The 106,694-nt window shown below is 48.2% G+C and overlaps 6 protein-coding genes and 6 non-coding genes across 13 annotated transcripts; 9 read left to right on the forward strand and 3 right to left on the reverse strand.

Moving 5' to 3' along the window:
* The first annotated feature begins 3,777 nt into the window (after window positions 1-3,777).
* Window positions 3,778-60,417, forward strand: zswim5 (zinc finger, SWIM-type containing 5). Its single transcript, XM_036554185.1, has 14 exons — window positions 3,778-4,293; window positions 42,565-42,921; window positions 45,346-45,494; window positions 45,973-46,123; window positions 47,415-47,591; window positions 49,356-49,532; window positions 50,035-50,181; window positions 51,122-51,259; window positions 52,923-53,180; window positions 53,656-53,791; window positions 54,850-55,007; window positions 55,485-55,648; window positions 56,140-56,221; window positions 56,562-60,417. Exons 1-14 carry the CDS (start codon window positions 3,798-3,800, stop codon window positions 57,422-57,424), a joined length of 3,453 nt encoding a protein of 1,150 aa, XP_036410078.1. The 5' UTR covers window positions 3,778-3,797; the 3' UTR covers window positions 57,425-60,417.
* A 3,391-nt stretch (window positions 60,418-63,808) lies between these two features.
* urod (uroporphyrinogen decarboxylase) lies at window positions 63,809-69,499 on the reverse strand. Its single transcript, XM_036554570.1, has 10 exons — window positions 69,381-69,499; window positions 68,460-68,572; window positions 67,894-67,973; window positions 67,750-67,812; window positions 67,264-67,461; window positions 66,801-66,962; window positions 66,290-66,427; window positions 65,310-65,410; window positions 64,925-64,991; window positions 63,809-64,588 (listed from the first exon to the last, which is right to left on the reverse strand). Exons 1-10 carry the CDS (start codon window positions 69,422-69,424, stop codon window positions 64,430-64,432), a joined length of 1,125 nt encoding a protein of 374 aa, XP_036410463.1. The 5' UTR covers window positions 69,425-69,499; the 3' UTR covers window positions 63,809-64,429.
* A 1,630-nt stretch (window positions 69,500-71,129) lies between these two features.
* Window positions 71,130-83,196, forward strand: hectd3 (HECT domain containing 3). Its single transcript, XM_036554218.1, has 21 exons — window positions 71,130-71,872; window positions 73,003-73,163; window positions 73,573-73,665; window positions 73,881-74,016; window positions 74,502-74,623; window positions 75,103-75,216; window positions 75,504-75,586; window positions 75,799-75,964; window positions 76,867-76,948; window positions 77,082-77,264; window positions 78,169-78,221; window positions 78,302-78,366; window positions 78,472-78,575; window positions 79,100-79,213; window positions 79,413-79,502; window positions 80,461-80,667; window positions 81,134-81,263; window positions 81,507-81,581; window positions 81,673-81,754; window positions 81,899-81,970; window positions 83,026-83,196. Exons 1-21 carry the CDS (start codon window positions 71,519-71,521, stop codon window positions 83,108-83,110), a joined length of 2,571 nt encoding a protein of 856 aa, XP_036410111.1. The 5' UTR covers window positions 71,130-71,518; the 3' UTR covers window positions 83,111-83,196.
* Window positions 83,197-84,262: 1,066 nt separating this feature from the next.
* Window positions 84,263-87,461, forward strand: rps8a (ribosomal protein S8a). Its single transcript, XM_036554145.1, has 6 exons — window positions 84,263-84,337; window positions 85,237-85,343; window positions 85,718-85,817; window positions 86,257-86,432; window positions 86,932-87,061; window positions 87,303-87,461. The coding sequence occupies exons 1-6, from the start codon at window positions 84,334-84,336 to the stop codon at window positions 87,410-87,412; spliced, it is 627 nt and encodes a 208-aa protein (XP_036410038.1). The 5' UTR covers window positions 84,263-84,333; the 3' UTR covers window positions 87,413-87,461.
* Window positions 85,418-85,524, forward strand: LOC118796177. Its single transcript, XR_005005858.1, has one exon. It is a non-coding gene; the product is annotated as a small nucleolar RNA SNORD46 (small nucleolar RNA).
* LOC118796174 lies at window positions 85,957-86,026 on the forward strand. The gene has a single exon (XR_005005855.1). It is a non-coding gene; the product is annotated as a small nucleolar RNA SNORD38 (small nucleolar RNA).
* On the forward strand, window positions 86,526-86,595 carry LOC118796175. The gene has a single exon (XR_005005856.1). It is a non-coding gene; the product is annotated as a small nucleolar RNA SNORD38 (small nucleolar RNA).
* On the forward strand, window positions 87,102-87,174 carry LOC118796176. Its single transcript, XR_005005857.1, has one exon. It is a non-coding gene; the product is annotated as a small nucleolar RNA SNORD38 (small nucleolar RNA).
* Window positions 87,462-87,540: 79 nt separating the features above from the next.
* LOC118796185 lies at window positions 87,541-87,671 on the forward strand. The gene has a single exon (XR_005005865.1). It is a non-coding gene; the product is annotated as a small nucleolar RNA SNORA35 (small nucleolar RNA).
* Window positions 87,672-87,957: 286 nt separating this feature from the next.
* LOC118796188 lies at window positions 87,958-88,090 on the forward strand. Its single transcript, XR_005005868.1, has one exon. It is a non-coding gene; the product is annotated as a small nucleolar RNA SNORA47 (small nucleolar RNA).
* A 239-nt stretch (window positions 88,091-88,329) lies between these two features.
* On the reverse strand, window positions 88,330-92,391 carry best4 (bestrophin 4). 2 transcript variants are annotated; one of them, XM_036554435.1, is made up of 9 exons: window positions 92,240-92,391; window positions 92,026-92,120; window positions 91,496-91,729; window positions 90,966-91,120; window positions 90,275-90,352; window positions 89,945-90,097; window positions 89,759-89,839; window positions 89,523-89,677; window positions 88,330-88,546 (listed from the first exon to the last, which is right to left on the reverse strand). In XM_036554435.1, exons 1-9 carry the CDS (start codon window positions 92,389-92,391, stop codon window positions 88,348-88,350), a joined length of 1,302 nt encoding a protein of 433 aa, XP_036410328.1. In that variant the 3' UTR covers window positions 88,330-88,347. The 2 variants fall into 2 exon arrangements, with proteins under 2 accessions (XP_036410328.1, XP_036410327.1); XM_036554434.1 differs by having other exon boundaries at window positions 88,330-88,717.
* Window positions 92,392-98,539: 6,148 nt separating this feature from the next.
* si:ch211-106k21.5 (leucine-rich repeat, immunoglobulin-like domain and transmembrane domain-containing protein 1) lies at window positions 98,540-104,067 on the reverse strand. The gene is made up of 2 exons (XM_036554652.1): window positions 103,901-104,067; window positions 98,540-100,404 (listed from the first exon to the last, which is right to left on the reverse strand). The coding sequence occupies exons 1-2, from the start codon at window positions 103,911-103,913 to the stop codon at window positions 99,161-99,163; spliced, it is 1,257 nt and encodes a 418-aa protein (XP_036410545.1). The 5' UTR covers window positions 103,914-104,067; the 3' UTR covers window positions 98,540-99,160.
* Window positions 104,068-106,694: the final 2,627 nt, after the last annotated feature.

Consider the following 106,694-nt stretch of genomic DNA (forward strand, 5'->3'; position numbering starts at 1 on the left):
TGTGCATGTGTGCTTGTGTGTGTGCACATGTGTGCGAGTGTGCACGTGTGTGTATGTGTGTGTGCACACGCTGGCAGAAGAGCGTCACTCGTGCATGCGTGTTTGTGTGTGAGATAACATTTGTTTGCTGAACCTCCCCTTGAGCGTGTTGGTGAGGTCCTGGTGAGTTCAGAGTACTGCAGCTCTACAGCGTGCTGAGGAAGAGTTAGTGTGAGTGTGTGTGGCGGGGGAGTGGGGGAAAGGGGGGGGGGGGCTCTTCTGTAGACATTAACTGGAAAGTAAGATTCCTAATTCCGTCTCATTTTTGGTCATTTAAAACCCCCTCTTCTCTTCAGTGTCTTGCCTGATCCCACTCACCCCTCTGATAAGTTCTTTTATTATTTAGGGCTTCGGCGCGGGTTGTCTGAAAAAGGACCTCAAGAACGTCTACATTCACATATCTTCATTACCAGCCTGATTAATTATGTGCTGCCTTTCACAGTCCTCTGTAAAATATTAACAGTGGAAATTTAAGGGGAAAATTGAAGCTGAATAATATGGAGAGAAATGTTCTGCTAAAATGTATGAGGAGCATTTCACTTGATTAAAGCTTCTGGTAAAAAAGCATGCATAGGCATCTTTTTGGATAACAATTTAGCCTCTGATTCAGCCAAACTGTTTGCTAGATTTTAGGTAAAATAATTGTGTCAGAATAAGATCATTGCCAAACCAAAGTCAAAACTGGGCAGCACGCTAGTGTCACAGTGATTTTTAGTACTTTTACATTTGTTGACCTTTGACCCTTACACACAAAATAGATCTCCAAACTCCATTAGAGAGGAGCACATCAGAGTCTTTGTTCAAATTTAAAATAATTTCAGCTCTGATCATAGGCTGCTGTGGCGGCAGATCAACACGTATCTGTCTCCTGTGTGGGTGACGGATACGTGTTGATGAGCTGATCATTAGATTATATGGAAAACGACTCAAAGTGCCCTTTAAAATGCCCTCTTATCTGAAGTCAACACGCTCCTGCAGTTCCCCGTCTTCACCAGCAGGGTGAGCACTGTGCTCTGAGAAGTGGAGACAGTTGAAGGGAAGCTGAGTATGACCTCATCAAGGTGTATGTTCCGGAGCTGGACTGTCAGACCTGAGATATTCTGTTTCCGCGGGTAAACTCCGGTAGGGAACAGCCTGTGAGGTTGGGTCCTTCTGAAGCAGCACCTCTCCAAAATCCAAATTCTGCCTACGCTGGGGCCTAGCAGTAAAGCCTCTGAAATGCTTCCCTCAGTATTAATTATTCATGTCAATGTTAATTAGAGCAAACAAAAACCCACCTAGAGTGAGGAGACCAGAGAGTAATTGGGTCGGGATGATGTTTTCTTCCTCCGCGGCTATCCATGAGAATTTCACATTTTATCTGCGTGTTGCATGTTCCCCACTCTCTCACCGTGGCAGCAGAAGTCCAGAGCGCTTTCCTATTGGTCAGTGCAGTGTGTCACGTGATGTTCAGCCTGCACGGGATTATGTGAAACATGAGAACTTCTATAGTGTTCTCCATAGAACAAATAGTAGCCCCCCCAAAGCCTGGACTCTGGATCAGTTTCAGCTTCTTCTGTAAGATGTTTGCAGTTTGGATTAGGGGTCGGCTTAGCTGTACCCGGGTCAGTGTTTGAGGGCCACTTTTCACAAAGGGCATTTTGGAAGGTGGAGTCTGTGGCTGTCCCTGAAGACAGTCCTGTTTTGTTGTGAGTAGCTCCCTGCTGAAAATACATGTGAATGGCCTGTTGTTGCTCCCCACCCATGTGATGAGAGTTACTGCCGCACTGTTTCAGGAAGGCTTCCCTGAACCTTACCTGCTTATTAGAAAGCCTGTGTTTCTTGCATGGCAGTGCCTGACCAAAGCAATGACCTTTATGAGAGACCCATTAATTTGCTTTCTGCGGCTCTCAGAACCGCTGATGATCTGCGTTTGGCCAGCCGAACAGACGTCGTTGTAAAGCAGTTTGCCATTAGATACAGTCATTTTCCTCCAGCCAAGCAACAAGACAAATCTGCCCTGTGTGGTAAGCTTTGGAGAGTCATTACGGCACTGGCTAGCTATGGATCGAGGAGGGATTGTCGGATATAGAGACCCGAATTACTCCTCCCCCCAACCAATTTCCCGGGATAAAGGCACAGGGCAGGCAGATCTGCTTAAGGGCTCCGCCAAGGACGTGAATATCATTTGGAGAGCCAGAGAAATGGAGACATACGCAGGCTTTCAGACATACATACAGTCATGCTGAATGGCCAGGGCAATACAGGAAGCCAGCGATGTGTTGTCCTTGTTCTTCATCACAACACCATTAAGCCAATTCGCACTGAAAGGGCGGTTTGTGTCTGGAGAGACAGTGTAGAGTGCTGGGCTGGGAGGACGGGCTTTGCACGAACCCAAACCATCTCAAACAGCAGATTGGAGATAAACATTATCCACAGAGTCATTTTAATATAGAGATGAATATGCTGCAATTTTAAGCACCCCCCCCCTCCCCTCCCGGGAGAGAGAACAGAATAATGGCCACAGAGCAAACAATGGTGCTGTTATCAAACATATTTTTTTCTTACCAGACATAATAAGTGACAAATAATAAGCTGAAGAAATTTTATAAATGATGAAAGGGCCTGCAACAACAATACAGGCAAAGTTTTTTTTTTTTCATTTTACAGTCAGTGATATCCAAAGGCTATTTGTGTTTATGAAATGGCCAGTCCTGATATGTAAAATATATTTCGGGTTAAATTTAGTTTTTAGGCAAATTGGAAATAAAATTGATTGAAAATTAAATTGGCTGGCTCTTATTTTCTGAATTTGAAATGAGCGTTTTTTTTTTTTTGAATGTGCATATAAATCAATTTCTTTGTTGTCTATCTTAACTGGCATGTTCCTGCAAAATGTCATTTAATCTGAGCGATTTGATTGTGGTTTTAAGCAAAAAAAGGTGTGAGCATCCTGGCAGACGGGAATGCTAATTCGCACACACTTTGCTCGTCAATACTGCCTATGCGATGCCTAAAGCGATTGGGAGATATTCAGCGAGGATTTCAGACTACGTAATTAGACCATGTTTGTGAATAGCGCCTGACACCTACGAAAAGGAGTCAGCCGAGGTAAGTTGGGTATTCCAAAGATGTTTATTCGCCTTTTTTGTAGACACTGACGGGTATTTAAAGCCAAATGTTGTGAATTAAATTTACAAGTCAATTGCTTTGTAATTCTTCCCCACGCCAATAAGCAGCATTTGCACATTTACAGCAGATGAATAGGAGGTAGCTTTTTCATTGGAGGCGATTCAATATTTTTGTTTGATGAGGAGAAATATAACTTGCGCTTCATGTAAATATGAGGCAATGTCTCCCCCTTTTAACTACGACAGCTATCATAAATTTCTATATATTTGTATGGTCCGACATGGTATCAGATAGGCTACACTATTGTTGTTCAAAACAGCAACGACCATAATAATAATAACAATAACATTATCGAATTGTAGGCTATTATTACTGGTTGACTTTGAATATCACAGTTTGAATATCACAACAAGATTCAATGCAGACTTGTTTCAGCATGAATTTAGCAATTTAGATGTAACTACTACGGAAAACAAGCAGATGTCGAAACATATTCTCGATTTAATTCCTAAAGTTCCTCGGGTTTGCGGGATGCAGCGTTTGTTATTGGTGGTGACGTAGGACCCCCCGCCCCCTCCCCTCGTGTGGAGCTGCTGTCTCTGCGATTCCCAAACTGGTCTTCTGCTTTCAGTGTTTATCTGGTCGTCATGGCGGAGGGACGTGGAGAGCAACTGCCTCAGCCGCCGCTGCATCTATCTTTACCCCCGGCCAGCAAGCGACCGTGCTTGCGTCCCGCTCCCCGAGGCCCGGGTCCAGGGCCCGGGCCGGGTTTTTCGAACTCTCGGTTGCGCAGCCCGGAGTCTCTGTTGGACTGTGCCGCTAAGGCCGTTGCGGAGAAATGGGCCTTCGAGAGGGTGGAGGAGCGCTTCGAGCGGATCCCGGAGCCGGTGCAGCGCCGCATCGTCTACTGGTCCTTCCCGAGGAACGAAAGGGAAATCTGCATGTATTCGTCGTTTCAGTGCCGCGGAGCCGGCGAGGAGGGTCCCGTTGTCGGCTCGGGAGCTCCCGTTGGATCTGGGGCCGTCCCCGGTGGAGTACCCAGCGCTGTGGGGACCGCGGGGGCAGGGGCAGGGGATGGACTGCCTTTCCGCAGGGGAATCCGGCTTTTGGAGAGCGGTTGCGTGGAAAATGTGCTGCAAGTCGGTAAGTGGAGCAAAAGCTCTATCCGCCGACGTCGGCGTCGTCTCCTTTTTCCCCCAAAAGCTTACAAGCCCCTCAAAGCGCAAACTTTGCCAAATTGCCAAAGAGGAATTGCGTACGCTTTGTTTGGAAACAAATGGAAGTTGTATAAAAAGTTGACTTTATGTGCTTTGTACATCTAAAACATGTGCCACACGATTTCCGTTTGGGTTAAATGTACTTCTAGCTTTCCACAATGTATACCTGTCTGTTGGGCTACGGAAAAGCGACGCTGATCTCTATCAGCTTTTTAAATTTTAAAGGGCTGCCTTTTTGCCGATTGAATAGGCGGTTTCTTGCTATGGAACCGAAACGAAGCCATCACCTATTATTGTTCACGTGGAGTGTATGAAATTGTTGTTTTTTCCCCATATAACATAGATAATAAAGATCATTTCGTTATTAAAGCTCCCTTATTTCCCCTATGTGTTTCAGTAGTCGTCGTAGCACCGTTCTCGTCACATTTCTGGGGGCCTTTTTCCGATAAGGGTTACATTCTTTCCTCTCTCGGTGGAAAAAAATGCAGACGCTGTCACAATGGAGCAGTATTGACCATTGATAAGGATTTTTTTACTTTGTAGTTTTAAACGTAGCGTGTTTATTTTGAGAACATTTGTCGGTGTTTGGAGGAGGGGGTGATTTCACACAACGGCGACAATTGAATCTCTTATTAAAATTTAGCCAGTGTAATCCGCTTTGATCTTTTTTGTCGTATCCGTCTTTTGTTTATTTGCTCTTGTTGGACAAGACAAAGGGTTCTTATCCGATTTAATTCAACACATATTTCCAGCCAGCACACGCAAGTAAATAGCGAGTTGTTTAGTTACAGGGGAGTCGTTTACATTTAGCTTTACGATTTAAACGCGATTCTTCGTGTAAGAGCCTTTGGGTACCGGTTACCCTACACAATAGCTTGCTGGTTATGATAAATGATCGATACCCGTCTCGCTAAAGCGAAGGAGATCGCTGCAGCGCAGCGGGGGTTTTTGCAAACGCCTGACATTTTTCGCGTTTCTGTTACCTCTGTGTTTTCAACGATGAGAAGATTTTAAATGTAAAACGTAAACATACTATGCGATCTTACAAATGAATGATGAGTTTGTTTGGTTGGTTCAAGCCAGGGTATACAAGGCTATCTCGGCTTTAGCCGTCTAATGGGATATTGTCGACGAGAGAAGTATAGTAAATGATTTTTTGGACGCTGTATAATTAGTTCAGCCACCTTCGGGTACAGTATTTGTGTTTCGAAGACTTTTTGATTTGGTATCGTTTGCTTCTCATTGAGTTGTTTCGAGTGTATGTGGGCTTATCTTACACAATAGTCAGCATTTACGGTAATTTACACTTAAAACGGCATTGTGCGTTTTCTCTCCCCTTTCCCAAAAAATATTCAGTTCCTTTGTACTTAAACTGTGAATTACAGATGTTAAGTTTTATAGGTCCAAACATGAAATTGCAGTTCAGTTATTGTAGTTAGAATATACCGAAATGCTTTAAGTGTTTGACGGACCTTCATGCTCCGTGAATGAGTAATTAATCATTTTTGCGAATATTACACATCCTTGACATAACAGAGGTAGGAAACCCCCAGCCTCCAGCTGCCCAAGGTGTTATGAATTAAGAGAAAACACAGGCTACACATGCCTTTCGTAAAATAATGAACCCCTGATTCATTTTCCCTCACAAAGATCTCCTGTGTTGCCTGCAGAAGGCTGTATGTCTGGAAATGTGATAAGTTGGCTGTAACGAAGTAACGTGGGCACACATTTAAAGTCCTTGAAAGGCTTGGTTCATGAAAGACCGCACTCTCTTCATGTTAGCTTTAAATTCAATATTTATAGCTTATTTTCTTAACCGCAATCATGTTGATAGAGTAATTGGATTTTATGTCCGGCTAAAATAAGATGTTTTCCCTCACGTTTGGAGACAGGCGCAGAAACATGCTGGACACAGTAAGGCTTCTAATGGAATGATCTGGTTCTCGATCTGGAGTTTCTGCTCCCTAGCATTGGCCTTTCTCCTGGACCCCTCTCAGGACAGAGCGAAGAGTTCAGCGTCGCTCCTGTCACCATTTCTGGGTTGGTTAGTCACGAACACAACATCTGAATATCTTTGGAGATGAATTTCAGTGGCATTAAAAGTTGTATTTGTAGCAAGCTGAAAAGCAGGTTTATCCTGTACACGCGTCAGGATGTTTCGGGTAACAACTCCACACCTTTCTTTCCGAGCTCGTCGTTTCCGTCGGAGTGCGCTCCTCAACCTAGAGTTGACAGCAGATGGGGAAAACGAGGGGGGTTGGGGGGTGGCACGAAAATGGAGGAACCAGCAGAGGAAGCCCACCCCTATCAAGGCAACGTTTCATCAAAGTGGTGTAAAAGGTGTAAAAATAAGCTACAGATGGCGACGGCTGGTGTAGTGCCGGCTCCTGGGGGGAGTGTTGGGAAGCTGGGTGGAGCGAGTCCACACTACCCCCTGCCACTCCGCTGACACACCGAGCTGGTCCAATCAGCAGCCAGGCAGCGGCGCCAGGGCCCGGGCCACATTCGGGCTCTCCAGTCAGCCCGGCTATATTCGTCACCCAGGCAAAAGCTGTCTGCTCTCTTCTCCTTCTGAGTGTGGTGTCTTCAGGGGCTCTTGATTTCGTTATTAGTCAAACCCTTTTTTCGATTTAGGTTTTTCTGTTGTAATTTGATAACGGTATTGCATTTTGAGTAATAATTTTGACAGTGCTGGTTTAGATTGGGTCAGATGTAAAAAAGAAAAAGGTAAATTGATGGTTCTCTAAAAGCTACCTCGGCAGTTCTGTGGTGTTTGGAGATAGTGTTTTCTTATGTACATATGTAACGGCTCTGTATTTATGAAAAGGCAGACCACACAATCTGAAAAGCCGAGACTAGATTTCTAACTGCTTACCCATAAGCAGATGCAGGAAGAGGGCACCTCTGGTCTTGTCGGCATTTATGTAAGTCACATGCTAGGGCCCATTTTCCATTTACGAAAATTCAGCTCATTTAGTCTCTCCTTTTGATAGTCGTATCAGCACTTTGTCACACCAGCACCATGGAGTCTAAAGTTGCAATCTTATCGGTATTAGTGTTGCACGTTAGTGTAGCTTATCGTACCAGCAATATTTGATCAACTAACATGTAAATGATGTTTGCTCTGAAATGTCAAACCAGTCTGCTGTACTGGATTGAACTTTGTATTGGAAGAGTGTATGTTGTGTGGGCCATTGACCATTCAACCGTATCTGCGGTTATATATTGAGGTTTCTCTTTTTTCCCCTCTGAATGTTTTCAGTGAGACTTTTTTTATTCACAAAGGAATTTGATGTAGTGAACGAGGGGCATATCTTTTATTGAAAGCGGCAGAATTTCCATTCTCTTTTAGTAGTTCCAGCCCCAGCTCATCTTTTACCTGAGTATTGTCAGTGGAGCAGGAGGGATGTGCATTTTTTGGAAGAGCCGATAGTCTTCAGACAGAGCATACTGTTCTCTGGCATGGGTGCGATGAGTCCAATAATTTTTTACATTTTTTTTATCACTCTCCCTTTCAAATTGTTCTCCTCTGTGCTTCATGACAATACTATTCAGATTTCCTACAGAAAACAAAAACATAGACACAAAAACAACCCCCCAGTGAGGCCGGAGACGAGCGAACATCAGAGGAAAGCAGGGGTGCGGGAGAGGAAGGCGTGAGGATGCTCAAGGCTCAGCCTCCTTTCGGCACCCCTTTTAATTTTGGATTAAATTATTCTTTGTTCTTTTTTGTCTCCCCTTTCTCTGCCTCTCTTTGTCTTGGTTGAATGAGTCTGATGTGTGTGAATTGGAAAGGTTGAGAAGCATTGTGTGGGCATAAATGTTCTGAGAGCGTCGTGCGTATGACTGCGGTCGGCCCAGGCGAGGGAGGCCTGGGCCTGGTGCTTGTTGCTGGCAGAGGTGGGAGGGGGTCTGGGCCGTTCTCCTTCTTTCTCTCGTTCTTCTTAATGGCTTTCAGAAAGTTGGTGTGCTCCTATCTGCTCCACTTGAAATGTTGTAGGGTATGGTTTTGATGTAAGGACAGGCAGCCGGTTTTCCTTGAGCCGTCTGGTGTAGCCACTGAGACGAATGAGTCAATCAGGAGCGGGAAGCTCTCTTAATGTTATCGAGGGCAGGGGGGAGGGCGCCATTTTGGTGAGCTCTTCTCAGGGCCCCCGGTGCCTGGTCTGTCATAAGCGAACAGCCCACAGTGACCTTCTCAGCGGTGACAGCAGCAGAGCCCTCCGACAGGCACTGTGGAACTGGCGTTGTTTGCAGGTGAAGATTACATTGTTCCGCGTGACTCTGGGAACTTAACAAATCCGTCGCAACCGGAACAGACTTGTTTCTTGCGGCCCGTGTCTGGACTTCCACTCCTACTTCTTCAAGGGGTTGAATTCCAAAGAGACCAGAAAATAAGGCTGTCTGAAGCCTCGTTTGGGTGTTCTGGTTTGTGTTGTAAAAAAGGTGTTCATGGTGGCACATATGCTCGTGCAGGTGATGCCGGTGGCTTTTTCAGGGCCTTTTTCTGCTTTATGGAGGTACTGCAGCAAATGATGGCCGCCGGGCCCAGCCGCATTTTTAATTGCTTGTTCCTCCGCTCCCATTGTTTGATCTGGAATGTGACTGCTGACCACCTTGGCCCACGTCCACCCTTAAATTGCCCTGGACAATTTTCAAAAGGGGAGGCAATCAAGGCGAGACCGCATTCCACTTGTCTTGACTGGGATTAGCGCAAAGTCATAGCTTTACAAAACCTAGGGAGGGTTTAACACGTGAACCCCTTCTTCTGTATTTCCCAGAACCCCCCTCTCCAGCGGTCCCCCAGGTGACCCTCCGCCCGCCCGGGCCGCCACAGAGGCTTATTAAGTCCTCAGAGAGGAGGTCCCGGGTTTGAGTCAGGCTTGGGGATTACTGGGTCATGCTTTGTTGCCCAGCTGGACTACACTCCTGTTGTTCTGGGAGCGGGGGGTGGGGTGTAGTGTGGCCCACCATATTGACACAGAAAGCAGTGGGGAAGCAGGCCCCCTTTGTGAAGTCTCAATAACTTCCAAAGAGGAGAAGAAGCGAATTCCTGCGGGACTTAGCCCGGTCAGCCCTCTCTAAGAAGCAGTTTAGGCACACAGGCGTGCCTCCAGGCTGTACCCCCAAACCTCCCCCCGCTATGTCATGCCCAGCCTCGGGCCTCAGCTGTCTTGCTGTGATCTGAGGGAGGCCTAACTCCGCTGCTATAGACTTTGAGTAAGCGGAAGTGACTCCTCAACTCACCCCCCCCGGGCCTCAAAACGCTGCATGGTTTTTTTTTGTTTTTTTTTTTTGTGTAGAGGCGTCCTTCACGGTTCCTGCTTGGGCTGCCCTCCCTCTCAGTCTCAGAGCACGCCAACTCCTGCCCTTTGAAGCACTTTCGGCTGACGGGGTGTTTTCTCTCACTGAAATAGGTCTCTTTTTTAATGTCAGGGTTTTGGAAAGCATTTGGTGTTTTGTGGTTTGTCGAGAGCCGGGACGAGTTGAAAGAAGCAGCGCTCAAGCTCTGGGTGCTCGCCTCTTGTTTTTACGCTGACAAACACAAGGCTGTTGAAGCATGTCCGTTTTTCTTGGCAGTGACTTTGCTCAGCCCTTTTTCTCTCTTCTCTTCTCTTTTTTTTTTTTTTTTTGCTTTATTTGAGTCCTGTTTGTTATCTTTAGTGTAAAATGCAGCCACGCTCAAATGGAAATCATTTACATTCGTTATGTGTTTGCATAACACATTTGCCTTTCTCCCTTTCATTCAAAACGCAGATTTCACGCAGTCAAATTTTGGAAACGCACCACATTCCTACCATTCACCACCCGGATAGCTCTTCTAATTTGAGAAAACAATGTTCCTAATTAGATTTTCAAGTTTTTAATCAGAGATTTTTGGCTGTCAGATCAGATTACACATCACCCCAGATGAAAGCGCCTTTATTCTGTAGAAAGTTCCACTTAATTACATTATGAATCCAGATACACAGAGAAAGTAGTGGAAGTTGAAGCCCTCAGTTGGACTTTTTCCCCAGTAAAAAAAGGCTAACAAGATTTTCTCGGACTGCGAGGGTCTTGAGGATGTTTTCTTTGCGTGTGTGTGCCCATGCAAAGTGAGCTTGCATGTTCACTGTGTGTGTGTGTCTCTCTAGGGCAAACGCGTGGGGTAGCAGGCTTCAAGGGTGTGTGTGTCTGTGCAGTAAGTGCGGTTTCACAAACGTGTGTGTTTGCGTAAGATGTGTAGGTTGAAAGTATGTCTTGGCTATTTATGTGCAAGGGCAGGCTGGCTACAGGCTGGCTAGAGCTTGGTAGCAGACTGTCCCTTAGCAACACAGGGCCCCAGGCCTGCCAGGTGGGCCTACACCTGCACCAGTGCATGCTGGGAAGGGTGTGCTGACTCCATCAGAACAGAGGGGCCTGGTTTGTGTTTCACTTCTGAAAGTGGAGCGGTGCCTTGCGCCGTAAAAAAAAAAACAAAGACGACTGTCTGTTTAAAAGCTAATTATCTAAACAGACCCGTCTCTCCACGTCATCCACACCACTTAGAAGTGGTGCGTGCAGGACGTGGCTGCCCCGAGAAATATGTGTTTTTAATTATTCGTTGTCGTTTTTTGTTTTTGCGGTCCTCCCTGCTTTGTGGGGACTTGATGATAGCCGTGCCTGCTGGCTGGCTGTCTCCCGCAGCGGAGGGGTGTTGGTTTCAGCCTCGGAGGAGTGGAGCTTGGAGCTGGCTGTGGGAAAAGGTGTCCCAGGCTGGTGTGCTTAGAGCAGCGTTTAACCTAGAGTGACCTTTGCTGACTGCCTGCCGGACTGTTTCAGGGGTCTTATTCAACAGACACTCACCTCTCCCTATAAAGTAGGGGATTTTTCATCTAAAGATATGTAGTTTTGTACATGGCTTACATGAAGCGGCTTGTCCGTTATAATAGATGTATACAGCCCTTCTGTGGGTGAGATTGTCAAATGCTTTGATCCAGAGCAACCTACATGAGTCCTGATTTTTATATGTTATCCATTTATACAGCTGGACATTTACAGAGGCAATTCAGGCTATGTACTTTACCCAAGGGTATAACAACAGTGGTTCCCTAGAGAATGAAATCAGTAACCAATGGATTAGAAGATTACCACTGCACCACGTGGTAGTCACCATACTGTTGGGGAAGAGTAATACTGTTTGTATTTCATATTTAGTCCTGTGTAGGGGTTACAGCCTTTTAAAACAAATTGTATATGATAGATAACCAACAGCTCGATCAGCACATGGAACTGGCAGACCCATTGTTTCCGTGCCAACAATCCGTCACGCCAGTCAGAGCAGGTTTCAGTCATACACTCTGCGGGACCTACTGTCCCTATACTCAGCGTCCTTTAAGAAAACAAAAAGTCAGCTCTTTGCCCCCCCCCCCCAAACCCCCTACCCACCCCCTTCTTCTTTGTCATTGTTTTAGTAATTGTTATGAGAGGGGGGCCCTGAGGTGCCCCTCCCCCCTGTGGAAAACTGAGCTGCAGATAACACCTGCCATTGTTCCAGGAGTGAGCATGGTGCTGCTTCAGGGCAGGCCATATGCACCCAGCTCTGCTCCTCTAATGTGTCCTGTTCTGGAAGCAAATTACCCCCCAGTTTGTGATTATAGCAACCCCCTCCCCTACTCCACACACTGACACACACACACACACACACACACACACACACACACACACCCACCCAGCACCCCACTCCACACCCGCTCCACGTCACAGATGACAGCCAGTGTGTGTTTTCCTTTAGGAAGTGACAGTCACCCGTGCAGCAGTGTTTGATTTCACTTCCTGCTTGTGCTGCAGCGGGAGTGAAGGCCAGGTCACATGATGGAGCGCATTCTCAGGCACCAGCGCATTCAGGGAGACGGTGAGGCAGACCTCGCGCCCGCCGTGCTCGGCCCGCGTCTGCCCGCCTGCCTTTGTCTTCTATGAACCCCTAAGAATAGCACCCCCGATCTGCAGAACTGGAACATCACGTCTGCATCTTATTCGGCACCGAGAAAGTTCAGCGCAGGAACACTAATTCCTTTCAATCTTTCATCGCCTAGACAGACAATATTTAATCAGGGTAATTAATTTCCTGCCTGCAAGACTCAAAGTAAATCAGTGAAATCTTTTCGGCTGGGGCTCATTAGTGCTTCCAGTTTTGAAGGACACCGACGTGAGACCTTTTGTTTCCACATGTTTCCATGTCCGTATTGAAATACGAATGAAACCGGTGGTGTTTGGTAAAGCGCTGCCTGTCGGTTAATGGTGGGTACTCTCTACCCCTAATGGAGCAAAAGATGAACCCAGCACGTGGTCACATTTCCAAGGTGTTGTTGGGAGATTTTTCTGTCCACCTCACAGGGGTGGGTAGGTAACCTTTGTGTTGGTGATGTGGTTGCCAGGTAACTGTTGGTGGGACTGGTGAGCACCTCCCTCTCCTGGTCCTGTCATGCCATATCTTCTCTGTCCTCCATCACTTTGGCCTTAAATGCACTGGTCTTGTACCTGAAAGGAGAATTTTTTGCATTAAACAGAAATGCTTTGCTCGGGGGGCTGCAAGTGAAGGAGGTCTGGGCTTCTGTCTTTGCTCTTTGCCTGATTCAGATTTGTGCAACAGTAATTTTATAAGGGGTTTTATAAGGCTGAGAAGAGTGCATCGTCGCCGACGTTGGCACGCTCCCAAAGGTTGAAAATCAATAGAACCCCCCCCCCCCCTTTTTGGTGCATTGCAGCCTGATACCTTCTGATTGAGTTCATCAGTAATGCAGTTAATATTGCAGGCCCTCCCACCCACTCCGCATCTTCAGGGAGCATCCAGGGAGAGGAGCTCAGGGGGGAGGGGGCAGGAGTAATGGCTTCATTTAACTGTCACCAAGCCCCCTCCACGCTGACACGTGCTCCGCACCGTGTGTGTGTACGTCAGCACCCGGCCGCTTCTTATCGCCTCTCTATAGCCTCGGCCTGTCTGCCCGAACCCACGTGTGCCCCGTGCCCTATCAGTGGAGGGGAGAGAGAGAGGGATCACTGCGAAACGGCTCGTGCTGCCTGTTCACCTCTCCCCATTAAAGACACTTCCCTCGAATCCCTGCACGAGCGCCCGCACGCCCTCCCTCCTGTCCACCCGCCCCGCGGATGGCCGTGAAGCTGACACGTGCTGCCTGCCGCTTCACCGCCGTCCTTAAATAGCGCGGAGCCCTGCTTTTTTTAACGCCTCTTTCACAGGGTTTGGTCAGCCCGTAGAGGTGGAGGCAGCTCTTGAATCTCCCTTTTTTTTAGAAAAGGACGGGTTATTTATTCTCTCATTTGAGCGTAAGTATGAGGTGAGCAGCGGGGTTCCTGTCAGAGGCCGCTCGTGATTCTGTTATCTCTCTCTAAAGGGTTCAGAAAACACGTTTGCGTGAGCTGTTTGTGGCCGGTTCATAAAACGTATTTATAGGCCTGTGTGTAAAAAGTCTATGACTGGCACATAAGCATTATCTGTGTGTGTGTGTGTGTGAGAGAGCCATGCATGAACAGCACAAAGGCAGTATGTGAGGAGGTAAGCCCGTGTGAGGGGGCGCAGTTCTCTGAAAGGTGATTGGCAGAGATACGAAGTGACTTGCATGTGCCTGTCGGAAACATGGGGCCGAAGCCCATTTGCTCAGCCTTGGAAGCAGAGGACCCAGGAGCGGCCTAATAGGGCCTCATTTGCTTGTAATTGCTTAACAAGTGCAAAAGAATGCCAGGGGAAACAAAGAAAGGAGAGGGATTGGGGTGGGAGACACCAGTGAAGGCCAATCAAATCACAGGGAAAGAGTTGACTGAAGGTGAGGTTGAAGAGGCAGCAGAGAGATCAAATCTCATTACTGGAGTACAGTCATTTTGTCGGCAAACAGGGAACCAGATGCTCCGTTTTCAGATCCACCCGGTTGTGGACCAGAGATCCGCCCGGGACAGTAACGGTGGAAGAGTAGGAAATGCCAGCAACTGCCTGTTCCCAAAAAAATCCTTTTGCTTAGCACAGAATCTGGGTGTCTGAATCACGAGGAAAAAAGTTTTGTGCAGGACTGAAGAGAATGAGGATACGTATTTAGGGGGGGGAGGTCAGATGTACAGCCAGGAGGGAAAGTAGAGACTCTAACAGTGGTGGCTTGGGACAGAGCAGTACCTTAAGTACTCTTGTCTGTGGGTTGCTGAGTTTCAGGGATGCCCATAGGTGTTCTTCCTGCTGTTAAAAGTACACGTCTTTATTAGCTGTTCTTGATTCTTTTTTTTTTTCTTGTCATGTGGCCAACCCATTATAAGCAAGCTGGAGTTACCCTGCAGGGGTTCTGCTTAATTTCACCCCACCCACACCATTTTTTAAAAATATTAATTTATTAAGATATCAGTGACATTTCATCTGTTCCCTCTGTGATTATTGATGGTCAATGCTTGAAATTCAGTTCTCAGCCTCACTAAATGTGGCTGACTCATGTCTACAGATTTCAGTCTTTGACTTTGATTTTTACCACGTTTTTGGATTTTGGATTTGAATCTGTGAAGCTAGCATAGGGAGCCACATATTTATTCTGTTACCTCACATGTTAGCTAGCTCACTTTGTATCCTAATACATGTATTTGATGCTTTACGGTGATCTCAGATGCTCTTAACGATGCCATTCACCGCCAGCCCACTTCATGCCTTATCCTCTGAAGCTATATGACAGCCTTCTGAGGTGTTAATATTAGAATGTTTGGCTGTTTTCTTCCTCTGTTAAAAAAACGAAGTGGAAGCTCCCTCTTGCAGAAGTTGTAATCCTGAAGGTGTCACTCTGAGGGGTAAAGGATGAGTCTGATGGAGTTTGCACATTTTGCATCTGTGACAGGTTAAAGCCTTTGTTTAGCTGGAGGAATGGCTGTACATGGACTCACAGGTCCCCTGGTCCCCCCCGTCAGTGCTGCTGAATGAAGCAGACATTTTTGGGGTGTCGGGAGACATATTGGGAGGGTCTTCTCGGCCCAGTGACCCGAGTTCCCTGTCCCCGGCCACCGTCCCACGCGGGACAAGCGTAACTAACATCACGGCCCTCTGCGACAGCCAATCAGCAGTAGGCTATCACTTCTGTGATTCCACCAAGGGACGTTTGCTTATATAATTAAATCTGTTCGTCGCAACAAAAACAGAAGAACAGCTGCCGATCACAAGAGGCTTTCAGAGCGTTCGGGAGGCTTTGATACCACCTCGGGAAGAAGCGGAATAATTGATGGAGTTCTTATCTTTGCGACATATATTGCTATTGTTTAGGAAGCGCGCCCTGGGGGATGCAGATTTAATTAACTGCCTTCATGTTATAAATAGCACCACAAATAAGTGCAACTTGTCAGCAAACGAAGAGTCGTCCCTCCTCTGTAAATAAAATCCGTGAAGTGCGCGCTAATTGTTCTCCGTTTTGCGAGCACGAGCCGAAACAAAGAGAGCAACATGTTTTTTAGCTTTCCGCCAGAGGTGTTCCCTCTGTGCAGTGCAGCGTAGTAGCCCTTACATTCACCGTTCTGCGTCGCCACTCGGTGACGGGCGAACTCTAGCAGGGCAGGAGGTGGGCCATGGCTTCTCTCAGGATTCAGAGGGATGTTTTTGCAGACTCGTTTGGATGGACTGCCTCCGCCGTGTCGGGGGAACGCAGACCGCCCTGCTTAGCGTCGGAGGCCATATTTGCCGTGGCGTTGCGTGCGCCTCTGCAATCAGATAGGGCCCCCAGATGGTGCGGCTCGTATTATGAATATTTAAGCAGCTGCAAGCAGCGTTCAATTAGCCTCTACCCACTGTGTCACATCGGGGCTTAGGGTCCAAATACTTCATCTGATTCGATTAAAAAAAGGCTGTTAATTAATTTTGGAACGCCGCTGCCGCTGAACCCCCCCCTCCAATCCCCCCACACACAGACAACCCCCCCCCCCCCCCCACGCACCCACACACGCAATCTCGACCCTCTGCCTCCTGTTTAAATGATCTCCGCAGGCACCGTTTTAGACGGCCGCATGGCGGGTCCTTTAATGTGCAGTGTCCCACCTCACAAAGGCAGTTAAGATGCAGAAGTCACTCACATGCTCCAATCTTTTCTTTTTCCCTTTCTTGATTGGATTTTCAAAGACACGGTGGGGCAGGACAGCTGTCACAAGTGCCCCTTCTTTTAACATTTAAATATCAGCCCAATTCTCTGCTTAACACTTAACCCTGTGGGGGTAGGGTTCACCTGTGGACATTACCCGTGTCTTTTTATAATTCAGGAGTTTGCTTTAAAAAGCTGACCAAGAACCAGGTGAGGCATTTGAAAGAAATAATGAAATTGGCCTGGGACAGTAGGAATGGGAAATGACCATTTTTTTATTGGTTACAGATTATTTGTTTATTCAGCAGTAATACATGCATACAGATATATCATTGTTCTGACAGATCTGATGAGGTAGCCTGCACAGTTTGCTGTGAGTGTTTGAGTGTCCTCATGAGAGCCCAGGATGGATTCTGATTGGATGGCTTTGTGAATGGATGGGAGGGGCTAGAGTGTGCATGTCTGTCTGTGTGTGATACTGTGTGTGATTGTGCGTGTGTGTGCGTGTCAGGGGTGGGGAAGGGTGCGTTGGGGAGGATTGACCCCCCCGGTGCAGCCGGCCAGGCGGGATGGCGGCCCCTGCAGCAGGGATCAGCAATGTGTGGAGTGGAGGGATCGGCTGTCTGTCCGAGACGTGCACTGCGCTGCCGGGGGGGCAGGGGTAGGGGGTGGGGGCGTGGGCTCCGATTCGCTCTGACCCACATTCCGCCTGCTCTCAGAGGACAGCTCACACTGTCATCCGTGCCCGGGGCCGCCCACTCACACTAAGGTGCGGCGGTCTGGAGGCGCCTGGCCCCGCCCACCCACATCCTCTCACCCTGACATGCACAGCAGGACGCACATGACACCGAGCATCATGGGAACCAAACGGACAGTCTGCTCTGGGTCCTCGGTGAGTGAGTGAGTGAGTGAGTGAAACGCTACACTCGATATCGCGCGTCTTATGGTGCATTTCCGCCACTGCATGGGCTCTTATTTTGACACAAGCTATTGAATGCAGCCTACCAAACCACAGTTCCTATACAGAGCAACAGCAGCCCATTATAAACCTGAAGTGCAAAAAAAAAGGGTTTGTCCATGACTGTGAGCAGGGGCACCATCCAGCAAGAATAGCCCTTTAAAAGTCAGATGTGAAATGGGTAGATACAGGAGCAGAGGGGGGTTTGCTTGCCCAAGCCGTGGCATTCAAATGTAGCTATTCAGAGCGAGAGTCTCTCTCAGTTGATTTCATGACCGACATGCACACAAGCACGCACGCACATACACACACTCGCCACGCACACGCGCACACGCTCTTCTTATTCTTCATACAGAAATGTCAACAAAGGCGCCCACTGAACATTTCAAAAGCGGAGCAAGTCACCCTATTTATTTTCTAACCTTTGTTAGAGAAATGAGTCAAGCAAGAAGCCTTAGTCTGGAGAGACCGGTGTGCAAATGTTGTCGTTTAAAGATGGGGACTACTGCATAAATAAGTTGCCTTTTTTTGCCTCTCGCCTCAGATACAAGCCACCTTATACACACAAGGCCTTTTTAAAAGCATTCAGAGTAAAAGGAATTTTTTTTTTTGTGGAAAAGGTTATACTTAGTTATGTGAAAGCTGGCTGTTTGTTTAAAATGTGCTGTTTATTGGAAGCAAACTTCAGCCCGGCATTGTCATCCTCTTGGAGGTGCAGTCCATTGTTGAGGTGCAGTCGGCCTTGTCACTCAGCAAAGGGTTGTGGAAACGGCCGTTAAGACCATCTGACCGCCCACAGAGTTGTTTCTCTGCAATGAACCTCAGTCTTGGTAGGAAGTGGGGATCGGAGATGGACTAGTCTGGTCTGCCCTGGCCATGGGGTTCAGGAGAGCTCTTGACTGCTGGAGACAACTGCACATTAGCACCATCTTTGCTGGCGAGTTGAGGAAATGGCATTTGAGGAAGTGCCAAAACTCAGCACTCACTTTCTCTATGGGCAAAGCGGATTCCCCACTCCACTCCGACTCTCATTAATCCACAGCGATCTTACTGATCTGCACGGTGGAGTCATGATGGATTTAGCACTAATCTTTGCATACACCAAGTTTAGGAGATCGGGCAAGCCTGCATCTTCACTGTTTTTTAAAAAAAGGAAAAAAAATGACATTCCCTATGAAATATTAATTGCCCTTTCATGGTAGTTTGCAGTCCTGAGGCGAGGGGGATATATTATCGTATTGAAGACTTCTTTTGAATGTCTTTCTAATAGGCACACACAATATAAATATCAATAGCACGGCCTCCCCTGCCTCCTGGCCTCTCCACTTCAATATGGTGTCTTAATGACAGGCCTCTGTTTCCCCACAGTAGCCAGGCTGATATGGCCCATTAGGCACTGGGAGCCATTTGGTTCTTTCAGGGAGCTGTATAAACAGATGACTGCAGGGGAAGGGGTGGGAACCCGAAAGAAAGGAGAGTGTTTGTGTGTGGGGGGTGGGGGGCAAAAATGACGCGCACAGAAAATGCAAACCAACCTGTCACCTCCTCAGCCGCACAAAAAAAAGACACAAGTGAGGCGTGGGAGACACTTCATTAGTCTTCCAGCTTGCCTTGACAGTCGGGGTGTCAAGACCATGCAAGCCTTAAGCAAGCATGCAAGCACACACACACACACACACACACACACACACATGCATACATGCGTGAAGAGGTGCCCCACCCGTACCCCCCGCACCCCTCGACATGATTAATGTGGATGACAGCCGCGGGACCGACCCTGGGCCCCCCTGAGGTTCTCACAGCCCCTGTTCCTCTCACCTCCCTGTTCTTCTTCCTGTCATGTTCCCCTCTGTGTCCGCTGTGCTGTAAAGGGTAGGAAGCGGCCCAAAGCCGTCGACGCAGGGCGGAGCCTTCGCTCGTACCGCCTTCTCGAGCCGGACGGAAGCAGGGCCCTGTCCCGGCCCTTCCCCGTGTGAACACTGTCAGTTGTAGGTATTTGGAAAGCAGGTTTTGAAAAGAGCGCCAGCACCATGTGTTCATGACTGCCCCTATCACTGCCTATGCTGAGCCAGCCCAGAATCTGAGTCACCATCTCTGACTCCTGGCCAAGACGCTCCCTTTAGTTTGGGTTGTGTCATGCAGGAGGACACGGTTGCTTCAGAACGTGAGAGACAGACTGAGTCACTCCAGAAGTTGACATCTTCGCATGTAGCGCCGGCACTCAGACGCAGGACGGCACTCTGTGTTCTGAGGAGCCCAGGCTGGTAGCCTCTCCCTCGTCTGTTAGGAGGCAGGTTGTGCAGTCATGCTGCCTTTTGTTACGCTGCAGAATTTCTCTATACGACAGCATGTTAGTCTGGGGTGAAGCCGCACTCCTGAGTGTGTCACAGTGTAACAGGATCGGCTCTCACAACACCGTTGGCAGCTGCCTTGTCCAGTATCTGCCGGGCGATCACAGAAAGAGAGTTCGCTCTGTAGGCCCACGCTGCAGGCCGCTGCACGGAACCGTGTCTCCCTGTTTCTCTGTGTCTCTAACTCTCGAGCGCACGCACGCACGCACACACACACACACACACACACACGCAGGCACGCACACACACTTGCAATCTCCAGTTCCATCCAACAGAGATGGCTTTCCCCACTTTCTATTCCACTTTTGATTTTAAATTCTAATTTTCGCCTACTTTAATTCAGACTTGAAAAGGGGAACTGGGTGGGAGGGTTCCTAAGTGCTTTTCTGCTGCGGCAGCAAAAAAAAAAAATAAGAGAGAGTGTGCAAGTGTAATTCCGTGTTTCACTGCGGTGCGTTATCGTCAGGATGAAACCGCTGCCAACAATGGGATTAAAGCAAAGTTGTCGGCCGCTGCAATTAAGCTTCATCTAATCGGAATCTCTCGCCACATTGCATTATTCCTGAACTTTTTTCCTCTTTTTTGTAGAGGCTCTCTGTGCTGCTGAGTGTTAATGCAGTTTGGCATGTATCCTGGCAGGAGTAGCCATGGATATGAGATTGGACTGAACCGCATCAGCAGCTGCAGGAGATGTCTTTCATGCGGGGCGACAGTTTTAACGCACTGATAATTAGAATACGTGCTTGTCCGTGGGAATCTTTGTGTTTCTTCTTTGATACGCTCTGATGAGGGCAAACGCAGGGTTAAGGGAAGTGTTTCAGCCAGGCCTGTGCTAGTGTTGCGCCTGCTGTTGACTTTACCTGGGGATTTATGACTCTGTACGCAAGGTTACCGGCTCTGCAGCATCTTGCCTCTGTTCTCCCGAAAAATGCCCCTGAGCGCACCTTAAGAGAAACGTAACCCCAGTCTTAATTTCTCTTTCTTTATGCTAATTCTTTTTTCATAAGCATTTTGTTTTTCTTGTTGTGCCAACATAAAGCGTGCAATGTCAGTGTCCAGTGCAGGTGGACATAAGATAGAGGGAAAGCCATACTCTGTTTAATTTCTGCTTAGCATTTGCCTCTTTGTATATGCCATAAGCAGCACTGCCAGAAAAAAAAATATTCTGGTATTTAAAAGGGCTAATTCCATGTGAAACGGTATTGAAGTGTTCCTGGAGGACAGCACGGTTTCATTGTGAGCAGACACTGTAATAAAACTCAAAGAGTGAGTGCTCACAGGCTGTGCCCACCAGAGGATCAGTGTATGCTTTACTCAGGAGCCCGAGACAGGTGTGTGTGTGTGTGTTTTTCATCCTGTCAGCGGAGCTTTAATTTAGAAAGTAATTTAAAAGAATATTCATGACCATCGCCTTTCATCGGTCCTCGTCCCTTGATTCGGGGCGGCGAAAGACGTCAGCGAGTAAATCAGGGGGTGATTGAAGAGGCCTTTCCTGGATAATTCCGTTTGATTGGAGCCCCACTCCCTCATTATCATCCCGAGCAGAGGGGGGTGGGGTGGGGTGGGGTAGGGGGGGGTCGGGCTCTCGTGCGCGTTCAGCCGCCCGCGGTGAGCCGACACTCCGCTCCACGCCTCCCGATACCCCCTCCTTTTGTCCACGTCCCTCCCTCTCAGCGTAAGAAAGCCGTGATTGTGCCTTTGACATCTGAGGGCCCAGGCAGCAAGCGGGCTGGGTGCAGGGAAATTGCATTAGCATCCCAGAGAGGCGTTGGGGGGGGGGGGGGGCGGCTGCTTAAAGCCAGCCTTCGGAAGGAATTCTGCACGGAGTGGATGAGTGCGGGTTGATTTTCATGTATGTTTGAGGACTATTATTTATTTATTTTAGCTCCTCTGAGGTGGTGTTGTCCGGGTGGTTCTGCCTACAGTGGCTTTCTGTAGAACAAAAGCCAAATGTGGTCTCTCTCAGGGATGAGGAATTTCTGTTTAGGGATGTAGGTACACTTACGTTTGGTCCTGATTTTAATATAATGCTCTAATATTAAGGTGGCTCAACAGATTTTAAGTTGAAATATGTTCTGTCCCTTCAAGGTTGTGTGGCACAAAGCATCTGTCCAGAAGAAAAGGGATTATTAACACCTGTGTGTGTGTGTGTGTGGTATAGGAGTGCTGTATTCTACCCCCTAAGGGCCATTATCTTGCCGGTTATTTAAGTCTTTTTTAATTCTCCAGCTCTTGGAGGAAGCAAGGCGAGAAGTGAAATTTATCCAGTTAGTTAATTGAATCAATTAGGCAATTAAGGTCTCCAGTGGAATTAAAAGAAAAAACACCCAGAAAACCTCCGGCCATCCAGTACGTGTTGATCAGCCCTGATAAGAAATAGGTGGTCTGTGTTGCCGATACCAGCAGCTACGTGGTGAGGTGACATTCTGTGGTTGTTCTATAATCACATTTTCTCAAAGGAGAGTTCTGCTCTTTTATTGGCTGGTGTGTAGGGGTAGTCTCACCAATCGGGAGTTAGAGCTTCTTTTCTGTAGACTCCCAGCAGCCCTTGGGGTTTTTTTCAGACCCACGACCCCACCTCACCTTTTGAGGCCTATGGTAGAAGCATAGTGGGATATGAGCCCGACCTCTCCTGTTGCTACGTACAGCACGGTTATTTCTGTTATTTGATTTCACTGGAAGGAGATGAGAAACTCTGGTGTGTGTAAACATCTCCGTAAGAAGGAGCTTGTTTATGCTCTCCCTTTCTCTGCTCTCCCTTTCCAAACGTCAAAAGCCTCCCTCCTTCTGCTCTCTCTTTCTCTCTTTTGTTGATTGTGGCTTTCTAGGCTGAGCTAAAAGATGCAAACCCACCAAATTGTCCCTCATCAGGCTTTTTTTTTTTTTTTTTTTTTTTTTTGCAATCACGGGTCTTTGTTGTGTTTGAGGTTTGTAATCTGCGCCACGAGCATTAATCTGCGTGGTGCAAACTCAGGCCGCTCGGCGTGACAGATGAAAATGGCTCACTTCGCTTTTGAAGTGGAGGACCCAGGCAGGCCGGCCTTGGCACTGCCAAATGTGGGAGTGTTGAGACTGAAGCAGCAGACTCCTGCACCTCACCGGAGAGGGGAAGGAGTTGAGGTCCAAAGAGCAGTTAACTACATTTTTCTGCTGACTTCAAAGACAGGTGGCACGTCTGGTGATCCACGGCTGTTAGAGATTGGGAGGCCTTTGAGTTCAAACACATCAGTGGCAGTCATTAGTGGCGGCTTGTAATGATGCACGTGTACAGTCCAACACCTGCTTGTCCTAGCTGGGCCCCACACTTTGCTGATAAAGACCCACTGCTGAGAGCGCACTCAGGCAATTCTGTTAAGGAGAGCAGTGCTTTGGTTGAACTTTGGAGACGCTTGGTTTGGTTAGCTAAGTACAGTAGTTGCCCTGTGTAGACATGAGTGCACACACCCACGTGTGTGTGTGTGTGTGTGTATGTATGTGTGTGTGTGTGTGTGTGTGTGTGTATGTATGTGTGTGTGTGTGTGTGTGTTTGTATGTGTGTGTGTTTCTGTGTGCGTGCTTGCGTGTGTGTGTGTGGAAGTGGCTCAGCTGTGCAGCTGATGCAGGTTTGTGTTGTTGCTGAGTCACAGACGGCACACATCTCAGGCACATGCACAGACCCTTTCTCTTTCTTGTCGCCTTTAAAGGAAATTGCCACCCAGAGCTTCTCTCTCTCTCTCCCTCTCCCTCTCCCTCTCCCTCCCCCTCTTCCTCACCCTCTTTCTCTCTCTCTCTCTCTCTCTCTCTCTCCTGCTGTAAGTGGTGAATGAGAATTTTTGTCAGGTTCACCCCCCCCCCCCCCCCCCCCCAGGCCCTGGTAGACGACAGGCACGTGCTGTAAATATGCTGCATCCCCACTGAAGGCCTTTGTCCAGGGTCTTCAGTCTGTTATTTCTGCTCCCGACACAGAAGTCTGTTTATTTGGGAGCAGTCAGCGGAATATGCTGGAGGATCCCCAGGCTACGCGCAGGACGGTGCGCTCTTGACCCCTAGCGTGAATGATGTCTGCAGATTGCAGTTCGGTCTCACGGGTTAGCCTGATGTGGGGAGAGGGTCTGTGAGGTCTGTGGAGGTGGGATTCAGTGGGACTCGAGCCCAGAGGATTCTCAAAGTGCTTTGCGGCAGGCTCGAACCCGAGGCCGCGCCACAGAAAAATCCAGGGGGTCTAATTTTGATAATCCAGAGGCTCAGAGACACGTTTGGCTCGTGTAAACTGCAGGCCCCCACGCCCCCGCTTTGATGTCAGTCAAGCGCTGCAGCAGGCCACGCCCCCTATCCTCCCATCTGAGATGCAGTGAGTCGCCGTGCGCTCTCTCGGTGGGACGCAGCCTGAATTTCACGGCATTGTGCCGAACCGCTGCTGTCAGACCTGCACATTTTGTTCCTGGAATAATAATGACGACCCGAAGGTGTTTTTATTTTTTTTTTGTGATGTGCTGTTTGTCCACATATTTCACGCGTGGGTGTTAAAAAATTGATTCTCCCTGCTTCTTCAGCCGTGGTGTTTTAATATGTGCCCAGTTTAAATGAACAATGCTTTTCTCTGCACGCCTCATTTCTGCAACAGCGAAGCTCCTTTTAACCCTTATTCTGACTTCCAAGAAAGGGATTTTATCAAGATTTGTATAGTTTTTTTTTTCCTCTTCCCCCCCTTCTTTGAACCAGTTAAAAAAGTAAGTGTTCTGCATGGAATCCTGCTGTAATAGACATTCCATTCTCTCCACATGGAGAGAGCTGCAATAGAGGGGTTCAGAGTGTCTCCAGCAGGGGTGTGACTCTAGGTGCAGCTAATGTGGACCTAAGAGGTCATGGGTCACGCAGACATGGGTAGCACCTCTGCTGTTTCCCTCTCCGAAGGATCACAGAAGGTTATACACAGAATCCACAGAAGAGCTTTATCTTGGTGCAGATGCAGAATAACTTCTGCTCAATGCAAATCGTAATCTGGCACACATGCAAATTTCGCGTCGTTTTGAAAATGATTAAAAAACCCATTTCTTTTGATTTGAATACACCTGCCAATAGCGTTGAGCACAGGGCTGAGGGGTTACAGTGTACCTGGCTGTCGCACGAATGAGTTTGTGATGAGGATAATTTGGCCGGTCACCTCAGCCTCCAAACACATTGTGTGGTGTTACCTGGGAAGGTCACCGGCCCCCGAGGTTTTTGCTGTCAAATGAGGTTTCCTCACCACTTCATCTTAGACATCCTCCCTCCCCTGACCTTACAGAGAGAGTGTGTACCGTGAGTGGGGGAGGGGCTGGTGAGGTTATGGAGGTAATCTGTGTAAGAGGTGTCCCTGTGATGAGGACTTCCACATTGTCGTCACTGAAAGATGGTCCTGCTCGGATACATCCTTGTTAATGGCTGACTGTCTTGGGGAAAATCCCTGTGCTAGGACATAGTTAGTGTTGCATGTGTATTCAAATCTGTCGGTTCTGGGTCAGGCTCTGGTATGTTTTCCGTGTGAAAATGTTCTGTAATCTAGTCGGACGCAGCGGGTAGAATGAACTAGCACTCTGTTGTCACTCAGCATTGTCTCTGATTGTAATTGGGTAATTGGATTATAGCAGTGTTTCCAATCATATGATGCAGTATTTTCTTGTTGCGTGTGTCATGCTCGACCCTGCTGCTTTAAACTGCATGTGTGGTGATTCTGTATGCTCCCTTTGATAGTGCTCCCATTGCCAGTGCTCCTCAGTCACCTAAGCCTTTTGATTGGCTCACCAGCGTTTTAACTTGAAACATGGCTTCCTCCATATGTGCTGACAAGGCCAAAAAAAAGAGACACTCACATCTGATCCAGCTATTTATACCCCCAGCCAGAGATCCTGGGCTGCATCATTAACGAGGACTCTCCCAATTAAGACGGATGAGTCTGCTCTTGAGGGTATTTGTTCAGGTAAGATCTCTGATTAGCATATCTGATGGCCCCGCTTCCATGCTCTGATTAAAACCTTCCCCGGTCCCTGGGGCGACTTTAAAGGAAAAACTGTGCAAATTAGACCTGTATATCATGAGGTCCACACTGAAGTGACACCCCCCCTCCCCATCACTCACAGCCCCCACCTCAGAGGATGCTGGATTTTGTGGACATTTCATGTGCATTTATTTTATATACTATATATGATCCTTTATATATTTACCCTTATATTTTTATACACCTTATATACACCTTAAGATATTTCTTTAGTGCATTTGAGAATTGAAGACATTGCCCCCAACCCCACACACCTTTTGTGAAGGGAAGCTCTATGAGACAATTAGTGGTTGGGGGGGTTCGGTGTGAGGGTGGGGAGGGGGGGGGGTTTACGATGAAATGAGGCCAGGGATTTAGGTGCTGTGCCTGAGTGCAGGAGCGAGGGGATCTCCGGGGTCTGGCGGCGAGATGAGGAGTGCACTGCCGGTGAGTGCACTCCTGTTCCTCAGTAAATTCGGGTGAGGGGCTCTGTGAGTTCTCTCTGAGCTGCGTCACGCCCCTCCCCCTCCTCACCCTGTCAGAACCCAGAGAGCCACCGAATTTCAGCGTTAAGCAGTCACATGGTGCTGCTTTACGGTGCTTGAGAGCTGTGTGTCTGTTTTTTGGTCAGTATTGCTGATATTTCTGCCCTTAAAATGTCAGGGATAAACAATTGCACTCCTTGGGAATGATGTAAAGTTGTGGTTAAAATATTCGCATTTCCAGTTAGTTTGTTTCATTGTTTTGGCAGTCATGCTTATGCATATGTAAATTTATATTCTTGGAATTCACTCTGTAGAGCTGTTACCCCACACACAATCTTTAATCCATTCATACAGTAGGGGCATGTTCTCATCCAGGGTTCCAGCTCAAGGCTCTGATGGGTTCAGCAATCTGACCATGAAGTCACTAGTGCCAAGATATGCGAGGAATTAAGGAGGTGGTCATTCCCTGTGAACCCTGGAGCACCGGACAGATCAGGGGCTCCCCCCAAACGGCAGGTCTGCAGGCTGAGGTTGGGGGGGGGGGGTGGTTGTTGGCTGTTTGCCGGCGCTCTACCTGCCTGTAATCCGCCCCTGTCTCACGCTCGGCTGGTCTCCACCGAACCCGGCAGCCCCCGTGTTTCGCCCGTCAGCATGCTTGACGTTCCAGGTGTTGAGGTGTGGGCATCGCTCTCGCTAATGAAACTGGGCCCGGCCGACAAGGCCCCCCCCCCCCCCCCCCCCCCAACGTCAGCAAGCAGGACGAACACGGCCAATTATTACCCCAACACCTCATTAGGGCAGCGGGAGAGAACCCCCCGCCCCCCTCCCCCCTCCCTGCCCACTGCAGAGAGCTGGCCGCCACGATCATTAATTTATACCCTTTGGTGAGATCCAACCGAAAGATGTCAGCTTTGGGAATGAGAACCTCTCCCAGTTCTCCCGGCATTCTGACAAGCAGGAGCCAATTTGGGAGAGGCACGGTGTTTGTACCGCGCTGAAGTCGACACAGTTTAATTGAGTTCCTCGCCACCCCGACGGTGGAGTGCATCTGTGTGTGATTAATAGTGTCGGGGGCTAACCACCCAGCCCGTTGCAGGCCCGCCTGAGTTTGCGCCGGGGTGGGCGCCTGAATAAAGAAGGGTAACTGCGGGGTTGGAGGGTGGTGAGATGTGAGTCTGTGGAACGGAATCAGTTTTCAGTCATCCTCATTTCCCCACAACTGCTTTCAGGGCTACACCTTCCACTGCACATAGGAACCTGATTTATGAGAAGAAAGTGTGCTTTCCAGACAGGATACCCCTTCTTTCCTGTGCTCCTTCATCTTTGTTTCTCTCTTCCTCTGTCTTCCTCTCTCTCTCTCTCTCTCTCTCTCTCTCTCTCTCTCCTTGAGGCCGTGTTCCTCTTGGCCGCCTCTGTAGGCGATCCTGTTGTCAGCAGTTCTGCCTCTCTCCACAGAGGCTGCCCTGATCCCTGGCCCTCTGTGAAACTCCACCGCAGTAATTGAATTGCCGTCACCCCTGGAAAGACGAGAGTTTAGTTGCCTGCCTCTCTCCCTCTCCTTCTCCTTCCCCCTCCCTCCCCTCCTCCTTTTTTTATATTTGGTATTGTAATTCAGGAGCTTGGCTCAATGCCCGGCTCCTTGCCATTGATGTCTCTCTCCCTCCCTCCGCCTGCCCTGCCTTTCTCCCTCCCTCCCTCACTCTCTCTCCCTCCCTCCCTCTCTCTCTTTCTCCATGTCGCTCTCTCTCTCTCTCTCTTTCTCTCTCCTCTCTCTCTCTCTCATTCTCCATGTCTCTCTCTCTCTCTCTCTCTCTCTCTCTCTCTCTCTCTCTCTCTCTCTCTCTCTCTCTCTCTCTCTCTCTCTCTCTCTCTCTCTCTCTCCCCCTCTCTCTCTCTCCCCCCTCCGTTTCCACAGTGAGGGAGGCAGCCTGGCTGTGGAATGTGGGGCTGCATTCCTCCGGAGCTCTCTGGCCAGCTCCGTGGGTCATTGTGCTCGGCACGTGGCCAGGGGGCCGTCCCACCGCCCAGCGCCCCCCCAGTCTGACTCCCGCCCGCCTTGGCAGGCGAGCCCCACTGGGCGGGGAGCCCCTTTCTGGGGCCAGCGATCCGGGAGAGGCGCTAAACGAGCCGAGTATTGCCCGTTCCGGCCAAGTCTCGCCCGCTCTGACCGGGCCTTCCATCCGTACCGCCGTCATCCATTCAGGTGAGGGTGGAGATCCATGAAAAGTTTGGGGGCGTTTTTTCTTTTTCTCCCAACTTGGTGGGGTTTCAGGTTTCCTCTCCCCTTCCCATGCCACAACTGCCATAAAGTCATTATTTCATTATTTTAAGCAGGAGTGAAATGGACGCCCTTTTTTTCTGCTCTGTGATTACCGAGCCGTGTCTCTCTCCGCTGCGTGCTTAAAGAGGCCCCGCCCCTGAGGTGAGGCTTCCTGGTCTCGGCCCCGAGGGCGGCAAGGTTTCCCAATCCGCCCTGTCGTTGCGTGTGGGGTTAGCAAGGCCATTGAGAAGCTGTGCTTCGTAACAGGAAGTCGTCTGTCTGTAGATATGCGTTGAGCAATACCTGGCCATGAGTCATCGTCCCCCGTCACCTCTCCTTCCTCGCTCCCGAGCTCAGATCAAAGCTGCGAGGCCCCGCCTTTCCCTGGCCCGGGTTTTAAGAGAACTCAGACGCACCAGCAAACCCCAGACCACAGCTTAGCTGCTATTTTGCAAGAGGGCCTCATCTTTCCTCAAGACCAGACTAACGGACCAAAGACCGCTTTTAGCCATATTAGTCCTCTGTGTGTGTGTGTGTGTGTTTTCTCTGGAATTCCTAGTTTGTCTAAAGTCCTGCCAGGCAGTTTAAGAGTCCAATTATCAAAAGTTCAAAACCTGGTCGGTAATAGATGAACATTAAAAGCAGGAGTTCTTTTTCTTCACCCACCTTTTCCTCATGTTCAATGAAAATGCAGCTGAATGCCTTCCCCTCCCCACCCCTTTAGTATGAAGCAAAGTTTGATCAGAGCGTTTCCCTCCCCTCAGTCTTCACTAGCAGAGGCTTTTGGGTACCTAGAGGGCTGGATTTGAGCGCTAACCCAACTGATCTGAGGACAGGCGGCCGGTGCCAAGTGAGCCGGGTCCAGCTGGCAGGGCGCGGGCCTTTGTTTAAGGTGCTCAGCATTCAGGCTTCGCTCACGCGGCGTTCGCGCCCGGTGCGTTAACGCGATAGCGGCGACCTTGACGCGTGGCTGGGGAGACGGGTGACCTGGCGTGGTGTTTACACAAGGGGCGGTGCACTCGATCGCCCACGCTCGGCAAACCTCGCGCCTGTGTTCTCTCGTCGTTCTGTAAACGAATTCCCGCGGCCGGTGCCAGGCCTTGGTGTGCTGGCGCTCGCCGGCGGGTAGGGCAGGTATTGTTTGCAGGGGGGGTTGGTTTTGGCAGCCGGCGTCGCTGACGAGGCCTGGAGTGCGAATGCTTGCTGTTTCCTGAGCTCTGACGCTGAGCTGGAGCTGAACGCTGGGGTCTGATGATGTGAGTTTGATTGTGTGGTCAAGAGGCAAGGTGGAGCTAAGAGTGGGGTGGGGGGGTGGCGGGGGGGAAAGATACGAGCCAGCCTCTGTGTCCTCATTACCCAGAATTCCCACCTGGTGGCTGCGTGCCGCTAGCCTCTCGTGGGCAGCATCCTTTAATAAGGGCGGAGTGCTGGTTATGAATATTCATGCGGTCGGCCCCAGCGACCGACGCGGTGCTTATATCGGCATCATTTGTATTTAAGTGGCACTCGGACGGCCCTCTCCTCTCCGTCCCCCGGATAAAATCGGGGCCTCACTTATTAATCAAGCTCCTTTGGTGGGAGAAAGGAGGATGGTGTAATAGCTGCTCAAATGGTCCATCCCGGCAGAGCCAAAGATCACGTTTTAAAGCCTCAGCGTCGCTTTCCAGCCTTTTAAAGTAACGACCAAATCGGGCTGTTTCCCAGTTATGGGCGTCCTGGAGAGAACAGGGAAAGGGGACCAGAGTGCATCTCCAGGTTTAATTACCTATTAAATTATAAACGGGCTATTGACTGTCTGCTGTCTGTGTGGTAGTTAGTGTTTTAAACCTGCACACAGAAGGTGAAGTTAATTGCACTTGGACATACCACAAAATTGTTACAGCTGGTTCATGTGATCATGCTCATTGTGGCTTTAGTCTCTGGTGTTCTTTCTCCTCTAGTGTACCCAGACAGGAATCTGGAGGAATCCGGAAGTATTGCATCTTTGCATATTGCTTATTCCTGTGATTGACAACGCAGTGGATTCTGGGGGAAATCTGCCATTTGAGAGAGCTCGGGGACTTAATATAAACTTATACCCCTTTACTGCTACTTGATGTCCTTGTTTAATGTATGAGCACTGCATCTTACACACAAAAAACCTATCATCAAGCCCTATCTGCGAGTGGAGTGACTCCACCTCCTCACTCCCCTGCTTTGCCTCTCTGATGGTGGGCCTTCTCTCAGCTGACAGGAGCTCAGTTGTAAGGCTTCATTTACCTGCTCGTAGCCTAATGAAACGCACCGTACCGTGAGGAGCGAGAGAGGAGAGGCTGGCTTGCTCACTCGCTCGGCACAGCGGCCGTGTCGGTCTGACAGCTGACTCATGCCATCGGAGGTCACATGGGCCACTCTGTGAGTCTGAGCCTCACACCCGTGCTGAGGTCATCAGCAGTGACACGCATGTTGGAAAGTGTTTTTTTTTTTTTTTTTTAAAACAATTCAAAAACGGGTTGGCGAGCTTGGCACAAGTTGCTTGCAAGTTGATTGAGGTCCTCCAGATAAAAATAAAAAGGCTGCGATGAGTAGAAACATCACCCGCAAAGACTCATCCAGTTATATATTTCGGTAGCTTGCTTAGCTAGCACTGTTAGCTAGCAAGTGTCTGACCAATGGGCTGCAACCGAAACACCTTTTGCAAACACTCACCCACCCCCAGTGCTCCGCACCTCAGAAATGAGATGCAAATCTAAACATGGTCTCCCCATCTCCGCCCTCCCACCGCCGACCAAAGAGTCAAAATTTCCCTTAAGGGTCCCTCCCCTCCCAGCCGCTGAGGTGCGGAGCTGGGATTTTGGGTTTAGCTCCCTCCCCTCTGAAACCGCCCCGATTAAGAGGGGACGCAAATCTCGTCTCTTTTGTGTGGAGAGCAAAGCCGGCGAGGTTTCAGCCCGCTGCTCGGTGTAAGCTTCTGCAGGCAGGAGCTGCGTAACCCCCTGCCTTATCAGGGGACCCACAGAGCGCAGCGCGTAAAAACTACGCGCTTTGTGAGGCGGCCTGAAAAGGAGCCGCAACTTATCGCTGCATTTTCCCATCTCCTGCCTCACTCTGAACACGAGATCCCCACAGCTCAGACACACAGCTCAGATACCGGAGGGCAGCAGTCACTTTATCCCTCCTGCTCTACTTGAAGTGCATGCAGGGTCTCACTTTGCCTTCAGTGGTTCTCGGTCTGCCTGTAACCCAGTACAGTGCTGCTGCCGAGACTGCCTCAACTCTCCCTGGGATGTGTTTGCACATCACTACCACAATGTAAATTTGGCATGACCAGGCAATACAAGACCCAGTTAAAATGGAAAACAAAACAAAACAAACAAACAAAAAAAAAATGTTACGGGATGCTACAACTGAAACTCACCTCTTCCGCTCACGGCTAACAGGTAAAAGCACACTTCAGCTGGTGTGAGAGGAGTGCACCTTTGCTCACTATCCTGACTGTGCTTCTCCTCCGGTGCGTAGTCTGGTGCATTTGGACGGCTGCTCTGTATGTCCCTCTCGGCGTGCCTTAGCTGCTCTTTTCAGAGCATCGGGGCCTGTGAATGAATAGCAGCCTGGGGATGGTCCCTTTCTCTCCAAACAGAGCCCTGCCAAACTGCTTTGTGAGCCATTATATACCAGCGTTTTCCTCCTCTACATAGACACACACATTGCTGCTTTCCTGTGCTCCATAGACACACACATTGCTGCCTTTCCCTTCTGCATATGCGCACACACATTGACTGTGATTGTGTTCTGAGCAGGAGCTTGGTTTTAGTGCTATCACCTCATGCAGACTGTTTGAGGTTATTCACTCACTATCCGCAAATAAATTCAACCCAGGCTGTAGTTGTAAAATGTGGGGGAAAGGGATTTTGCCGTAGTTGTATCGTACGGTATTTGTTTAAAAAAAAAAAAAAAAAAAACCTTGTGATTTGTTTTGATGCAACATTTGGCTATGGTGTAGTTCGATTGTAAACAGTTAAGTGAAGTTAAAAGGATGAGTTTAGTGTGGTAACAGTGCGGTTTATCCGTATTTACAGTACACACACTCGTGCTGGAGAGGTTCTCTGGCTCTGTTTATCTGAGGTGGGGAAGTCAACCATCACAGCCCCTCTGATGTTCCCCCCTGTATGTTTCAACAATCTAAAAACAGCCTCTCCGGCCTCCAGAAGGCCTTACTTCCCTCAGGAAATGGGGCCACTCACTTTGTCTTCATTCCAACGGACACACTCCAGCGCTAGGTAACCGGGGGTGGCTTCTCCGACTGCCAGCAATTCCTTTGACTCGCTCCTGTTGTCCTCCATCTCTCTCTCTCTCTCTCTCTCTCTCTCTCTCTCTCTCTCTCTCTCCCCCTCTCTCCCTCTCTCTCCCTCTCTCCCTCCCCCTCTCCTCAGTCCTCTCACAGTGGTGGTGAGGCCCGGGGCCCCGCTTCCAAGCTGACGCCTGCTAACTGCTGTTTGCTCTTTGTGGGCAACAATAGGCAGGCCAGGCCCCTGCCTGAGGCCTAGACGGAACCACGGAGAACAAAGGGGCCTGTGAATCCGCGGCCCAGCGGGCAGCCGGTGCAGGGGAATAATGCAGGTCACAGGCAGATTAGGAGTATGAAGGCAAGCACATCGCTGGGCTTCAGTGCATGCCAACTCATTGCCAGGCATGGGAGGCCGAGGAGGGGGGAGGGAGAAGGGGGAGACAATGGAGGAGTTTAGAGGAGGAGGAGAAGGAGGAGGAGGAGGATTTGGGGAGCCTGGGGGGAGCCGCCGTCGCTGCCTCTTGGAGATTGAGGCCACGAAACGTGCCTTCGGGGTCCCGTCGTACTGCGTCACGTTTTCTGTAACCATCCACCCCGCCCAACCCCCCAACTCGGGTTCATTTTCACACTTTTTGGCGAATGTGTCTTAATGTGCTGCGACAGGGGTGATCCGTTCAAGTGGGATTACAGCCAGATCAGAACTGCTGATGCTCTGATTACATCTTATTAACGGAGGTAGACCGCAGCGTTCGGCTGGGAGAACGAGCCCAGGTTGCTCTCCTGTACAGAGACCGCGCGGGGCGGCGTCTGAGGTAAACGCTTTGGAAGCAGTACTGAGCCAGTACAGCTGGGAAGCGTCCTGAGCACATATTGACATTGTTTAACCTTGTGGATATACACAGAATGTACACAAGAGAGTTGTATGCTGGTTGGCTTTTTTAAATTGTGGTTTTTATTAAAATCTGATAGCATTTTCTAGCTGTAGGGCAAATTCAGTCAAAATCCCTCATAGGAGATGGTTTGAAATGGAGTACAGAGAAAAAGAAGCAACTCAAAAAAAAAAAAAACTTCGGAAAGTTGAGAAGAAAACTGCAGTACGCTGGTATGGGAAGGATACAGAAGCACACTGTTGTCTGAAACCTGCCTCTGTGCTTGGGATAGTGCGCGGAACACTGGCTAACGGCAAAGCCGCCGTTTAAGTCATTTTTGCTGCCTTTAACAGCCGTTATTACGCCAAAAAACCCGAACAATTCATTTGTTTGATGTGGCTGTTACATATAAGCCTCTCAACTCTGCACTTATCACTTTTCACAGGCTCCCCCTTTAAGAAGAAACATGCCTGAAAGGAGATTTATTTTGCTTAGTCTATTTCTTTTCACCCGCTAGACTCGGCGTTGGTTTGTGTGTGCCCCGAGCATCATTACCTCCCGTAATGGGAAGGCCCCCAAAAGGGGAAAAGCTGTAATAATGAAGAGCCCGGCTGGGGTGTCTTCTGCAGCGCCAGGCTGTGGAGAGGTTGATATGAAAGTGTTTGCTGCCGAGTGGTTTACCTATCGGTAATAAAAGCACAAACGCGCTTCCCTGCCCTTTGTAGCTGTCAGGTCCTCTCATGCGCGCTGGCAGCCGAAAGGCCAAGGGCCTCAGAACAAAACTATAAACGGAGAGCTGTAAATTAAAGTGGAATCACGCGGGGGTGGGGGGGCGGTGCATCTCTGCAGGGGTTCCTCTGCAAACGGGGCGACCGCACTGAAAATGTGCCATCTCAGAGGACCGTGCACTCCCCGGCCTGTAAATTCCAGTTCCAGGGCCTGCAGACGGCAGCAGTTGGCATTGCCGGACGCCTCTTGTGTCAAGTGTGTCCAGACCCTTCTGTACACCTGATCCCAGCTGATGGAAGCAGTAGGTCCTAGGGTAGAAACCCACCCAACAAGGCAGACCACACGCAGTAGAGATTTTCCTGTAAAAAGGGGGTCCAGACTGCTGTAAGGCTACGGTGCTGGAGCCACAGAACAGCCAGGCTGTTCAGTACTGTGCATTCATTACTTACAGGTGTAAAGGCTGATACTTTCGCACAGGCACATTATTTAAATAAAGCTCCTGTGCCTAAGAATGGATTCAGCCTGAGAAGTAAACATATGAGGTGGAAACTCCTACATTTTGCCAATGTGTTCTTATTTTCCCGTGTTTGCTCATAGGGATGTCGTGCCAAGGGGCTGCAGCTGAGCCGATAGGCGCATCTCTCGGTACCTCGTCTCGTGGCAGCGCTGGCAGAGGGGGGCAGGTTTTCGAGGGCCCCCTGTTCCCCCGGCAGCCATTGAGCGGGCACTCAGTTCAGCGCGCTCTCCTCTGAGTGCCCCGCGCGGCGCTGATTTGAATTTGGCTCAGATGATGAGCATAAATATTCAGGCAGCTTTTAGATGGAATTGATGGAGGCCTTGAAAAAGGAAAACAAGAAAAGGTTTTGTGTCCCCCCCTCCTCCTCTCCCCCCCTCCACCCTCCACCCTTTCTGAAATGTTCCAGTTGAAGCGTCTCTCCTTTTATCTCAAGCAGGACATCTGTATGTGCTTATAGCCAGTGTAAAAACTGATTCATCTTCCACCTTCAGCGCTCGGAGAAAGCGGTCATATTCATCTGAACCACGAACCCAGCCGCCAGCCTGTATACATGAATTATTGTTGCTGAATGAAAGCGCTCCAGTTAAGGCAAGTTTGCTTCAGATGTTGAGTCTTTTGTTCAAATGAAGCCCCCCCTGCGTGGCGGTATGGTTCTGATTCTCCCTCTGTCTCCGGGCCCGGGCCAAACCGTGTGTGCCAGAGACTGTTTTGGGTTTTAGGAAAAACGGTAACCTTCCCGAAAACCGTAAGGGTAGGCCCGATAAAAAGAGTGATTATGGAACAAATCTAAAATAAGATTGGTCCATTAGCCACGCCGGCCTTCCTGGCGGAGGATCATTAAAATTTGCAGGGATCAATCTGATGTGATCGTGACTGGCCGAAGAATACTCCAATAAGCGCGGTGTGACAGTGATGGAGCTAAATCACAAATTGATCAATCAGTCCTGCATCAGAAGAGGGCCTCTGGCCCGCATCATGGTGAATGGGTGCGTCTGTGCGTGTGTGCGTCTGTTGAGGGGAGATAGGTGGGTGGGCGTTGTGGGGGGGTTGGGGGGGGGGTGGCGGTGCAATGCTTTCCTACAATGCTGCATTAACTGTATTGCTGCTGGAACAGATGGAGAATGGGGGATGCCTGTGTGCGCATTGCTTTGGCCGGCCGCCGGAGATAAAGAACCCAGCTCAGCCTCCACGGCTGATTAGAGGTTAATGGCTTTGAGCTGGGAGGGACCGTGCCCTGATTGGCTGGCACACTAGGTTGTGGGTGTGGCCGCATGGGACCAGATGGCGCAGATAGAGGGAGAGAGACACACACAGGGAGAGCCGAGGGGTCCCTGCTTCTGCCCGCTCAGCTGCTGCTGCGGGCCTGCGCTGGGCTCTGAGCTCAGAACGAGGGCCGCATCCCTGTCCATTAATAAGCCGGCTGCGGGAGAAGGGCCCCACCAATCATGGCCTCCACAGACAGATGGCCGGCGGGCCGGACGGCGCAAATGAGTCTGGAAACGCAGGCCGGGCGAGCGTGTGTTAACGCCGGCCCACATCACCAGCAGCTTAATATCAGCTATTAAAGCGCTGCCCCTGCAGAGGGGGGGGGGGCGGGGGGGTCTCAATCCAACACGCACAGGACTGCGAGCAGAGACGCACCCCCGTCGGAAAAATCGCAGCTTCGAGGCTTCGTTTCGGAAAGGGCAGGCGGTTCAGCGAGAGCCTCATGTCGAGCTCAGAGGCTGAATGCAGCTCCTGCTCCCTCCCAGCACGGCCGCCATTGTTGTGTGAGCTGCGCTCTGCGGAACACGCTCTTGTGTTTGTGCTCCAATGGAGCCATTGTGCCGCTGCTGGAGCATATGATGCTCTTTGGTAGCTGGGCCCCTCACCCCCCCCCCAGGAAAGAGCAATCCTGGCTAACATCTGACCCCTCCACCTCACCCCCCAGGAAAGAGCAGTCCAGTTTAACACACCCAGGCCCGACAGCTCCAGTGGGTCATGAGGAACTGGGCTGTTCTCTTCCTCCAGGGTCTGGGCAGCCTGGGTCTTCATTCCACCTCATAACCTAATGACTCCATGGGCGTCCTCTGAACATATGGTCACCCGTGGAAGCCTGCTTCCCAATGTCTACATCCAGTCTGCTGTCTCAATGAATCTGAGCAAAACGGACTCTCAGAATACTTAAAATACTCCCACGACTTAAATAACTCCTCAGATGTGTTTATATGTGGGTATGTGTCGGTCTTGTCTGTGTAATGTTCAGTAATGGCAATACCTGTAGAGAGCAGCAGTGTGTGAGTAATGTACAGGAGAGGGTGGAGAGAGCAGCAGTGTGTGTGTAATGTACAGGAGAGGATGGAGATAGCAGCAGTGTGTGAGTAATGTACAGGAGAGGATGGAGAGGCTCTGTAGGCCTGCGCTGTGTGCTGTGTGCTGTGTGCTGTGTGCTGTGTGCTGTGCGCTGTGCGCTGTGCGCTGTGCGCTGTGCGCTGTGCGCTGTGCGCTGTGCGCTGTGCGCTGTGCGCTGTGTAGGAGGAGCAGAGGCCCCTGGACAGCGGTTAGCGTGATGGCGCGGCTCTGTGCTTGTGGCTGCGCTGGAGCAGTGCTCCGGCTGCGCGGTCGGGCAGGACTTGCTCGGAGGGGGAATGTGCTGAGCGGGGGCTTCCTCTGGTCCTCCTAACGCACCGCCCCGAGCCGCCCGGCGTCCCCAGCTGAACCCGCCAGGAATCCCGCTCGCACGTGCACGCTGGGGGCGCGTCCGGGTCCCCCTGGCTCCCGAAAAGATCAGCTGCGCATTTTACTTCTGCTCTGCTCCTCCCCCCCCCCTCTCTGGGGTGCCTTCGAGGAAACAATCAAGGTTGCCGCCACGTCAGCGGAGTGACCTAAATTACACCCCTCCGGCGTCGTTACCCTCCCCGCCGCGACCCGTCCGTCTCCCCCGCCCACACCACGCCCCCTCCTCCCCTGTGTCCGCCCCCTATTCTGCAGCTCCGCCCTTTGTCAGGGTACCGCTGCAGGTCCAGGTAAGGATGCGACCCCCTCCGGGGGGGGGGTTGGGGGTGGGGGGGACTTCACCATTGCGATCACGCCAGGGGCCCCCCAGCAGAAAAGAGCAACGGAGGAGGAAACAGGGGGGCGCATTCAGCGCCACAAAGGGGCCGGCCCCCGAGAGCACGGGGGGGGGGGGGGGGGGGGGGGCGACGGGGCGACGGGGGCCCCTGGCCTCCTGAAAGGCGAAGAGGACCCTTCACGTCCTTCAGCGGCAGATGCCTCCTCTTCAGTGGAGCATTGTCATGTGCAAATGAGATCAGGAGCCCCCCCCCCCCCCGCGCCCCCCCCACCACCCACCCCCCTCCCAGCATGCTCGGCAGCAGGCCGGGTCACACTGTCAGCACTGTCAGTTTCAGCCCCCTTCGCCCTAACATAGAGGGTCCTTTCACAGGCCCGGCCCCTCCGAGGCCACCCTGGATGCTCCCGGCACAGGAGTGCTTTTCGCGGCCAGGCTGAGGCCCCTAAGAGAGGTGGTATGAGGGACACTGTGTACAGTTTCCCCAGGCTGGATTCGCACCGGGGGTTTCGGCTTACCGTCTTTCCCTAAGTGTAAACGGCCCCATCTAGTTCTTAGACACACCTTAATGAGGGGAACATTCCTCACCGCCCGGGTCAGGGGGAAGGAGACCTTCCACCTACTTCCGTCCGCTTCAGTCAGCAGGAGGGCTTTGCATCCCGGGCCTGCCTGTGCAGTAGATGCATTCAGTTCTTTTCACCTGCTTTGTAAAGGTTGCAGAGCCTGACATGTGCGGCTGGGTGCCAGTGCTACACTCTACCAGGAGGTGTTTGTTTTATGTTCCACCGTAAACCAACAGCGTTTCCTCCAGTTTCACACGCTCTGAGGCACGGCAAATTTCAGCCTCCCTTGAAGCGTCTCGCCAGCTAGGAGCCTCGCTCCCACACTGCAAAGCCCCTCTGAAGATCTACGCAGTCAGCGCGTAGCCTGACCCCTGAATTGTTAAGTTGGGGCGTTAAAGTGAGGAGGGGTATCAGGCTTCCCCGGCGCGGAGCATCACTGTGCTGGACACAAAGGCCCCCGCTGGGCCTGCCAGCTCGGGTTCCAGCCTACCTCCTCTCACAGATTAGACCATATCACAGTCAGAGTCCTGCCTTCCCACTGAGCCGGCGGATATCAGACACTCCTGTCCAATGAAAGACGACCCTCATTGTCGGGCAGAATTGCCTTTTTCTGCGATGGCACCAGCCCAGCAGGTTAGGGGAAACGTGAGAACGGTCCGGTGACAGCTCTTTTCTGATAGGGAGCCATGAAGTGGTGGAGGGATTAAGAGGGGGAGGCCACTCCTCCTCACTTTTGTCCTTTCGGGTTAAGAATGTCTCAATGACGGCTAATCGGCATGGCAACCGAGTATGACCAGGGCAACCAGCGGTCATAAGACACTGACTCACTGTGGTCTTGTTGCTTGGCCATTTTTGGTGAAAGGAGCTCTTGTAGGCCACCCCAACTCCCCCCTCCCTCTCCCAGGATTCCAGAGCGACTTTTAACAGACAGGGGGTTGTAACCAGTCAGATCCTGTGAGCAGTGGCTGAATTGCCAGATGATCATGGGTAGATCTATCTGTAGATGGCACTCAGAGCTCTGAAGTGCTGTGACCCTGAGTCAGGATTGGCTGAAATTCACGGGCTGAACTGGTCTGGTCGGGTCAAACGGATGCAAACAGCAGTTAAGATTTATTTGAATTTGGCAGAATTCTGCCGTGTTTTCATAGAAACAGCTCGTGGTTCTGTGATTATGTCTGGTGGTAAAGGAGCTTCAGTGTTGCCCACTGCGGTGCTAAACGGCAGCGCATTTCAAATAACTGTGCATCACAAACGACAAACGTGGCCAGCGGATGGACTGTTGCTCGAGCAGAAGTGACATCCGTCTGTAATGGCTCGCTTCTCCTCTTCACGGTTTAAGGTGCCGCAGATTACCGCCGGGCCTGGGGCGCAGAGTCTTAACGCCAGCCGTGTAAAGACGGTAATAACCCGGGACGAGGGGCTGTAGCGTACCCGTTCAGATTTGGACGCAGCAGGCAGGAGAACGCCTCACCACGCTGGTACGTCGGGAGAGAGCGTTATGCGCCAAAGATCTGTTTTGAACGGCCTCCTCATAAAAGCAGCAATAAGTTACAGATGCCGGGTTTCGCTGTCGCTGCGATTGTTATTCTCTGAGTGAAGAATGGAGCAAATCTTCAAGCAAGATCTTACCCTTTTCTCCCTTGTGTGTGTGTTTTTTTTTTTCTTTTTTTTTTTTGTTTTGGGGTGGGGGGGAAAAAAAGAGGCCCAGAGCTTTTTTGTTTTCACCAAATTCGCTTTGAACTGTGCATTGTCTCCTGCCTAATTCGCAGCACGTAGGGGTAGCCCCTCTCCCATTCTCTCTTTTATCAAAATGAAAACAGACATCACTGTAAAGTCCCCTTAATCAGATGGGCCTGTGGTTTTGGCTGGGTCTGAAAGGGGTTGGCAGTAAATTGGAAGTCGGATTCCTTAAAAAAAAAAAAAAAAAAAAAAAGCAAGGGGGAGGAGGGTGTTCGTCTGGAAAAGCCTTTTGTGGGATTTGGCAAGGGGACAGTCAGCTTTACACATGCTCATTAGGCACCCTTGTCTGGGCTCTGACCCTCCCAAAATCATAATGGTGTGTGTGTGTGTGTGTATGCATGCATGTCTCTGTGTATATGTGTGTATGGATGGATTGTAACAGCGTGTGCAGGGCAGGATGTGTGACTGAGGAGAGTAAAGTGCTCTGTGAGACTCGGGGTGTTCATGGTTCACACTGAGTGAGTGCAGTCAGAGGCTGCTGACGGTCGCTGGTGCTTTTTTAAGGGCAACAGAAGTGTTCCCTCATCCTCATGCCCCCCCCCCCCTCTCTTTACCACTGTCTGTACCCTGTGGTGCAGAGCCCCTCTCCTTACCCCCCCCCCCCCCCCCCCCCCCTCCCGAAAAAAGCAGTAACCCTAAGCTTGGCACTGTTCTCCCAAAGCACCAGGCACCCTGGGATTGTGGGTAATGTGGCTTCCGGCAGTGAGTCACTGAGCAATGATAGGAAATGAGCTTTATGTGTTTAAGGTCAGGGAACACATCCCTGCCAATACAGACCCATTTACACCCCCCTACAGCCACTGAGACACCATCACAGAAATGCTGCCACTTAGTCACCACACACACACACACACACACACACACACACACACACACACACACACACACACACGTACGTTACGCCGGGACCTGATTAGCAGTGTGTGAGTGCGTTAGCACGGTTCATGGTTCATATATTTACGAGGCCCACCCTCCCATGTCGAAACAGCCCCCTCTGTTAATAATTCACCACTCGGTGCGGGCAGCCAGCCTCTCCATTGGACTCACACTCCTTCCTGTCACACCCTACCTCTCCACAGTCCACTTCTTCCCTCATTCCTCCTTTTGCATTAAGGTCTTAAATATTTATGAAATTAGCTGGAAAATTCCCCTTTAATTACAGACAGAGCTGCTCAAGCACGACCGTAAAATAATTGCCTTTTTTTCCTGCACAATTAAACCGTTTTTCCGCTCTGCATTCCCGATATTTTGATGCTGGGTGTTTTTATCTGATTACACTGCATGGATATATGCTTTGGTAATGTTCCATTCAATCAGTTAATGTGTACTGCCTTTTCCCTCTGTTTCTCTGACTTCCATCTGGCTCCCTCTGTGGTCAGGAGAGGTATTGCAGCTTGACAGGTTGAAAGCAAGACTGTGGCCAGTAAAATGTCACCCAGAGGGTTCTTTTTTTCCAGCGGTGTCGTGGTTTGCCTGCTCTGCTGAGAGGGAGGGGGGGCCCGATCGGAACACAGCGAACTCGAACCTGCAGCACCCTCTAGGTTTTGCTGTGATGCATTGCAGTTATAGGGAATGAAAGGGTAAATCTGACTGTGTGGGCAATAAAACGCCACTAAAGGTTGTTTATCGGTGATGTCGTGGTCTGCGTGTTCAGCCGGGAGGAGGGTGGACGCAGCTCGGTCTGCGGGGAACAGGGAAACCGCTGCGTACGGCATTTACAGGAAGAGGAGGATGCTGGGTAATTCCACTGGGGGCTGGCATTCCCTCCCTACCCTTTTATCTGACTCGCAGGAGGGAGGCCACCATGGGAAAATTCTGTCATTGACAGTGTCGGTGTCAGCCAGTCTGCCTGGCAGGGGTTTTGAGGGACATTCGGCTCAGCTCACTCTTAATTTTGATGTGAAGTGTGATCACCAGAGCTGTTTGTGGGACGGTTTGTCCAGGATTTGTTTAAATGCAGTATGTGGTCTCATCTTAATACAGCGGCATTTCTTGTATGTGCATAGAAAGATCTGAGGCACTGAATGCCCAAGTGCTTTGTGATGTTGCATCTTCTGGTATCTGAGAGGATAGAGTGTTGATGTATTGGCAGGGTGGCAGTGTGGCACAGCAGTAAGGAGCTCATAACCTATAGGTTGCAGGTTTGATTCCCCATGAAGGCAATGTTGCTGTACCCTTGGGCAAGGTACTTAACCCAGATTGCCTCAGCAAATATCCAGCTGTATAAATGGATAACATGTGAACCTGCAACCTATGTAAGTTGCTCTGGATAAGAGCGTGAGCGTGGTAAATGACAGTAATGTAATGTAATGTGTTTCTCTCTCTCTCTCTCTCTCTCTGTACCTGCAGGGTTCCACCTCAGTGGCACAGTCACAGAGCCGGCCTCGCAGTCGGAGCCGGAGACCACCCACAAGGTGGCCATCAGCTTTGACCGCTGCAAGATCACCTCCGTCACCTGCGGCTGCGGCAACCGGGACATCTTCTACTGCGCCCACGTGGTGGCGCTGTCCCTATACCGCATCCGCAAGCCGGAGCAGGTCAAGCTGCGGCTGCCCATCTCCGAGACGCTCTTCCAGATGAACCGGGACCAGCTGCAGAAGTTCGTTCAGTACCTCATCACCGCCCACCACACCGAGGTGCTGCCCACCGCCCAGAAGCTGGCCGACGAGATCCTCTCCTCCAACTCCGAGATCAACCAGGTCCACGGTAAGGAGCCCTAAAAGAGCGGTGGAGGGATGTGGAGGGGGGTGGGAGGGTCGAGGACTGGCCTCGTCTTGCGGGTTTGAATCCAGCGAGAGGTGCACAGCCGATGGAAGCACCTAAACGGAACACCACCAGCTGTATAATTTAAAAGGATCAAATAAAATTTAAGCTTTGTGGGTCGCCCCTTTATACGTGTGTTCGCTAAGAGAATTTATAAACGAATGTAATAACGGGGGAGGTTTGCAGTGTGTCTGTAGGCGCTAGTGTGAGGCGGTTGCAGCTTTTAAAGGTCAGCGAAGACATCTCTGCACCCCAAACACCACCCCGCCCCCGCCGAACCGGCTCATGCCCCGTCACCCCTATACTGCCACGGTGAGAGCATGACACACTGACGCGCTGCCACGCGCATCCCCCCCCCCAGCCTGCCTGGATTAACTCCAAGGTGCGCTCTGATTGCCTTTCCAAAGCAGCGAGGAGGCTTCAAACAGCGCGTTTGATGGCTCGGTCTCCCAGGCACCCTCGCGCTTTGCATTTCTGAAGGTCGGGAAGGAGAACGAGCTGAGCTGAGCTGAGCTGACATTCCCAGCTGCCTCTCCAGCACCACTGCCTCCTTCAAGGCTCTGTCGTTGGGTGGGGGTGGGGGTGTTTTTTGGTTGGAGGTTTTTTTAAAGTGCACACGTACGGTGCAGCTGTCTGCTCCCACCCGGACAGGTACGACGCCCTTCATACTCACCTGGATTTGACTGGGCCATTTCAGGGCCAGACGTGTTCGCCAGTGGTGCCAGGAAGCGCCTTTCAGTGGGAGCTTCCTTTAAAATATTCAAGGCACAAAAGCTGTGGTTGTTAAATATGAGTAATAGGACGTGATATGGCAACACTTCAGTCACTCAGTTAACAAGTAGGTACTGGGCAGATCAAAAGACTTCGGAGACCTTCAGGGCTGGACTCAAAATGGTGCTTTTATTCTTTAGTTTCATCGTATTAATGATAATTAATTTTGATGATTTACTCTCATCATATTAACAGCAGTAAATGAAAAATGAGACTGGGGCATTCCTGCTCTTTTAAGTTAACTCTCAGTGCATTACAGCAAATTTATATTTTTATCTTTGAAACCCGAAAACCTGCAAATTATGCACAAGCTGACTGGAACGACCACAAGAATCTTGTTTAAAGATAACCCACAGGAAATCATATCTGTAATTGCCACTGGACCGTGCAGACACTGTTTGCTCCAAGGCAGTTGGTTTAAAATGTAACATTTAAGGGCTGAGGACAGTCATCTTTTTCTGTAGGGAGAGGGAGAGACTGTACCGCAAACATTACACATGCAGCGATACTCTGAAAAAACAATCGTATCAGCTCCCTTCTGAAGTGAGAGCTCCTCATGCTAATGGATAGCATTTGTAAGCGCTTATCGTTGTTTTCTTTATGTTGTGACACGTTGTTTTGCAATCACCAGCGTACACGTTTGCATGCTTTGTACTGATGATAATCTTGTGAAGCTATAACATATTATTCCCCTCTAAGTCTGGTCCAAGCCTATTAAGATATTATCTTCATTGTAAGACGGAGCCCCTAATATCTCGCACGGCAGCTTCCAAGGACAGTGCAATGTTGTGATGAGGGTTGCATTTATGAACCCGCAGTCAATCTCCCCAGGAATATCTGCGGCTCTAATACACGTCCGATAAAGGTTATTGTTTTGAGCCCTTGCTGGAATTCATTGGAAATCTTGTGGGTCTTGATTTTTAAAACAGGGGTTCTGTTATTGAAAATGTGCTGATGTCCAGCGTTCTCTCTCTCAAGGGGGGGGGGGGGGGGGGGGGGGGGGACTTAAAGAGGATTTTCGTATCAGCACTATTGTAAGGCCTTTCCCAGCCAAAGCGATTCCTCTTAATGCATTCCTACCTCCTTTAAAATGACCGCGTTCTGTGCACTGAAACGACAGAATTATCCGTGCCAAAGCCTCTAGATGAGCTTTTTGAATGCATATCCGCTGACGGTTTCTTTAGAATTTAACATTTTTTGGAGGTCAAATCTATAAAGCTTAGTGTGAAGAGAAGCAGTTCCTTATCATAAATATGTACAGAAATGCCTGCAAGGCCCAGAACCTCATTAATTATGGGTAATCCCGCTGTCTTATCTTTATCCGTCCATTCACAAGTGCTCTGCTAGTGCAGAAACCCCTGTCGAAACTCCCTGCGATGAATCTCTTCACCAAATTATTTCTTTCATCTTGCTGTCATTTACTTATTCGTACCACTGATTTAGGTATTTACCTCACTTTTAGTGAGAGTCACACTGGATGTGAGTGGTATGGGTAGGCTGTGTGCGTTTGTCCTTGGCAGTGTCTGATGATGTCAAACATGCGTGTGTGTGTGTGTGTGTGTGTGTGTGTGTGTGTGTGTGTGTGTGTTCCCTCAGGTGCCCCCGACCCCACGGCCGGGGCCAGCATCGATGATGACAACTGCTGGCACCTGGACGAGGAGCAGGTCAGGGAGCAGGTGAAGCAGTTCCTGTCCCAGGGCGGGTACTACGGCTCGGGCAAGCAGCTCAACTCCATGTTCGCCAAGGTGGGTCGCCCCCGCCGAGCAGGGTTTGCAGTGGCTGTCCTTTAATGTAGAGGTGTTCAATGGCACTGCTTTCCACTTTTGGAATAAAATACTCACTATTCTATATATTGTTAGTTATAGTTTCATAAGGCAGCAAAAATGAAATGTGTGTAAACAGAATGCATAATAGCAATTATACAAACACTTTATATAGGATGAAATAACTGTAGGATAGCCAGATAAGTTGATGCATTTATTCCAAGCGAACTGAATCCACTTGAAAGCAGAGGTCAATTCTCAAGGTCTGGCAGTGTTTCTGTCAGTGTTGGATGTCATTAATTAGATTGGTCCAATCCACCTTTGGAGTTAAGTCCATACTAGTTAAGCAGAGCTATGAAAGTAGATGCGTCCTTTGCTGACAGGAGTCTGTGCTCTGTGAGAGTGATGCAGGTGTACTCATGCAGGTGTGTGTGCGTGCGTGTGTCTGTGTGTGTTGCAGGTTCGGGAGATGCTCCGGATGAGGGACTCGAACGGGGCGCGGATGCTGACCCTCATCACGGAGCAGTTCATGGCCGACCCCCGCCTCTCCCTCTGGAGGCAGCAGGGCACAGGCATGACAGACAAGTGCAGGCAGCTGTGGGACGAGTTGGGTAAGCCCCGCCTCCGAACCTTCCCACAATCCTCAGCGCTGCGTTTCCCAGACCCTCTCCGTCCAAGCTTAAGAGGTCCACACTCCTGCTCTGAGTATTAATGCACAGCCAGACGGTGAAAGTGCTTTGATTGTGAACACCTGGGGGTTATAGTGGTTCCACGCGTCGATAGTGATGAGTATTAGAACTAGAACTATACAGGTAAAGGTCTCCCTGCTAATAAATATTTATGAGCTCCAGCCTGTTGAGAACCTCTAGGTTCCACAGTATAGGGACAGAACATTCAAGGTTAAGCACTAAAACACTTATCTGCACAGTGAATAAATGGTCAGTACCTACACTCTTCCCGTAGAAACAGCAGATCACTCTTTACAGCTTTGTCAGACACAGACAGTACTCAGCAGTGGGTATGTATCTATGGCTAAGCGCTCACCTTAGTCAGGATTTCACAAAAAGCCTGGCCTCACCATCTCGGAGTTAACCATTTAAATGAACAGAGAGCTTCCCGGGGGGTTTGGTGAGAGCACCAGAGAAAAGGTTTGCTGGATTGTCTCAGGGGGGCATGAGAAAGCCAAATGGCAGCATTGAAACGGGCCGGTTTGTGGGAACGGCGACATGCTCGGAGGAGCTATAACTTCTCCAGGCTGCCGGCGCGCCCGGCGCCCCCTCTAATCAGACCATCACTAAATCAGATTCGAAATGGCACCGAGGAGGGGCGTGTGCTGCCAGGCCATCTGTTACCTGGAGAGGGGGAACGTGACGAGCGGCCAGCCAGTCTCCGTCGCTCCGTCACCAGCCCGGGACCTGCCAAATACTGCCTCGCCCCCGTTGCCGTTGTTACAGAACTGTTACTGCAGTACTGCCACTGTGCTCCACCCTGTACCAGTTTAAACAGCGGTGTACCAGTGAATAGGCTGCCTCCACACCCGCTGTGGAGACAGAGTAATATGAAATAACAATGTTAACGTACTAGCATCCTCACTGCTTCCTACTCTTTGTGTTGCAAGATACTCACACTCTCTGGTCTGGGAATGTTGTTATCCTGGTCTGACGCTGTTGCTCATTCAACTTGAATGTCCTTCTGTGCTGGAGGTCTCTCTGGATAAGAGCAAATGCTAAATGAATAATGTATTGTAACATAATGTATTGCTTCCATTGTAAATGTTCCTGCTTTTTGATTGGTTGTTTAAAAGGAATGACCAGGCGAAAGCAGGTGCCTGTGCGTGATAACCGCCCGTGGGCCTGCTTTGGGGAGCCCTCGGTGACCTTTGACCCCCTGTGCTTGCTGCAGGTGCCCTGTGGGTGTGCATAGTGTTGAACCCGCACTGTAAGAGCGAGGAGAAGAGCGGCTGGCTCAGGCAACTCAAGAAGTGGAGCGACATGGACGTCTGTCCCCTGGAGGATGGCAACTATGGCAGCGAGCTGCCCAACATCACCAACGCCCTGCCGCAGAGCAACCTGAACCAGGGTCAGTCTCTCCCTTTCTCTCTCCCTACATAACCAACACCCTGCCGCAGAGCAACCTGAACCAGGGTCAGTCTCTCCCTTACTCATCTCGTACTCTCACTCTTCACCGTATCTGCTGCCCTGAACTCAGGACGAGTTGGTCGCTCTCTCTCTCTTTTGCTCTATACCACCTTATCCTCGACCCTGAACTCACGAAGGGTTAATATTTCTCTCTTTCTCTCTCTCTCTCTCTCTCGCTCTCTCTCTCTCTCTCTCTGCATAACCCCTTATCCTTGACCCTGAACTCAGGAAGGGTTAATTTCTCTCTCTCTCTCTCTCTCTCTCTTTCTCTCTCTCTCTCTCTCTCTCTCTCTCTCTCTCTCTCTCTCTCTCTCTCTCTCTCTCTCTCTCTCTCTCTCTCTCTCTGCATAACCCCTTATCCTCGACCCTGAACTCAGGAAGGCTGACTCTCTTGTTCACACTCCATTGCTGCACGCTCCTGTCCCCAGCTATCACTCTCGCCTGGCCAGAGTCTTTCTCTCTCCCTCACCCAACAGCCCCTGTGTCCCCATCATGACTAACATCAGCTGAGAGGAGGACATGACTCCCTCAGACTACCTCACTCTGACTCTAACCTGCACTTGGTTCCCACCTGTAACCCTGACCTACTACAGCGACTGCCAGTTTTCTTCTTTATCTAAACTCGGTCTCTTACTAGGGGGTGGTGCTGTCATATGTTTATGTCAAAAACAATGGTGACTGTCAGAAAATGGTCCAATTTTTTTTTAGGTTTATTCAGCGGCGCACCGAACTGTCTGCACATATTTTCTGTGTTCTCTTTTATCACAGTGAGGTTTCTCTATGAAAACGCCAGCCCTACCAATAATCCTATCCTTTGCCTATCTCTAACCCCAAGTCCCAAGTGTAAAGTGCGTGGTTTGATGGTTACACGATTCGGCAGAAACCCTCCCCACTACCTTCTCCCACACTTTGGTGGCAAAGAACCCGAGCTCTCCTCCACAGCAACCCCCATCCTGTCTGCGTGCCAGAAATTAGCCTGTGGCTAAACAGCCCCCCCATGTCAATATCCATACCATTACTTTATCTGTTTGCTTGTTTTAAGTGAGATTTTTTTCTTCTAATATGCCGTAAGTGCTTCATTTCCCCAGCACAAAAGGAAGTGGGACAGAGGCAGCAGCAGTTAGAGCGGCCCGCCGATGTGCCTCCCCACCTCCATCTGCCACGCTCTAATTGGCCTGCAGTGTATACGCCAGGCAGCCCGGGAGGGGGGGCGTGGGGGGGAACGGGGGGATGGGGGGGGGGGCCCGCTGCCTCATCGGCTCACTCTTCTGGGGGCAATTAGCCGTGTGTGAAGGTGCCCCCTCTCCCACGTGGGCTGGGGAGAAGTTAGAGGGGTGCAGGCGAGGCAGATGATGCCCCCCCGCAAATGAAGAGGAGACGAGGGGGGGTTGAGGAGGGGGAGGGGAGGGGGTGGGGACACATTCCAGTGTACGAGAACTCTCTCCTGATTGCGTGAAGGGAATATTGATGTGATATTGGCAGTCTGTCCTGGAGTAGTGATTTAAAGTTTTGTTGCTTCATGTCCCATCGTATGGGATGTGTTTTGGGACACTATTCCCAGGAATCTTGAGTGCCCTCTTAGTTGCGTTGAGGAGAGATTGATGTGACGTTGCTATAACGTTGCTGTGACGTTGAGGAGACGTTGCTGCGACGTTGGCAGGGCGCTACGCAGAGGTCTGACTGCAGCTTGTCCTCCCCCCCGCAGACTCTCTGGCGCGGCCCCGGAGGACAGTGTTCACGCGGGCGATGGAGGCCTGCGACCTGCACTGGCAGGACAGCCACCTGCAGAGGATCATCAGTAGCGACTACTACATGAGCCCGTCCTACCAGAGAGAGGGGGAGAGCCTGCTGTTCAACCAGCAGGGCCTGCCGCTGTGGCTCGGTGAGAGGAGCGCGCTAACACGCACTCACACGCGCTCGCTCACTCACTCACTCACTCACACACTCACCAACACAGGCTTTCCAACTGATTAACACACACACACACTCGCACACGCATATGCGGCTTACTTAAATAAGATTTCCTTGATTCTCTGTAAGTTTCATGTGATTTCTCTCCTGAGTTAAGTTCTATACCTTCATATGGTCAAGATTTTTCCGGTGGAAGTCAACCAGATGACAGAGTAATTCAAATGAGCAGAGAAGTGATGTTTATAATCTTAAAAACCATGTTTTGCCGGGGAATCTCCCAGTTATTCAAGATTCATTGTAAATTGTCCTCACACTGGGTCTTGGCACTCAAAGAAGCTCGATTTGTGAATTTCTGATTAGTCACTGTAACGTACACAATGTAGCATATTTGTTATAGCAGGCAGTGGGCATAAACGTTTGAGTGACAGGTGAAGACTTCCTGTTGAGCGTGTGTCATGTGACCTGCGTTGCAGACCACGTTCCCACTGCGTGTGCGCGTGTGGATGCCCTGCGTTCCCATGGTTACCCCCGGGAGGCGCTGCGTCTGGCCGTGGCCATCATCAACACCCTGCGCCTGCAGCAGCACCGCCAGCTAGACATCTACAAGCACCAGAAGAAAGGTAAGGCCTCCCCGTGAGGGCGCCCCCTGTCTGCCAGGGTGTCCAATATGTCAACAGTAGGGTTTATTACACGTTACAAAAGCCAGAACAAGTATCTCACAATATTAAACTAATGTAATGTAAACTAATGTTCTACCTATAAGGATGGTATGAGCAAATTATTGAAATTATATTAGCTTTTATGTATTCCACAACTCTACAATTTGTTTTTAATGAAATTATTTACTTCCTTAAATGTGTCCATTATGATCTTATTGCTTTTAATAAGAAATTTTCTTGTTTATTAATAATTAACACCATCTGCCATGTCACACACACACAGCATACTCTCAGTTCAGGGCCATCAAATCAGGGCCCATGTCCTGGAGATATTTGTAGAGGAGTGTGAGGGGTGAGGGGTTTGTAATGAGCTGGGTGTGGAGTCAGGGGAGGGTGGTGTGAAGTCATTACCCCCCCCAGCCGCCCCGTCATCTAACCTTTTCCCAGGATGCCCCTGAGGAGAGGTTGCCACATCCGTTCGTATCTATATAATTATGACATTAACAATGCAAAATATCCTGACATTTTCATTTCTCAACGGATGTTCTTGTGTTTGTGTATCTGACAGCGTTTTCAGCATCGATCCTTTAGATTTTTTTAAATCGTTTCATTTGTGTGGTAGGAATACTTAAGTTGACTGTGCAAAAATAATCAAATAAGTGAGAATCCGCTGTTTAATCAAGGCACTTGAGTCAAAATGAATCGTTTGGTATGCAGGGGAAGTACCGTCTGTCCAGCGTATACTGTGAGCGTCTGTCACAGGAGAATAGGCAGTCTCACTCTAATTGGAACACTTAGGTGCTCCCTGGCACTGTGGTGTAGGTATGTGTCTGTGCAATTTATTTGCTAAAGTGTTTGTGTCGCTGCGGGTATTTATCTAAATCTGGGCTGTCAATCACAGAGCTGCTACAGAGGGGCGTGACCACCACCACCAATCTGGAGGGCTGGGTGGGCCACCCGCTGGACCCCATTGGCTGCCTCTTCGGGACCCTCACGGAGACCTGTCGCCTGGAGGACGACAACGCCATGGATACGGGAGGTATGTTCCAGGGGCTGTTAGCGTTCCATCGCCTCTCACCACAGGTCAAGGTCATGCTGTCTGCTGAAACATGCAGGAAACACCAGCCTGCAGGATGGACAGGCCTGTGGGCGTCTGCGCAACCAGTCCGACCAGAATGGCACCTCCGCCTCGATGCGTGACCTGTTCCTCTCTGAGCTCCGTGTGCTTTGGTTCATATCAGTCAACATGTCGGTTCGACAGGAATGCGCTGCCTACCTAAGGTCCTTGACGTAACGAATCGGTCGCGGTTTAAATTCCGAACGTGCCTCGCGCCCGCTGCTGGGAGAGCCGGGCCTTCCTCACCCCATTGTTCCCCCACAGGGGCGGCATTGTGCTCTGGAACAATGGCGTGGAGTGGCACAGGGACCGGGGTGATGGCGCGCGTGGTCGGCCTCTCACAAAACCCTGGCCGTGAGCCCGTCAGGCCCATTGTCCAGCTCTGTCACGCAGCTGTAAACATCTGCAGGGTTCAGACGCGCCCTGGCTCCTCCAGCCACCGGTCCTGACCGCAGAGACCCTTCCACCAACCGCGGAGCCCCGGGAGCTGCGGTCTCGCGTTCCGCAACACGACCGGATGGATCAGGTTCCGTCACAGGCCAAACAATGTGAACAAAACCCTTCAGCAGCCCCTCATCAGAATCCAGTAGCCAGGCCGGAAGGTGGTGTGCTGTTCTGTTGGGACGGGGAGCTCCTGTACAGAGAGTGCTGATATTGCCAGAACACATTGAGTTTCTTTACCCCACTGTGACTGAGGCCTAACAGTAGGGCAGGGCCCCCACTCCACTGTAAGGAGCCCCCGGTTTGCTTGGTTCAGCTCCCCTTGGCAGATGAGGCGTGTTTTTGAACTGTGTGGAGATAAACCCAGAGCCCCTGATCCCCTCCTAATAACCCGGATTGGCGGCGGGTGCTTTTCCAGGGGGGTTTAAGCGCAGGGTCTGAGTCCAGCGCAGCAGATGTTGGTGTTTTTCTCGGGCCCTGGGCTCGCACCCTCCCCTGTCCTCCCTCGTCTCCAGTGCCGGCAGCTGGATGCTGAGTGTGAGAGCCGATTGGCCAATCTGAGGCTGTCTGAACCCCGTCACTGCCGCGTGGGGTGCGGGGTGACTAACCCCGCCCGAAACGCCATTTTCACTCAGTGTTAGTGCGGGTTAAGATGTAAGCATTAATACTGCATTAATACAGCGTTAATACAGTATTCACAGACAATGTTGCCAAACATGTATAACAATATAGATTTTGTATTAATATGGGTAATTAAGACTTTTCACCAATATGGTTAGTGATCTGATATGGTTATTAGTAATAATATGGTTAGTGACCATTAATCTAGACACTGTTGCTCATTCACCTTGAATGGATACTTCTGTTCTTTTGTGCTGGAAGTCACTCTGGATAAGGGCCAAATGAATGCTAAATGAATGTAATGTAATATTATTTTGGATTGGATGAGTAATGGGTAACTGGTGACCCTACTTTATGAAGGGTAAGGTATAGGATGTTTCTTGTTGTTGTTAGTCAGACAGCGAGAGAAAGTGGCGTACGTGTGGATTAATGTGTACGAAATGAACTGTGCTGTGCTTCAGTGGTGCTGCTCTGTGTTGGCTGTGTGAGTGCCTGTTTGTGACCCTCTGTGTGTGCCTGACAGATTCTGGGGAACCCAAGCCCCCGGTGTACCACCACGTGCCCGTGTGGGGGTGCCCGGACGGGGGCGAGTCGTACCTGTGCCTCGCCCTGGAGGTGGCGCTGATGGGCATGGGGCAGCAGAGGGTGATGCCGGAGGGGCTGTACGCCCAGGACAAGGTGTGCCGAAACGAGGAGCAGATCATCGCCCGGCTGCAGGAGATGGAGCTGGACGACCTGCTGGTGCAGACCCTCCGCAAGCAAGCCATCCTGCTCCTGGAAGGTGGGCGGTCTTTCCATCCCCCTCTCTCTCCTCCCCGCAGCCCCCCCCACCACCCCCCCAACCCTGCCGTTTCCTCCAAACCCTCCCGTGACTCTCAGCGCAACCCCTCACACCTCCCATCCCCCTTTCCCCAATCACCCCCCCCCCCCCCCCCCCCCTCCGCCCTAATTTTAATGGCACATTGTGCTACCCAAGAGCACACATCTGTCTGCATGGCTCAGGGAGAGATTTGTAAGTCCCTTGTGGTAGTGCCTGTGTCCGTTTGCAGAGGGTCCTTTAGCACCACCTTCAGGTTGCACAAAGCTGTGCACTCTCTAATTCAGTGTCGCCTTTCCTGGTCTCTCCAGTCTCTCTCACAGTACATGCTCATTTGCATTCACTCACAATAAAAATTCATACAGAATAATCTTAAGTGTCTTAAAAAAATCTTAAGCCGGACATGAAGTAGTTTGTGTGTTTGTGTGTGTTTGAGCAGGGGGTCCCTTCAGCGGGCTAGGCGAGGTCATCCACAGAGAGAGCGTCCCCATGCACACCTTTGCCAAGTACCTGTTCTCGGCCCTGCTGCCCCACGACGCAGACCTGGCCTACAAGCTGGCCCTGCGTGCCATGAGGTGAGCCGCCCCGCCCACATGCCATGCCCTCAGGAAACTGAAAAAAAAAAATCCCCTACCTGAGCACGAAAATATACACGGCTTTGAGGGACATCATGAGGATAATATCAGTCCCGGGAAGGAAAATGTCCGGACGGTCTGACAAAATGAGCAAACACTCATGAAAATACATGATATATCTGAAAAGAAATCAGAGCAGCGAGAATTTGATTGTGCTCAGAAAATGATTTGTTGCCGCACTGTTCATGAATATCCCATTGTATCACCCGGAGCAGACGGCGGACGGGTGTTGATTAAAAATAAAAACATCAGGATGCGCTGCCCGTGTCGGAGGTTTTCATTTTGTGGACATACATACCATGTCAGCAGAAGATGCACATGAGATTCCCCTGATCTAGCAATATCTGCACATGATAAAACTTCATCACCTGACAGCCCGCGCTGCCTGAGCACAGCGTTCCTGCACTGTAATCCCCATATGAGCTGAACCGTCATTATCCCTGCAGGGCTCCTGAGGGCCCTGCTAATACAAAATCAATAGGGGAGCTTAGGGTCCCGCATGAGCCACGCCTCCCCCCCCGTCAGAGGCGAGCTGGCGTCGGGGGCCGTCTCCCCCTGAGGCTAGGTTACTGCGCCGCTGCGACGGAGCCCCCATTTTGGGCCGAGATCTGATAAAGCGGCCTTTTCTTTGAGGGGAAATAATTCTCACATTTCTGAAACGTCAATCACAGCACAATGCCGCGCGCTATAGGAGACGGCTCGCAGTGCTGAGCTGACATTTATAGCGAGCGATATGCCTGCTGTGCTTGTGCAGGGAGGCAGAGGCTGATTCTTTTTTTTTTTTTTTCTTTTCCCCATCATCTGTTGGTAAAATAAGCCCTTTGACTGAAATACAGTATACCTCACCTGCTGTTGTGTGGAGGGCCTACAGCTGGATCTGCTGCAGTGGGCATTTGAGAAGGAAGTGAAGCCTCCTGGGAGAACATCAGAGAGAATGAAACTCACAGCTTTCTGTGTGTGTGTGTGTGTGTGTGTGTGTGTGTGTGTGTGTCCTGCAGGCTACCTGTCCTGGAGTCCACGGCCCCCTCAGGTGACGTCGGCCACCCACACCATGGCATCTCCATGGTACCCAGCCGTTACCCGCGCTGGTTCACCCTGGGCCACCTGGAGTCTCAGCAGTGTGAGCTGGCCTCCACCATGCTGACCGCCGCCAAAGGTGAGACTGCTACCTCCCCCCATGCCCCCACCCCCGCGCCCTCATGCCAGCCTGACAGCCCGGCTCATGGAGCTGCCACAAAGGGCATGCCATTTTCTCCACCCTGCCAGTGTAACGACAGCAGACAAAGGCTAACGGGCATGTGCGGGCGGGGGCCGCTGTCCTGGAACCCCGCGGAGAGGGGTCGCGTCGTTGCCGTAGCGCTAAAGAGCACTCGCAACTGAACAGGTGGATGTAATTTCCGTGGGAGTTTCAGGTCAATGCATGCTGGCTGTGGGGAGATGTGTGTAATTTTATTTTCAGGTGCTGGATCACAGTCCCATCTCGGTGGAGTCTGCCTTTAATAGCTGGATTCCTCAGCTGTCTGAACTCCAGCCGCGGTTTCTTGGGTTGGGGCTTTGTGTCAGTGTAAGCTTAGCATGGTTGCGGTCACGGTTGCGGTCGAGGACCGGACTCAGATCTGACTCTGTGCTGCAGGAGACATGCTGAGGCTGAGGACGGTGCTGGAGGCCATTCAGAAGAACATCCACTCCTCCTCACTCATCTTCAAGCTGGCCCAGGATGCCTTCAAGATCGCCACGCCCGCCGACAGCCCCCCGGACATCACGCTGCTCAACGTGGCGCTGGAGCTCGGCCTGCAGGTAGGAGGCTCCGCCCTCACGGATGATTGGCAGGGCGTGTGTGTGTGCGCTGCTGTAGTTCAGGGTGGAGTGGCAGGAGCGGGGCTACGGAAGGGTAACTGAGGAGTGTGTGTGACCATGGGGGGGGGCTGTGAGGCCCACCCCTCACTGTATATGGGTGTGTCTCTGTGTTTGTCTCTGTGGGTGTTTTTGCATGTGTGTGTGCGCTTGTCTGTAGGTGTCTGCGCGCGTGCGCGTCTGTGTGTATGTGTGTGTGTGTGTCCGCGAGTGTGTGTGTGTGTGTGTGTATGTGTGTGTGTGTGTGTGTGTGTGTGTCCGCGTGTGTGTGTGTGTGTGTGTGTCCGTGAGTGTGTGTGTGTGTGTGTCTGTCTGTGTGTCTGTCTGTGTGTGGGCGAGTGGGGTTGGGCGGTATGATATGAGCTGGTCAGAGTGAGTTTCCCCCGCTGTGTCATGTGACCGTGAAGCTAATGCATGTGGACGTCTCTCTGCAGGTGATGCGGATGACTCTCTCCACGCTCAACTGGAGACGCAGGGAGATGGTGCGCTGGCTTGTCACCTGCGCCACCGAAGTTGGTCAGTGTCATTCCTCCTAAATGCCCCGCTGTCTCCACCCACTTTCCAGCCAAATCTGTACACCAGTTACAGCAGTAACATAACAGCCTGGTCTAGCACACGGCTTTACTGGAAATCTCACTGATAATCTTTCCATCTTATCAAATCCACTGTTTATTTTCACACTACGAGCTGTGCATCAAAATATATGCTTCTGTAAGTCTTTAAAAACGTCCTTGTTCCTTAGCCCAAGTAATCCATAGATGCCTGTAATGGATATTGGCCACATGCTGTTTGTCAGCGTTGTTCAGTTTTTGGCTCCTCCCCTGCTGGCTTCTCATTGGCCGCTTCCTCTCCTTAGGCCTGCGAGCTCTGGTGAGCATCCTACAGGGCTGGTACACCCTCTTCACGCCCACCGAGGCCACCAGCATAGTGGCCGCCACCGTCATGTCCCACAACACCATCCTGCGCTTGAGCCTGGACTACCCGCAGCGGGAGGAGCTGGCCAGCTGCGCCCGCACCCTGGCCCTGCAGTGCGCCATGAAGGACCCGCAGAACTGCGCCCTCTCGGCCCTCACCCTCTGCGAGAAGGACCACATCGCCTTCGAGACGGCCTACCAGATCGTCATCGACGCCGCCTCCACCGGCATGACCTACTCCCAGCTCTTCACCATCGCCCGCTACATGGAGCACCGCGGCTACCCGCTGCGGGCCTTCAAGCTGGCCTCGCTGGCCATGACACACCTCAACCTGGCCTACAACCAGGACACGCACCCGGCCATTAACGACGTGCTGTGGGCCTGCGCCCTCAGCCACTCACTAGGCAAGAACGAGCTGGCCGCCATCATCCCCCTGGTGGTGAAGAGCGTGCACTGCGCCACCGTGCTGTCGGACATCCTGCGGCGGTGCACCATGACGGCGCCCGGCCTGGCCGGCATCCCCGGTCGTCGAAACTCGGGGAAGCTGATGTCCACCGACAAGGCGCCGCTCCGGCAGCTGCTGGACGCCACCATCAGCGCCTACATCAACACCACGCACTCGCGGCTCACGCACATCAGCCCGCGGCACTACGGCGAGTTCATCGAGTTCCTGAGCAAGGCCCGCGAGACCTTCCTCCTGGCCCAGGACGGACACATCCAGTTCGCCCAGTTCATCGACAACCTCAAACAGATCTACAAGGGCAAGAAGAAACTCATGATGCTGGTGCGGGAACGTTTCGGCTAACCCCCGTCCTGGAAGGGCGTGGCCCAGAGGAGGGGTTTGTGGGGGTGGGGTGGACCGATCAGCCGGAATTTTTTTGGTTTTTGTTTTTCTTTGTGATTTTCTTTGAGTAAACACCGTTCACAATGTCATTCTACCAGGTAGAAAATTATGGGGGGACAAAAAACTTATGTAGGTGAAAACGATGGAAGTATTTTTCTTTTTCTAAGTTGTAATTTAGTTAAAAAAAAGAAAAGAAATTGTACAAAAACAAAGGAGTGGCACATACAGAGAAAAAAACCAAATGATCTGTGGAGTATGGAGCCAGGTGATGCTCCCCCTCTTGGCGTGTGGCGGTTTTCAGGAGTTCTTGAAACATCGGGAAGAGTCGTTACCAAAACCCAGACGGGCAGAGTGTTATCCATGTACCTCTATCGTATTCCGAGGATCAGCTTTAAGGCCCCGGAGAGGGAGCCTGGAGGAAGGAAGGGAACACAGAGTGGGAGCACCAAACCTCCGTGCAGCGTGCCACCAAAACACCCACCTGCAGGACCCCGTCCCGCCCGCCGATCTCCAGACGCCGGACCGAGCCACAGGCGTGACTTCTCCTCCTCCTCCTCCTCACGTTTATTTATTCTAGTTTTTTGTAGCTTTTTTCACTTTCAATGAAGGTACTTTTCAGTGGTGAAAGGAATACCGTATTACTCCAAATTAACATCTCCGCTGGTCACACGCCGCCCTCGGGGGGCGGGCAAGCCCCGCGATTGTTGCCAGGGTTACGCAGACGCTGCTTCTGCTGCTGCTGCAGTCCTGAACGACAGGGGTTTTCACATTGCTGAAAAACACGCAGCGTTTTCCACTGTTGAAACAGAAAGCTGTGGTTTTGTCCCTGACGGTGTGCCTCAGGGGCCAGGAAGCTGGGGGCGGTGGCACTTCCTAGATCCAGGCCTGCTGTTACTTACATGCCACTCAAATTGTATGTGATAATTTCACGTCTTTTTTTTTTTTTTTCTACGGAGATTCTGAATGAGAAAAATCACTGAAATGACTGAAAAGGAGGCTGGAAAAGGATCGGGATTGTGGGATTGTTAGTGTGACGTGAGCACTTCACAGGTCCCGGTCTGCGAGACGTTTGCAAAACCCATTTGTGATTTGTGTCCTGAGAGAATGCGTGAAGGGGTAAGCGTATGCAAATACCATCATGGTTAACAGGAGCAGCATGAAGCCAGCGTTCATCTCGACGTGGAACCTGAGGATGGCAGTCCTGGCGAGGTGGCATCCTCACTGCTCAGACTCCACCCTCAACACAACAGCTCGAACACTCTGAATGCCTGCTCTGGCTTTTTATTTGAGGTAATACGGTAAGAAAGCAAAACAGAAGAAATGCTAAACTCCGTTCTCAGGGAATCACTTAAAGAAACGAAACAAAAAAAATGGTAGCAAAAGCATTTATGATATTGTAAATATGAAAGTGTCAATTCAAAAAATTGTAAAGTTATAATTATTTATGATAATTGTATGTCTTTTTTTTCGGATACTTGAATTTGTTGTGGGCTGAAAATGTGATGACGGTAAGAGGAAAGACATTTCTCAGGTGCTCCTGTGTTTTTTTCTGATTTATTTTGTATCTTGTTTTTTTTTGCAATATGTTGTGCAAGAGGAAGCATGTAATATAGAGATTGAAAAAGGAGAAGAAAAATAAACAAGAACCGAAAGCACCAGACTATGCAGAACCACGTTTGAGCAGCGCCCTTTCCCTCCCGACCCCTCTTCTGAATGGAGGTTCTGCTGGGGCAAAGGTCAAGGGGGCGTGGGCCAACACCCAAGACCGAACTGACATGAGGCAGCATGTTTGTGTGTTGTTTATACGCAGCTCACCCAAACGGCTAACGGGATGGACTTTGCCTTCGACAGAGAGATATATTCAGTTCTTTTTCGGACTTTAGCCTTAGTATCCTCTGAGTGTGTTACAGTATGGCTTGCCATTGGTTGAAGAAGAGAACTGGGATCCAGAACCATAGTATGCTGTGATGCACGAGGGGCCAGCCGGGGGGCGTGGCTTTTAGGCCAGCCAACCAGGGTGCTCCCTGTGTTCGCACACCTGCCTGTACCAATGGCAGGAGAGAGTCCTCCACCTGGATGTCCACTGTGTATAACCTCCCTTGCGTTTCTCCAGCCTTGGTCCATGTGTCCCCACACTGCTACATTCACAGGAGACAGGAAAGCTGGGAACGTCAGGTTGGGAGCCCCGAGTGGTCGTTGGGTTATTCCCCGAGTTCTGTTTTGTCATAGGATCTTTTTTTTTTTTTTTTTAATGCATTTTTTTTCCCCTCCCAACATTCCTGTGTTGGTATGAGTATATATACCCCCCCGCCCCACATGGATTGAGAGGGTCTATAAACGGCCGTTCTGGTCTGTTGCCCTCCATGTGCAAGCACAAACACAACAGCTGCCGTTAGGAGAGGTCTGCTAGCAAACCAAGAGGGGGAAGAGAAGGACTCTTTCTTTTGAGGAAAAAAAAAACTTTGCTTTTCGCAACCTGTGCTGCAGTACGTTGTAAGAACCGCCTGTTACATACACGTCCAACTCGGCAATGTTTCCTCTCCGCTCCCTGTTCTATAGTTAAACTAGTTGGTCCAAACGCATCGCAAAAAAAAAAAAAAGGAAACTTATTTCTTTTCTGGTTTTGATTTCTCTCTCTCTCCCACACCCTAAGTGTCTATATGTGTACCAGTGTTTTGACCTGTCCCTAGAATTTAGAAGGAAAACATAAGCGCTGGTAGAGGTTGTTCACTAGTTTATCTACTGTTTTAGATTTTTAATTTAAGAGAAAGTGTTCGTCGCCTCTTCGTGCTACTGAATAAAAAAAGGAAGGTATCCAGTATTTGTTGCCACAGAAGTATCGTTCATCAACAACACTTTTTGTTTGTGCAACCTCTTGAGCTAATGTCTATGAAACAAAAGGTTTATTACTATTTATGTAATGCTTCTACCATTTTATATGATTTGTGTTGGAATCTCAGTGCTTTTTTATGAATAAAGTGTGAAACACAGTCTGGCCTCGCCTTCCTTTGTTACGTGCAGGGACGCGGGCTGTTCTCAGCTCCCGCGTCCTTATCGTCTGACATCACTGAGGAGAGCCCTGCTCTGCGCTGGGCCTGGCGGCGGTAAGGTGGGAAATGAGAGGAAGAGCATTGGGATTGGTGGTTTTAATGCACCACAGAAGTGCAAGTCATCGTTATCAGAGACCCAGCTGCATTGAGGCAGGTGGCGGAGTGTTGGCTTCCTCTACCAGGTGTGAGGCTGTGTAAACAGGGGCGGCCTCTCCGGTCCTCTCCGTCTCCTGGAGCAGATGCCGGGGATGGCAGGATGGGGATGGCGGGACAGAGCGGTGGGCAGAGGGCCCGGGAGAGCCCCACGCCGCATCAGCATGGAGCGCCACGCGCGGCGGAGCGGCCAGATTGATCGCTTCTGTAAATGAGCCTATTAATTATCCGGACAGCAGCAGGCAGCTTTGCCGCCCCCACCCCACACCCCCCCGCCCCTCCCCGCAGTCTGGTAATACGCCCGCCGCCTATCACCGGAATCTGGCCGCGTTATCGCTGCCCTGCGGGACGGGATCGGGAGCCGAGCGGCCTCCCGGGACGGCAGGGGTGTGGGGGGTCGTCACAGACACGCAGACGGATTCGTGGGTCCTGGGCGGGCGGCGGCCTGCTCCAGGATTGGTCCCTCTCACCCGCCGCTGTTAGACACCATCAATAACAGTTAACTCTTAAGGGGCGGAGTCAGCGGGATGGGCTGGGCCAATCAGGCAGCTGACTGAGGATGCTTTTTGGCACTCTGTGTAATCTCCGCACAGCCTATCCCCCGTTAGAGTCCTTCACGGACGGGTTGCCACAGGCTGGGAGCAGAGAGGTCCCCCCTCACTCCAGAGCAGCCCTGAATGCCTGAAATATGGATAAGGGGGATGCTGTTAGCTGCACCACTGAGCAGGGGCGGTCCCGGAGAAGAGTGATTTGGCTGAAGTGTTTGGGGGGGGCAGGGGATGGGTGGGTAATTGGCTCCCACACCTGACTCCCCTGCTCTCTGTACTGCAGGCTGCTGGGGGGGGGGGGGGTTTGAGCGTTGGAGCGAGACCGATTCCCAATCACCAAGAGCGGTGCTGCCATCCGCGGTTCCATTTTCCTGGGCAGCGCCGAAATCTCAGAAACCTCCATGCCGTTTGAGGTGTCGTGATCTTCACGGGTTGCCATAGCGATAATCGGCTCTCCGATGGCCGGCCGTCCGTCTCTGTCACAGCTGACGACGGGGGGGGGGCTTTGCGGGCCTCTGTGGGGGCCGTTTCTCCTCGGTGACAGGTAGATCTCGCTATCAGCACCTGGGATGGGCAGTCCTGCTGTCAGCCACATCACACACCCCAGCTCTTCGGGGACCTGATTTGAAGAGCTTTGTTCTGGCTGCCTGATTTCCCAGCATCCCCGAGTAATTGGGGTGTCTGCAGGAGGGGGCGGGGTTCTGGACTGCCGAGACGCCTGGGTAGATCTGCGTTGTTGTCCTTCATTCCTGTGAGTTTGAGCATGTGGATCTGGCCCACAAAGGCCTGCACTCGCTAACTGCAGCCTTGCCCTACCGTGAGGAAGAGGCAGGAGTATGATGAGGGTCTCCTGTGTGGCTGGCTTGTCTCCTGCCTGGTGTTAGGCAAGAAAACACCATCTACATACCATTTGAGTATTGTACCACCATTACACCATTATCTCCGCCTCCATCTGGTAATAACTCAGTTTAATGCCAATGGCTGTTTACCAAACCTTAAATCAGACCTTTTCCCTGGTCTTACTCTGATCTATTTCAATTAGGATCTGCCCAATATTTTTTAATATCACTACAATCACTAATGACACTGAAATCACTAATGAATAAAATAAGCCAATGATGATAAAACAAAATCTCTGGGCCCTACCAACGCAAGTATGAAATGCGTAAGTATTAAGACTAGGGAAATATTCATCGTTCTGCTTCACTCGACACCGTAAAGTAAAACCTGCACAGTCCCTAACTGCAGAAAACTTTGTCCAAATCTGCATTGAGGGCAAGACCATGACTCTCTGCTGCTCCACTGCTAATATCTAAAATCAATCACAGCCAATGCCCTCCAATCTGATAAAGCGCTGAGAGAGCCGGTCCCTGACAAATGATGTACAGTCGACTGTCTCCAGGAGCAGATTGGATTTTCAGGCTAGCTGATTTGCTGAGAGATTGTGCCTGACCCCTCCCCCCCCCCCCTCCTCCCCGGGGCCGTTTTTTTTTTCCCTTTTTTAAGGAGGCCTGGGGGACTTTGGCTTTTTAAAGTGTAGATTCATTTTTGCAATTAAAAATAATGCCTGCTCCCCCTTGAGGAAGTCATCACGCGCCTGGCTGAGAGAGAGGAGACGAGGGGAGCGTGCAGCACAAACAAAAAACCCCCTGCTTTTGTTCTGAGCCAGCGCGCTGACTGGGGGCTTAAAAAATCCCCCGGCCCTAATCAGCAAATTGATTCGAGATTGTTTTTTTTTTTTTTTTTGTCTTCTTCCCTTCTCCCCAAAGGCTTACGGCACCTCACGCCTCAATCAAGCTCCGCTTCATCCCGTATTGTGACAACTGCGTGGTGTTTGCGGGCAAATGACAGGAGACGCAGCTGCTTGCAGGGCCCCGACACAAACAGCCCGGGAGCCTCCATTGTGCTCACACCGCAGGCTCTGATTGGACATTCAGACGGGGGCCGTGCGTCTTTCCCGGGCCCGCTGAGTGACGGGGCCGCAGCGAGTCAGGGCCAGATCACCGAAAAGCAGCACACCTCTCCTCCACTCACGAGAACCACCCATACAGGAATCAATGTTGCTTGTATTACAAAATTAGAAGGAACGATTTAAATTCCTAAAAAAAATGCCCTGCTTATAAAATTCAGCCACTTGTAAGTCCTGAGTAATATATCAAGTGTGATGGTGATGAAGTCGGTGCGCTGCATCACCATTCATGTGCTGTGGGCCTTGGCGGGTGGGGGAAGGGGTGGTGTGCATGGATGTACACAAAGCCACCTCCTGGCAACCAAGATGCATGATCCCCATGCAGTGCATCAGGCAGTTTGTTTTTGTGGAATTCGGGGGTCCCGGTATTTCAACAACAACAACAGCAGCAGCAGCAACGGCTGGATTTGTATCAGCCATGCATGCACTTATCCCCACCGCTTACAAAAACACCACTCGGGATTAACTTGTTTTGATTTCAGCTGGAGATGGCGATAACGATAAACAATCAGTCCAGTGGTTTTCCTGTAAGCCGTAAAAAAAAGCCTTTTTTCAGTTTAATCTAGATTGTTTGTGCAAGCATTTTCACAACATCACACAGGAAAGTGTCAAGCGAAAGGAACAACATGGAGGAAAGGAATCAAGAGGATTTATGGCTCAGAGCTGATCGATTGTTTTCACACTGTAACATTCATTGGTCACATCTAAGACAGTGGCGGTAAGCAGCAGCAGTAGTGTTTCTCTGTTCTCCACTGCTGCATTTGGTATTGCTGGTAGCAGAACGCTCAAGCTTAGCCCAAAATGATTTTTCTTTATTCAGTATAAAACATCTCTGGAACGCAGGCTCTGCCCTTTGCAGCTCTCCTGTGTAGACACGATAAACATGACAAATTAGCAGGACTCTTGCCTTGACACACCCAAACCTCGACCCCAAAAACACATTCAAGTGCTTTCTGTGTCAAATGTAAAAAGCTGAATGACATCAGGGTGAACTAAACCTCAACGTAGAGTCCCAGCTGCTCTGTGGAGTTCGTGGCATAAACATTACAACAGTGGGAATGCTACTCTTGGAAATCTTACTGAATGGGTGGGTTACGGCTGTCCCCATGTGGGAACATTAACACTGCACTCATATCTAACATTGGCCTGGCTGACAGTGGTGATTAGGTGACCTAAAAGAGCCCCGCGGCTCAGTCTCTCCGCATTTCGCGATCGGTTTGTGGTTCGTGCGTTGGTGGACGGAGGGTTATTTGCAGAGCTTTCGGGAGTGGGTGTGGACGGCCTCCACGAAGGCGCCCACGTGCTCGGGGTCCATGTCAGGGTACACCCCGTGCCCCAGGTTGGCGATGTACCCCCGCAGACCGAAGCCCTCCAGCATCTTCTTCACGATCTCGCCAATCATCTCCTGCACACGAGGCATTGTAAATCAGCCTCACTCAACGTGCTTTACTTATCTTGAAATTATGAGTGACAGATTCATTGTACTTTAAAGTACAACTCATTTTCCTATCCAAATATTTTAAATATAATACATAAATATTTATACACAAATAACTCTTCCTTACCAATTAGAGTAAAAATTTTTTTCAGATAAGAATTTTCTCAGAGGAAATGTTAAATGATAGTAGTGAAGCCGTGGTGCATGTTGGGGAAAGCACTGGTAACAGCACAGGTTATGAAATGCTTCATCCAAGCGGCTCCGGCACACAGCACCCTGGTGGAGCAAGGAGAGGGGGCTCACCTTTGGGGCATACAGGGCGCAGGGGTCCATGTTGCCCTGCAGGCTGACTTTGCCTCCCGTTCGTTCCCTGAAAAGCAGAGCCAGAAACGAATCAGGAGGGCCCGCTGGAGCCTCAGACCCGGGTCATCCCGTGTACAACGGGACCGGCTCTGGCACCACCCACACAGACACAAACCAGAACAGGCCCAGAAAAGCCAGCTTTTAAAGATATCAGGGATTCTGTCACTGTGAACTATGACTGATCCAGCTGGCTCATTCACTAAACTGTGTTTGAGAATTCGGGTGGAGGCATAACTATCTCTCCGAGCGAGAGCTGGCTTCACCAGGGACTGTTTAGAAACTGTTAATGATCTATACTTTTCTCCGTACTGAAGTGAGCGCTTACCGTGCTGACCGCGGGTCAATGGTCCAGTCCAGACCGACCACATCGTAGTGGGACTGAGAGAGGTCTTCCAGGCCGTAGTGGCCGTCCTTAGCAAACACAATCTGGGACAGAGAGAGAGGGGGGGGGAGGTGAAGAAGCCACACCACCCTGTCACCTTCTCCCGCTTACTGGCTGAAGCTAAGTGGAGCTGGGCTGGGTTAGGACTCAGATGGAAGGAGAAAACCAGTGCCCTAGGGCAGCACCAGGTTCTCCGAGACAAACCGTTTATCAGATCATAAGTTAAACTAAGCAGAGGTGTTCCCCCATGTCCTGACTGTCAGTATGGCCATCTATTAATCCTCACGTTTAACTGTCTGAATAAATTTCTGTCTCTGAAATTCCTGTGTGCTGAGCATTCTAGCACAAAATGGCTGCCAGCCTCCACCTATGAGCGTACTACACATTGGTTGAGATGAGTTACCCTGTGTAACTATTGTAATTTGAGAAAATTGAGGCGTAGTATATAAAAACTTTATGATTCATTCATTCAAGGGGGCCCTGCACTCAAAAAGTACTCAAAAGTATCAAGAGATGAGATTTTACTTTGACAGCACTTGCCAATAATCACTAGCCTATTATTGCCATCTGGTGGCGAGAGACAAAATTACAGCACACAATGCCACTAAATCCATCAAACTGCATTGCCTGTCCTTGGTAAAAATGAAGCACTAAAATCTATGTAGAATTTTGAATGTAGACCTTGGGGCTTACTGATGATGTCACTGCACCTTTGAATACACTGATTAATGTATTAAACTCCATTTGAGAAATGATTTGGTTTAAAGTAACAACTATTTCTGAGATCAAAATAATTGAGAGTGCCTATCTTTTCTAAGAACACTGCCACCTGCAGTCGGCACTCACAACACGTGCACATTATTGGGTTAATGTGTCTGGCATGTGAAGTGACTCCATGTTTGGAAGGGGGCTGGGGCGCTCACCATGGGCACGTTGTCCTGGCTGGACTCTTTAAGGCGGTCCTTGACCCGCCGGGCGATGTCCCGGAGGTACGGCAGGGAGAACTCCTTAAACTCCACCGGCCCCAAGCAGCCTGTGTGGGACTCGAACACCTGCAGGGCCTGGCACAGCCAGAGGGGACAGATGGAGCAGACTTTAGCCAATCAGGATTACCTGGTCTGCCAGAGAACATGGTCATGAACAACTTCTCTCCGCTGCAGAGAACATGGTCATGAACAACTTCCCTGCATTGTAAAGAACATGGCCATAAACAGCTTACTTACACTGTGAACCAGATCACTGTGAAATGGTACTAACCGATGGTTAAATGAGCGCTCTTGGAATGCTAGGTTATTTCTGAGGATAAACGACATGTTTGGCATAAAGTCCGTAAGGTAGGATTGTGTAGGTCAGCTGACAAACACGAAGATCTAAATCCATCCCATGAAAAAAGGTGAGCAGTTCGATGCTCCTGTTCAGTCCTGTCCCGCTCACCTGGGCCCCCGCAGCCACCTGGCCCAGCAGGTACTCCACGATGACGTCGGTGAGCTGGGACAGCAGCTTGTGGCTGGCCTCTGGGTGGGCGTACAGCCAGCGCTTGGCCTTGGAGTGGGTCTGGGATCCTCCCCCCTCAATCATGTAGGACATCAAAGTCCACTGCAGACAGAGACACAGAGTCACTTCAGGACTTACTCCGCATCTTAACCAGATCTAGCTAAAACAAAAACAGTTACGAACACATGATCACTGGGACAGAGGACACAGCACATAAATCTTTTAGAACACACAATGTACATTTGGGCATTTCTAATTGGCAGTGTTTGGCAGTGCCTGCACTAATTATTTCCTTAGTAGAGACACCAACTGCTTACATGTTCCCCATCTGTTGCAACCTGTTTTTGTAACTGTAGTGATCCTCATGAAGAAGCCTAAACTGCACCCCATGAAGGTGTCTTACCGGGGCCCCGGAGAAGCCGATGAGCGGGACTTTGCCCTCCAGCTTGTGCCGGGTCAGCGTGATGGCGTTGAAGACGTAGCCCAGCTCCGCCGCGACGTCCACCTTGGGCCGCAGACGCTGGAGGTCGTCTGGATCCTTCAGGGGGTCTGGGAACGTGGGACCCTTTCCGGCAACCATCTCCACGTCCATGCCCATGGCCTGGCCACACACATACAAACACACACACGCGTGCACACACACACACACACGCGCGCACACACACACACAAACACGCACACAGATTTTTTAAGGGATAACACAATAGGCAGAGCCTGTTAAACAGGTAATGTAATATAAAGGCCAATTTTCTTTTCCTTGTATACTATGTCCTTTATACTTGGTGCATGTCCACAACTGCGATACCTCCCAGTATAGCAGGAAGGATGCATCTACGTTAAAAACTGCAGGACAAGTGGAAAAAAGTAAAGGGACACTGACGACGCTCACCTGTGGAACCACCAGAATGTCCGAGAAGATGATCGCAGCATCAAAAGGGAAGCGTCTCAGAGGCTGGAATGAGGAAACACCTGCATGAGTGTGCTTTCTCTAACCGCAGAGAGAGCAGGGTTTGTGTGGCAGAGATGGGCTCACCTGCAGAGTGAGTTCACAACAGGCCTCAGGTGACCGGCACGTCTCAAAGAAATCCTTCCCAGCTCGGGACTCCCGGAACTCTGCCAACAGGACGTAACTCAGGTAAATGCCTGCTAACTCTCTGCAGATGATGTAAATTTACTGGGTTTTACAAGTGAAACATTCAACATTCACCTCTATAGTTAGGGTTACCGATGAATATCAAGAGTATCTCACTGGACTCCAGGTCAAGATTTTTTCCCTTGTGCAAACTGCTCCAACCAACACATCAGTCTGCATTATGAAATAGCTTTTGCAACTGCATCTGGTTGGCAGCCCCAGTAACATGTGGATATTTACATATTCACATTCACATATTCATTTACATAATGTTTACACATTTTCGTAGCAATAATTCAGGATCGAGAATAACTTACAACAGCTTTGCGTCACGTTTCCCAGCCCTGTTCTATTAAAATACATTAAGCGGCAAAGTCATCCTGCTGCTTGCCTGCGGTGATGTTCTGAGGCCAGGATTTTAATGTGATCGGATACGGGACGCATTCACACCTGAGAAAGGCTCTCACCTGGCAGGTAGCGGCCAGCTTGTCTCATGCACCACACAGGTACGTAAGGCGTTTCCTCCCCACGGGCCGCTCGCAGGAAAGTGTCATTCTTCAGTTCAGGGAAATCCTTTGGACTGACACCCCACAGTATACACCGGTTACATCACCGTATAAATAAACAGCGGCCAGGATAACAAACATGTCGCTAACTACCAAGCGGGTTCGCTAAATACATTTGGGCGAGTAAGTCATAAGCAGACTGATTCCCTAAAATTTAGTAAAAGTAATAGTAGCTAATAGCCGAACATGCTCAAAGATATTCAGTTAGCCGGCCAGCTCCGTGAGATATCTACGCAATCCATGCGATTCTTTTATCAAAACCCCCTCCCTTCCGTCATGCTATCGCTGCGGGCACCCCCTGAGAATAACTAGCAAGAAGCAGGTGATTACCAATGATAAGACCAGCAGAATAACCGTTCATTCATTCAAACTTGGTAGGTGATGCCCCGAGCTAGCTTCCTAGCTGGCAACCATCTTACCGTTCAAATTTAGATTTAGTTGCCTTAAATACAGACTAACATATTTTTAAGTTACTCTATGATTCCATTCTCAGCAGTTCAGCTCAGTCAAATGTAATATATCTAGCTAACGCTAACTAACAAGAAAACAAGTAAAATTAATTTACACTTAGCGGGCTCGCTAGCTAGCTAACCACCTAGTTATCTAACTCTTACAGCATCCAGGAACTGAACATGTCAGTGTATCTGGAGATGCTAAGTAATGTTAATTCTTGCTCTTCTGTCAGGTGCTTATAGCTAAAGTTAACTAACAATCTGAAGGGTAACTGGCCCTTCAGAAACTTAGGAGCGCAGACTGAACATCAGTAGAACTGTGCAGCTACATTGCCTGTTAATAGGCGAAGAGAATACCAAATATACATACCAAAATGTGTCGTTATTCATAATGACAATGTCAACGCGATCCATGCACAAATAGCCCCGTATCGATGAGACGACTCATTCACATACACTGTCAACTTCAGACTCCTGCGGCTAGCTGGTTATCTTCTAGTCATGCTTTAGTCACGCCCACCGAGTAAGTGCAGACATTTTTTGTAACGAGGGGATTGGAGGACACCACTGACCATACCACGTGACCAAAACTGCCGCCAGATGTCGTCCTTTGACTAGTTTTTATTTATGAACTAGTTCATTCGCAGTTACACAAATAATTTGGTTTAAAAGACAGGCAATACTAAATCTCAGCATACACAGGTTTCAGTGAAATAACACGGACTGATATCGACCAAAGAAAAGCAAGCATGGAATCAGATGAGAAACACTTGTTTCAAATATTTCATTAACGTAGGCCACTTTACAGTAGCTATTTATTTGTATGCCATTTCAAAGAATCCGTTTCAATTTTAGTAAATTTTTTCTGCAATTTGTTATACTTTTTGCAGATTGGGATGAGTGGGTGCAGAATTCACACAATATCTTAACCCAAGTCTGGTTGTTCTCAAAATAGCCAGTATGTAATAATAACTTTTCCAGTATATTAACTGTAAGCCTCCCCAAAATGTCGATTAATGTTGCAGTTAAATCTAAGTAAATTATTAAGCGACTTTGTATGAATTCCATTTATTATCGGTAGGCTTATCAAGAATTACGGAATTTCAGGGACAAACGTTAAATGTCAGGAGCACTTCATTTCATAGCTTGAAAACCTAACGATACGCCAGCTGTGTAAGGACTATGTCTAAATAAATCCTAACTGAAACCCATTATATTGTTAGCTGTCGAGATCTGGCTTGAGGTTTACGTACTGATGAGCACACAGTCATTCTCATGGCTCATATCTCTAAAACATTGTTTTCACATTAAGATGGTCTGTCTGGTAGTAAGCAAGCTACCTGCATGACAAACTAACTGGCTGTTATTTCATCTCCCAGAAAAAAAAATAACTGTGTACTTTTCAACTACTTTGATCTGCTTCATCCACTCTCTTAATGTATCTTCAAGGGGGCTAATTTAAACCAACGTTTACAGAGTGATGGACTCCTTCGGAAATAATTGAACGCCATTCGCCTGTCTCCGCTATCTCACGTGGTTCATTCCACGGTGTCCCTCAAGTCTCACCCTTTTTTTTTGTAACGTCATCTGCCATCTGTTAGGCCCTCTAAGCTGTCTTTCATGTGCCTGAAGTTTAACGTCCAAAATGCATATTCCACGTAAAATACTCACTGAGAGGCAACTAGGTTGTGTATAATTTACACTGAAATGTATGAAAGAGTTGTATTGTGAAGAAATAACTTCACAACCCAACTAACGTTATTTAAACGGTTGACGGAACTCCTTCGCCAGGACCACAGCAGAGTGCATGGTCACGTGTTTAAAAGGGTTCCTGTTCGTAACGTATTATGGTACCGTAAATACTGAAGTGTTAGAGCAAACGCGTTACACAAATGTGAAATTGTAAATTGTAAACTGAATTGAATTGTATATGGACTTTTAATATTTGAAAATGGAAATAACAAACAACCACGGATTTGTAATCCTTTGCTATAGATTGACAGCGTTTCATCTTTACTGGATTGTACATTAAACTTCAAAATCCCCACCTAGCACGTAAACAAATGGACGCGAGAATTTGGTAGCGAGAAATTGTCAAGATTACTGTAAATACGGCAACCAGCTAGAGGAGCGCAGTGAATTTGCACCGAGCGGCTAAGCTAGCTACCTTTGCTCAGTGGGGCGGAAGCTCGGCCAGCCGACGGGTGTGTAGCAATGCCAAGCAACACTGTCGGAAACCTAAAAAGGAAAACGCATCAGCAGGAGAAACACACGGGCGGACCGATCGCACGGACCCAAACTGAGTGGTAACGTTGTTACAAATACAGGAGAATGTTCTAGCTTAAAACGTATTGCCAGCTATCGATGGCTATTTTGTCTTGTTTGTAAAATAGTAAAAAAGAGCTTACTGGTAAGGAAAAAACAAAGGGAAACACAACCCAAAGTCTAATGTCAGGCGACGGCGGAGCAACTCTGTACATACACTGTTAAAACTAGTCACTTTGAAAGATGTCACCAGGAGACAACCCACACGTTTTACTGGGGAGGATTCGCTTTCTAAACGAGTGCATCGAGTGCTTCAGGAGCAGCAAACCCCTCCCGGAGGCTCTGTGCTTCGTTCCCAGGGAAGTATGCTACAAAATCTGCAAAGACTCGTCGCCCCACTCCATGATATCGTTCTGTTTGTCATCTGGCAACTCCTCGGTTGGAAAGACCCTGATTTCGGTTTGGGAGAGTCCCTCTCAAGCCCCGCAGAGTAAGAAACTATGCAAGTTCAACCTGGAGCCAAAGAAGGGGACGTGTATCCGGACCACGGGGGAGGAATACTGCAACAGTTACGGCCTTTGGGTCAAAATAAACAAGGTAAATTTCAAAATGTTACACGAGTGGTTGTTGGACATACTTCACTTCCTGGTGAGTGACGTCACATTACGATTTTACGTAATGTTTTCGTCACACACAGCTCTTCTTCCCACCCGTTTATTTGCTCTGAAATCTGTGATCACATTTATATGGCGAAATAATGGATGCAGCTATTCACGTAACTGATTTTCTCTATTTAAATGTGTTACATAGGCCATACACAGAGTTCTCTCCTGTATATTTATCCTAATTTTGTCAGCTAATTTCACTTAAATTGTATGGGTCATAATTCTGAAGGAAACTAATACTATTAGAGTGCTACACAACCCTCGACTGGTTTGAAGAAGGCCGTAGTGGTTATTCAGGGGAAATAAACTGTGCTTGGGATAAACTGTGCCTCTTTAACTTCATCAGAGGTGTTAACTACTGAACGATGTAGCCATCAGTCACGGTTCTCCATCCTTTTTTAACGGTTGTCATTTTCTTATTTACAAATCACACAAAACATGGCTAGTTGCAGTTAGAATTTTACCTCATTTATGATTTGATGAGTTAGGGTACACACAACTAGTTATACAAACGGCAAGCTTCTCACCGTAAACCTAACCTGAAAATATATCGTCAAGTGCGCAACATAGGAACACGGCGTTCTCATAAGTTAAATAGTCTTGTTTTGAGATGATGAAATGACAGGTTGTCGACAAACTAATGACATAATTGACATCGTTGGTCAATATGACAGTGATAATCCTTTTACACTGCCGCTCTTCAGGGATCTCAGGGATTAATTCTGAAATTCATCAACATGCCTTTTGCTCAGAGATGAACGGGACGAAAGGCCATTCCCCTCGTCTGTGTGCCGGGTATCCTCATGCGCTCTGTTCACTGTCTGAAAATAATCTTTAATAACACACCAGTGTGTAATGAACATGTAACCGGACACACCGGAGCCCGTGACAGACGGTGACAGCAGCGCTCCCTAGGGGTGGGTGTGGCCGTCCCGTTGCAGATGGGGGTCCCGTGCCGGATGTGATGTCCTCCCCCGGCAGCCGAGCGTCAGGGCAGCGGCCGCGGGGTGCTGGGGGTCTCTGGGTAACGTTGAGCCTCCTCTCCCCTCCCCGGTTGCGCAGGAGCAGCTGGAGGAGCACCGCAGCGGGCTGGAGGTGGAGGAGGGCTGGATCCTGGTGTGCAAGCACACGGAGGGCGGCGACCGGCTGGTGCCCGTCGAGTCCCCGGACACCGTCAGCAGGCAGCAGCAGCTCTTCGGCTACGACCACAAGCCCTGCAGCAGGTCGGTGTCACACTCTGCCCCGCACAGCCCTGTCACTCTCTCCCTCCGGGAACTGAACCGTTGCATTATCAGCATTTGGCAAACGCTCTTATCCAGAGTGACTTATATTGCTCACATCTTCACATGATGGGGCGGCAGTATAGCATAGTGGTTAAGGAGCAGGACTTGTAACTGAAAGGTTACTGGCTTGGAGCCTCATAGCCAGGCCTGTCAACAAATCCTATACAAGGTTAAATTACAGGGTAAATAATTCTCGTACAAAACCCTTGTCATTTAATGATGGCGTTTGAGTGTTAATTGGTAGGTTAGTTCAGTGTTCCTGGTGATCCAGTTCAGGGGTAGAGTACACACAGATTTGCAGAGGTGAGAGTCACACACCTCACTGCCTGTTGTGCTGTTTCCCCCACAGGTGGGAGCAGGTAGTGGACGCTGAGTACGCCCTGCACCTGGGCTCCAGGCCCAAGATCGCCGAGCGTGATGAGGCTGCCGTCCAGAAACTCAGGTGAGCAGCACTGAGGAGGTGCAGGTAGAGTGCCCAGCTCTGCCCCTGATGGGCGTGGCTTTGAGTCTCAGGTGGGATGCCGATCTTGCACCCTTGAGCCAGGCAACACACTAAAATCAGGCTTTCTAAATTTCTAAATGAGACGTACAGTTGTAAGCGTTTGAAGACCTCTAAGTGGTGACTTAACACCTGTGTCGCGGGTGTCCGATTGCCAGGTATGTGCCCCCCACCTGGACGTTTGAGTGCGACGAGGATCTGGTCCACTACTTCTACGACCACATCGGGAAGGAGGACGAGAACCTGGGCAGCGTCAAGCAGTGTGTGATGAGCATCGACGTGTCGTCCTGCTCCGTGAGTTCCCTGTTCGGTGTGCGGCAGCGTTTTAGGAAGGCCCGGCTCTGTGATGCTGTAGAGGAGGCTCTCTATATAAAGGCATGAATAATATGTTTGAAGACGTGGGGAGCTCTTGCATTCAGTTGGTGTGTGATGTAAAACTTAAGGAGATGTGCACTACGAATAGGAAGGGTGTGGTCATTGTTTCTAAGTATGCCGGTTGAGTCCCGTGTGTGCATGCTTGTGTATTTGCTTTATCTGTTTCTTATGCCCGTGTATATTTCCCTGTTTTGTGTGCATGTGTGTGTGTCTACGTTGTGTTTGTTTGTGCGTGTGTGTGTGTGTTTTCCATGTGTGTGGGTTTGTGTCTGTGTGTGTATGTGTGTGTGTGTGTGCGCGTGCGTGTGTGTGTCTGTGCGCGCGCGCGTGTGTGTGTGTCTGTGTGTGTGTTTGTGCGCGTGTGTGTGTGTCTGTGTCTGTGTGTGTGTGCTTTGGGGCGGCAGGAGGACCCCAGCGGCGGAGCGGGCTGTCTGACGGACGGGGACACAGACACGTACTGGGAGAGTGACGGCATGCAGGGCCAGCACTGGATTCGCTTGCACATGAAGAGAGGCACGGTGGTCAAGTAAGAACCGCAGCGTGTGGGGCGGGGAGGGGGCGGGGCCGGGGCCGGGGCCGGCAGACACTGAACACTGAGGGGATTACCGGGGCGTGGCTGCGGCAGCCAAGCTTACCTAAGGCTGATTGAATATAATGCAGTTTCGGGTGTGGTGCTATAACTGGTCTGGGAGTGTTGTGAGCCTGGTCTGACGCTGTTGCTCGTTGAAATTATGTTCTGTTGTGATGGAAGTTGGTCTGGATAAGAGTGTCTGCTAAATGCATGTAATGTAATGTAGCTGAGCTGTGAATAAACCTTCCATAGCTGGTGCATTCTCTGCCTGAGAGTGTGGAGCTCTGCAGGTCAGTACCCACCCACAGCAGGGAGGAAAGCATGACTTTGCAAATAACAGAGCGGAAGCAAAGCTTTCACTTTTCATAAGTGAGCTGCATGGATTTTTGTTACTTTATCTCCTTACTATGTTTATCCTCCCTGTCCTCTTCCAGGAAGTTGATATTGTCAGTGGATTCAACAGATGACAACTACATGCCCAAAAGAGTTACAGTGTTTGGGGGAGAAGGAGACAACTTGAAGAAGCTGAGCGATGTTACTATAGATGAGTAGGTTCTTCTTCATGGAGGGGATTTCATCTTCTTTGTAGAGACAAGCTGCATGTACAGAGGCATATGGAGACGTTCATGTGAGAGTTTTAACTGTTTGTTGTTCTGTTCTGCTTGATGTCATCTTAAGGAGCTGAAGTATAAGAATACTGAGAAAACCGATAGAACTTCCTTGATCCCTGTGCTATACTGTCCACATTTTACTCCAAAAATTATAAGAGCCGTTTTCTGATGGGACGAGCATGAAATAGAATTCCTTCATATGGTTTGTTCGATCATTCTCCTAGGAACCTGATTGGAGAGGTGTGTGTTCTGGAAGACATGACATCACACTTACCAGTCATTGAGATCCGGATAGAAGAATGCAGAGGTAAGTGTAGTAGACTAGTACAGGGCCAGGGAATATGGCCTACAATCTGTGGTAGAGGTCCTATTGGTAAGGGCTGTGACTGAACTTAAACTATTAAACTTAACTAGTGCCGAACGTGGAGCAGAAACGCTGCCTTTTTGGCTTCACGGGATGTTTTGCCTGTGACTGGTTGGCTCTGTCGGTCACTCTGTTCACTCTGTTTTGTGTCCCAGATGAAGGCATCGACGTGCGGATCCGAGGCCTGAAGATCAAGTCGTCCTGCGAGCGGGACCTGGGCCTGAACGCCGACATGTTCCAGTCGCCCAACTTGGTGCGCTACCCTCGGCTGGAGGGAACCCCTCCCGACGTGCTGTACCGCCGTGCGCTGGTCATTCAGAGGTACTGCACCCTTCCATAGTGTCCCGTTCAGCCATGACTCGCACACAGGAGTACTTTCACACCGCCGCAACAACAACAGGGCCAAACTCGTGCCGTTTAGTCACCAACTGAGGGATGTGTTTGGAGCTGTGGAATGCACCTCTCCGCACTGTGGTCACAAGAGGAAATCTGTCAACATGCCCCTTAGCCTTTAAGCGCTTAACCTGAGTTTCTTCAGTAAATAACAAGCTGTGTAAGAGGGCAGTAAGGCAAACAGGCGCTATCTCTGTAAACCCGGGAAAGGGCATCTGCTTAGCACAGGAAGTAATAGAATGCACAGAGATGGAATGTGGAGCCATGGCAACTGTGCTGAATGGTTGTCCTGAGGTCTGCGGGTTCAAATACATTTTGGTACACTTCTGTGAACAAGCGCTTTGGAGAAAACTTGCACACCATTGTTTCATCAACCAGGTGACTACCAGTTAACACCTGTATGACTGTTTTCTTTCATATATTCAGGATTTTATCCAGCAGATGTGTTTATACTTGCTGTAGTCTACAGTGTGCTGTCTGATGTTTGGGTTCACACAAATCTTTTGTCTAAATTCCAGAACATTAAGACACTAGACACTTTATTTCCGATTCAGCACTTTTCTGTGAGCTAGTTAATTATTTACTGGGATTGCTGTCTTCACAGGAAGTTTTTAAAATGTACTTTTGGTAATTATGAATTAGATTTGCTGCATGTGCACTTTGTAATATAGATTTTCTGTTCTATCCTGCACTCTGCAGTAGAAGTATCAGCCAGTGCTCTCTGTAACAGTGATAAGCAGTGCTCTGCCAGGCCCTGCTCCCTCACCCTCTCCCTCACCTGCTCTCTCCCTCACCTGCTCTCTCACCTGCTCTCTCACCTGTGTGTGCAGGTTCATCACGCTGTTGGACAGCCTGCTGCCTCACCTGCTCCCCGCCTGGGACTTCAGCCTGGGCACCTTCAGCCAGATCAAGGTAAGCCTCGGGGCGGGGCCAGCCGGTGGCTGTCCCCGGTGGCTGTCCCCGGTGGCTGTCCCTGGTGTGATTCCACCGTGGGGCCCTGGATCAGTACCACGCCCTGATCTCCTCTCTCCGCTCTCGCCACCAGCACATCAAACAGTTCCTGCTGCTATCCAAGCGGCGCTCGGCCCTCAACACCCAGTGCCTGAAGGACTCGGAGACCAGCAAGCCCAACTTCATGCCCCGCCTCTACATCAACCGCCGCCTGGCCATGGAACACCGCGACAACCCCTCTCTCGACCCCACCTGCAAGAGCGCTGTCTTCTCCCAGGTGTGTTTGTGTGAGGGCGCCAAAGCGTTCACAGGCCCTAATACTGCTGGCTGCAGTCTGTACCTGCCGGGGCCTGAATCACAAAGGCAGCTCCTGTCAGCTTTCATTTGTCACACATGAATATTTTTTCTGTGTTGCATGGCACTGTTATGGAAGGTGAGATATTAGGAAACCATTTCCATAGCACTTCTATTAATGGGCTTAGCAACAGGGGAGCTAATTCCACCCATACAAAACAAAATGGTGTCCAGTTTATAATTAATAGTGTAACAGCTGGAGAATGAGGGTGTGCAAAGCTGTCTTATCAAGTAGAAATAGAGCAGTGAACTAACAGCTAGCTGGACTTACGCAATGATTGTCTTGCTGAAATAACAGAAGAAATGGGTGTGTAGGATACCCACGAATGACATGATCAGCTGTAGGGATGGGACCGAATATTCAGGCATTCCTGCATTGCACCATGATATTGCTAACTAATTAGTTGTATCAATATTAGAATGCTTGTTGATTGAGAGAAATTGGAAAGAAGAAAACTATTTCTTTTCAGTATTCATCCAGGCAAGCCTACAAACCCAGCATGAAATAGATCCGTGCATTTACATTCATAATTTTCCTGCCTGACAGTGTGAGTGAGTGCAGGTCTCTTTTCCAGTGAGTCATTATTTACACAGGCGGAAATGGAGTCTCATTCAGTGCCTGGGGGGAAGGAAGCCGAGTCTGATTGTGTGAATATTTAATCTTTGGAGCTGTAAAAGAAGACTGAATAGACTATGTGGTTAAAGTTGGCTTTATATAACGGCTTCATGGATGGGCTTCTCACTAGTGAAGCAATGCATATCACCTGCTAGGTGCCAGAAAGCGGATGTCACTCTTTCCAATGCATTCTGCTGTGTTTGTTTCTCAGGTGTATGAGGGTCTAAAGCCTTCTGATAAGTACGAGAAGACTCTGGACTACAGGTATGTGCTCTGAATGCCCCATTATTCCCCTCTGTTCTTCTGGAGGCCTTGGTGTTAATGAGGTTTTGTTTGTCTGGTAGATGGCCTGCACGCTATGACCAGTGGTGGGAGTGTAAGTTCATCGCAGAGGGGATCATTGACCAAGGTAACAGCACCTGACTGAACCACAGACCCATTCACCGATGTCAGCCCGTGTGTGGCCTTGTTGGCTGTGCCTTGCGGTAAAGCCTCTCCCTCCTCTCGCCTGTAGGGGGCGGCTTTCGGGATAGTTTGGCTGACATGTCAGAGGAGCTGTGCCCCAGTTCAGCCGAGTGCCCAGTGCCTTTACCGTTTTTCGTTCGAACCTCCAACCAGGTAATCCTCTTTGTCTCTTCACTGTAACCTTCAACCAGATATCCCACAGAACTCAGGCTACACTGTAACTTTCAACCAGATATAAAACAGAGATAAGACAAGATAAGACAAAGGTGCCAAGACTGAAGTGTAAAAGTGTAATGCTATCACAACAGCGACTGTTTCACGATGCTTTGCTCACTTAGAAACAGGATGCCATGGACCATGTGGGGTCTGAAATCCTGTTGTACTTGTACCATACTTCACTTAACGCTGTTTTATTCTAATTTACTTAGTGTGCTTCTCATAGCGTCTTAAACAGCTTTATAATTCACACGTTCACTGGAAGTAGAAGTTTGTATGTGTGTGCGTGCGCACACGGGAATGTCAATGTGAGGGATTGATCACTGCTTTGTGTGTGAATGTGTGTTTGTATGAGTATGTGTCACAGGAGTGTCTGTGAGGGATTGATCACTGCTTTGTATGTGTGTGTGTGTGCGTGTGTGTTTGACATTAACGTGATGAGCGATGTGTGTCTGTCACAGGGTACAGGTGAGGCCCGGGACTGCTATGTGCCTAACCCCTCCTGCAGGGAGTTCCACAAGTTTGAGTGGATCGGCCAGCTCATGGGCGCAGCACTCCGTGGGAAGGACTTCCTGGTTCGTGATGTCACTTCCCCTCATTCTGATAGATTGGGATTGTGACTGTGTGGAGGTTGCTTTCAGTTGGCGTGCATGGCATTTAAATCTGCTGATGTCACAGTCTTACCCAAAGAGCTTTTTTGTCCCAGAGGAGCGGGCCAGCCCTGCTGTGTGATCTGAGCGGAGTCAGGCCCTCACTGTTCACTGCTCACTGCAGGTCCTGGCCCTGCCTGGCATCGTGTGGAAGCAGCTCACAGGAGAGGCTGTCAGCTGGAGCAAAGACTTCCCAGCTGTGGACTCTGTGCTGGTAAGCTCTCATGCGCCGATTACCTGCCAACACACAAATATGAGTCTGATTATCCATAATCACTTCATATGAACAGGCTGTCCCTGTTGGAAGGTACTGACCACACCTCAAGCATGACTTACATATAATACAATCTACTGCCTACATACGCTGTAAAGCTACAGCTTCTTTATACTGTTCCTTGTTAGTGTATTTCTGATTGTGCAGGCTGGAGGAGTATAGTGAACTTTACACTTTGTGAGTATATTTAGATGAGTACACTGTAGAGTATAGCTCCATTTGAGTTGGCTGTCATGGAGTATGTCTCAAGTGTTCATAACAACTGCAAACAAGCATTTGCCTACCTTTGATCTGCTTTAGGCAAGTTCGCAATCAAAGTACACAAGCAAATCATGCTGTCCCAGTTTGAAACTACACTGAGGTTGTCAGCTGACAGGCCATCTCCCAAGGAGTGAGGCTGCTTGGCACAGTGAAAAACAATCACACACCCTTACTTTCAGTGGCTGTTATCAGCTGACCTTTCATCTCTGCTATAGCTTGCCCCTGTAGTGATGAACTGTTTGTTTTTTTAGTGGTAGAACTGCAAAGTCACATCTGAAGTACAAATTATTGACATTCATTCATTCAACCAGCAGCATACTTAAACATATTGGTTAGCCAAAAGACATTCAGGCACTCATGAAGAAAGATCATAAAGCAGCCGTTCATTTTTATCCCCAGAACTTAGATATGCCTATAGGAATTAACTATCATTTCTATATAGAATTTACAGTACAAGAACAAATTACGTTGTTTATTCATGAATTCCAGAAATTTTGAATTATAGATTAGATTAAGTGGGCAGTCTGAGATTAAGCAGGGTGTGGGTTACAAACTTCAGTGTAGAGTATATCTTTCTCTTGTGCGGGTTAGAGACTCCAGCAGCCCTGAGCGAAGCTTCTGTCTCATCATCTCTCAGGTGAAGCTGCTGGAAGCCATGGAGAACATGGACAAGGAGACGTTTGAGCTGAAGTTCGGGCAGGAGCTCCCGTACACCACTCTGCTGAGTGATGGCCGGCTGGTGGAGCTGATCCCAGGTGGCGGCAGCATCGTGGTCAAATACGAGGACCGCAAGGAGTTCATCCGGCTGGTGCAGAAGGCCCGGCTGGAGGAGAGCCGGGAGCAGGTACTGACCGCGAGAGAACACACCGCTCGCCCGTGTGTCCTAGCACACCTGTACTCACTGTGTGTGTGTGTGTGTGTGTGTGTGTGTGTGTGTGTGTGCGCGCACGTCTGTATGTGTGTGTGTGTGTGCGCGTGTTCATGTCTCTGTGTGTGTATGTGTGTTCGTGTGTGTGTGTGTGTGTATGTTCGTGTGTGTGTGTGTGTGTGTGTGTGTGTGTGTTTGTGTGTGCATGTTCATGTCTCTGTGTGTGTGTGTGTGTGTGTGTGTGTGTGTGTTTGTGTGTGCATGTTCATGTCTGTGTGTGTGTGTGTGTGTGTGTGTGTTTGTGTGTGCATGTTCATGTCTCTGTGTGTGTGTGTGTGTGTGTGTGTGTGCACGTCTGTATGTGTGTGTGTGTGTGTTCATGTCTCTGTATGTGTGTGTGTGTTCCTGTGTGTGTTCACGTGTGTGCATGTGTGTGTTCCAGATCGCGGCCATGCAGGCAGGTCTGGTGAAGGTGGTTCCCCAGGCTGTCCTGGACCTCCTGACCTGGCAGGAGCTGGAGAAGAAGGTGTGCGGAGACCCTGAGATCACCGTGGAGGCCCTCAAACGCCTGAGTGAGTCTCGCCCTCCCCTAGCTGCTCACAGCCCAGCACAGCACCTCCAGCTGAGCTCTGCAAAGCACTGGCATGGACCACATCAAGGATGTCTTAGAATTGGAGGATGTGTCAAGAATATATAGCCATGAATGCATATTTGAGTGTGATGAGCAATGTCCACATTCTGCAATATTCCATTTTCTGGTCCACTTTCCGTTCCCTTTCTAAAAATTTTTAATTTGTTTTCTTTTTCCTGGTCAGCGCGGTACGAGGACCTGGAACAGACAGACACTCGAGTGCAGTACTTATGGGAAGCACTGACCAACTTCACTAACGGTCAGTAGATGCGTTCGTTCTGCTGAAACGTGTGTTGTGTGTCCATGGTCTGCCTGGCTGTAAGGTGACCGCTTTTCACCTCTTCCTCCAGAGGACCGTAGCAGATTCCTGAGATTTGTGACTGGGAGAAGCCGTCTTCCAGCTCCTATTTACATCTTTCCAGATAAACAAGGGTAAGAAAAAAATATGTGAAAAAATATTTTCCATTCGCCACTGCTGTCAGGCTGCTGTGTACTAGCCGTAATGCAGTCTGGTTTCTTGCTACTGTTCTAAAGTATGCATTTTGCCTCATATGAAACTTTGCATTTTTATTCTAGCTCTGAAACTACAGATGCACTCCCACAGTCATCTACCTGCTCAAGCACCCTTTATCTACCAAACTACCCCAGGTGAGACTGAAGTATCCCAGCAGGCTTTGCTCTTTTTAATAATCTGCTCTTTCAGGTACTTTCACTAGATTCATGTACAACTTGAGAAAAGCTGAATATCACTGGTGTAATCAGCATATGTAGATCTGATTTGCCTTTGGTTTCAAAACATTGTATTTCATAAGCACTATTGATATACCTTGTGAACTTTGATCTTAGGCTGCTGTAGATTCAGGTGGGAACCCCTTTGAAAAAGACAAAGCCAGTAGACTTTGAGATCAAAGGTGGGCTGTTGAACAATTTATCATCTCTAAGTAGCCTGAAACAAGCAATCTGTCACCCCTTTGCCGCTGTAGGTCTGGAACCAGAGTGGCTCTCGGTGTTTTGCTGTTATGTTTTTGTCACAATGTTAAGTCTGTTGGCCAGACATTCTGCTGCTGGCTTACTCGCAAACAGCCACGGACTTAAACACAGAAGGAGAAAGCAGGATGCCACCATCAGTAATTACAGACAATACTGTTTTAAAGTAAAATGGAGTCTATTTTTTTTTCCCGGGAAAACTGCTTTAGAATGGAAACAGGGTCCAGGAAGAGCTTGTTGATCTGGGCAGATGCCAGCATTTGTGTGCTGTTAAATGCCACAGCTCTGTATTCAAGTAATACAGTGGAAAAGACGTTGGTTTTGTACCTTGTGAGCAAGCTTTGACTCCAGCTCCCGCTAGTCTGGTTTCAGTTCCACCCTGGATAGGGGATATCAGCTAGACAAACCTGGAATATCAAATTTGTGTCATTAACATTTCTTCAAAGCCATAAATTCACCTCTGTCCCAACCGAGCACCATGGCCACCATTAAATGCTGCTTATAATTAACTGATACGTGATATGTACCACTAAAAATGTGGGCCTATATAATTAGAATGAGTAATCTAGTAAGTTTTTCAATGAATCAACAAATGCAGTGTGCTGCCCTGACTTGTGTCCTGTGTGTGTGTGTCTATGTGTCTGTGTGTCTGTGTGTCTGTGTCTGTGTGTGTGTGATTGTGTCTGTCTGTGTGTGTGTTTCACTTTGCCCTATAGTGCAAAGGTCTGCGAGGAGAAGCTGCGTTACGCTGCGTACAACTGCGTGGCAATCGACACAGACATGAGCCCCTGGGAAGAGTGACACCGCCCCCTACAGGAGTCCTGCTCACCTGGATTTTATATACACTAGCTGTTGCTAACTCTGTTCATATTACCATATCAACACAAATGCCATTCACAGCTGTACATAATAAACAGAAATGTGGAAAAAATGTGTATTTTGTGTTGTCGCAGTGAGGTAGATCGTTACACAAAGCATTAATGGCATGGAATAGTGACACATCTACATATTGTTGTGCAGATAATGCAAGTCAGTGCCTACATTTTCATGCACATTAATATTGTGATGTTGACCCAAATATTCAGATATTCTGACTGAGACATGAGATGTGTAAATACCCTATTACAATAACTACAACCTACATGAGTCAATATTCTGGTAATGAGAAAACTGACCATGACATGAAGAATCTTCCTCTCTTAAATAGAATACTGAGGTGTTTAAACACCTTTTCAGAATATTGCTTCCATAAGCTTACATCTAAGCACATTCAGTGTTGTGCAAGGAATCTCACCATTATGAGCACTATCTGGCATCTTGCTGTAGCAATAACGGCACATTATGCTGGTTATGCATGTCACTAAATTTATTTGTATATAGGTAGCCATTAACAATATGATGTATTTATTCATACAGATCAATTCTGAGGTCATCTACATTGATGTCATTCAATTTTCATGGATACAATATGTGCTATATAATATGTACAGACAGTTTTAGTGTATATAGGACCTAGGTTGACTTAAAGCTTTGTGCATTTAAACTATACAATCTAAAGTCTAGCATATCTTTAACTGCTAACTCATTATGTAATCAATGCCTTATTTGAATATGCAGTCATTCAAAATGCAAACACAAGTATAGCTAATAAGTAATGATGATTAAACAAAATCTCAAGAAAGTTATCCTATATCATCAACTATGTCACTGACCTCAACTTGTTCATTCGTGTTAATCTTTTTAGGTCAATATGTCTAAGTAGACTTTTAGATGAGTATGTAAAACATGCCTCCCGAATATTTACTTTTATTTTATATTGTTTCCATGTGTGTAAATGATTTTTTTTTTAAGTGTGCACTAAAGACACGTTCACGCGTTTCACGTCAATCACGTTCTCACCATCAGCATGCGCCTAGCAAGGGAGTTTTGCCACTCTGTGACTTCACGTTTTTTCTCGCGATGTGATGTCGCTTCAAACCTGTCCGTGAGCCTTTGCGGTTCCTCTTTCTAGCCAGCGCCTGAGAATGGGTACGTTCTTTTCTGAAGCGCTGGAGTGATAATCTGTACTCATCCTCAACTTAACAGTGGAAACATGGTATTTAAAGATAGGATATGGTTAAATAGAAATTTTAGACTCCGGTTTTGATCGATATTGGGCGATTTTTCTGATTTAGTATTATTTTGGTCGGATACACTTGGAAGATTTGCGTTAGCTACATCTCAAGATGGCCGCTCGCATGGGGGTTCTGTGATATAAAATATTTCGTGTGCACTAAGTTTATTTTTGGATTTGACTGCTGCATATTTTAAATTTAAAATTGATTCTGGTTTTACTGTGCAGTGGTAGTTGTATTGGTCATTCGTTTAAATCACTTTAAAGTAATAAGCTTTCTCAGTCTAGCAAGACGGTGCGCTAAGATGTCGCGTCACGGCCGCAACGTTTTTTTCTTGATTGCAGTGGGAAATAAATGGATGAATTGGCTTGTAACGTAACCACAGTTTAGATTTGAAACTACCTGCATTTAGCTGCTAAGGTACCGATTGAAACAGTTTGGAGGTCGGTGAGCTGGCTATGTAGCGTTAGGAGTCATTGTGTCACACGTGGTAGAATGGGGCTGCTGAATCCAGAGAAACCGGTTGTAATGGCCAGCTTGTGTACAGAATTTTCCGTCCCTGGCCGATCTGAACCCCTCCGCGTAGAGCTGATGTTGGCTAATGTCAGCCAGCTAGCTGTGAGGTAGTTTGTATGTTGGACACGGGCAAATTGAGTGTGTATGATGAACCCATTTTACGGAATCCGACTTAAGAATGCGGATACTCCTTCACCTTGGAGAACTGAACACTCAATCACATAACGGAAATTGATGGCTTTTTGTGCGATCCGAGGTTTGCTGATGTGATTTTTCTCTGGTCACCCCTGTCAACAGGTATCTCGAGGGACAACTGGCACAAGCGCCGCAAGACCGGTGGCAAAAGGAAGCCCTACCACAAGAAGAGAAAGTATGAGTTGGGGCGCCCTCCTGCAAACACCAAAGTAAGAACGAGGCCCACGTGTTGTGCAAAATGCCATGTGTCTCATCAGGTTCTGTACAAATTCTTCATATGAGCAGTGTGGATGATGTAAACTTTACCTTAGGTAGGTTTGTTTTGGCCGTTTTGGTCAATGCTTTGGGCCTACCAATGCTAGGACTTTGTCATAGTTACACTGACACATTGCCATTCCGGAATGAGGCTGAGTGTTTGGAACTGTTTGGAATTCCATTTATTTCAGCGTTTATTCTGTAGTCTTGAGCAAGTGAAAATCCTTGTGTGTAGAAATGTAGTTTAAACTGGGGAAGTTGAGTCTTGATGGCTTTGCCTGCATGTATGGAACCGTGTGCCCTAAGTGAGTTGTGCTGCTTGTCCCAGATTGGTCCACGTCGCATCCACACGGTGAGAGTCCGTGGTGGGAATAAGAAGTACCGTGCTCTGAGGCTGGACGTGGGCAACTTCTCTTGGGGATCAGAGTGTGAGTACCTGAGTTTACTGTGCTGATGGACTGTTGGTTTGAAATGTGCGGCATTGTGGTTGCTTTTCAGTGTTAGGAATCGCTACACGAACTCATACTTGGGACAGAGGGCAACATGTTGGGGAAATCTAAAACAGTCTTTCTGTGAAGATAACTTTGTCCAGTTCTGCTACTGAGTGCAAGTGACGAGATTTAAGACTCTGAGGAAGACTAATGGAGATTTCCTGAGGTTTTGCCACCATGTTTTCCTAAACCATGTAACATAAATATGGAAGTTGTTTGCTTGCTGTTAATGCTGAACTAAGTGCTTGTGTGTTACATGTACGGAATCATAGAAAACAGATTTTCATGGAATATTTCTGTCATGCACATGGAAAATGGAGACAGCTGGACCTCAGCATCCCTCAGGATACATTTGTGAAATTAAATTTGTTTGCAGGCTGCACTCGTAAAACCAGGATCATTGATGTGGTGTACAATGCCTCCAACAATGAGCTGGTGAGAACGAAGACGCTGGTGAAGAACTGCATCGTCCTCATCGACAGCACCCCCTACAGGCAGTGGTATGAGGCTCACTACGCTACCCCCCTCGGCCGCAAGAAGGGCGCCAAGCTGGTACGTGCAGAGTGGGTTTGCCGTTGTAGACAGTGAGTTCCTCTGACAGAACTCGGATCATGTAATGAAATGATAATAAGTTGAATCTAAGTCTTTCTGTGAAGATAACTTTGTCCAGTTCTGCTACTGAATGCAAGTGGTGAGACTTACAACTCTGAGGAAGACTGAAAATTTCATAAAACATGGCGCTTAAGGGAACTTTTAATGTTACTTGTAATACAGAACATGCTGATGGCCAGATGGATGTAATTGGGGATATATTTGTATGACCAGTTTTCAGAGAAATGCATGTCAAAATTGCAGCCACGTTTTTGTACTTTAAACATGGGAAAGGGGATTGGTTAATTTCTCGTCTCCTGATTAGTTGACATCAAAACTTGTATTGTACCACTGTGATCAGTCTGCAAATATGCACCCATAGCTTTGGCCTTTAACCTTTGGGTTAGTCAGCCGTACGAGAAGCTCAGTGTGGCCGATATACCTTTTTTTGTTGTTTTAGACTCCTGAAGAGGAGGAGGTCCTGAACAAGAAAAGGTCGAAGAAGATCCAGAAGAAATTTGACGAGCGCAAAAAGAACTGCAAGATCAGCACCCTTCTGGAGGAGCAGTTCCAGCAGGGCAAACTGCTCGGTGAGTATCTCGCTGTACCAGGAAGTGGGGAAAGATCTGTCTTCAAGTGATGAAATCTTAATCCAGTTCTGCTACTGAAGCATCTGCGATGAGCCTTTATCCTTCTGATGAAGACCAGTTTTTGCTGTAATGTGGAGTAACGTGGCATATTGCTACCCTGTATTGAAAGTTGTTTGAAAATGGCTGCCCGCCAGTTTTGGATGGTAATGTGCAGTCCTAACATCTGGTGTTTCTCTCCCAGCCTGCATTGCCTCCAGACCTGGGCAGTGTGGCAGAGCTGACGGCTACGTCCTGGAAGGCAAGGAGCTGGAGTTCTACCTGAGGAAAATCAAGGCCAAGAAAGGCAAATAAATGTATAGAGCTGTTTGATACCACACCAATAAAAACCCAAATGCCCTCATTCTGTGCACTGTCATTTTTTTGTGTTAGTGAAGTCCACTGCCCTTGCGTTTGGTAAAAAAGAATGAGCTGTAACAGCTCTGCACTGTAAAGTGACTGGCTGGCCTTTTCCATTGGCTTTCCAATCTCATTCCGGTGCTAGATAAACCTCAGTTTGCAGAAGGGCTGGGCTAGATAACTGGCTCCTCCCTTTCGAAGGCTGAGAACAAGCTGTAAATGTCTGCCTCAACAGAAAGCGACTGCATCCAGAACAAGTACTTAAGTGTAATTTGACAGTACAATTCATTAAAATGTTTGAAGCAAGATGAAATTTGTTTTTCTTCAATTTGGGCTTGGGTGGATTTTTGAAAGTGAATTTGTGCTGCATTACAAAATATACGGAATGGCTCTACCTTAGGAGTGTGGAGACAGCAATATTCGCACAGCATATGGCTGTCTTTAATAAAAAATTGCACTTACAGTAAGTTAGACTTTATTGCAATTTTTACTTGAATTACAGGAGGATTGAGAAGGTTTGGCAGCTGTAAATGGTGCTGCTATAACTGGTTACAACCTCCAAAATTAAAACTCAAATGCAGCAATTTAACCTGATCATACCATCAGAGTATGTGCTGTGTATGTGTACAGTTACTTGAAGTGAGCACCTTGGTGTAGCTTTTGCAGTGAGAACTTCAGATTATAAATGGGTTGCACATTTTAATTTTCACAAGTTTGCAATCAGTGATTCAATATTCCTGATGTTGGTGCTGTAAGATTCTACCACATTTATGAATTGTCTGAGGATACATCCAGTTGAATAAACAGGTAATATTGCCTGTGTAGCCCCTGAAAATGTATTGGTTTCTGCTGTTTGAGTGTTATATAAGCACTTTAGGGGGGCTGCTCATTCAGGCGTCTGTCTGCAAGCTGTCGGAATGGGGGTCCACAGTGATGCTGATTTGGGCCTCCTCCCTCCTCTTCTGCTGCTCGGAGGCCTCCAGCCGTCTGGGCTTCTGCAGGGGCAGGAAGTTTGCCTCCTTCCCTTCCTTGTCGTCCTCGCTGTCCTCCTCGTTTATGCGCTCAGACAGCTCCCGGTCAGAGTTGACGCTGTCTCCGCGGAGACGCAGCAGCTGCAGCCCCCGGCCCCCCCGGGAGTAGTTCTTCAGGCTGGTGGCCGGGGAGGCGGCGACGGGCAGGTAGCGGCCCACCATGGGCGTCTGGATTCGGGGGGTCATGGGCGTCTCCACGGTCTGGTGCTGCGAGGGGTCCTCGCTCATCCTGCCGGAGCACCACAGGGCGTCACCCCCGGACCAGACATTCCAGGTACTGATACAGCCAGATTCCAGCAAGCCTTATGAACACATGCTGACATTTTGAAAAGGGGGGACTTCGGAATGCATTCCAAACCGCTCCCCACTTCCAAGTGCGTGCTGTGCTGGGCAAAGATTGGTGTTTGGAAGGTAGGTAGCAGTTTGGAATGCATGCCTCAGATCATCTGGCAGCACTCAATGCACAATGTTGCATTCATTCTTTATTAATTCATTCTTTTTCCCTTTAATGCTCAATTCCAAATCGTTGCTCAGGTCTGATTTTTTTTTGTGTGACATCATATTCTTTTTTTGAAATTGGCCCATATCAGATATCGGTGTGAATGGACCTCCATCCTGAGATGTCCTGCATGTTCATATAAACGACACGAAAATCCAGAAATAAATCAGGTGTCAAGTCATGTGACCTGCAGGCGACCTGCATGCAGGGGCTCGGATCAGAATCAAATCACTGACTTTTTACATCACTAACAAAATCTTACCTGAGCAACAATTCATGACTGGTGAGTCATGATTAAAGCCTGCAGTCTGAACATAGCATTAATGCTTCTGTTGCTAAGAAATGTTAGCGCAGAGAACTGATTTCTTGCCATCACCAAGCTGGCATACACCAAGGACACAGGCTCTCTGGTCTCCTTGCATCCGCCGATACTTTTATGCACCCCAATAATAAAACAAAAAATCTGGCATCTCATAGTCAAATGGCATCATGGCACACCATTGTCATGGTCTTGAGAAAAATGCTGTCACTGTACCTCATGTCAAAGGTGGAGCCCATAAAGGCAGGTTTGAGGGTCTCGGCGGCAGTGGCGACAGTGTAGGGCAGGGCGAAGACCTCCTCTGTCCAGTACTTGTCCTTCTCAGCTGGGGGCAAATTCTGATACATGTCGTCTACGGCCAGCATGGACACCTACACAACAGGCAGCAGTGTCACGTCTGACCGGTAGTGGCTATGTATCAGAGTGTGCAATAGCACAACAGTGGCACTGACCTGAATGTTTCGGTCAATCAGTTGGTTTGTTTCAAAATCGTCGTCATCCTCCCCAAATGGATTGATAATTTGCTCTCCTACCTAATGAAAAGAAACGTAATTTAATACCTGTCTACCTGTTAGAATCAATTCAGAAAACCAGCTTTTTTTTCCCACATAAGGCCCTTAATGCAGTTTGGGTCCTACCTTAAGCCAGCCAGCATAGAAGAAGAACTGCAGCAGAGTGAAAACGGGAACGTACATATCGAGGTTGTGACCTTTGTATCCCTTGGCGGGGTTAAGAAACTGCCGTCCAATCAGGCAGGAGGTAAAGAAGGAGTACACAGCAAGGGTGACCACCTGGAGTGCACACATAGTAGTGGTACATAGTATAAGTCATAGTTATCCCTTCAGTTGCATAGACTGTTGCTAGATACTTTTTAAAACTACTTCAACTCTCAAACAAAATATGACAACAGTTTTGAAGCTGTTCAAATGTTGCATCCCAGCCAAAATAAGAGGCAGGTGTGATGTTACCTGAGTGTACACCAATGGGATGCTGACCCAGTCATAGTGGAAGAGCATGCTGCACTTGGCCCTGTAGTTATTCAGTTCCTTTGGGAAGGCAAGAAAGCATCATTTGGTATTTAACAGACAGTGTGTCATGCACTTTCCTGGATAACACAATGATGAAACCCCCAACCTTTTTTTTTCTGAGCAAATTTAATTCATGTATAATTCAGAGGCAGTGATTGGGGTTCAGAGACAGGTTGCATGGGCCAAAGGTTTTAGATCATCTTTGTTTCTCTAAAACAAAGGTATTCTAAAAAAGTTCAAGCAAAACAGCCCATGGATTTGAAGATTTGTCCTAACAGTTTTGCATAAAAGAAAGTTACAAGAACAAACTACCATATACAAATAGATATATTGTTAAAATACATTCCTTCAATTCTTATGTGTCGAAATTTAGATAACTGAATATTTTATTTAAAATACCATAGTCAGTTTCCTGTATGTATTTTCAACAGTTTCATGGATGATAAAATATTTTATCTACATTTTTATATGTGCAATAGTCGCATATATATGCAATTTTGGATTGGAGCGCCAAACTGATTTTAATAAATGGTTATTAAACAGATATGTAGTATGGTGATATGTTACTGTTACCGATAATACATCCAATGGTTGATGGTTTACTCATTAGTGTACGAAATGCGTAACTTACGTCCATGAGCAGCCTCAGCGCTATGTCATCCCTCACGCGCCCCTCCTTGCGCGCCTGGGCCGCCAGGTTCGAAAACCACGTCAGGGGCATCCAGTATTTATTGAAGTCCGAATACAAACTATCCAATTTTTTATGCTCTTCCCGGGTCATAAACCCTGATTATCAAAACGGGCAAGGATAGATATATTTAAAATATAGTAACAGTTTTACATAATATTGTCAGCAAGGTGTACTTACTCAGGTAGTCAAGTTTTAACCGGTTGAAAGGTCTCCCAATTTTTAAGAGGGAATAAGCAAAAATAGAAATTATGCCTAATTTAGCCAGGTGCCACAGCTGCAAATAATGCCAAACTGCAAAAGCGGAGCTGACGTTTATATTAAATACGTACAGAGTTCGACATTAACAGAAACAATAAGTTTCTAAAAATTAAAAATATATCGATAAAATAAACCCATGGCCCTAGAGACAACACCGAGCTCCCCGTCTCAACTTTATTCCCTACTATATCAATAGTATAATTTAATTTCACCTGCTTCCACAACGTGGTCGAGCGTGGGAAAGCGTTTGCGCACGCGTGTGCTGATGGAGCGGAGGATGAGAACGGAGGACAGGTTTGCGTATCTCATTAGGGTGCGCCGCAGGATACGCCCTCTCTCATCCGGCCCGTGGACGTTTCCAGACACCACCATCATCAGGTTGTCCGGCAGAGGGAAGCTAGTGTACTGGCCCCACCATCGATTGAAGGCCAAGGTAACATAGAATCCTGAAACGAATACAAAGACAGTGACTGTTCTGGGATTGTTTAACACGCTTTATTTAATAATTCAGACACATAAGGCATGAAATTTATTTTCTTGTGCAGCCCACTTTCAAAATAGTTTTATTATTTGCAGATGTAGCTATACATTCATCATACATTTAAAAAAGCTTCATATCTGAAATGAATTTTCCCCCTCTCAGATATAATCAGACAGTAACATTGAGTCAAAGTAGGTATGTTTAGATGACCAATCATTAACCTGCCCACAACCAAGACAGATTATTAGTTAGATGCCTTACCAAGTACAAATGACATGGGAATAAGGTTGGTGAACTGGTCGCAGTAAATGGCGGTCTGCTCAAACAACTCCTGCTGTTGTGGGTTCAGAAAGAACCTGTAGTGTTTGCATTAAAGGAGAGCGTAGTATTATATACAGTGTAACATTCTTGCTTTCCCTTTTAAGAGATAACTGTGTAAAAGACACAAGGATATTGTGGGGCAACAGTACGGTACCTGTAAGTAATACTGAAGAAGCTGTAGAGCATGCCAAAGACCAAGAATTCTTTGTAGAGCAGCTTGTAGATGCTCCCTTTCCACCTGATAAGTAGCTTTGAGAAGCCAGTGAACCTGGCATCTGCCACCTCAAGCGTGTAAGACACAGTCATGGCACACAGGACAACGTACAGGAAGAGAAAATTCCTGAGAGAGAAATAAACCAAAATAAATTTATTTTTGTACGGCCTCATCTGCCACCTGACTGCCGGTTTATTGTCCAAGTTTCTGTATAGTTTACAACAATTTTTTTTTTCCAAAACATGGACATATAGATGGTATAGGAGGGCTAAACTGCATTGTTTCTTTGATTTACCAACAATCGATACTCAATCAGTTCGATGCCCATTGTTTCCTTTCCTATAGGAAGTGCTGTAATTTTTCCATAGCATCCCCCTTATTTTAAAAGCATCTAATCACCAAAAGTATAGAGCCTTTCATTTTGTGCAAACAGCATGGAATGTTTTTCATAAATGCTAATGTGTCTTCCAGAGCATCACGTGGAAGAGAGCCCACCCAGGCTAAAAAGAAGGTATGGACCGTATGGACCCCTTGGTAAGATTTCTCCTACCTGTCAGACTGCTGTCCGCCTCCCGGTCTCCCCTCTTTCCCAGGCTTGAGAAAGGTAACGCTTTTCTTACTTCTCTTTTTATTTCTGTGTCTGATCCCTCTCATACATCAGTCTGATTTATGGGTGTGAATGTTGTAAAGGTGATGGGACTTTCATTGGCTGCTAGGTATGGGAAACCACACTGGGCAGGTCTTGAAAGTGTGGGGTGGCAGGGGGTGAGTTGTCCTTGACCCAGGATGACAGAGCATCATTACTGAAGTGTTTGGAGAGATATCTGCCTGTCAAAACAGCCACAGCTTTGACACTGAAAAACACGATCAGGGTTTGAGACCAGGGTCAGAAAGAAACCACCTTTGAGTCACCTGCAAAAAGGTAAAGGCAGTGTCCTGTCATGTGATCAAACTGTGTGTTGCCCCTGGAACTTCACTTGAATTTGCAATGAAAGGACAGGGCCTTGAACATAAAATGAGCTGGGTTTGAAATTAATCTGTTTGAATAGAGATGTCATGGATTCTCCTGTGATACAATTTCTGAGCAACTTAACAACAGAGCAGTGTTGAGGTTCTAATGTAAATACTTCCTCTTTTACTGTAGTTCACAGAAACCCATAGTTGACACTGCTTACAGTGAATATTCTCACCAGGCCAAAGCTACAGCATATTTGAATCTGGCCAGAGACATGATATATTGATGCTGTGATTGTGTAAGTGAGCACTCGGGTGTACTACCATGTGTGTGACTCTGTCATGGTTCTGATACAAAGTCTGATTGTATTTGTTTTAGCTCAGCTCTGAGGATGCTATTGCATGTAATCATCTGTGGCCTTGTGAATTTTGGTCACTAGTAGCACAATGCTTTCTTTTTACATTAGTGGAACTGCAGCCCTGCAGTGCTTCTAGTTATGTAACATATAACTAGCCTCAAGAGGTTGATCGCCCTTTTTGAAAATCTTATGTATGTCAATATGTGGATGGTAAAACATGATATCCAAAAATGAGACATATTATTTCAATGTATGTAACAATACAATGTTTACAATATATTCTACAATACATTCACAAAGTTTCACAAATGATGCTGTGAGTAGTTTAGATATAATACAATATGTACAAAGATTTCTAATACTAGTTATTTGTAAGAGACTGAGTATACATAACTATGAAGTGACAAAAATACTATGAAATATTGATGATACAGTTTCAATCAGATCTTGCGCAAGGTCTGTGTGTGGTTTTGCTTCATATTTGAGGAAGTAAAGTTATGTTCCATGGAGTGAAAATCAAGCTGTCACTATTTATGGAATTCTAAGAGTTATTTATGCCCCCTTAAATAAATATAGGTGGTTGTAATTCACAGAAATCACAGATAGTGGCAGAGGATCCAGTCTGGGGCATCATCTGAGAGTAGGAACAGCATGAGAGGATATGGTCTTTTACCAGTCTGAAAACAGGAAGGATTCAGTGCTGACAAAAATATTTTATAGCTAAAGGCCTCCCTCCTTGGAGCGGATCCTTATAAAAAAATATGTATCTGATCCTGGGTTGTTCCCATTTCCCATGAGATAATCTCTACCCCTCAGAATCACGTCATGCTGAAACTGAATCTGTTTTTAGGCTTTTTTTTTCCTGGTTCGTCGCCCACTCCGGCAGAGCTATATTTGGCTCTATCTTGTAAAAACCAGCAGAAATATTACAGTCCGCCTGCTGACTGATCTCTTGCTTTGTCTAATGCCAGCAATATAGAGACGATGGTTCAATGCAATACTGACTTTAAATTCAGAATCAAGTGAAAATATTAGGCGAGGACATGTATGTAAGGGATGTATTTTGTAGTTTATTTGTTAAATTTTGTCACTTGTCAGTCCTATTCTTTCTAGCTTTTGGTTTCTGTTCTTACACATCCAATGAGTAAAAAAGCTACTTGTCATCCTTTGTGAGCAGTCACATGTTTTGGTGTCTTGACAAATATATTCACTTCAGTTAATTCCATTGACTTGAAATGAACACAACAGGCCTGTTGTCACTGGCATCTTAATTAAAGGTTGTTTGTAACTGATTACATTAATTAGAATAGAAATAATTCCACATATTTATAATTCACACTTCAACGTGACCTAACTGCATCAACCTCTGTGCATTGTGTGACAGTTATTTGGTTTTCGTTGCTATTTTTAGTAGTAGCACAGTGCCAGTTTTGTTGGATTTTTACTTCCTTTCCATTTACAAGAAATGTATTTGGAGTGTTTTTGCAGACAGTGAACACCAGGGGGCTCTCAAGCTCCAAAGTGGTCATTCCTGTCCTGATCCCAACGCACAGAGACTTCAGGAAGTGCTGCCCACAGCCCAGTTCCGCTCATTTAAGACACAGGTCCTCGCCATGTTTTTCTAACGTTCCTTCAGCGTAAGAGCATTGTTCCCGTGGGCTGGGCTGCCCAGATATAATCACAAGGGTACAGATAAGGGAATAAATTTGCATCGCAACATTCTAGTGTTGTGATCCAAAATATTCCTTTTCACATGTAATGTTTTGAAATACCCTGATTTGCTCATATAACCTTGAATACAGAGACAGTACAAACTGCAGCTCACTTTGAAAACCTGGGTATAGAGCTTTGGCCCTGAATGTAAAATGCCCTTCTCACTTAAACACGACATTCTTCCAATGTCATGGCATTGCTAAGTGTCAGCTGGGATGACTTTGACTTCCATCAGCGACAAATGTCGCTTAGACAAATGTCAAAATAGCAGTGAATGTAGCCTCCTTTGCGGCAGGCTGTTTTTGACAGGTTAGATGGTGCTGGAAGTAAGGGACAAACCCCTATTATTTCAGTCTCCATTATCGCCGCTAAATGCCTGTAATGCTGTCCACTCCCAGCAACTCATGCCTTTGGCCAGGTAGGGAAGTCACCTGACTGCCTGTCTTTGGGGCCCTGGCATTTGGGTGGGCAAAGCCAGACCCAATCTGCACAGTGATGGGAAAAGGCACCCTGAGAGAGGCCCTTTATGAAGGGACAGAGGGGGCACAGACACAGAGACTGAGCGGCAGCCGGATCACTGTTACAGACAAACAATGGCAGGTTTTCATGGGAAGGCTCAGCTCTAGCGGGTCTCTACCTGCTAGAAATACCCACTGGGCTCTGGGCAGTTTGTGCTCTAAAGCACTGATCTGGGATCAGCTAACCCAAACCTAATACTAGTGATGGCAGAGTAGGGGATTCGTGAGCCTTAGAATGGGGAGTTATTGTATGCAATCAGTCACTGATTTCCCTGTGAAAAGTCTTTTCATTGTTTCAAACAAGACAGTTATTGACAGCTGTCACTCCAACCTCTATTATGAAGGTTGACTTGCAATTGTTAATGCTAACCCTGTGCTAACACAGAGTTTGCAAAGGGATCCAGGCCCTCCCCCTCTCTAAACACAACCATGCAGATTCCATGGGCCAGACAGGACCTCACACTCAGGAAAAGATCAATATGCTGCTCGCATGGTGAAAATACGTTTGGTTGCTTTAAACCAAAGTCCAGTTATGCTAAGCTTCTGAGTGCATTTGTGTGCACCTGGTTACCTTTAAATACACACCAGGAGGATAGTGTTCTTATACCGATTAATGAGTCCAGTGTCCGTGCAACCCGGTTCAGTTGTATTGCTTCCACTGTGATGAGAAGCTCAGAGAACCAGTTCCAATGCTAGTAACCCAATGCTGTAATTATTAACTCTCAAATCAGGTGAAATCAGAGCTGAGCTTCCTCCCGGCAGGCTCTGAGCTTCTGCAGCATATTCCCAGGGAACAGGAGAGTACGGGTACAGGATGGCTGCTGAAGCCATTAAAAAGATCCTGGGCTATTGTACTCTTTGAGTCATTTCCTTGTCCCACGGCTCATGTTTGCCATAGTGGTGTACACCATTTTTGAAAATAAAGTTATTAATTATTCCAGAATAATTTCAGGAAATCCTCACACTGCGGTTCATTGAAATTGCTCGACTCATCAACTCATCACAACAAACAGGTATGGTTTGGATCAAAGCATTTATTTGTCTCCCCTTTCACAATATGAATATACAAATATCAAATTAATATTTATTCCACAAACTGAACATATAACCAGTGTTTGGGTATCTTTAAGGAGATCAGTGCTTTCCATAAGCAGTAGTCAGTTACTGAGGCTTATTATGCATATTAACATCTTTCCATGTTTTAGTTATTGCATTTATATTGCATTTACATTTATTCAGAAAATTATCAATTTCTTCTCTTGCTATTGCCACACAGTATACACAATTTAAACAGTCTAACATGCTTCAACTGTCTACCTGTTTAGGTCGGACCACATATGGAGCTCCCTTGTTATTATATGCTGTTGTTGAAATCCATATTTAGACAGCGAAGGATGTTACAAAGGCTCTGTGGCAGAACATTTTTTAAGAAGTATTTAAGAACAACTTTACATCTGTATAGCAATACAGCGTTAGATAAGGTTGTGGTATCAGGGAGCAGTGTAGTCATACTATGAAGACACAGCTGTGGAAGTTATGAAAGAAATTTATATTTTACAGTTATATTGCTACACTTTACAGTTGTATTTTGCTACTTCAAAAGATAAACTTTTCCCTCTCACTGACACAGGGTATAAACATTCTTTCACGTGTCTACTGAAATGCAAATGCATGGCTTTCCATGCTGAATCTTCAATGGAAGCGAAAGGATGGACCACAATGGACCCTTGTGTGCGACAATGCACCTCGGTTATTTTTAAGTTCCAGGAACTTCCACACCTTCCCCCCGGAGTCAAATCAGCTTACAAAACGCTGCCCGAGTGTAACATGCGGTTAAATGCAGAGTCAATGAAGCACTCAGCCACCTCTTTTTCGGGAGGTCATAGTGGCTGTTTGGGCCACAGAGGTGCTGTGAGGTCCTGGAAGTTCTGATTTGTCCCTGTCCAGGAGCTTGTGCGCTTGCATCCCAGACGGCTGCTTATCTCCATCAATGTTTTCCGCCTGGCTCCTACAGCGGAGCCAATCTGATTGGTCGCAGAGATGCTATCTGAAGTAAGCAGCCTTTGACAATCAGCTTCCTTCCAATGTGTGTGACTGTGTGCCCTGAGCCTACGGATTCTGCATTAAAACAGCATTCCTCCTCTGATAGGATGAGCTAAAATCACCTCAATCCATATTTTTGTGGCTATAAATATTTACATTTAGGGTTATGATGATGTCGTGCTTGCTAATGTATGATCTTTCATACTGCATATTCAGGTAGCACATATTATCAACCACTGAATACCACAAAGAAAATGTCTTGACTTAAAGCACATGAAAAGGCTGTGTATCCAAACAGGTCTTAGATATAACTATGTATATTATGGTGAGCAAAGTGGTTACACCCAGAACAGAGAAAATAGTGATTTGTATTTTCCTTTTTCATTATCTTCGTGACTTGAAAAAGAACGTTAGTGTACTTTAGACTATGACTTAATAACCCTGGAATGTTAATGATTCATTACTTACTATTACTATAAAGCAACAAAAAGTGTAAGGCTAACTCAATTTAGCATGACACTGAATTGCTTAATATGACAGGTATGCTTTTTAAAAGCTTCAGTTCTTTGGGATAAAAATAACCCTATTGATTGTTTACTCTTTATATTTGAAAAAAAAAACATGTTCTAATGAAATCACTAAAGGTTCCCTTCACTCACATCTCACAGATATCACCAGCTATTCACCAACTGAATGGCATTTGCTCATGTGGTTGCCTTAATGCACTTAAAGGCAAGTCAATTCATCAAAAATTAAATCATTTTGCTAAGCACACACACAGAACGAATATGGGACATTGCCATGGCAACAGGTCAAACGAGAATGAAAACTTTCTATGGACATGGTAAATATTTAGATGGTAACAAGCTAGTTAAGTGCTTAGACTAACAAAAGACGACCAGTGTTCAAACTCACAAACTGCATTCCATTTTAAATATGTTTGTATGGGAAGCATGCAGCTGTCATAAAACATTTTGTGATGTAAAAAGTTTAATATAGTTCACGGTTTATTGGTAAACAACATAAATATTTCCCAGTGACGCACTTCCAGGATCATATATTCGGAAATATATGAATTACGTCCATCCATAATTTTTGCTTAAACGGACACATTAAGAAATCCACTGAGAATCTGTAATCCATAAAATCTTCAGGAGACAGACTGCTCACGGTGGCAGACGTGTTCTTTAGACGGAACCGTGGCGTTCCAGGGTGCCAAAGCGGGTCTCAGTGATCGCATTTGTGACAGACAGGGCCCGCGGCTGCAGCCATCATCAGGACAGGTCCACACTCTCGTACTCCCCCTGATCTGAGTCCTCCAGGCTCAGGCCCGGCACCAGGCTGTAGTACTCTGTGGACTGTGTGAGGTAGGCCTTCTCCCGGTCGGCGGAGTCCTTCATGACCTCAGTGACGCTCACCGTCTCTGGGTCAGCCCGGTCGTCCTCCTCCGAAGCATCCGGGCCTTCCTGGAGCTCTGGGTTGGCGCCCGCCGGGGCGTCCTGCGAGGCCGGCGGTGCCAGGGAGTCGGCGGAGCCCAGCCTGACCTCGACCTCCTCGTAGAGGTCACGGCTACTGCTCAGTAGGTCGGAGGAGGGCCGCAGCATCAGCTGGTTCTTCAGCAGCGCGTCCCTCCTGCCGCTGCCCGGCGACTCCGTCTGGCAGGGCTTGGGTCGGTTCGGCCGCCGGTCCCGGTCCGAGCCGTTGTGCTGCGTAGTGACCACCTCGGGGGCCCACTTGGCCGGGCGGAAGCTGCCCTCCTTCCTCTTCCTCTTCCGGCCGCAGCACCAGCACAGCACCAGGGCGAGGATGAGGAGCAGGGGCAGCAGGATGAAGAGGGCGGTCAGGCCGGGGGACTGGCACACCTCGCTGGGCGGCACCGTCCACACGCTCCTGCCGGCAAGCCCGACGGGTGAGGCGCAGGTCAGGTTTCCCACAACGTCCTGCCAGCTGCTGCTGCCGTTCCCCCGGTCAGCGTGAAGCCGAGGCCTCTGCAGCTCCTCCACCAGAGGGCAGGCGCAGGCCCACGGGTTGTTGGAGAGCTCCAGATGCTCAAGGCTCGCCTTGAACACGCTCCGCGGGAGGATCTGCAGGCGGTTAGAGTCCAGCCACAGCTCCCGGATAAGGCCGGAGCCCTGCAGGAAGTCCCCCGGCAGCCTCTCCAGGAGGTTCCCCCTCAAGTCCAGCAGCCTGAGGCTGGAGGCGTCCGACAGGAAGTGCTTGGGCAGCCCCCTCAGCTCGTTACCACCCAGGTACAGCTCCCGCAGTGAGGGGGGGGAGGCGGAGGCACCCAGGACGTGGGTGATGTTACAGTCAGACAGGTCCAGCACCTCCAGGCTGCTCAGGTCAGAGAACACCCCCCACTCCACACGGCCCAGAGAGGAGCCGGAGTAGTTGAGGCAGCAGGACTCGGGGGGTGCCTCAGGGGGGAAGCGGGTCAGAAAGGTGGCCTTCGGACACTCGCACCCTGCTGCCTCTCTACCCATCACAGCCAACAGGAAACTCCAGAGAAGCACAAGCCCTGAGCAGTGACAGACAGGAAGGAGAAACTTTCTTAAAATATATTCGTAACCATCGCTGGAAATTTTTAACATCACAGTCATTCAAAAGCACAGTTTAAACAGTGAGCTAACTGGAAATTCCCTAAAAACTCTGCGTATCACAGTGTAGCACTGCAAGAAGAGTGGAGAGTATGATCATAGTTATTTAAGCATGAACAGCACGATCTCCTCAAAAGGAGTAATCTGATGCTGGTGCTGACTCGAAAAATGATTTGTTAGGATTTAAAAATGAAGACTTAACAAATAACACATGAAAATGCTGGCCAATCAACTCACAAAGACAAACACAGGGCTTCAGTTATGTAATCTCCTCTAACAATAAAAATGACTTACGGCACTCAGATACCCAAAAAAAGACTAGTGCTGCTGTATGTTTTAATTGCCTGGCAGAACTGTGGGAAACTGGCCTACTTTCAGTGGCTCAGCGTTGGCTGCGCATTGCCACTGCGCTCCTAATCTTTCCTATTGTGCCAGTCATTCAGACAGCACCAGGCCCCCGTCACTCTGTCCGTACCTCCTCCTATAATTACTCCACCAGTCCCACTGCAGGTGTAAATAAGCCCCGGCGCCTAGCAACCATGAGCAGGCCCCCACGCTTGTTGTGCCTTACCAGGGGGATCACCATGGGGATGCTGGGTGCTTGGCGTCACGGCAACCCACCTGCAGGTGACTACACCCGTAGATGTAGACCTACTAGATTGGATTCACCCGCTGACAGCTGAACAGTGAAATGGATGGCAGTAGGTGTCAGACAGGAAATGCCCTTTAATTCTACAACAGAGGCTGCCCCGGACAGACTGTTGGATCCAGTTCAGTAATGCTTTGCGGTCTTTAGCTGTGTATGAACCTACGTATTACAGCATATTCACTGGTCCATGAAACACCGGTCATAGAACATGCACTAAGAAATTAGACATTTAAAATGCAACTGTATTTAGTTTGGAGTTTCAGCATGGAGTAGTGGTCCAGGCCTAGTCTTGCGAAAGTTTTGAGCTCAGGTCCTTGTAGCCTTGAGCAGGGATCTGGGTTTGAACTGTAAAATTCTCCTTTATAAAAGGTTAATAAGCAAAAGCAGGGACTGATGGAGAAACATGCTGTATATGCTGTACGTGGTCTAAACCTACACTGCACAATGACAGCGGCCATCTCCAAACAGCCCTGGTTCAGCAGAGGTTCAGAGGTCTCCAAGCTCCCAGTCCTGCAGCCCAAAATCACGTCAAACGTGGTTCCTCAGACCCAATCATAACATGCAGAAAGCAAACTGAGAAGAGTGAGAGAGCGAGGAGGGTCTTCCCTCCCCCCTCAGTACAGAAGGCAGCTTTATGGAAATGTGCTGGGAGAGCTCTGTCAGCTCGGAGCTGGGAGACAATCGGCCGCTGCTCACAGGGCTCTGTCAGCTCGGAGCTGGGAGAGAATCCACCGCTGCTCAGAGGGCTCTGTCAGCTTGGAGCTGGGAGAGAATCCGCCGCTGCTCAAAGGGCTCTGTCAGCTCGGAGCTGGGGAGAGAATGGCCCTGCTCAGAGAGCTCTGTCAGCTCGGAGCTGGGAGAGAATGGCCCTGCTCGGAGCTGGGAGAGAATGGCCCTGCTCAGAGAGCTCTGTCAGCTTGGAGCTGGCAGAGAATCCGCCGCTGCTCAGAGGGCTCTGTCCGCTCGGAGCTGGGAGAGAATGGCCCTGCTCGGAGCTGGGAGAGAATGGCCCTGCTCAGGACAGCCAGCTCACTCCACTTCCTCTCTGCACTGGGTACTCTGACGTCCTGCTTCCTCCATGTCCACAATGCTGAATGTATAAACAGCACCACTGGAATGTGCTTATACTTCCAAACTGAATGGAAGGCCAACAGGAACACCAGCCAGGAGGGCACAAACACACACATCTCACACAAACACACACTCATACAAACACACACACACACACACACACACACACAAACACACACATCTCACACAAACACACACTCATACAAACACACACACACACACACATCTCACACAAACACACACTCATACAAACACACACACACACACACACACACACACACAAACACACACATCTCACACAAACACACACTCATACAAACACACATTCACACCCACCTACACACACACACACACACACACACACACACACACACACTCAGTCTAAGCTGGCTCTTTGTCAGTGGTTTATCTGGATCAGTTGATAGTAGGTGTCGCATGCACAGGGGAAAAACGACCGGTAACAAATGCAGGACGGAAGAAAATAAACCGCTCCATTGTTTTACAATCTACAATCTAATAGGCTCCTCTCTCGTCTGGCTGTGGGTATTTGGGGGTTGGGTCGAATTTCAGGAGCTAATAGGATGTACAGCACTTCCTTATGCCTTCACTGCAATAATCATTTTAAAGTCAGGGCTACATTTTGCATTATGCATTTGCTTTATATTCAAATAAAATAATCAAAAAGCTGTTGTAAGTTAAAGACGAAGCAATACAACCTTGCAATGTTTGCTTTTCACAGATAAGGCCGAGCTGCTTGGGCTTTCATTGGTCAATAAATCACAGCTTAGGGCCGAGTCTCCAAGGGCAACAAATGAAATCAAATGCTTATATGATTCACTGTTTATTCATAGCCTGCACGCCTATCTGCCTGTGGACGAGAGTGACAAAAGTTTCAGGAAGCACGAAACTGCAGCAACATCCTGCTCTCGCAGACTTCCACTCCGGGCACATGAGGACCCCGGGGTGATACGCGTTAAATGTTCGCAACAGAGCGGGAGCTGGGCGCGGAATGCGGACTGTTGAAAATTCACATCACAAAGACATGCAAACGTACCATCTCGTACGGGTCGTGGCAAAAAAAATGTACCTTCTGGTGTGTACAGTGGAAAATTGGCCAGGCCTTTTCCAAGTACAGCGATGATCTCATTCTGAAACAATGCGAACTGTTATACACCCTGATCTCGGCGATGTTTTTTCTCTCTCCCGCATAACAAGTTTATCTTTCTTAACACTTTTTTTCCGTGCAAGAATATTGCCCGACTGAATAACTACATAATCTACACTTATGAAGCTGGTGTATGCCTTGCCTCAACAAAAGTTAGATATGGCAACCACGTACTCTAAATCCAATATATTCATAGATAAAATTGTTATTAGTTGTCAATTTATGATGCATCTTTTCATAAACCTAAATTGTTGACCTCACAGCGGTAAAACAAATCCCAGAGAAAGCGGTTTGGCGTAGTTGCACTGTATTGCAGCGACCTGAAACAGACTGACAAGTAACTTGCGTTGCCGTTAACCGCGTACCCGCGTTAAAACAAATTAAGGAAACAAGCTGTGATTGAACAATTACATCGCAGCCATCATAAATAACACACCCATACGTGAGGAAATCACACTTCGTCAATTAAATACGAACTCAGTCGTCCTGTCTGTCCTGTTACACGGAATCGTTGATTTATTGATGCGCTTACCTTCAGATAACATGGTTGTAACCTGTTGCTTTCTCTCTCGCAGCGGTCCGTTGGGGGAGAAACGGGAGGCGATTCGCTGAAACCGCTGGCGGAGCGCAAGGCTCAGGCGAGTAGCCCATGCTTCATCATGTCAAAATCCCACCGCCCCCACGCCACGGGCGTGTCCCTCCGCGATACAACTCCGAGCGGAATGTGGACGGGCCGCTTCCTTGTTTGCTGCGCCTGTGTCGGTGTGAGTGTTTCCCAAACAATACCTGCGCATGTTTGTTGACGGGTTAAAAGGAACGAAAGCACAAACTACTGATCAGGCACTTCGGCAAACGTACCGTATTGCTGTGGTTGAGCAAAATTCATTTCTTATCAAACAGATGTGATTTTATTCAAAGACCTCATTGTTGGGCATGGATCGGAAACTTCATTTAACAGTGGAACACCCTCGATATAAACCAATTTTAACCAATATGAACGTAACTCTAACTCAGTCATACCAGACACATTTTAAATAGAATTTAACCAATTAAATCAGATGATAGTTGTAATTTAACAAAGGCTACTTATTTTAATAACTAGTTGTAAATCGCTTGTTTTGGATGACCAATACTATACATAACATAAGACTAATAAAAGTTGTGAAATTTGCTGACCGCGTAGTTTTTGATAGACACATACAATGTTTATTCATCCACCGGTTAACCGCAGCATTTTAACATCATCCCATTAATGCAGGTCAACATCAGTCTGATATCCCTTCTAGGTTTACCGCATTTGCGTGCTGTTACATTTGAAACATCAACTATATTTATCTAAATTAAACATAACAGGATACGCAACAAGTGTAAACCAAATACAAATACATCTTATATTAAGTTCGTGGTTTTTGTTATTGGAATTATTCAGAAAAAAAAAAGCTTCAGCACGTCAGTCTTTCATTCATTGGCTTGTGGGTTCTCAGCCTGGGTGGGAAATGGCTCTTATATGATTAGTCCAATAAATACCCAGGAAATTTCTTTTGGCCACCTCCACGCACACCCGAAACTCCAAATAATTCGCTTTCTCACTTTCCCTAGGAATCAATGTCATGTTTCTTTAACAGCTGACATTATATTTTTAATGGGGCTTTCCAATTTACATAAACAGTAAATATAAAACAGGCACAAATATCCTCACAAATTTTTAGTGTTTTAATTAGCTTCGTGAGCGGCGAAAGAGTACAAAGAGAATTTCAACAAGGACAAGCCATTATAAACGGGTCCAGGTAACTTACTATCAGTATTATTTACTAATGTCGTATAGCATAATTAGACATTTTTAAAAACAAGTCTCTTAACCTCTACAATAATGAAAATACAGATAAATATTACATAAAGCTTGACCTTGTTCCTTTTTTTTCTTTCTGTGGTCTACATTAATACATATCTGGTATATACCTGTCTTCAGTCAGTTCACCAAAGTAAAAACTGTGACATTTTTTCAAATATTTAACGTACTCACGACCCTTGACAATGAACCACCCCAGTCTAACTCACTTACGTTTCTGTATGCTTTGTTACAGCGCCCTCTAGCGGTTACATTTTGCACAAGCGGGAACGTCTTCAGAGCCAATCCAATCAGAAGCGGCTAATGCATGCCTGTTGCAAATGCTGAATTTACGTCTTTACAGGCGAGTCTTTATCACGTTGCTACATTTCATTTTAATTGTTTTATATAGGCTGTGTGTAATCTTAACACCCATGTATGAAATAATATCATTATTATTATTATAATTATTATTAAATTAAATATTATTAAATATTATTAATATAATTATTAATTATTATTATTATTTATAGTACAGCACATTTACAGACACTATTTCTTAAATTCGTTTCATTTGATTTTAGAACGATAATTATTATTAGTATAGAGCCCTAAGCCATTTCTATATTAACCATGACTTATAGGTTCAGTGGCATTGATTCCCGCAAGGCAACAGATTCAACAGAATAACAGCACAAGTAAGGATTACTTATGCTTATTTTATTCAGAAGTATTCATACTTAAGTGCTACAAATCAACAGAAACACAGCTTCACCATTTCGGCAACTCGGCGACAGACAATATAATACTGTGACCCTTCTAGGTATCCATGACACCATATTAGGTACTGTCGCATTTGAATGTCAAAAGGATTTGCATGGTCCGGCTCAGGGTCCCATTTACTTTAATAGTATGGGATGGCGAGAAGGGACAGAAAGGATTACTGACACTGTGATAACGTATTTACTCTCACCGGTAAAGTGTAGAAGTCGTTATTTCAATTAAAATCCACTAGGTGGCACTGTTTGAAAAGAATATGCAGTATTACGCTCATCTGTCCTGTTTTATTTCAGTGTCAGTTAAGTTAGGTATGTTGGGGCTATTTATTTTTTTTTTTTTAGATTTTTGAGGAGATTCATGTTGTTCCAAACAACCACAGCCATTCCATTTACTTTTTGTAAGATGAGGAAATAACCTTACATTAGGAACACTTACAAAGGTATAATACATGTTACTTAAAATGTCTATAAAACCCAGTGCTTAAAAGAAATTGGATGAAACAAGCTACTATTTTCATTTTCTTTCTTCTTCTTCTTCCTTTTTACTGTGCCTATGCCTGTGCCTGTGCCTATGCACAGATGTTTTACATAATTTATGGGGCACACAATAATTATTTGCTGAAGTCAAACTTTCTGAAGATTTCTGGATATTATACAGGATTCCAGAATCTATAAATGTGGAGAAAAGTCTGACATTTTGCAGACAGCATTAAAATGTA

This window comes from Megalops cyprinoides, chromosome 20 (assembly GCF_013368585.1).
Source record: "Megalops cyprinoides isolate fMegCyp1 chromosome 20, fMegCyp1.pri, whole genome shotgun sequence".
NCBI lineage: Eukaryota > Metazoa > Chordata > Actinopteri > Elopiformes > Megalopidae > Megalops > Megalops cyprinoides.

Coding starts and splice junctions, on each gene's coding strand:
- zswim5 (XM_036554185.1), top strand. CDS start 3,798: ATGGCGGAGGGACGTGGAGAGCAACTGCCTCAGCCGCCGCTGCATCTA. Junction 50,182..51,121: donor CTACAAGCACCAGAAGAAAG/GTAAGGCCTCCC, acceptor TGTCAATCACAG/AGCTGCTACAGAGGGGCGTG. Junction 53,792..54,849: donor CTGGCCCTGCGTGCCATGAG/GTGAGCCGCCCC, acceptor TGTGTCCTGCAG/GCTACCTGTCCTGGAGTCCA.
- urod (XM_036554570.1), bottom strand. CDS start 69,424: ATGGATCGCGTTGACATTGTCATTATGAATAACGACACATTTTG. Junction 68,573..69,380: donor ATGAATAACGACACATTTTG/GTATGTATATTT, acceptor GTGGGGTGTCAG/TCCAAAGGATTTCCCTGAAC. Junction 66,963..67,263: donor TCGGCTTCTCCGGGGCCCCG/GTAAGACACCTT, acceptor CTCTGTCTGCAG/TGGACTTTGATGTCCTACAT.
- hectd3 (XM_036554218.1), top strand. CDS start 71,519: ATGTCACCAGGAGACAACCCACACGTTTTACTGGGGAGGATTCGCTTT. Junction 75,587..75,798: donor CCGGATAGAAGAATGCAGAG/GTAAGTGTAGTA, acceptor TTTGTGTCCCAG/ATGAAGGCATCGACGTGCGG. Junction 79,214..79,412: donor TCCGTGGGAAGGACTTCCTG/GTTCGTGATGTC, acceptor TGCTCACTGCAG/GTCCTGGCCCTGCCTGGCAT.
- rps8a (XM_036554145.1), top strand. Junction 85,344..85,717: donor GCCCTCCTGCAAACACCAAA/GTAAGAACGAGG, acceptor TGCTTGTCCCAG/ATTGGTCCACGTCGCATCCA. Junction 87,062..87,302: donor CCAGCAGGGCAAACTGCTCG/GTGAGTATCTCG, acceptor TTTCTCTCCCAG/CCTGCATTGCCTCCAGACCT.
- best4 (XM_036554434.1), bottom strand. CDS start 92,391: ATGACTGTGTCTTACACGCTTGAGGTGGCAGATGCCAGGTTCACTGGC. Junction 92,121..92,239: donor TTCTTCAGTATTACTTACAG/GTACCGTACTGT, acceptor CAAACACTACAG/GTTCTTTCTGAACCCACAAC. Junction 90,098..90,274: donor TCCCATTGGTGTACACTCAG/GTAACATCACAC, acceptor TGTGCACTCCAG/GTGGTCACCCTTGCTGTGTA.